Source organism: Schistocerca americana, chromosome X (genome assembly GCF_021461395.2).
Source record: "Schistocerca americana isolate TAMUIC-IGC-003095 chromosome X, iqSchAmer2.1, whole genome shotgun sequence".
NCBI lineage: Eukaryota > Metazoa > Arthropoda > Insecta > Orthoptera > Acrididae > Schistocerca > Schistocerca americana.
Genome location: NC_060130.1, coordinates 111,630,135 through 111,758,182, shown reverse-complemented (window position 1 = coordinate 111,758,182; position 128,048 = coordinate 111,630,135). Strand labels below are relative to the sequence as shown.

General features: G+C 40.0%; 1 protein-coding gene across 3 annotated transcripts; it reads right to left on the bottom strand.

The window, feature by feature from the left end:
- Positions 1–15,538: 15,538 nt before the first annotated feature.
- Positions 15,539–65,616, bottom strand: LOC124554938 (DNA-directed RNA polymerase III subunit RPC10). Of its 3 annotated transcripts, XM_047128635.1 has the most exons (3): positions 65,490–65,612; positions 57,756–57,798; positions 15,539–15,896 (listed from the first exon to the last, which is right to left on the bottom strand). In XM_047128635.1, the coding sequence occupies exons 1-3, from the start codon at positions 65,522–65,524 to the stop codon at positions 15,573–15,575; spliced, it is 402 nt and encodes a 133-aa protein (XP_046984591.1). In that variant the 5' UTR covers positions 65,525–65,612; the 3' UTR covers positions 15,539–15,572. The 3 variants fall into 3 exon arrangements, 2 of the variants coding, with proteins under 2 accessions (XP_046984591.1, XP_046984592.1); XM_047128636.1 differs by lacking the exons at positions 15,539–15,896; positions 57,756–57,798; positions 65,490–65,612 and adding exons at positions 63,486–63,720; positions 65,223–65,479; XR_006968495.1 differs by lacking the exons at positions 15,539–15,896; positions 57,756–57,798 and adding an exon at positions 63,583–63,720 and having other exon boundaries at positions 65,490–65,616.
- Positions 65,617–128,048: the final 62,432 nt, after the last annotated feature.

Below are 128,048 nucleotides of genomic sequence, written 5' to 3'. Positions count from 1 at the left end.
AAACCATCAGAAGTTACAGAAGAACTGGTATATGACATGATTGCTTTCAAACACTGTCCTGCTTCTGATGGGGTAGGATATACCTGTGATGAGTGGAGGAGGATGTGCTGGGTGGTGCCTGGGACAAGCCTTCCACCAGGGTCTTCCACACAGATATGGTTAATCTAGCAACAGGTTGGACATAGGTGTGGCACACAGATGGACCAGGATAGTTCATAGATTGGGTAAGCAGCAGAATATCAATTTGGGAGATGTAGAATGAATTGTAGATAGGATGTTCCTCATTTCCAAGCAAAGCAAAGCCATGGCACAGGATGTGTTCCAGTTTTGTTATTCCTGTGTGATGCTGGTTAATGGGAGAGATGGGGTAGAGTGCTCCTTTGCAACTAGTTCATGTGAGTGGTTAAGGGGTTGGAAGCAAATGTGGATATAGTGTGGACTTGGTTGACTTGATATAGACTGATAATTTTTATTGTGTCATTCAAGCATGTAGATGTCAACATCCAAGAAGGTGGCACACTGGACTGAGGAGGACTGATTGGGTGACGTTAATAGAAGAGAATGTGATAAGGCTGTAGAGCATAGAATATCTTGACTCTTGGTCCAGATCACAATGATGCTATCATCAATGAAACTGAACCTGACATGCAATGTAGTACCTCAGATGTCTGTTTATCTTTCCCCTGAAAAAGAAGCAGTTGAAGGTTGAAACTTCCTAGATATTGTTGATTAGTGACATTCAATGACTTAAGCATGATGACAGCAAACTCAAAAATTGTTTGGAGACAGTGTTGTTGAAGTACTGTACCAGTAGTCGTAGGGTAAGGGTTTCAATATTTTGGCGATGAGCTGCAGGCAACTGAAATTTCAAAACAACATTATCTTTGTACCAAACATTTTTAGTGATCTTATTGCATCAACCTATGATAAACATTAAAGTTTCCAACAACATCATCTGCAAGGAAAGCAACTGACTGTCACAGACGTGATAGTAATCCACACATGTGCGTACTGTTTTGGCATCACATTACCAGAGACTTCAGCAGTACTGATGGTGATGCATCACAAGCACTGCTGCACTTCTCATAACAAAGTAATCGAGATTACTTTTCTGTTTCAAATATCTTCTACCTACTGCTATGAGCACATTCTATATATCTCTCAAAGTTTTTATATGTATTATAATTTACAAGGCGTCCTTAATGGATCAGTCTTTATAATTTGAAGCATTGCTTTGAGTCTGTCACTGCTTAGAAAAGATACTTTGCGTTTTCTTAAGTGTTGTCACGACTTATTTCTCTGTGCATTTGAAGTCGATGTGCTGCTAGTGTCTGGTGCAGCATTGGGAAATGCTTTGAATAGACAGTTCCATGCAACAGTATTTTAATTCCTTATCTGTTTAATATTTATCCATTTTACTGGATTTTTCTATGCAAAACAAAAGTTTTCTGCAACCATTGTGTGACTGATTATGGGTTCTATGGTGTTTTCACTTTGTTGAGAGCACTCTTTTCTTAAGTTGCATCACTTTCAGATCTGTCTGAAAACATTCCAACTATTTATATAACCATTACAGCTCACAAAAATGCTCCAGCATGCTGTCTCAGCTTTACATACACCACTTTGAAAACTATACCAGTTTCTTCAAAGATCTGATTCATACAAAAAATATCTAAAACTGCACACCAATTTTGTCTTTAATGTTCATGGATTTTATGTCATACCCACTCTGCACACTGCAGAAGACTGTGCATGAGACCTTGTTCAGCTATCAACTGAAAGGTTAAGTCAATTCTATATTTGTAAATTGTAACAGACAATGGCATGTAACTCTTTCATGTCTGAAGTTGGTTATATGCAATAACTCTAAAGATGTGGCAACACTTCAAATGAACTTCTACAGTACACCACAACCCTCCAAATGAGATGTCAATCATACTGCATTGGCATTTCTCATCAAGGTCCTTTTCATATTTATGACTGATCCAGTTCTCTCCAGCCAGTTCCTTCCAACATGCATCACTGTTACAGGAAAATACCAAAGTTACAGTTTCATGATATGGCAAATTAACCTTCAAGATACTATAAATGTGTCCTATCTAGATTCTGTAATTTGGGCATATGGATATTTTTGCCATCACAAATGGTCTCTCGTATAATTTTACGCTTGGAAGTGATTATACACAGTGTTTAATGTCCTTCAGCATACATAACAGTATGTTTCAAATCATTAAAGAGTAAGTTACATGTATGGTAGAAAGCCATAAATCAAAAACATTGAAAGAAAGTTTCAAATGCAAAACTTCCTGGCAGATTAAAATTTTGTGCCAGGTTGGGACTCAAACCTTGGACCTTTGCCTTTCATGGGCAACTGCTCTAATGACTGAGCCATTCAATCATGACTGATGATCCACTCTCACAGCTTTATTTCCACCAGATCTTCATCTCTTACCTTCCAAACCTCAAAGAAATTCTCTGCAATAACACATAGTCTGCTGCAGAGTGAGAATTCATTCTGGAAGCTACTAACGGTTGGAAATGGACATTTAACTTTTTACTGACATACACAACTTGCACTTTATTAAAACAACTTAAGGTCATAGTAAAGTGGTGACTGTCAGTCTCAATGCATTAAGGATACACAAAATTTTGCCACTCTCTCCCAGATATTTCTGTTGTCTCTTCTACAATGTGACAGGAAGCTAAGACCACTACCAATAAGTTCCTCTTCAGTTTCCACTATAGTTTCATACACCAACAACACCACATAATTTCAGCAAGAAAAAAAGTCAATTTGAGTGACATGTGGTGATAATGCTGGCAAGGGCATGATAGTTTGTAAGGGAATAGGGCTAGATCTGTAGGTATGAAGTAATTCTAATATTTTGGAAAATGAATGGCTACTTGTAAGTAGCCATAAAAAAACTTCCAGCTATGTCACAGTTAAAAACCTACATAACACTGACTTTTAAAACATTTTCTTGAAAGAAAAATACCTGACTACATATATATTTTCCTTTTAATAGGAGGTGGGGGAGGGGGGGCAACTGCATTCCCCCTTGCTGCTTGGTGTAGGCACCCTTGAGTCCTGGCTGTAGGATGAGATCATCCTTTTAAATACAATGATGAGGGTGTCAGTTCTTCAGATGCTCATGAATACTAATATGAAAGGGGGATAGTTCACTGGCCTGTTGAACTGGAATCCTCTTGCAGAAAACAAGAAGTATGGTCTCCAACAACTGTGATGCCTTGAGTGATGAGGAAACTGAAAATACATCAAGTTGTATGGGTTCAAGCATACAGTCATCCTTATCATCCATGACTGAAAAGGTGATTGACAGACTGACAGATAGCAACATCACTGTGGGAAGTAGTTCTATGGATACCTCCAGCAAAGTATCAGGAGCAGCTAAGGTATGATAAATATACTGTGTGTCTCATGTGACATCAAAGCAAATGCTAGAAGAAAATCAACCTTGCTAAAGATCATCATATGCCCATGGAATCAATCACATGATGATGATAGACACCTGTAAAATATACATCTGCCCAGTACTTGAGTATGGTTGCATAACATGCACCAATCAAATGAGATGGCCCAGAAATAAGGTCCTATTAGTTGATCTTATACAATTCCAGTGGACAGGTTGGTAAGTGATCTGAGACAAGTGTGTCAAATGGCTATTTATCACTCTTACCTGGGAATAAGTTCAACCCTTCAGAACTGCAGTGGAGAATCTATTGATAGAACTGAATTCTGAGTTCAGAATCATTTGGCACCATTATCTGCAAACACTGATTGTGATAGGGGTATAACTGCTGCTCCATCTGTATGCTTCACAATATATTCTTCAAATTATGCATTTACAGGTAAGTTGATAAGTGCTTATTAATGAATTTTCTCCCACAAAATATGACATCATCTTCTCAAACACTACTTGACAATTAATTATTTGTTGAGAACCTTGACCAATTCTAGTGGTTTGACTGACCCAGATTCTCGTAAGTTTCTGTCTACAGCAATCAATACCTTTCAATAAGGAGAATGACTGATGTGAAACTTTTTCTCTGTGTTAATTAACAGAGTGAACTGCAGACCTGGCTGTGGCAGGAACTAACTTGTACCCATAACTTGGTACAGCCATTTTCCAATTCAAAATAGTGCACATTGTTATCTCTGAGTGCAAGCATAGAAAGGGGCAGTGCAAAATGTTTTCATGGGCAACATTAAATTTAATAATGATGATGAGATGGGCAAAGGAGTAACAGTACCAGTGAAGGAGGTGATAGAATGTCAAGCAAAATTATATACAATGAGTAGGTCTATGGTATGCAAATTACAAAATGAGGTGACACAAAACTGTGTTGAGTGGAATTTAAGTACCTATCCCAAAGAAGAAGAATCAAAGAGCAGGCAACCAATATTTCATTGATGATATGAATAAATGAGATATTAAATGGCAATTTCTGCAATATTATGAACAATACAAGGAAATGCCAGCTTTGTGCAAACTTAAAATATTTTGACTCATATGACTGGATTTTACAGCTAACACGGAAACTCTGAGAAAACAGTTCTGTCCATAGGATTTGGCTTTAAACAGTAACAGAATAAACAAGACTTTATGTCTGAATGCAAGGACATGGTTGCAAAATGGGTATACTAAGTTAGATTTTTACAAATAGAATGAACAGGATGAAGTACCAGAGTTAAAGTGGCCAGTTTATTTATTTATTTTACATGCTCTGGACTTAGACAGGCAAAATTTAAAATGCAACATGATAAATAAAAGTACAGTACAGTAATACAAGATACTGAAAGTAATAACATAATACAGCAAGACATGTATGGTTTTCTATTAAATGGAATGCAAGTTCCAGAATTCTGTGGTTTTGGTGGCCTTATCACTTTCTGTATAAAGATCTTCTGTGGTGCAAGGATCGGGCAGGTTTCTGCAGACCAGGAGATGTTTTGTGTCCTTTAGGTTGTCACACTCACATAATTCATCCTCAGTGGTGTAGCCCCACTTCCTGAGGTTTGCCTTGCATCTTGACACTCCTGTCTTCAGTTAGTTTAGAGTCTTCCATGTCACATGCAGATGAAAGCCCATGGCAGGTTCCTCTTTGATGTTTTTCTTATCCCTTTCACTTAATGAATCTTGCCATAGCTCTGTTTTATGAGTTCCAGGTGCTGACAGAATTGCCACTGTTGTGTAAATGAAGCTCCTTCTTGAACTCAGCCTAGGTCTTTGTGCTTCAGGTCTGAACAAGGGATGCCTGGGATCAGTTTCCTGCTACTTTTTCTCAATTTCTGTGGATGTCAGGTGACGCTATACCCATAATTTGATGGACTTTGGTGACAGGAATTGATCATAGGGAACCAGTCATGGTACATCCAGTCTCATTCAATGCTGTATCTACCTGTTTAGCCTGTGAGGAGTTGCACCAGACTGGTGCTGTATATATTGCTCCAGAGAAGCATACCATAGGGCCAGGGCAGATGCATGGAACATTTTAGGCTGTGATCCCCAAGTGGTGCCAGTGAGTTTATTTATACAAAACACAGGTTCATGCAGATTACTCTGTGAATACATATTAGTAAAATGATAGTGTGTGACAAGTATTTTCACACAAAAGTGGCCATCAATGTTTTAGTGTTGTGCAGGTGATGACAAGGGTTACATTCTGGGTTCACTTCTCATATTCACCATCTACCCCAATTTCCAGGCTGGTGTTATTCCTGCTGTGTAAGCAACATCAGTGCAGTAACTACGGTGCCAGCTTGAACTAACAACCATAAGCAACAGATGTGCATTCGACCAGTAAGTTGTGAGCAGGCATTGTTAAAGTAGCGGACATGTGGTCATTGTGTGTCTACATCAGACCATCCCACTTCAAGTTCATCTGACAGAAACACTGAGAAAATTCATAATCTCTTGATAATCAGCCATACAGAGCTATTGCTGAAGAACTGAACACCTCTAAATCAAGTGTTCAAGACAGTCTCCAGGATGTTTTGAAGAAGAGAAAAGTGTGTACAAAGATTATCCTTCATACCTCAACTCCCAAACAAAAACAACATCTTATGGATGTTTGTACTGTTCTCTGGTCTCCAGCCGGATGCAGTCGTTTTCAAATCACGATATTTCAACAGCGTTCCTTGCTGTCATCTTCAGGTGATACCTGCAGACTGACCATCTCCGCTGAATCTCCTCCCCTTTATACTCTGGTTGCTCCCCACCCCTTCCCCCGTGTTATGCCGCACGTGGCGCTGCGTGGAGTGGTGGTGGGGACGGGTGGGCTGTTGGCTGCAAACTGTGGACCATCAGATGTCCTGTGGCCTCAGTCGGGTGTGGAAATCACTTTTGGTCGGTGCTGTGCTTTTAGTTGGCTGAGTGCTGGGTCCCAGGCTTTGCTGAGGTTGAACTCAGCATCTCTGTTGAATAGCCCATCAGCTACACGTATTTCAATCGCCTCCTTCAGAACACAGTCCAAAAAAGATGAGGCCTGCCATAAAACTTCCATTTTTGCATACTCCATAGTATCTTCAGTATCCATGTAATGTTCCGCAACCGCAGATTTTGTAGGCTGCATCAGTTCAGTGTGCCTTCTGTGTTCCTGGCACCTTTCTTCGATTGTTCGTACAGTTTGCCCGATGTATGCCTTACAGCATTTACACGGAATATGGTAAACACCCGGTTTGCGGAGCCCCACGTCATCTTTTACTGTACCTAGCAGGGCCGCATTTTTGGAGGTGGGCGGAAGACACATTTGATGTTACACCGAGCCAGAATTCTGCCGATTTTATTGGATACTTTGCCAGCGTAAGGCAGGTATGCCATTGTCTTCCCGTCCTCTTCGTTCTCTCTCTGCTGGGCTTGTGCAGTCTGCCTGAAAGCATGTCAAATTTGACTCTCGTTATATCCATTGTTCTTGAAAATGTCCTTAAGGTGGTTAAATTTTCCTTGTAGGCTTTCCTCATCCGATATTGCGCATGCCCTGTGTACCTCCTCGTCTCTCGGGAGGAGATGAACCAGAGACTCAAGAAGCTGTACCCTGCTAGGTAGAGTAAAAGATGACCTGGGGCTCCGCAAACCGGGTGTTTACCGTATTCCGTGTAAATGCGGTAAGGCGTACATCAGGCAAACTGTACAGACAATCGAAGAAAGGTGCCAGGAACACAGAAGGCACACTGAACTGAAGAGGCCTACAAAATCTGTGGTTGCGGAACATTACGTGGATACTGGAGATACTATGGAGTAGGCGAAAACGGAAGTTTTACAGCAGGCCTCATCTTTTTTGGACTGTGTTCTGAAGGAGGCAATTGAAATATGTGTAGCTGATGGGCTGTTCAACAGAGACGCTGAGTTCAACCTCTGCAAAGCCTGGGACCCAGCACTCAGCCAACTAAAAGCACAGCACCGCCCAAAAGCAATTTCAACACTCGACGAAGGCCTCAGGACATCTGATGGTCCACAGTTCGCAGCCAACAGCCCGCCCCTCCCCACCACCACTCCATGCAGCGCTGCATGCGGCATGACATGGGGGAAGAGGTTCGGAGCGATCAGTGTATAAAGGGGAGGAGATTCAGCAGAGATGCTCAGTCTGCAGGTATTGCCTGAAGATGACGGCAAGGAACGCTGTCAAAATATTGTGGTTTGAAGATGACTGCACCCTGCTGGAGACCCGAGAACAGTACAAACTTATGGATGCCTTACACAACTTAAGTCAAATTAAAAATGTGGACACTTCCTTTCTGGAAAAAATCATCATGGGTGATGAGTCTTTATGTTATCAATATGAACCTACTACAAAATGACAAAGTGCAGTAAGGGTCTCTGCTAGTTAGTCAAGACTGAAGAATGTGTGAATGACAAGATCGAAAACGAAGATATGCTCATTGTCTTCTCTGATGCTCATGGCATTATTCACACGGAATCTGTTCTCACTGTCACCACTGTAAATTTCTAGTATTATTTGGGTGTCATAAATTGGTTGTGCAAGAGGATTCAGAGGACTAATCAGCAACAATGGAAGGGAAGGGATCTCTCCTTCCTGCAAAACAATGCACACACTCACGCAGCTGCAGCTTAGTGCAGTTTCTAGAAAATACAAGTGCCAGTTCTCATCCACCCTCCATATTCACCAGATTTGGCAAAGAGTGACCCCTTTTTCTTCTTTTTTGTTCCTCAAAGGTAAAAATTCATATTAAGAGTCAACACTTTGATGAAATACCTAACATTCACGCCAGTTTGATGGACAAGTTGAACAACACCCCAAAGAAGGACTTTTCTGACAGTTTGTCACTTTCAAATGGTTGTATCAATGTGCTGTGCATTGTGCATTGTATTCAAGTGTGGAGAGACTATGAAGAACACTTGAAGTGTTAATATCATTATTTTTTTTTTTTTTCCTCCAGCCTAGGTGACAAAAGTTCTGATTTCTTTAGACTTGGTTCATGATGTATGTGATAACTGAGGAGCCACTGCTGTATTTCACTTTTTAATGAACAAGTGGAAGGTGATATATTCTCCTCCTACTTCTGCCAAAAATGACTATACTACTAAAAGGTAATCCTGGAATAATATATGTCTCTTTGTATTTTTAAAAAAATTTAGTGACCATTTCTGAATGGTAATTTGAGGTTTTGATTTTTGAGTCATATCCATCATTCATAGCATGAATGATGTCCATGCCACAAGAAGAGAAACTTGCAGGCAACATCCAAAGGAACCTCGCAGTGGCAGTGAGATCACTCTCATGAATAGACAGGGATGACACAAAAAAAAAACCACTATCAAAACTGGAAGATGGAATCCCCATGTTATCAATTATACTGCTAGAAGTGTCAACTACCAGTAGACATTGCAGTATTCACAAAATAAAAGAACTCAAAAGAAGAGACAGGCATAGGGAAGGTTATATTTGACGACATCGTCACCTAAAGGAAAGCAACATGAAATGCAAGCAACAGTATCAACCTTTACACAGGAAAATGTTATGTTGCCACTTTTTCCTCAGTTGTGAAATGAATGCATCGACATTAACATAAATCAGGAAACTCAGTTCCCACCCAGCTCCTGAATCTGCCATCACTGATAGTTTAGAGGGCTCGTGGCACTGACTAGCCTCTAGGTTGGGTAACCCACATTCACTACATTGTAATCAGCCAACACTCCTTATGCTCTTTGAAGTGCTCACTACTGGAATAACCCAAGGGTTACATGTAGCTTATTGAAAGCTACAGATGCAGTGAGCATTATTCCCTTCATTTCACTGTACCCCTCCAAAACTGGACTTCCTTTCTGAGATGTAATACTGCCCCTATTGTCTAATATGTTTGGAGTCACAAATTATAATGTGAATATAGCTGAAAAATTATTAAATAATGGTATTTCATGGATTTGATACACAAATTTGCACTGTCTGCCTTAACACAATTATTATTAGTATAAATACTTGAGACCATAGGATGAGCGTAGTTGAGCAAATGATTGCATATTATAACCATTTACTTACGACTCCAGATACAAAAACATCGGTCCATTATGAAGGTGGCTACCCAAACTTGGAAAAAAGAAAAAGAAAATCCTTGAGAATTCCAGGTATGAGGAGCAAGATGGCATAAGAAGTTCCTCATAATAAACAATGAGAGGGAGGGGAAGGGGAGTATCTCACATTATTGACTTGTCTCTTTCCTATTGTCTGGAAACATTGCAGTTTTTAAACACTGATAATTTATTTGGAATAATATTCATGTAATTAACTTACTTTGAAATGTTAAGTATTTTAAAATTTGTGATTTATAAAACTCAATAAATTCAAATTCCAATGCTAGGTTAAAAACACAGAACTTCCTCATATTTTATGAAATGCCCTGAGATTTCCAGGTAAAATGTAATTCCCTGAGACTTCCAGGTTTTCCATAAGAGTCACCACCCTGCATCCAAAGTGATGCATTCAAATATTTATTTCATGTGCTTAAGAGACATCTCACAGGCAAATCATAGGATAGACATAAACTAATCAAACAACAAGGGTGGTGCACATCTGAATTAGAATCTAAAGTGTGTATGAAACTGAATTTCATGGCAGACCTTAGAGTAGAAATGTCATGTCGGTATATCTAGTGACACACAGAATTCCACTGGACTGCTAAAGAGCTATGCAGATGACCTAGTAGTAAAATTGGTGATTTCTTTAAAAAATATGGAAAAAATATTCACACTGCAAGCACACAATATAAGAGAACAAAACTGTGTTAGCTGATGATAACTCCTTCAAACACACTAAAGATTAGGAACAGTTAAATGATATTAACTGCAGCTATAATTTGTCAGGCAGAATTAATGGGCTACTTGTACGAACTAAAAGACTCTTATACACTCCTGGAAATGGAAAAAAGAACACATTGACACCGGTGTGTCAGACCCACCATACTTGCTCCGGACACTGTGAGAGGGCTGTACAAGCAATGATCACACGCACGGCACAGCGGACACACCAGGAACCGCGGTGTTGGCCGTCGAATGGCTCTAGCTGCGCAGCATTTGTGCACCGCCGCCGTCAGTGTCAGCCAGTTTGCCGTGGCATACGGAGCTCTGTTGCAGTCTTTAACACTGGTAGCATGCCGCGACAGCATGGACGTGAACCGTATGTGCAGTTGACGGACTTTGAGCGAGGGCGTATAGTGGGCATGCGGGAGGCCGGGTGGACGTACCGCCGAATTGCTCAACACGTGGGGCGTGAGGTCTCCACAGTACATCGATGTTGTCGCCAGTGGTCAGCGGAAGGTGCACGTGCCCGTCGACCTGGGACCGGACCGCAGCGACGCACGGATGCACGCCAAGACCGTAGGATCCTACGCAGTGCCGTAGGGGACCGCACCGCCACTTCCCAGCAAATTAGGGACACTGCTGCTCCTGGGGTATCGGTGAGGACCATTCGCAACCGCCTCCATGAAGCTGGGCTACGGTCCCGCACACCGTTAGGCCGTCTTCCGCTCACGCCCCAACATCGTGCAGCCCGCCTCCAGTGGTGTCGCGACAGGCGTGAATGGAGGGACGAATGGAGACGTGTCGTCTTCAGCGATGAGAGTCGCTTCTGCCTTGGTGCCAATGATGGTCGTATGCGTGTTTGGCGCCGTGCAGGTGAGCGCCACAATCAGGACTGCATACGACCGAGGCACACAGGGCCAACACCCGGCATCATGGTGTGGGGAGCGATCTCCTACACTGGCCGTACACCACTGGTGATCGTCGAGGGGACACTGAATAGTGCACGGTACATCCAAACCGTCATCGAACCCATCGTTCTACCATTCCTAGACCGGCAAGGGAACTTGCTGTTCCAACAGGACAATGCACGTCCGCATGTATCCCGTGCCACCCAACGTGCTCTAGAAGGTGTAAGTCAACTACCCTGATCTCCGGATCTGTCCCCCATTGAGCATGTTTGGGACTGGATGAAGCGTCGTCTCATGCGGTCTGCACGTCCAGCACGAACGCTGGTCCAACTGAGGCGCCAAGTGGAAATGGCATGGCAAGCCGCTCCACAGGACTACATCCAGCATCTCTACGATCGTCTCCATGGGCGAATAGCAGCCTGCATTGCTGCGAAAGGTGGATATACACTGTACTAGTGCCGACATTGTGCATGCTCTGTTGCCTGTGTCTATGTGCCTGTGGTTCTGTCAGTGTGATCATGTGATGTATCTGACCCCAGGAATGTGGCAATAAAGTTTCCCCTTCCTGGGACAATGAATTCACGGTGTTCTTATTTCAATTTCCAGGAGTGTAGTTGTATAGACCACTCTCACCTCTCTTGATACCTTTTGTCAAGCAAATGAAATACTAAGTATGAAAGACAAACAAAGTCTGCATGAGCTGAGGGAGGTTAGACATGTAAGTGAAAAATCTCTAGGGAAAGTGAAGTCCTTACTGCAGTTTGAGAATGGAACACTGAGTGTGGTACAGAAAATGGCATTACTTATAATCACTTTTTTGTACATACTTTGACAGAAACGTCCAACTACCACCCAAGGTAAAAAAGTGATCAAACATCTACATCTACACCTACATCTATACTCTGCAAATAACTGTGAAGTGCATGACAGAGGGTATGGTCCACTGCACCAGTTATTAGGATTTCTTCCTGTTCCATCCACATATGAAGTGCAGGAAGAATGACTGTTTAAATGCTCTGTGCGTACTGTATTAATCTAATCTTGTCCTCATGATCCCTATGTGAGCGAGAACAGAGGTTTGTTGTATAGTCCTAGAACCATAAATAAAGCTTGTTCTTGAAACTTTGTAAGCAGGCTCTCTCTGGATACTCTATCTTCAAGAGTCTGCCAGTTCAGTTTCTTCAGCATCTCTGTGACACTCTCCCATGGGTCAAACAAACCTGTGACCATTTGTGTTGCCCTTCTCCATATACATTCAATATCCCCTGTTAGTCCTGTTTAGTGAGGGTCAAACATACTTGAGTGATATTCTAGAATGGGTCACATGAGTGCTTTGTAAGCAGTCTCCATTGTAGACTGATTGCATTTCCCCAGAGTTCTACCAATAAACCAAAGTCTACCACCTGTCTGACCCATGGCTGAGTCTATGTCATCATTTCATTTCACATCCCTATGAAATGTTACACCCAGCTATTTGTATAAGTTGGCCAACTCCAACTGCAATTCACTGATATTACATTCATAGAATGCTATCTCTCTTTTCATTTTGTGAAGCACATAATTTTACATTTCTGAACATTTAAATCAAGTTACCAATCTTTGTACCATTTTGAATTCTTATCAAGATATGACTAATTATCCATGTACCTTGCATAGTACTTCATTATAGGTAACCACAACATCTGCAAAAAGCCTGAGGTATCTATTAACATTGTCTGCAATGTCATTAATGTACAACATGAGCAGCACGGGTTCTAACACATTCCCCTGGGGCACACTTGAAGTTACTTCTACACATGACTGTGATTGTCCATTCTAGATAACCTATTGTGTCCTCCCTACTATAAAATCCTCAATCCAGTCACAAATTTCATTTGATACACATTATGATTATACTTTCGACACTTGTAGATGTGATACTGAGTCAAATGCTCTTTGGAAATCAAGAAATGCTGCATCTACCTGATTAACTGGATCCAAAGCTTTCATTATGACATGTGAGAAAAATGTGAGTTGGGTTTCACGTGATCAATGCTTTTGGAATCCATGCTGGATGGCATGGAGGAGGTCATTCTGTCTGAGATAACTCATTACGTTTGAGCTCAGAATTCTAAGATTCTACAACAAATCGATGTCAAGCTGGTTTGATGCGGAATTGGAGTCAGTTGTGAGTATGTTATGTGTATTCACAATATCAAGGAAATTTTTTCAAAGCACTGGATTGTCTTCCTAGCTATACCAAATTAGCAGAATTGTTGGCCATCAATTACCTTCAGGAGAAATTGGATGACAACTCCACCTTATGCAAGTCACCCTTGAAGTTTTGTTTTACCCAGACATGTTTCAGCACTTTTTGTGTATCTTCAGTGGATTACTCTGGTCCCTTTCTGAAAAACTGTTATTACATATTAATGTTTAGAGAACATTTGGCGCAAAATATTTGTATTTGTGAATGAAGTGATTGTTGTCAAGTATTATACATGGCTTGTTTACAGTTCACAGTTGAGATATGTATTACTGGACTAATACATTGTATGTTGTTTATTACAATATGTCTAAAGTTCTGGTTTTATAACATATTTTGAAAAATGGAGGATGTATGCATTAGTTTACGTACCTTACATGAAGCTGTTCTATGTTTATGTTGGTACCTGTAAGTCTGCTACACAATCTACGACTTGTGAATTGCAAACAGCAAAACGTAATTTTTATTTTTGTTCATTATGCATTTCCAAATGAAAATGAGTATGTATCGTGTTATTTTGCATGTTACTTATGGCTTTGATTTTGTGCTGTTTGTCTCCTTAGTTTGTGGTGTGGTAATACACTGATTTCTACCACTTTTGTTGTTTCACAGGCATTTCTGAGATTTTTTGAACTTGCACAGTGTTTTCACCACCATTACATGTTATTGTGGCTGTGTAGTATTCATTTGTTTCATGGCATGATTGTCTGGGTGAGGTGTGCAGATCTGAAGTGTTGTTGGCATAGAGAGAGAGAGAGAGAGAGAGAGAGAGAGAGAGAGAGAGAGAGAGATTGGGGGGGGGGGAGGGAGGTTGTTGTGGAAAGGTACCTAGAGTGAGTATTGTGCGGTATGGGGGAGAGAGAAATTTAGTTCTGGGGGCTGATTGCATGAAGTTTTGGTGTGGGTGTTATTTGCATAGTTCTTCAATTGTGGCAAAGAGGGATTTATTAAACAGTGATGAATACTCATTTACTACTTTCTATCCATGAGATATTAATTTTTGGATGTGATAGTTTACTTCTATTGTTACTTTTTGATATGGGTTGTTACTAATTTTATGAATCTTTAGGTCAGATTCAGAGTTTGTTGGGTGGCGATTCTGTGCTACCAGGTGATCTGCAAATGCCACGTGTGAGGTATTGCTTTTCATTGCTTTGAGATGTTCTGTGTACTTGGTTCTGAAATCCCTGGATGTTTGACCCATATATACAGACTGACAGCAGTTGCAAGTTAGTTGGTACAGACCAGACTGGCTTTATTTGTCAGTGTTGGTAGTACTTCTTCCAAGTCTGTTTTGTATATATCATTTCAGAACCAGCTACACAGAACATCTCAGAGCACTGAAAAGCAATAGCTTACACTCAACACTTGCAGATCACCTCATAGCACAGAATCACCACCCAACAAACATTGAAACTGACTTAAAGGTACTTAAAACCAGTAACAGCATATACCAAAAATTAACAATAGAAGAAAACTATCACGTCCAAAAATCAAAATCTCAAGGAAAGAAAGTACTAAATGAAAATGCATCTCTGTGCAAAGAAACCCTCTTTACCACAATGGAAGAACTATATAAATAACAATCACACCAAAATCTCACATGATCAGCCCCCTGAACTAAATTTACCTCTCCCTACACTTCACAACATTCACAAACAAATGAATACTACACAGCCACAACAATACATAATGGCAGCAAAAACAATGCAAGTTCAAAAAATTGCAGAAAATGCCTGTAAAACGGCAACAGTGGTAGAAATAAATGTGTTACCTCACCACAGACAAACAAGACAAACACCACAACATCATAGCCGTAAGTAACACACAAAATAATGTGATACATATGCATTTTCATTCTCAAATGCATAATGAACAAAAACAAAAATTATGCTTTACTGTTTGCAGATGACAAGTTGTAGATTGCGTAGCAGACTAACAGCTACCAACATAAACATTCAACAGCTTCATCTACAGTATGTAAACTATTGCATATGTGGGGATCGAGATGTTACGTACAGTAATATCGAACCCAACATTAAGTATTCGCTCATTTGTACTGAATTAACTTTATTTTGATCATGTCGGTATAAACACATCCACTCGAATACAGAGTTCAGAACACACTGAGATCAACAGTTTTCAAAGAAGTTCGTTCTCAAAGATGAGGCGGTCGACTCTTGCAGTCAATAACCTCCACAGAGCCCCTGCTGGTAGTGCAGAGCACAGGTGCGACCAGCGGAGGGAAGGAGGCACGGAAGGCGTCCACAGGTTGACCATGCCATGCTGCTGATGGCACGGTGGAAGCAGAAGGTGGCGGCGTGTCGATGGGAAGAACATCGTCGTGCGAGGCCGTGCAGCGCAGCAGGGTTTTGATCCGATCAAAGGCGCGGAGTGCGTTGAAGATGTGATGCGATGTATTGCCAAAGTATTTGCCAGCGAGTGCCGCGGCAAGTGCAACGTGTCCTGTAACAGTTTGTTATTGGCCGTATGACATAAAGGAGCAAGCATGCTGTGGCTTAACAGGTTGCGTAAGAGATGCCGGATGAGCAACACTCACAGTAATGACGGAGTTATAGAGGCGCTTGATGTCGCAGCAGGGGAGAAAACAGCAAGCTGCACATGACTGACCTTGGCAGCAGATGACTTCGGTGTCGACGTAAGCGTCACCTCAGAGTCAGTGGATGGTGAGTGTGTTACAGCGGTAGATGGCAGGATGTCCCAAGCGAAGTTGACAGTGTCGGTGTGTTGATGTGCGAAACAGCCGTGATTGAAGGTTGGGGGGCGTGGCCGTGAGCCCTGTGCATGAGGCATGGCAGCGGCGAGAGGTGGTGGAAGGCGAACATGGTCGGTGAAACCATGGTCGGAGCAGGAAGGTGATGAGACGTAATATGAACGTGAAGAAGTCGAACCGGTGGATGAACTACTGGTCCGTGGCAGAGAGGCGACACAGTTCAAAGGAACTGGAGCTGCGGGTGTGCTGTCGCTGTTGGCACTGTGGTCGAATCGTAACGCTGCAAGCTGCTCGCACAAAACTGCTGCACGGTCATGTGTCGGAGTGGAAAGATGCTCACTTGTCAAAGCAGAAACGGCAGATGTGTTGGTTGTACATTGCGGAGGTAGTGAAGAGGGCGGCAAAGCAAGTGACACTGGAATGTGGCTGGTTATGCCGTGGTACAGAAACAAATTGTATTGAACTACCAAGGAAAGGTGGAAGCGGCGTAAATAAGTTGCTTGTATCACATCAGTAATGTAGAATTTCCTCTTGAGGCGGCGTGATGATGACAGTTGTGACATCTGGGACACAGATTCATGTAGCGTGATCATCAGGGTATTAGTTGTAGCTGGTAATAACGGTGAAGGATTGTCAGCAGTCGGAGGCGGAACACTGACAGGAGCATCTCGTTGCATGTCCTGCTCGGTCGGTGTCGGCTGCAGCACGTGTAACTGATCTTGTACCAACAAGTTGTATGTCGCAATTTGCTCACGTAGCTGTTGCAGTTGTTCAGGTGAAAATATATTTTGTGAAGCAGTCTGGTGTGTATCACTGAGTAAGATGGGGTCGAAATCAGAATCTGTCTCTATCAAAGGGTAACCTGGCGTACAAGACAAGGTCGGTGGCACAGTATTGATGTAACAGTTCGAGTAGAAGCGATCGTGTGTGCGATCGCGAATGTGAAACTCAGTACTTGGCAGAGGCGGAGTGAGAACACGTTCACTGCTGTATAAAGCATTGATACAGCTGATATCATCTTCTGGGGTGGGTGAACAAGTTGCGGGCGCGATCCAGTAGTGAACGGCTGGGCGGTAACGTGCGTAGTGTCGGCGAGTTGTTGACAAGATGCAGGTGCGGTAGCCGTGGCGGGCTCGTATGTCGCGCAGCTGTTTGTTTGGGCTGGGTCAAGGTAAGTGAACCAGCAGGCGGCGGCCGTGACGTCGCTGTCGGTAGCGGTCGAGCAGAGTCGGTGTTGCTCGGGTGCTTTTAGGAGAGAGGCGTGGCACGTCCAGTGTTGCACTGAGAAACAGCTGGCATTGTCGTCGATGTAATTTGTGCATTGTTGTTGATTGATAGCATGTCCTTGATGAAATTGTTCCTGTGAATTCGACCAGGCATGCGATTTAGCCATAGTTCGGAGTTCATGCGAACTGGGATTTGCAACACAGACCCCGTTTGTTGCAGTCCATTGTTTGGCATGATTGTCCGATACCGAAGCATTGCACAAAGTTAATTCATTACACAAAAGCAAGTCAAAATAGTCCAAATTAATTGGCAAAGGAGCACTGCACTGTCCGGAAGTCAAATTACCGATGCATTGAGCGGGTTTCGGCGGATGACGTGCACGCCTCGGTCGCATTGTCATTGTGTGAGGTGGTGACGAAAGTTACCAAACAGCACGATTCACACAAGAGTCGGTAATTTACACACTAATTACACTGTCACTAATTACACTGCATCCAAATGTGGCGCGATGCGAAGTCGATGGACGTAGAAATACGACAAAGGGTTGCTGCATTCTTTGTCCATGGCGATCTTCCAGTACACATTTCTGGCATCGTAAGCGGCGTTCGTGAGCGTCGGGGTCACCAGTGTGGGGATCGAGATGTTACGTATGGTAATATCGAACCCAACATTAAGTATTTGCTCATTTATACTGAATTAAGTTTATTTTGATCATGTCAGTACAAACACATCCACTCGAATACAAAGTTCAGAACACACTGAGATCGACAGTTTTCAAAGACGTTCGTTCTCAAAGATGAGGCGGCCAACTCTTGCAGTCGATAACTGCCACACATACATAAAACCTTTTTTCCAAATAAGCTATAAAACAAGAAGTTCAGACATACTGTAGTAAAAAACATACAATACATCAGTCCAGTAACACATATCTCAACTGCAAACTGTAAAAAAAACCACGTATAATACTTGACAACAATCACTTCATTCACAAATGTAAATATTTTGTACCAAATGTTCTCTAAACGTTAATATGTAATAACAATTTTACAGAAAGGGAATAAAGTAACCCACTGAAGATAGCACAGAATATGCTGAAACATGTCTGGCTAAAACAGAACTCCAAAGGGTCTTGCATAAGGCAGAATTCCTCATCCAATTTTCTTAGCAAGCACAGAAATAAGAAGCACTGCAACATCACAAGATGATTATTCAGGAAGAATGTCAGTTCTCCAGATAGACATATATAAAATAAATATATTATCTTAGCTTTTGGAAGTAACAGTTTGGACTTCATGATGAGATGTCGTCGTAACTGCCGTCCGCTTCACGTCTGCTGTACAGCGAGCTACCTTAATTTAAGTATTAACTGTATTTTTCTTACTTGTCACTTCTTCTTCCGGGTGTTTTTGCTTTTAGGAAGCTTTAATTGTCGAGTGCTAGTAATAGTGTTCCATAGATTTTGTGGTTGTTTTGAATACAGTCAGAGAGAGTCCCTTTAGTTAACCATAGTGCCAGTAGTGCTAGTGTTTGTTTTCAATACAGTCCAGAGACAGGTAGTGCTATTTTCATTGTTTTCTACAAGAAGTGGCTAGTAACCACAGTTTAGTCAGTTTAGTCAGCCGCCTTTAGTGAATTAGCAGTCTACTTAAAAGTTGATTAACTTTCTACAGTAAATTGATTTCTTAGGATGGATAGGATGTGTGACTGCTGTGTACGGACGCATGAGGAGCTGGCCACTGTTTGCGAACAGTTGAACGTGTTGATGGCCGCGGTCAGCCGTCTTCAGGCTGCTGCCTTGGAGTATAGCAGCAGTGGGGAGTCCGGTGCATCGCATGGTACACCCCAGGTGTTACATGCTTCACCCACTGTCCCTGCTGTCGAGACATCTTCGCGGGTGCCGGGCGTGGTTGGGCCACCCTCTCCCCAACGGGAGTGGCAGGTTCAGCGGCGTTCACGGCGCACGAGGCGGAGGGTCAATGTGGAGGCTCGCCGTGTGGCATCGCCCGCTCTGCCTGTGGATGGACATGTGGCCGCTCCTTCAGCAAGATCCGAGCAGGCACACGGGGAAAGGGGTTTATTAGTTATTGGGAGCTCCAACGTTAGGCGGGTGATGGAGCCCCTTAGAGAAATAGCGGAAAGGTCGGGGAAGAAGGCCAGTGTTCACTCTGTCTGCTTGCCGGGGCGTCTCATCCGAGATGTGGAGGAGGCCCTGCCGGCGGCGATAGAGAGCACTGGGTTCACCCGACTGCAAATTGTTGCTCATGTCGGCACCAATGACTCCTGCCGTCTGGGTTCAGAGGTCATCCTCAGTTCGTACAGGCGGTTAGCGGAATTGGTGAAGGCGGAAAGCCTCACTCGCGGAATGGAATCAGAGCTAACTATTTCTAGTATCGTTCCCAGAACCGATCGTGGTCCTCTGGTTTGGAGCCGAGTGGAAGGCTTAAACCAGAGGCTAAGACGATTCTGCCGAGATCTGCGGTGCAAATTTCTCGACCTCCGCTATCGGGTGGAGAAATGTAGGATCCCCCTGAATAGGTCAGGCATGCACTACATGCCTGAAGCGGCTACAAGGGTAGTGGAGTACGTGTGGAGTGCACATGTGGGGTTTTTAGGTTAGAGAATTCCCTCCCTAGGCCCGACAAGACACCTCCTGAGATGCGGCAAAGTAGGAGTAGGCAAAATGCAACAGGGAATAACAATATTAATGTGCTAATAGTAAACTACAGGAGCGTCTATAGAAAGGTCCCAGAACTGCTCTCACTAATAAACGGTCACAACACCCATATAGTACTAGGGACAGAAAGTTGGCTGAAACAAGACGTAAACAGTAATGAAATCCTAAACTCAGATTGGAGTGTATACCGCAGAGACAGGCTGGACAGTGAAGGGGGAGGCGTGTTTATAGCGATAAGAAGTGCAATAGTATCGAAGGAAATTGACGGAGATCCGAAATGTGAAATAATTTGAGTGAAGGTCACGGTTAAAGCAGGCTCAGACATGGTAATTGGATGTCTCTATAGGCCCCCTGGCTCAGCAGCTGTTGTGGCTGAGCACCTGAAGGATAATTTGGATAATATTTTGAGTAGATTTCCCCACCATGTTATAGTTCTGGGTGGAGATTTTAATTTGCCGGATATAGACTGGGAGACTCAAACGTTCATAACAGGTGGCAGGGACAAAGAACCCAGTTAAATTTTTTTAAGTGCTTTATCTGAAAACAGTGCTTTATCAGTTAAACAGAGAACTGACTCGTGGTGATAACATATTAGACCTTCTGGTGACAAACAGACCCGAACTATTTGGAACAGTTAATGCAGAACAGGGAATCAGCGATCATAAAGCGGTTACTGCATCGATGATTTCAACCGTAAATAGAAATATAAAAAAAGGTAGGAAGATTTTTCTGTTTAGCAAAAGTGACAAAAAGCAGATTACAGAGTAGCTGATGGCTCAACACAAAAGTTTTGTCTCAAGTACAGATAGTGTTGAGGATCAGTGGACAAAGTTCAAAACCATCATACAATATGCGTTAAATGAGTATGCACCAAGCAAGATCGTAAGAGATGGAAAAGAGCCACCGTGGTACAACAACCGAGTTAGGAAACTGCTGCGGAAGCAAAGGGAACTTCACAGCAAATATAGACATAGCCAAAGCCTTGCAGACAAACAAAAATTACGCGAAGCGAAATGTAGTGTGAAGAGGACTATGTGAGAGGCGTTCAATGAATTCGAAAGTAAAGTTCTATGTACTGACTTGGCAGAAAATCCTAAGAAATTTTGGTCTTATGTCAAAGCGGTAGGTGGCTCAAAACAAAATGTCCAGACACTCTGTGACCAAAATGGTACTGAAACAGAGGATGACAGACTAAAGGCCAAAATACTAAATGACTTTTTCCACAGCTGTTTCACAGAGGAAGACAGCACTGTAGTTCCTTCTCTAGATTGTCGCACAGATGACAAAATGGTAGATATCGAAATAGACGACAGAGGGATAGAGAAACAATTAAAATTGCTCAAAAGAGGGAAGGCTGCTGGACCTAATGGGATACCAGTTCGATTTTACACAGAGTACACGAAGGAACTTGCCCCTCTTCTTGCAGTGGTGTACCGTAGGTCTCTAGGAGAGTGTAGCGTTCCAAAGGATTGGAATAGGGCACAGGTCATCCCTGTTTTCAAGAAGGGACGTCGAGCAGATGTGCAGAACTATAGACCTATATCTCTAACGTCGATCAGTTGTAGAATTTTGGAACACGTATTGTGTTCGAGTATAATGACTTTTCTGGAGACCAGAAATCTACTCTGTAGGAATCAGCATGGGTTTCGAAAAAGACGGTCGTGTGAAACCCAGCTTGCACTATTCGTCCACGAGACTCAGAGAGCCATAGACACGGGTTCACAGGAAGATGCCGTGTTTCTTGACTTTCGCAAGGCGTTCATTACAGTTCCCCACAGTCGTTTAAAGAACAAAGTAAGAGCATATGGACTATCAGACCAATTGTGTGATTGGATTGAAGAGTTCCTAGATAACAGAACACAGCATGTCATTCTCAATGGAGAGAAGTCTTCCGAAGCAAGAGTGATTTCAGGTGTGCCGCAGGAGAGTGTCATAGGACCGTTGCTATTCATAATATACATAAATGACTTTGTGGATGAAATCGGAAGTTCACTGAGGCTTTTTGCAGATGATGCTGTGGTGTATCGAGAGGCTGTATCAATGGAAAATTGTACTGAAATGCAGGAGGATCTGCAGCGAATTGACGCATGGTGCAGGGAATGGCAATTAAATCTCAATGTAGACAAGTGTAATGTGCTGCGAATACATAGAAATATCCCTTATCATTTAGCTACAATATAGCAGGTCAGCAACCGAAAGCAGTTAATTCCATAAATTATCTGGGAGTACGCATTAGGAGTGATTTAAAATGGAATGATCATATAAAGTTGATCGTCGGTAAAGCAGATGCCAGACTGAGATTCATTGGAAGAATCCTAAGGAAATGCAATCCGAAAACAAAGAAAGTAGGTTACAGTATGCTTGTTCGCCCACTGCTTGAATACTGCTCAGCAGTGTGAGATCCGTACCAGATAGGGTTGATAGAAGAGATAGAGAAGATCCAACGGAGAGCAGCGCGCTTCGTTACAATATCATTTAGTAATCGCGAAAGCGTTACGGAGATGATAGATAAACTCCAGTGGAAGACTCTGCGGGAGAGACGCTCAGTAGCCCGGTATGGGCTTTTGTTAAAGTTTCGAGAACATACCTTCACCAAAGAGTCAAGCAGTATATTGCTCCCTCCTACGTATATCTCGTGAAGAGACCATGAGGCTAAAATCAGAGAGATTAGAGCCCACACAGAAGCATACCGACAGTCCTTCTTTCCACGAACAATAAGAGACTGGAATAGAAGGGAGAACCGATAGAGGTACTCAGGGTACCCTCCGCCACACACCGTCAGGTGGCTTGCGGAGTACGGGTGTAGGATGTAGATGTAGAGATGGAAGCACCTCCTCCAGCTCCACTAATTCATGATTGGAGTGACTTGCCCTTCCTTTGTAACGTTCCCCAATTTATCCCTCTGTCCTTCCCAAGGAAGGAACCATTAGTTCCAAAACCTAGGATAGTGCATGTACTTTATTACAAGTATCAACATTTCTTTTGATGACCGAGCGAGGTGGCGTAGTGGTTAGCTCACTGGACTTGCATTCGGGAGGACGACGGTTCAATCCTGCAGCCAGCCATCCTGATTTAGGTTTTCTGTGATTTCCCTAAATTGCTCCAGGCAAATGCCTGGATGGTTCCTTTGAAAGGGCATGGCTGACATCCTTCACCATCCTTACCTAATCCAATGAGACCATTGACCTCGCAGTTTGGTCTCTTCCCCCAAACAACCCAACCCACTTCTTTTGAATGTAAGTACTAGACAACAATTCTGTCTCATAATTTTATAGTGTTCTTGAGATAATGGAAGAGGTTGGAAGAAGAAAATGCTAACCCTCAATTTAGTAAGGATAAGTCTGCTCGAGTTACCTCTTGTGTTTTTCAACACAACACATGCTGATAACAAGTAATTACATACACTGATAAGCGAAAACACTATGATTACTGCCCGCCATGATGTTGGATGCTGACTGGTAGTGTTGCAAGCATGTGATGCAGTAACAAAAGTATGTAAGTGGAGCAGACACGGGTGGGGGATCAGCCCAACAAAGATATGGGCTGCAAATGGGGAAATCCATTGAGATAAGCGACTTTGACAGAGGACAGATGATTATTATGCAGAGCCCGTGAATAAGTATTTCGAAAATGGCAAAGCTGGCTGAAAGAGGTAAAAGGACAGAGAAACTACCACTAGGCGCTAAGTGGTTGGAAGTGCACAACTGCCCACAGAATGTGGGGTACGGAGGCTCTTCTGCTCTCTAAAGTGGGACAGATGGTGATCTGCGGCATCTCTGCCAAAAGAACACAATGCTGGTACACACACACGCGTTCTTAGAGCACATTGTTCATTTTACATTATTGAACATGGAGCTCCACAGCACATGTTAACCCAATGACATTTTCAATTATGACTACGGTGGGCATGGAACCATTGGGATTTGACCATTGATCAATGCAAACTTGTTGGTTTTTCTGGTGAATTAAATTTTTGCTACACTAGGTTGATGGTTGTCTCCACAAATGCAGTCATCTAGGTAAACGTTGGCTTCAGACATGCAGCATGCCATGGAAACAGGCTGGTGAGATTAGTATTATGCTGTGGGAAGCATTCTCCTGTGCATGTATGGAACCTGTGGTAGTAATTGAAGACATGCTGACTGCTGTGAACCACCTGCATCCCTTCATGCTTGATGTTTTCCCCAACAGCAATGTCATCTTTCAGCAGTATAATTGTCCATGTCTCAGAGCCAGAACCATGCTACAGTGGTTTGAGGAGCTTTATAGTGAACTCACATTGATTTACTTCACCTGAAGTAAATTCTATGGAACCCATCTGGGTCGCTATCAGGCGCCATCACCGCATATACAAATCAGCGGCCCCTTATTTATGTGAATTACATGACCTGTGCCTAAACATCTAATACCACATACCTCCACAAATCTTCCAACAAACTTTCAGATCCCTGATACACAGAATCAGTGATATATTTCATTCCAAAGATGGATAAACAAGCTATTAAGCAGGTGGCTATCAGTCTATGTACTGTTAGAAAAGCTATCTACTACATGAACTGCTTTGTCTTATTGTATTTATCTTCTTGTCTTTGCATTTAACCAAACATACAACCCACAATAAATCAAAATTTTCTCCTCTGTGTTAGTACTTCCTTCTGCTGACCCCTTCAAATTTCCTTTGATATACTTATACCATATTAGTTATTACATAAATTGCACTACCTACATCTACAGCTACACACTGCAAACCACCATAAAGTGTGTGGCAGAGGATATGCCCCACTACATGATTCACTGGGCCTTTTTTCCCCATTCCATTCATATATGGAGTGTGGGAAGAACAACTGCTTAAATGCCTCTATACATGCTGTAACTAGTCTACTCTTATCTTTGCAATCCCTATGGGAGTGATATGTAGTGGGTTGTAATACACTCTAAGACTTTTAAAAAAAATCAAACAAAAGACCATGAAGGAATTATTCAAAGGGCATAGGAGTCAGTAGATGTGAAGTACATATACAGACAAACAAATCATAACAATTCCAGAAAAAATTGGATAATTTATTCAAGAGAAAGAGCTTCACAAGCAGAGCAATTCAATAATGCATTGGTCCACCTCTGGCCCTTATGCAAGCAGTTATTCAGCTTTGCACTGATTGAGAGAGTTGTTTGATGTCCTCCTGAGGATTACCGTGCCAGATTCTGCTCAAATGGTGCTTTACATCATCAAAATCCTGAGCTGGTTGGAGGGCCCTGCCCATAATTCTCCAAATGTTCTGAACTGGAGAAAGACCTGGAGACCTTGCTGGTCAAGGCAGGGTTTGGCAAACATGAAGATAAGCAGTAGAAACTCTCACCGTGTGCAGGTGGGCATTATCTTGCTGAAATTTAAGCCTAGAATGGCTTGCCACAAAGGGCAGCAAAATGGGGCATAGACTATCATTGACGTACCACTCTGGTGTAAGGGTACCATGGATGACAACTGAAGGGGTCCTTCTATTAAAAGAAATGGCACCCCAGATCATCACTCCCAGTTAATGAGCCATGTGGTGGGCAACAGTTAGGTTGGTATCCAACCACTGTCTGGGGCATCTCCACACGTCTTTGGCCTGGAATCTCATTGACTGTGATTGTTTGATAGAATTGTCTTCAGTGATGAGTTCTGCTTCAGGCTAAAACCTGATGACCAGCAAAGACGTGTCTGGAGACATCCAGGACAGAGGTTGGAAACCAACCTGATTGGTGCCCACAATATGGCCTGATAACCAGGAGTAACAGTCTGGAATGCCATTTCTTTTCATAGCAGAACCCCTTTGGTTGTCAACCATGGCACCCTTACAGCACAGCAGTATGTTGTTAATATTCTATGTCCCATTTTGTTGATCTTTCAGACAGTATTTCATTATAATTAAATGTATCATCTGTGAAAAGTCTCCAGTTACCATTAATAGAGTCCACGAAGTCATTAATATACACTCATGTTCAGAAAAAAAACCAGAAAACCTTGAACTAGAGACAGGGCATTCATTTTCACAGGACATGTACATTAGTATGTTCTTCAGAAATGATTAGCATTTCAGTTACCTTGATTTAACATGTGTCCTGTTGCCTAATATGCACAGGGTCCACCATGGATAACTTTTTTCATTTGTGATAGAATCAACACGTATAATGCGTGAATGGTGTCCTGTGATACAGCCATCCATGCTGCATTCACCTGGTTCCAAAGTTCATCTGTGGTGGTTGGCATTGTTTCACCGCATCCCACCCATTTTTGACTGGCAACAAGTCAGGTGATATGGCAGGTCAGGGTAAAAGAGTGACACCCTGTGACACCAAGAGGGCATACGTTCATGCAGCAACATGTGATCATGCATTGTCTTGCTGAAAAATGGCACGTGGGGTGTTGTACAGAAACGGTATGGCTACGGGTCGCAAGATGTCATTCACATACACCACACAGGTCTTAAGAGCACTGAACACCGAGCGAGGTGGCGCAGTGGTTAGCACACTGGACTCGCATTCAGGAGGACGACGGTTCAATCCCGTCTCCAGCCATCCTGATTTAGGTTTTCCGTGATTTCCCTAAATCGTTTCAGGCAAATGCTGGGATGGTTCCTTTGAAAGGGCACGGCCGATTTCCTTCCCAATCCTTCCCTAACCCGAGCTTGCGCTCCGTCTCTAGTGACCTCGTTGTTGACGGGACGTTAAACACTAACCACCACCACCAGCACTGGACATGCACCAACTATGGTTTGTGGTTGTACCCAATAGCACCCCACACCATAAGGCCTTGAGTTGGTGCTGCACGTCTTCTGTGAATGTAGTCACTGTGCACTGTGATGCTGCTCCTCTCACCCCCCCCCCCTCACCCCACCTCCTGTCTGAACTATCGATACCATCCCTGACCCTGCAATGTCGTTCCATACACCATTGCCATCAAAAATGTTTGTTAAAGGTAGGCGGAGAAGTGGATGATATGCATGTAACACATGTCATATTAAATTGTGATGGATTGTACCCCCGACAGTGTACAATGTGTTACACTATTGGGCCAGAGCCAAGGAGGACGCAGATCTGTCCTGCAATGCCATCTGCATGAGGTGTCGATGTTCTTGGGGTGTGAACCATTCTGCATGCACCCACTGCGCTGCCAAAACACTTCGTCCCACTCGAGCAGCAGTTTCCCGGATTTATGCATTACATTCTCTCATGCCAATAATGTGCCCTCTTTTAAACTCACTGATCTGACGTATAGTTTGCACAAATCTCTGCAAGGCATCCTGCATGTCTGCTCAAGCCACACTGATCCATTACCTTTGGTTCATAGCGAAAATTAGAGCCTCAGGCACATTTTACCAGTAGGTGGTGTTGCAATGGGATATTGATGTTGACCTTGAACCCGTGGGCTGAGATGATTCAAACGCTAATCATTTCTGCAGAACATACTAATGTACATGTCCTGTGAATATGACCATCCTATCTCTAGTTGTTCAAGATTTTCTGTTTTTTCCCAAACATGAGTGTACAACATGAACAGGAAGGGTCCCTACACACTTCTCTGGGGCACACCCAAAGTTACTTCTATATCACTCCATCCAATATAGCTTGCTGTGTCCTTCCTACCAAAAAAACTTCAGTCCAGTCACAAATTTCACTTAATAAGCCATATGATCATATTTTTGATAATAAGTGAAGGTGTCTTACGGAGTCAAATACTTTTTAAAATTAGAGACACACCGCATCTACCGCTTTCAGAATGCCATGTGAGAAGAGAGCAAATTGAGTTTCACATGATCTGTGTCTTCTGTTATGTCCATAATCCATAATAACGTTTCTATTTGTCTCTGTAGAACCAATGAGAGACTAAATAAACAAAGTAAAAGCAATGCTCTTACACTAAATGACTCCGTCACAGCAGTATGAGCTCCTAGAGTGAGCGTATGGGCTGTTGCCATTATTTGCAGATAAAGTTAGTCTACAGGAAGGAGACAGAAGAGGCCATAAATTGTTACATTCAAAGAACACACTGAAAGGGAATACAGTCCACGCAAGGGGCTTGTGACCTTGTCTACTGATAAGGAACAAGGTCTACATCATCTGTGAATTCTGGTACTCACTATGAATTTAATAGGTATTATGTTAAGATAGTGGGAAAAACTGTAAACAAGATTTCATATTTCAGCACAGATCATGTTAGTACTGTCATACATAACATGTGCTGTCTCATGACTCTCTAGAAAAAAGTATCTGAATGGGACTATAATGAAATCTTGCACTTCTCAAAAGTTTCCAGGTGTCTATTCTACATCATGTTCTGTCCTGAATGAAACTTTTTTGCACTGCAGAACCACAAGCCACAGTAATAAAAATGTGCTTATTGCCTAGTCTTTTTCAATAATATTTTAAAAAAGATGATAAAACGAAGTGTCTAATAGGCCACTTTCAATATTCATTGTACTGGTTAAATTTGCTTCCCAAATTACTGTAAAGGTAATATCTTCTATAAGAAGCAATGTGTGCAATGTGAATTTCACAACTACAACCACATTTGATCTGGCAAGAAGGATGATGAAAGTGTATGGAGAGAGGAAGTCATTAGCATGAAAACTTAGTGATCTCAATGACTGCATACCATACAAGACCTTTCTCAGCAATCAAAAGTGCTGTAGTGTTGATGGGTCTCATTTGAAATTTAACAACAAAACTCTGAGGGGTTGTAAAGGGTGTATTGTTGAAAGTTCGAGTATAGAAACCCATTTCCTAAACATATTCATGGACACTACAGAATATGAATGTTACAGGAGCCAACAACTGCCGCCCTTTAGCACCACACAAAAATTTTTTACCCTGATAGAGTGACAGTAGAGCTTCTTGCGATGGATCTCATAGCATTCAAATCACTGGATGAATCTGAATGGTCCACATCTGTCACAATAACACTGTTTACAGTTTGTTAGCATGCTAACTCAAAATTTGCTGCCGAACTGATGGTCTAATCATATGTATTGTCCCATATAATTTCAACACTAAGCAGGACCAATAGATGATATTTCCAGATGTGGGCTCCATCTTTAGTTTGTTACTCAAGACACCTTCCACCCCCACCCCCCCCCCCCCAGAAGTTTGAAGTTTGTTGGTATGATTTTGTGTCACCTTGTATAGTCCAACACAGCCACATTAGTTACAGATTACATTGTGGGGCCACTCACTAGGCTAAAATCGTGTCCTGAAAACTCTAGAAAAATACTGTTAGAGAATTATACTATTAAGTAACAAACTGGACCGTTGTAGACCCACCTTCAGTCACTTAAGAATAAGGACAGTTTTCAGTCAATATGCCTTCAGCTGTCTCAACTAGTTCAAATGAAAAAAAGATAGGATACGTTTAGTATGTAACATGAAACCAGTCACTGGAATATTTCTATTAAAAAAAAAAGAACATCTTCAGTTTCCAATTTTCAAATATTTAACATCTTTCCAGTAGTGACACTGAAAATATTGAATGTTTTGGCTGCTGAAATACAGCTACTGCCTCTGAAAAATTTTAGAGTAGAGCTTCGGAGTAAGCTCCAGCGCAGGGAACTTTGTATTCAGTTAGCATTTTCTTACTGTACTTAATTTGCAGAATTGATTTTTCAGCAGCTACAACTTTTATCTAAAGCTGAAAAGTGCCATCAAGTTACGGCTATTGCAATAATATATTAATATAATGGGCTATTACTTTTAAATGAGTATACCAGCCATAGTTCTTAAGCTACCTATCGCCTATCTGCGACTCAGCATCTCCGCTATATGGTGAGTGGCAACTTTCCTTTCCATTCTGGATTTTCCATTGTTTGACATTAACTTGAAATCATTATTACTGAATTCCTATTTTATTGTATGCAAATTCCCAATTGTGTGTATTCCTGATACTATAATCGCGCACATTGATTAACATTTGGTAACTAATGGTAATTAAATTAAAATATATAAATGGGATGCGGATAATCATTTCACAGGCGCATATCAGGAGTACAGGCCAATGGCCTTGCCACAGTGGATGCACCGGTCCTTGCTCAGTTACCAAAGTTAAGCAAAGTCAGGCCTGATTAGTACTTGGATGGATGACCATCTAGGAATACCAGGTGGCATTGGCTCTGGAACGTGCAAGTCACTGGAGTGGCATCTGATTGGAAGACTTGCACCAGGCCATTGGGCCATACAAGATTATTATTTATCTGGAGTACAGGTCAGATTTTTTAAAACCTACAAATGCCATGTAATATGTTTGTGAGCATCTCAAATGGAACTATCTAGCAAAATGAATGGTAGTGTGTCATTAATAAATTCTGTATTTTCCATCAGTAATTGGTCACAAGTGGTTCCGTGTGAGACAGTTATAAGTACTGCATTAACAGTTTCAGTGTTAGATACTGCATGGCACCGGATGACACTCTTGAAGATTACACACCACTAAAAATATCAGCATATGACTGGATTATTTTCAGAACTTACATATCTCTGTCTTCTAGTACAAACAGAGCTACTGTATAATATTAATATCTTGCTGTTCCACATATCTGTATCCTAGAAATGATAGTTTTGCAAATAGGAAGTATGACTCATTGGTAAAAAATACAGAAGTAAATCACTATGATAGAGGAATCACAAATGACTTTCACATAATTGACCAATGTCTACATAAAGAGCACCCCATCATTAGGGATAGAAGAGGACTTGTGTAAAAACTGCTCAATAATCTTGAAGACTCAAGCCATTTCAATGCAAAGGACAACAATGTTGCAGCTGACACACTGCTTCTATTCAGAATCACTTGGCTTGACAGAGAGTCAGTCTGTTTAAATGAGGGGAGGGGAGAGGAGTGTCTCCACGTTGTGCCTTGTCCATGGGAAATTAATTGCAATTTCTGATCTCGATCTTGACCTTGTCAGGCAATCAAATTTGTCCCTACTTGCACGGGGTTTGAATCTGATTAACGGACTGAGGAAGTGGACCGGGGTTACAACACATTGCAAAACGTTATCATCACAATATTCATCTACTGAAATCAAGAACTTCCATATTTTCAAGAAAAGCCCTCACAAGAGTAAGATTGCAGCCAAGGATTCACTGTAGACAGACACAAACAAAAACCTGAACATTTAGAGTAAAACAGGCATTGTTGATAAATTACTAAACATGTATTGGTTACAGAGTTGCAGACAATGTGATGTTACTCTAGCAGCTAAATTTAATCTCTGCAAAACAGATACTGTAGGAGAAAAACTTTTCAAATAAAGCATGAAGATTGTTGCACTCATTACTCGGGTGAGTTCGGACAAAGCAATAATCAGAGGGGGTTGGGTGGGGAGGATAACTTTCAAGATCTTCTTACCACATGGTGATGTAGAAAGTGGTATTCAGCATCCAGCAACCTGCTGTAATGCCCCTGTTCATAATAGGTCCTACTGTCATTTTAAAATGGTGGCACTTAGTCGTAGGCTTCACTATGCACATATGTCCAAGATAATGAACAGTAAAACTGTAATGAGACTAGAGGTGGTCCTCGAGCTGGATACAATTACCACTGATGTCTTCCAAACATGCAACCACTATTGTCCAAATAAGGAGAATAGAGCTGATATGGCTGCATCCTGGAGTTTTACAGCCTGAGGGAATGATACTATGTAAGCTTCTGACTTAAAAAAAAATAGGTCTCCTACCAAATGCTGAAAAAGGCGGTGGTCGAGTTCTTACGTGCTGTTCTTGAAAGGTTTCTCATCCTGCTTAGGTGCAAACCAGTGCAAAGGAGGGCATTTCTGTATGAAGGTGCATCCTGTACACAGAAGCAGCAGTTCAAATTTTCAGTAGATTCTAACAGTTGTTGCCATTTTGGAGCAATTACTCAAGTTCTTTCATGATGGTCATATTGTAGAACATATCACATAATGCCATTCAGCAGTATGTAAGGAATTTGCTTATGGCAGTCTCTTTGCTTTCCAATTTTCTTTGAGAGGGAAATCTGCATGTAAAGTTATACAGATGTTAAAATAAAATTAATATTAACAAATTAAATGCACAAGTGTTGTGGTATCAATATTGTGTAGGAATATAGACCTGATTTTAATTAGTGGGGAACATTCTCTTACATTAACCTCACATGAGCACTTATTGACATGTTCTAGAATATTGCGAAGCTGACTTGTGTTGTAATGTCAAATATTCTGTAGAAGATTTTATGAGTGCCAGATTAAAATAAGGTAAACGTGTTGCCAATATAATAACCACTGTCACAATATGTGTAAATAATCTCTGTATTTTATTCCTTCATTAACATCCTGAGTGCCATGAGGCCACTGCCAGACACAGTACAGCTTCTTACCTGACACCATGTGCCCGCCAGTGGCCACATACTCCACTATCTGTATCACTATGTAGAATGCAGAATGGTGCATTACTTCATATTTCTTGACTGAGCTGACCCGGTGTACAGGAAATCAGGCATAATATCCTGACCAATGTGTGTTTTTTTTTTTTTTTTTTTTTTTTTTTTTTTTTTTTTTTTTTTTTTTTTTTGCAACTATACACACCTGTATACTGTGTAGCTACAGGCAGATATATGGCATTGTATGAACATCTGCCGTGTCTGCCGGCGGTCTTGTAGCAGTCAGTGAGTTAATTGGTAGAATCAGTGTATTTTATTATTCTTTCAACTAAGGAATCTATAGTAAACATGCTCCTGTGATTAACCCCACATCTTTGTTTAAACATAATGCAACATTTCCGAACATCAATAAATCAGTGTTTCGTTATGCTGACGCTTGTTAACACTACTCAATGGACACAGGACTTAATGAAGATTTGTATGCTCACGACTTTTAATAGCAACCATATTGTACAGGAAAACATCCACTTTCATGTATTATCTGCCCTGGTTAAGTAGTTACTGAACATCAGTGTCAATGCAGCACTTTAATGAAATAGAATGGAAACCACTGTAGTACTTTTTTATGCATATAGTTCATGTTTCAAACATAAAACAAAGTCTCTTTAGACCATCTCATCTCTCAGAATACATTTCAACAGCCCAGAATCAATCAGCTTCCAGAAGACGTATCACTAACATTATCATTGTTACGTATCATAAAACATACCTGAAAACGCTGTCAACTTCAACATGATCCGACCTCATAACCAATCACTCCAGTGACTGTTCTCAGCATCCGTATCTCCAATGTGGCGTGCACTAAGAACAGTAACACCACACTCACACATATACATGGGTATCAACACCCCTGTAAGTGTGGCTAATTCTTTCTTTTCTAAGTATCCACCATTTAAACAAGTCACTCAGTTCCATATGTATAGCAATTTTGATACATTCGAGTGTCATATGGAACAATTTTTCATATTCCCCGTAACAAAGGTTCTGATGTAAGATAAAAAGGATTCTGACAGCTTCCATTTGTGTCATTTTGTTGAGTAAATGAAAACTCTGCCCAAGACATAATCAGTCAATTACCTTGATATTTCTGCTGTTTCAGTAGAACAAGGTATATTGGCATTCCAAACAGATATTGTCACTCTCATGCTAAAACCATAAATGTGCAAGAAAAGGCAATTTTGACTTATGTGCATCACTACATTTCATTTTTCATGTTTTTTGATATGGGGAAAAACTCACATATATTGCTGAGATAGTGGAGGATAAAATGCAAGGTTGAATATTAAAGAAGCTTAAAGGAATTATACTTTGCTGTGCCACGACAATGAATGTGGGGCCCATTCGTGAAACGTATGTGTCACATTTGTGCTCTTGACAGTTTGTTGAGAGCCCTCTAAATATTATGCAAGCATGAATGTATGATGTCAATTGGTTAGATACGATAACAAATGATGTCACATGTGATAAATAATAAAACATTTTGTCAATATTTATAGCTCTTTGTGGGTAAAAATATGACTGAACATTTCAGCTGCACTCATTTAGGTTTTCAGTTCATTACAGACAAAGAGAACTGGTAAGAAATTTGAGGAAACAAAAGAAGCTAAAAGGAGGACCATACACTGAATCCAGTGGAACAGAGAAATCATAGAAAGCATTGCTTCCTGCTCTGAGCCAAAATAAATATCCACACTTCAAGATATATGGTGTGTCGAAGGAAAATTGGTCAATATTCAGGGGATATAACAGGAGCAACCACCTGAAGCAAAAAACTTCATCTGGACATATACCCTATTCCAAACATCCATACAAAGTTTTTTGCTTCAAATGAGTGTTCCTATCATATCCCTGAATATTGACCATTCCTCCTGGGATACCCTTAATACAGTGCTTTCAGAAACATGTAAAAATTCAGACAAACAAAGCCAATTTATTGCGAATCACAGCCAAAAGATGAGAAATGTTCAAATGATTATGAATAAACAAAAAGACCAGAAGGCGGTCAAGTGTGTTGGCTGTAAATTTAAATCTACAAGCTGCACTGGACACTTCAAAAGGACCTTGTGGTTTGACCAAGACAACTGGTAGTGTATACAGTGGGAATACACAACATGGTGGACCAAATACGCACTTGTTATTTGTGAAATTAACCAGGCTAGAAAATTAGGTAACACACGTCTACGATTACGTCATGGCACTACAGAACATCACAGAAGTGGTGGTGATTATGATGAATGCAAGTCATCAGAAGAACTCTACACTTGTAGAATGAAAATGAGAGGGGTAGTGGCAGAAGTGAAACTGTGAGGGTAGGTCATGAATCATGCCTGGATAGCTCAGTCAGTAAGATCATTTGCCACAAAAGGCAAGGTTCTGATTTTGAGTCCCAGTCTGGTATACAGTTTAATCTGCATCAAAGTTTCAACTCTACATTTGTTTCTACATACACTGACTGATACAAAAAGTGAAGCACCCAAAAGGGGAGGAAAACATGAAATGAAACTTCACAGGTAAAGAGGGTATGGGATGTCATTCTGATGGTTACAAAACAGAGTCAAATTTACAAAAAATTATGACTAATCTGTATATGCTGACAGTGTGTGAGAAACAGATGATTCCAATCAAATATGACAAATATTATTACAGTTTCTTGAGTGATGGAACTGCATGTTGTATATTGTCTGAACCAGACACTGAAGCGTATTCTGCTGCATATCAAAAGTGTTATGTCAATTAGTGTTTGTTTTTTTTTTTTTTTTTTTTTTTTTTTTTTTTTTTTTTTTTTTTTTTTTTTTTTTTTTTTTTTTAGAATTTGTTTATTAACTAGGATTATAGTCTCTCTCAGTTTATCACACTCTAAAAAGTATCATGAACCAGTGAAACTGGAATCAGCAATCAGTGCGTCTGATTAGCTTGTAGCACACATGTGATGCCAGAACAATGAATGTGCTAATCCCCCCCCCCCCCCCTCCTCTGAAAAAAAGAAGAGGGGATACATCACTGAATCTCATATCCTAAAATTTGTAATTGTCCTAATAATAAATCAGATGTCGACAATCTCCTAACATGTTGACTGCCACATGCTCAGTAATGGATGTTCCTCCACCACTGCCAAGCCAAGCATATGGTGTTAGGTGTGAGGCACTGCTGTGGCCTCTGTGGGTACATGGCAGTCTGTGTGTTGAACTCCCATTGTTGATTTTTAAAGCTCTGTAAAACATTAAATGACCTATACTTCAAACCTAGTAAAATGCACATTCACTGTTTTGGCTGAAGTTGACATCTTGATGGTACATCTGTCTCTACATATACTCTCATACTATGTTCTTGTTTCTGTGATTAAGCATTACAATCTGAGATTCTCTATCCATTCCACAAATTATGTTGTATCATCATTAGTTTTCTGCTGGATTTCAACTTGTTTCTTGTGCAGTGACATTACACAGGTAACAGTTTGCTATTTTTACAATCTGACATCACAACAATTTAAGTTGCTTATCAACCATCTTTATTCAAGTTCAGTATGTTCTGGCTAAATCTTTTATCAGCATAACCATACAATTGCACCTGTTACAGAGTACAGCTTTGCCTCCTGAATGAGCTTCAATTGGGTGGTGAGTCAACTAAAATGTTCACCTTAAACTATTTGTAAACTATTAAAACTATGGCAAATTTGTTTTCACTTTTTGGTAATGTTACCTAGGCAAACACGCAATACTGCCGTATATATTATCGTCAGCTTTAACAGCTGCACTAAGGATTTCTTTTTATGCTGCTACAATTATTTTACTCCTTCCACCAGTTACGGGCACTGCAAATTAAAAGGGTGAGATAATTTTCAATTAATTCCAATGAATACGCAATGTTTCCAAATGTTCTTCGTCAGCTGTATGCAACCTATTTAAAATAAATCAGTAAAAATGTGTACAAGAGGGACACTACAACAAGACTTTTTTTTTGCTTTCTGACAGCCAGGTATCTGATCCATTAAGCAACTTCCCCACCAGGTGCACTGCATAAAACCAAGGAAAGCAATTCAGCACAGTTTGATGCAGCCAATGTGGATATCAAACCATTCCACTCTGCGTGACAATGAACATGTTCTATGCGGTGCCGGTACATCAAATGAAATGGTTTGTTGTTACGTGACTCTGAAGGACATTTCTTGTTTCCCATTATTATTGATACGTGTACATGTGCCATTGGAATAATGCTCTGTTCTGTGCAGTTCTGTATCACTCTGCCCCATGTGTTTGTGCATGGCACTACGTGGCACATCCAGTGTGGACATGGCTTTACATCCATATGACAACACAAAATTATTTAACCCTGAAGGTATCATCAGCTTGATAGGACATAAGGGATAACAAGGAGGGCAGTGGTATTATGTGTAAAGGGACACTCCCAGTTTCCAATAAATTAAAAGTGAAACTGTGTTCCAAGAGTAAACAAGGTAACTGTGCAGTACAGCCACGTTATGGATGCACAATTCAAATAAAAAACTTCAATGAAATGGTACAAGATCAAAAACAAAGTTAAATGTTAATGGTGGGAGTGCATATGCACATTCTAACAAATCATAGGGAAGAAACTGAAAAAAAAATCTTTGGAACTTAAATTTCCTTTGATAGAAGGGCTGACAATAGCATAAGTTACAGGAAATAAACTGCAGCTGGGGAAAGTCAGAAAATTAGAAACTGAACTTAAAAAAAAACTAAATGAAAATCTGGTGTCTTGAAATCAGGTCAAACAGCAAAGGTGCTACTTCTGAAAGTATGTTCTAGAAACAAAACGTAAGTGATCTATAAGAGACATGACAAACAGCTGTAAAAAAAAAAGAGGAAATCTAATTTTAAAAATAGATGTATAGTGAACTTGAAAATAGAGATAAAAGGAAAATGTCGAAAACTACCAGTCATCAGATACACCAAAGTTCCAAGCCACCAGTGGCTAACAAAGTGATGCCCAAAATAATGGGTGTTGAGTGACAGTCATGGTCATGGAATTGCTACACAGCTGATGCACACATAATTCTTGTAGACATATGATTTTGTAAAATCAGGAGCTCCATTATGTGAAATAATGTAGCACAGTCCACAGAACAAACTAGTTTGAAAAAATGACAATTTAGTCATGCTGATTCAGATTAAAATGATAGTTATAGGAACAAGACTAACAAGGAACTTACACATATTGGGAGGAGGAGGGGGTGGGGGGGGGGGGGGGGGGGGACAACTTAAACCATCAATACATACAAATGTAATCATTGTGAACATTCAATTTCTTTTTCCATTTCCCTTCTTAGCTGTGTGTAAGGTGCAAAATCTGTACTGCAAACAAGGATATTACATAAATAACTGCATACTTTAAGTATACTGAACTTACCTACATAAGCTATAAACAATGAAGATACCACTCAGGTCATGGACTCCAATGCATGGACCTATTGGCCAAAAATATATTTCCACGTCTTGGGGATATGAGGACGCTGGAGTAATTATCCAGATATACTTGAAGTGAAACATCATACAGGGCGTTTCAAAAAGAAAGAGCAGATTTCAAACATTTATTTCTCAAAAACTACAAATGATAGAAACACAATTCAAACGTTTCTTGTCAGAGAAAGGTTCAAAGTTTTTCAATGGTCCGCGCAGAAGTTCCATGCAAATCCGCAGTGGCGCTGGCGTTTGTTTGTAGGAAAATGGCGACGACACCACAGGAACGATCATTTTGTGTGCTGCAATTTGCAAAGTTAGAGTCCATTGTTGGTGTGCAACGTGCATTCCGCCGTCAATTCAACAAACAGCCGCCTCGTCATAAGCAAATTTATGAGTGGCATCACAGATTCGTAGAAGATGGTTGCATCTGCAAGCGAAAAAGCACGGGTCGTCCACGCACATCGGATGAAAATGTCGAGCGTGTCCGTGCAGCTTACGAAAGGAGCCCTAGAAAATCCACGACACGGGCAAGTCACGAACTAAACATGTCTAAAACAACGGTATGGCGCGTTCTGAGTAAGCGTCTGCACATGAAGCCGTACAAACTGCAGTTATTGCAAGCATTGCGTCCTGACGACCACAACAAAAGGTTCGAATTTTCAACTGCAATTCTACAGGACATGGAAGAGGACAATTTTGCCGAACGATTAATTTTTTCAGATGAATCAACGTTTCACATTTCTGGTAAAGTTAATCGGCATAACGTACGAATTTGGGCGAGTGAAACTCCGAGGGACGTTATTCAACATGAAAGAGACTCACCAAAGGTTAACGTCTTTTGTGCAATTTCGGTAAACAAAGTTTATGGACCTTTCTTTTTCATGGAGAAAACTATCACAGGAACCATTTACCTGGACATGTTAGAAAACTGGCTATTTCCTCAACTTCAGGAAGATTCAAATCACTTCATCTTCATGCAAGATGGCGCCCCACCACACTTCTCTGAACCTGTACGACGGTACCTAAATAACACCATTCCAGGACGGTGGATTGGAAGAGCAGGAGCACAAGATCAATGTCATCGTCTGTGGCCTCCCAGGTCACCAGACCTTACTCCCTGCGATTTTTATTTGTGGGGGTACATAAAGGACTGTGTTTATGTCCCACCTATGCCCGCTACTCTTCAAGAGGTACGACATCGAATTGTTGCGGCCGTGAATTCGGTAACTAAAGACCAGTTGCGTCGTGTGTGGCAAGAAATGAGATACCGGTTTGATATTTGTCGTGTAACAAATGGTGCTCATATTGAGGTACAGTTTTGATATTTGTTGTGTAACATTTGGTACTCATATTGAGTGAAGGACCGTTGGAATTGTGTTTCTATCATTTGTAGTTTTTGAGAAATAAATGTTTGAAATCTGCTCTTTCTTTTTGAAACGCCCTGTATTGATCAGAGAGCTATAGTGGCTGAAAATAAAGCTGTAGTTGCTTTGGAATTGATAGAAAATAAATGAAAACAAATAACATGGCAGAGTGGAAACTTAATAGTATAAGGACAGGTCTTCATTCTCCACAATAGATATTTTACAGCTTACATCCCCAATATCAGCAACAAGAAACAGGCAAAAATTACACCATGTGATCAAAAGAATCCAGACACCTAACTGAAAATGACTTACAAGTTCATGGCGCCCTCCATCAGTACTGATGGAATTCGGTATTGTGTTGGCCCACCCTTAGCTTTGATGACAGCTTCCACTCTAGCACGCGTACGTTCAATCAGGTACTGGAAGGTTTCTTAGGAAATGGCAGCCCATTCTTCACAAACTGCTGCATTGAGGAGAGGTATTGATGTCTGTCAGTGAGCCTGGCATGAAGTCGGCATTCCAAAACATCCCAAAGGTATTCTATAGGATTCAGGTCAGGACTCTGTGCAGGCCAGTCCATTACAAGGATGTTATTGTCATGTAAACACTCCGCCACAGGCTGTGCATTATGAACAGGAGCTCGATCTTGTTGAAAGATGCAATCGCCAGCCCCGAATTGCACTTCAACAGTGGGAAACAAGAAGGTGCTTGAAACATCAATGTAGGCCTGTGCTGTGATAGTGCCATGCAAAACAACATGGGGTGCAAGCTCCCGCCATGAAAAACACAACCACACCTTAACACCACCGCCTTCGAATTTTACTGTTGGCACTACACATGCTGGCAGATGACGTTCACCAGGCATTCACCATACCCATACCGTGCCATCAGATCGCCACATTATGTACCGTGATTCGTCACTCCATACAACGTTTTTCCACTGTTCAATTGTCCAATGTTTATGCTCACCAGCGTGATTAGTGGCTTATGAGCAGCCACTCAACCATGAAACCCAAGTTTTCTAACCTCCCACCTAACTGTCATAGTACTTGCAGTGGATCCTGATGCAGTTTGGAATTCCTGTGTGATGGTCTGGATAGACGTCCACCTATTATACATTATAACCCTCTTCAACTGTCGGCAGTCTCTGTCAGCCAGCAGACAAGGATGGCCTGAACACTTTTGTGCTGTATGTGTCCCTTCACGTTTGCACTTCACTATCACATCGGAAACAACAGACCTAGGGATGTTTAGGAGTGTGGAAATCTTGCGTACAGATGTATGACAAGAGACACCCAATCACCTAACCACGTTCAAAGTCCGTGAGTTCTGTGGAGTGCCCCATTCTGCTCTCTCACAAAGTCTAATGACTACTGAGGTCGCTGATATGGAGTACCTAGCAGCAGGTGGCAGCACAATGCACCTAATATGAAAAAAGTATGTTTTTAGGGGTGTCTGGATATTTTTGATCACATCGGGTATGTACAATGACAATCTGATAAGGAGTTCACCAAACAAAATAAGAGCAATATGGAAGATTAAAAAGTGGAACTTTAAAGTCTTTATCATTTGATGGAGTCAAAGTAACAGACATAAAATTACCGCTGAAAAAATTCAATGCATACTTCACATCACTGGCTGAAGGTCTCATTCAAGTATACTGTTAAAGGTACAAACTCATATTTCTCCAGTACATCAGTGATCACATATCGTTCTAATTATCTGCATAAAATATATGATTTTCTGGATGCTATCAAAACAGCAAATGACTCGCCACTAATGAAAAAGGTTCTACTGATACAGTTTCCAACTACCAACCTGGACCTCAGTTAAGTTTTTTTCCTAAAGCACTAGAAATATTTCTCTTGTAACCGGATTTTAGTGGGACTAGAGTGCACTGGCGGACTGGAATTGCAGGTACAATGTGCACACACACACACACACACACACACACACACACACACACACACAACAGGGATGCATGACAACACAGACTACACAGCAAAATACGGAGAACCAGAGAGCAAAACCAAATTGGATACCAAGATGTAGCAACTATCAGTGACCAGAGCAATGGCAAATAGATAAATGATCACGAGTGCTATCGGGACATGACGGCGGACTGAGCCCCTATGCTGTCAGCTTTATACGACCACTGTGAGCCAACTGGCTGGCATGGTGCGCATGGCCCACGCGTAGTGCCATGGCGGTGACTGCAGCGCTCGCAGATTATGGGTCCTCTGCCTAGTGACTGTCGTCTACGTCCTTGCCTTCTGGTGGGCTGCCAAAATTGTCCGACCGGGATACTGGAATTTCTTCTTTTGTCAGCCTCAAATTTTACAAGGAGCAATCAAAAAGCTTTCATCTGAGGACATCGCTGCAGTGCATACGCAACATAGCACAACTTCGAATCATATACATAAGCACCAACATGTAGGCAAGTGGTTAGGGTGGCATTTCATGTTCTTTTAACGTGCCTGCAGTAAATGCAGAAATATGAACTGTGTGAAGTTATCGCCAAATGTGTCCAAATAGGAAGAACATGTTATTCTTTTCTTGGCTGCCAAAGAACAAACACTGGTAGATATCCATCAGAGAATGAAGAATGCATATGGAGCAGCATATCTTTTGAAAACCATCGCTGGGGAATGGTGCATCAAGTTCCATGCTGGTCACAATTCAACACAAGAAGATGGTCTATCTGGGAGGCTAGCCTCATCTATTACAGACCAAGTCAACTGGAAGACATTCTAGCACCGGTCCTATAGTCCTGATCTCTCCCCATGCTTTTATCATGCCTTCAGTCATTGAAACAGGTCTTAAGAGGTCAACAATTCCTGATGGACAAGGATGTGCAGCAGGCGATTACAGACTTCTTCATGCAGCAGGTCACAGTATTTTACCAAAAGGGGTACCTTCAACTTGGTGCATCGGTGGGATGATCATCTCAGTACTCGTGGTATTTTGCCTGATTGGCATTCCGATTCTGGACTGCATAGCCCTCAAATGTAAACTTTTTGATCATCTTTTATTGATCTACCATTCTCCAGTAGCATGGTACCAGAAAGTCTGTCTACCAAAACAGAAAGCTTTTGAGTTTTTAGATAGTGCTTTAATATCCCTCAACAAACAAGAACCTCCTGCAGGAATTTTCCCAGAACTTTCAAAAGACTTTTTCAGTATCTTTGATCATAAAACCCTATTCGAAAAATTACAAACACATGGCATGAGAAATGTAGCACAAAGCTATATATCTCGGGAAATGCAGACAGAACGGATCCGTTAGTATATGATGATGATCATCATCATCATCATCATCATCATCATCATCATCATCATCTTTTCATGACCTCAATGAACATATGAAGCCCTCAAAGCTCTGTTCTATTGCCCAATGATACTAGTGCATTACTCTCCACATCTAGCATAGAAGGTATGCAGTTAAACATAACAAACTACGTAAAGAATATCGAAGTGGTTCAATGCAAACAAGCAAACTGTAAATGATGAAGTAATTGTACCTGTCAACTTTAATTTATCTCCTCAATCTGATGATAAATATATCCAAGTAACTTTAAAAGAAAAATTTACAGAAATTGTTAAGAGTAATGGAAGTTTTTTGGTCCGTTGTTTAAGCAGGACTTTAAACAGAATACACATGTGGGTAATTTGTTGTTGAGATTTGGAACAGTGTGTTATGATATGAGTATATTAACAGTTACAAGCAAACAGAGTGATTCAGTCATACTATGTACTATTCAATACACTGCTTTGCTGCAGAAACTACTTCCACAAAACTGCTACTCAGGTAATAAACACATTTAGAAAGCAAAAGGAAAGAGCACTAAGGACAATTTGTGGCCTTAAAAAACGGAATCTCGTAAAAAAATTTTACTGAGCTTCGTGTTATAAATGTTTCTTCCATGTTTGTTTATCTATGAAACAATCTTATTCACTACAGATTATCTCATGAAAACTGGTAAACTAATGCAGAACAAGGATATACACACTTATGATACCAGAGGAAAATCAAACATCCAAAAATGTTTCTCAGATCCTCCTCCTACAGGAAAAGTATTATCCTCTGTGGCATCCCCTTATACAGTAAGACAACAGAATAAATAAAAATTGCTCCAGAGCCTGTATTTAGGACCATACTAAAGGCCTACTTAATAAAGCACTGTTTTTATTCTGTACAAGAATTTCTAAATATGCAAAAAGAGTAATTCTTCTTCAAATATAAATCAACCAAATTTAGAGCTTAAGAATGTTTATGTATTTTTCCTTTTTTTTAAACTGTGTATTATATCATTTTGGCCTGTCCAATAAATACTGCCTATTTTGAAACAAATCAAAGCTATTTATTTGAAAACAATATAATACACATTAAGATCAAAGATCTAAAGCTACAACATGAATGAAACAGTTGAGACAGCAAAACATGTTTGAAACAAAAACACTTTATTTGTCCAACAATCATATAACATGCATAAACAAAGTGGAAACCAATACATCGCACATCGAACAGTTGACATCGCATGCAGTGTTGGAAACAAAGCTAACACTGTACACAATCATTACACACACACCATGAATAAACAACCAAGAATGTTGTATAATAATAATTGATTGCACTCAGTTCTTGTAGCTAAATAAGATGCTTGAAATGCTGTCCACCCACAAAGTCACACATGTAGGCTCCACAGCAACAGTATAGACTGAAGATTCTTATTCACAACTGAAGAGCAAGCATTAACTGCTCACTACATGATGCTCCCACTCATCCAGTAGTCTTAGCAACCTTCCTTCCTTCCTTCCTTCCTTCCTTCCCTCCCCCAATCTATACCCTTCTCCTACCTAAGGTAGTAACTGTTACTTCAGAAAGCTAAATAGTGTGTTACTTTAACTTTCATATATCTATTGGCAGGACTATACATTTTGCCTCTTGAAAGTAAGAACAGGCTAGTAATTCTGTCTCATAATTTGCTAATTTTCGCAATTGAATTTTCATTTCATATAATCAATGATACAACACATTCTTTTGTGTGATGTACTCATTCATGACAAGAACAGATAACTATGGAAATGTGAAAACAGGAAATGTGGAGAAAATAGGAATTGAGAAAATAGGAAATGTGAAAACAGGAAATGCAAAACACAACATTAAAACAAAAGTAACACTCATTAATAACAATGTTACTAGCTGTAATTTAACCAGTTGCATTTACTAACATGGTAATTTATTGGAGAATCTTACAACACAGTCTATAGTAATGCCATTCACAGATTGTCAGACTTCTTAACATTCATTTCATTTACAATGGATAGCCTCACCAGAGTTTTCAAATAAAATATTTACATACTATTAATTTTAAGAGGGGCATTAAATAATTAGAGAGATAAATTGATGTAGAAGAACACTGTATTTTTACAAAATGAGACATTTAATATTGATCATAATCCCCACCAATATTAGTACACATGTACCAACAATGAACTAGTTTTTTATACCTAATCCAAAAAAAACTGTTTGTCTTTTTGTTTGAGCCACATTTCCGTAAATGCTTTGGCCTCTTTGTTGTTGCTCAACTTTTCTCTGCGTAAGGCCTCCTTTGGCGAACACAGCAGTATCACGGCTTTTCTTTGAAATCTGTGATGTTTTTCTCTCATTGCTGGCTTTGCTTTGTTCATCAGGAGGTCCAAGTAGTACGCATTATTGTTTTTTGGGCATCCCAAAAGATGGCCAACATGACCTTTCTCGCTGATGCTTGTATTCTGAATTTCTTTCAGACAAGTGAGCTTGTGTGCTTCAGTTCCATGATTCGTCTTTTGGACTGTTTCAAAATGGTGACCCCAAGTTCCATGAAATCTTGTTTAGAAAAGGATTACCTTCCCTTTTGTAGTTTTCTTTCTAGTCTGTACACACTATGAGTCTTGCTTCCTTGTCGTGTTACATTATTTCTTTTGGGATCGATCTGACACCTGTTTCGCTGCAGTTAAGTTACTGATAATGTTATGAACTGTGCCAACACTCACTTCAATTGTTTTTGCTATAACTTGTGTAAGTCCATCGTTCTCATAGACACGGAACAGCGGCTGATGATATAACTAAAGAAAATGATCCACCACGGCCATACTATCAAAGAAATTTAATTCAAACAACTAGTTTTTGCACAACACTTATGCTATCTTCAGGTCCACAGTAAACCAAAAGAGTACTTTCATTTCTTCATCTATGTATTGTAGAAACCATACAATACTAGTTGTCATTGAATTCTCACATCACAAGTGCATACTTCACATCGTGTTGGCACCACTGTGTAGAGCACACACTCCTGATGTATGCTATCCATGATGGCTAGGATTATGTGGGTACTATGATACACAGGGCAAAAATGAAAGTGCTATTTTGGTTTATAGTGGACCTGAAGATGGCAAAGTTTTGTTTTCTTTTGTTTAAGGACGCAAAAGACAACTGGGGTCATACGTGCCCAAGTCAAAACTATACAACACGAACACAGAGATGAGGGAAACGACTATACATCAGTCCCAATGGACAGAATAGGAGACAGCTAAAAACAGGCCTGTTGAATAAGGGCTAATGGAAAAAAAAAACACCATACAAAAATGGAGGTCCAAAACCAAGAATTAAATGGCCTTCACCATATTGATTCGGTAGGTAAAAAGTAAAATGCTGTCAACAGCCCAAGCGTCATTCGCTAAAACGGCTGATAAATCAGATGGCAACCCCAAGCTGAAACGTAAATTGTCTTTTTAAAAAAAAGGACGTTCCAGCAACAAGTGGCAGACAGTTAAAATTTGGGCCCAATGTGTACAAAGTGGCAGGGTAGTGCCACTGAGCAAATGACAATGGCTAAAAAGGCAATGTCCAATATGCAAGCGAGTTAAAATGATCTCCTCCCGGCGGGAAGGTTGAGAGGAGGTCGTCCAAGGCGCCGCAAGGGGCTTAATAAGCCAAAGTTTATTCCTGTGAAGGGAGGAACATTGGCAATACCAAAGGGACACCACCTCCTGACAGACGGCAATGCAGAGATCATCGCAGGGAATATACGTACCCATGGGCTGAGGTACGAGGACTGCAGCCTTGGCAGCAGTGCCAGCAGCCTCATTTCCTGACGGACTGACATGACCAGGGACCCACAGAAACACGAGATTGGCTCCACCAAGAACGAGCAAGTGACAGTTTTCCTGGACCCGCTGTACCAAGGGATGAGCAGTGTACAGCGCACAGAGACTTTGGAGGGTGCTGAGTGAATCTGAGCAGAGGATATAATTAGGAAGGCTGTGTCACCCGATGTATTCCATGGACTGATACAAGGCAAAAAGCTTGGCTGAAAATACTGAAGAATGTGCCGGAAGCCAATATTAAAAGACACCGGTGCCAACGACGAAGGCACACCCAACCCCACAGTCAGTCCGAGAGCCGTCAGTGCATACAGAGGTACTATCGCGAAGGTCGTGAAACTGAAAGCAATAGACCAAGGCTGGAGTAGTGTCCTGAGGAAGCAAATGAAGGCCAAGGTTAACATGGACCGCCAAGGTGGTGAAGGGTTCACACCCACTGGTAAGGTTGCAGGTAGCATGAAGTTAAGCCGCCGTAGCACATGGTGAAAGTGGACTCCAGGAGGTAACAGAGAAGAGGGACGAGCCCCATACCAATGATCAGAGGTATCATCAAAGAAGAAGGCATAGGAGGGGTGGCCACACAAGGCAGACAAATGGCACATATACCTGCTGAGGAGAAAGTCACGACAGTAGGGCAGTGGTAGTTCAGCAGCTTCAGCATACAAACTCTCAACCGGGCTGGTATAAAAGGCGCCTGTGGCCAAATGGATGCCATGATGATGGATAGTGCTGAGACGGCGTAACGGGGATGGGCGTGCAGATGCATAAACAAAGCACCCATAGTCGAGTTTCAAACAGTTAATGGGCCGGTACAAACGGAGGAGGGTGGTTCGATCGGCACCCCAGGAAGTACCATTGAGGACACGTGGGGCATTGAGGGACCGTGTACAGTGGACTGCCAGGTAAGATTCATGGGAGGACCAAGAGAGTTTCCTATCGAGCAGGAGCCCCATTAATTTCGTAGTGTCAACAAACAGAAATGTAGCAGGCCCCAGGCCCAAGATGGAGAGATGGTGGGAGAAACCATTTGCGCCGCCAGAAATTCATACAGACAGTTTTGTCAGGGGAAAAGCGAAAGCCATTGTCGATGCTCCAGGAGTGAAGATGATGAAGACAGCGCTGAAGAAGCCTCTCAGTGAGACAGCTCCTTGGAGAACTGCAATAGATGGCAAAATAATCGACAAAAAGGGAGCCGGAGATGCCCGGTGGCAGACAGGCCGTTATAGGGTTAATGGTGAAAGCAATGAGGACTACACTCACGACGGAACCCTGAAGCACACCATTTTCCTGGCTAAAGGTGTCTGACAAGGCAGAATCCACATGCACCTTGAAAACTCAAGTCTTCTAAAAACACCTGAAGAAAACAGAGCAGGCACCCACAGAAGGCCCACATGTGAAGGGTACGGAGGATGCCAGTTCTCCAGCAGGTTGGTTGGTTTGGGGAAGGAGACCAGACAGCGAGGTCATCGGTCTCATCGGATTAGGGAAGGACGGGGAAGGAAGTCGGCCGTGCCCTTTGAAAGGAACCATCCCGGCATTTGCCTGGACCGATTTTAGGGAAATCACAGAAAACCTAAATCAGGATGGCCGGACACGGGATTGAACCGTCATCCTCCCGAATGCGAGTCCAGTGTCTAACCACTGCACCACCTCGCTCGGTCTCCAGCAGGCGTCGTAGGCATCCTCCAAATCAAAAATCGAAAATCAGTAGCTGCCCAATAAGCTGAAGGAAGTCTGCCCTGGTGACAGCAAATGACAGAGGGACATAGTCAGGCAGGGAAGGAAAAGGTAAAACTTGCAACAGCTTGAAGACGGGTAGTCAGGGAGATGGGTTGACTATGAAGGTCATCCCGTATGAGCAGCATGACGACCCCATGAGATGGAATGACAACCTCAGGGGGAAGGTCAGAACGAATCGGTAAATATTGCGAAAGCTCAAAGTGGGCGTGAGGGTGAAATTTCGTTTCCTGAAGGCAGAGTAGTACAAGGGTATGCTGCGATGCTAAAAGCAGCCGTAGATCCTCTTTGAGACCGAAGGCCATGAATGTTTCACTGGAGGACAGTCTACATCTACATCTACATTCATACTCCGCAAGCCACCTGACGGTGTGTGGCGGAGGGTACCCTGACTCTCTCTATCGGTTCTCCCTTCTATTCCAGTCTCGTATTGATTGTGGAAAGAAGGATTGTCGGTATGCTTCTGTGTGGGCTCTAATCTCTCTGATTTTATTCTCATGGTCTATTCGTGAGATATACGTAGGAGGGAGCAATATACTGCTTGACTCTTCGGTGAAGGTATGTTTTCGAAACTTTCACAAAAGCCCGTACCGAGCTACTGAGCATCTCTCCTGCAGTCTTCCAATGGAGTTTATCTATCATCTCTGTAACACTTTCGCGATTACTAAATGATCCTGTAACGAAGCGCGCTGCTCTCCGTTGGATCTTCTCTCTCTCTTCTATCAACCCTATCTGGTACGGATCCCACACTGCTGAGCAGTATTCAAGCAGTGGGCGAACAAGCATACTGTAACCTACTTCCTTTGTTTTCGGATTGCATTTCCTTAGGATTCTTCCAATGAATCTCAGTCTGGCATCTGCTTTACCGACGATCAACTTTATATGATCATTCCATTTTAAATCACTCCTAATGCGTACTCCCAGATAATTTATGGAATTTACTGCTTCCAATTGTTGACCCACTATTTTGTAGCTAAATGGTAAGGGATCTACCTTTCTACGTATTCGCAGCACATTACACTTGTCTACATTGAGATTCAATTGCCATTCCCTGCACCATGCGTCAATTCGCTGCAGATCCTCCTCCATTTCAGTACAATTTTCCATTGTTACAACCTCTCGATACACCACAGCATCATCTGCAAAAAGCCTCAGTGAACTTCCGATTTCATCCACAAGGTCATTTATGTATATTGTGAATAGCAACGGTCCTATGACACTCCCCTGCAGCACACCTGAAATCACTCTTACTTCGGAAGACTCCTCTCCATTGAGAATGACCTGCTGCGTTCTGTTATCTAGGAACTTTTCAATCCAATCACACAATTGGTCTGATAGTCCATATGCTCTTACTTTGTTCATTGAATGACTGTGGTGAACTATATCGAACGCCTTGTGGAAGTCAAGAAACACGGCATCTACCTGTGAACCTGTGTCTATGGCCCTCTGAGTCTCGTGGACGAACAGCGCGAGCTGGGTTTCACACGATCATCTTTTTCGAAACCCATGCTGGTTCCTACAGAGTAGATTTCTAGTCTCAAGAAAAGTCATTATACTCTAACATAATAAATGTTCCAAAATTCTACAACTGATCGACGTTAGATATACATGTCTATAGTTCTGCACATCTGTTCGACGTCCCTTCTTGAAAACTGGAATGACCTGTGCCCTTTTCCAATCCTTTGGAACGTTACGCTCTTCTAGAGACCTATGTTACACTGCTGCAACAAGGGGGGCAAGTTCCTTTGCGTACTCTGTGTAAAATCAAACTGGTATCCCATCAGGTCCAGCGGCCTTTCCTCTTTGGAGCGACTTTAATTGTTTCTCTATCCCTCCGTCGTGTATTTCAATATCTACCATTTTGTCATCTGTACGACAATCTAGAGAAGGAACTACAGTGCAGTCTTCCTCTGTGAAACAGCTTTGGAAAAAGACATTTAGTATTTCGGCCTTTAGTCTGTCATCCTCTGTTTCAGTACCATTTTGGTCACAGAGTGTCTGGACATTTTGTTTTGATCCACCTACTGCTTTGACACAAGACCAAAATTTCTTAGGACAGTCACAAGGAGGAAGAGATGTAGGGGTGTCAACCTGGCAGCCATCAAGCGACAGCTGGTGTATAGTTGCTACTACAGGGTACAGAAGCAGGAGGATCCTGGTCCATGGGGTCCACAGAAACATCGGCGTGCTTGTGGGGTCGGTCTGTGGAGTCCAATGCTGAAAAGCTGCTGGTGGTGCACACTGGCAAGACAGAGGCCAGCCGGGCTGAGAGTCCACGTGGCGAGACCATCGAGCAGGAAGGAGAAGACCGTTTGTCTTTAGCAGACTTCTTCAAGCCCTTCTGGTTAGAGGAAGACTCGGGTGTTGTTTGGCTGGAGGGATGGAGGAAGTCTTCACAGGAGTACTATTTCTGTCCTTTCCTGCCTGCTGGTTGTGTAGTGGGTGGCTTCACCCATTGCGGCAGGAGTTTGACGGTTTGTTGCACAGTGGAACAGGGGGACGGCGATGCTACCTTGACACTGAGCAATTTCACAACCTCAGAGCTGAATTTGAGGTCGCATGTCTGTGTGGCCATGTCCTTCACAAGAACTATAGGTGCCAGAGGGGAAAACACAGGGTTTGCGACTAGCCAGTAACTTGCGAGCTACTGGGTAAGGCACTTTTTCCTTTACCCGAGTCTCTCGAACAGCCCGCTCAGCCAGATACACAGGACAATCTCTAGAGGCGGTGGCATGGCCGCCATTGCAGTTGATACAGCAGGAAGAAGGAGGTGGACATTTGCCCTCGTGTGCACCCCTGCCACAGGTTACACATTTGGCTGGATGTAGACAAGATGTTCGAGTGTGGTTGAAACGTTGTCACTGGTAGCAGCACATCGGATTCGGAATGTACGGCCAGACTGTGATTATTTCATAGTCTGCTTTGATCTTGGATGGCAGCACCACCCGATCAAAGGTGAGGAAAAGAGTGTGGGAAAACACCAAGGAGGACTTGACCTTTTTCATTACACGATGGACGGCAATGACACCCTGATCAGAGACGTAAGATTGTATTTCAGCCTCAGATAGACCGTCAAGCAGCCTGGTGTAAATTACACCACAGGAAGAATTCAAAGTTCTATGTGCCTTGACACGAACAGGGTAGCTGTGCAGAAGTGAGGCAGCAAGCAGTTGTGTTTAAGAATCAGAAGCTGTCTCCAAAATCAAAGTGCCATGCCATAAACAAGAGCAGGATTTCACAGGGCCAGCAATTGCATCAACACCTTCCTGGAGGACTGACAGTCTTCAGTATGTGACACCACAAGGAACCACAGTGCAGTGGGAAGAGTCTTCGAATCAGTAGCCTCATTACATTTATGTTTCGTTGACGGGCAGGATGATTGACTCATCGTGAGGAAATCCCCCATGATTGCCAACGTCTCCAATGGTGCGCTCCTTCCATCTGGAGGCCCCCTTCACAGGGGAGTGCACCCGCCTTAGGTGATTGTTCACACCTCAGGTCACACCTCCGAAACACCTGACGGAGGGACCAATTGGCAATTTGAGAAATCACCCCTCCCTGGGCCTGGCCTGTGCCAGGGGGTACGTGCGAACCCTTCCTGTTGACCCGGGGCTGGGAATTACGCGTTACCCAGTCACCTATTATGCGTCGGACACAGAAGTGCACAGGGAGGAAGAAGAAAAACAAGGATCCTCGAACACTGAAGAGGAGGAATGAGAGGAGAAGGGAAACAAAGAAAGGAAAGGAGAGCCAAAAACAAAGTTGTGACTGTTTGCATATCAGCGACAGAATGCAGAACATTCCCAATAATACCCCAGACATGTTCTCCAAGGGAGGAGAAAAAGAATAGCAAGAGGATAGACATGTTGCATGGAAGGAAAAAGTGCTGCAAAGGATGGAGCCCCGTTGTAGCCAAGCACGAACCCGCCGAAGAGTGGCGAGCCCCCATGGGGAGGAGGGGGATGATGTCAAAGTGTTGCACCAAAACTATTCATTTGAAATAAATTTCTTTCACGATACATCTGTGGTGGTTCATTTTCTTTGTTTTTGCTGTATGTTAACTGCAACCTGTTCATACTTCAACTGGTCAGCCAGGGTGTCACTCATCAGTCACTAAGGTTTGACCATTTTTGAACTGTTCTACTTATTTATAAAAATTTGTGGTTCATACAACTTCCACCACACTGTAAAACAAGTTGAGAAAAGATTTTAATTGGTTTTTATCTTCAGAAAGCAAAAAACCTATCACTGAACATTATTTGATTAACGTGGAAACTTCAGGCGTACATACCATTGTTAAGTGCAATACTGAGGTTATAAACATAACAGTCATTATTCAGCTATTATGAGCTGCTCCTAGTGATGTCAACCTAAAATCATGGAAGTACAAACTCCTACAAATTGTTTCAGTGTAGGATGGTAAACAAAAAACACATTTTGGCTTACTAAGACCAAAAGTGCTCCACTGCCTCTGATTTAATGCCTCACATTCCAGGTGCTAACCACACACCACCCTTAACCCAGTTACACAATGCCTGAAAGAAGACCACTGTTTTCTTCAAAAAGTACTTTCCCCCTTAATTCCATTCCTATTCTACACATGGATGGAGTATAGCCTACTTATATGTCTGGTGATTATAATATGCCTAATCTTAACTTTGCAATTTAAGTAAACAGTATGAAGGAAGAAGGTAATATTTACACATTTTTCACTTAACACTGGTTCTTGAAATTCTGCTCGTAAATTTTCCATGAACACATTTGCATACCGCTTCAATACATCCCCATTTCAGCAAATTCATTTTTGTCACACACACTATGAATTTAACACATTAATCCCATCCTTCTACTTACACCTTGAATATTCCCTGTAAGTCCAAAACAAAAACTACTCTCATGTGTCTGGTTGAGCCTTACAAGCATGTTGTAAACAGCCTCTTTTGTAGGTACACAATATAGTATTACAGTGTGTACACAGTACAACACTAAAGTACTACAGTGTGGCTAATTCTGTTAACAGGCAACCAGAAAAATGTGAAAAACCTTTTTCAACATACACGATCAGAATGGGATTGTGTAAGAATCAAAGTTTTCTTTCCTCTTGTGGGTATTGCAGGGTTGATTACTAGCATGACAAAACCGCATTCAACTATTTTGAATCAGCTTATGCACTCATCCATAAAAACAACAACACTGACAAGGGACCATCAGACCTATTAATCACACATTTTGATCAGTCTTAGGTATGTTGTACAGTGACCTACCCTGAATACATGCGATAGCCCCTAGTTTCCGAGGAAATTAATGTTGAATTTTTATGCATATCTCCTACAGCCACAATGTTAGTCATGTTTAGACCACGTGAGAGTGGTGCAGTGGCTAAGGTTCATTGCTGCCATGCTGGTGGTTCATTTTCTGCTCACAACTTTTTTTCCCTCTCCACACAACTGCAAACTGTTAAAGCTCAATTTTGGAGGAGCTGATGCGAAAGTGTCTGCTCTTTCTTTGTATGATAAAGGCATACAATCCACTGGTTCCAGTGCAAATTCTTTGGTTGTGACAAAGTTGTCATCCCTATCTAGTCCCATGCACTGCAGGGCAAATTGTTTCATTTTTTTTTTATTTGTCCGGGAAAAACGAAAAAAACCCACACAAAGGCAAAATTTTGCACCTCATTCTTGCAGTTCCAGAAGCAAGATTTGTCTTTTGGCAGACAGACTTTGTATTGCACTGGATATACACTAAAGTGCCAAAGAAACTGGTATAGGCATGCACATTCAAATACAGGGATACACTATGTGATCAAAAGTATCCAGACACCTCACTAAAATTACTTACAAGTTTGTGGCGCCCTACATTGGTAATACTGCAATTCAATATTGTGTTGGCCAACCCTTAGCTTTGATGACAGCTTCCACTCTTGCAGGTGCTGGAAGGTTTCTTGGGGAATGGCAGCCCATTCTTCATGGAATACTGCACTGAGGAGAGCTATCAATGTCAGTTGGTGAGACCTGGCACAACATCAGCGTTCCAAAATATCTCAAGGTGTTCTATAGGATTCAGGTCAGGACTCTGTGCAGGCCAGTCCATTACAAGGATGTTATTGTCACGTAAACACTCCGGCACAGGCTGTGCATTATGAACAGGAGCTCGATCGTGTTGAAAGATGCAATCGCCAGCCCCAAATTGCACTTCAACAGTGGGAAGAAAGAAGGTGCTTAAAACATCAATGTAGGCCTGTGCTGTGATAGTGCCATGCAAAACAACATGGGGTGCAAGCTCCCGCCATGAAAAACACAACCACACCTTAACACCACCACCTCCGAATTTTACTATTGGCACTACACTTGCTGGCAGATGACGTTCACTGGGCACTCGTCATACCCACATCCTGCCATCGGATCGCCACATTGTGTACTGTCATTCGTCACTCCACACAATGTTTTTCCACTGTTCCGTCATCCAATGTTTATGCTCCTTACACCAAGCGAGGCGTCATTTGGCATTTACCGGCACAATGTGTGGCTTACGAGCAGCTGCTCGACCACGAAATCCAAGTGCCTCACCTCCCACCAAACTGTCATAGTACTTGCAGTGGATCCTGACGCAGTTTCAAATTCCTGTGTGATTGTCTGGATAGATGCCTGCGTATTACACGTCATGACCCTCTTCAACTGTCGACGGTCTCTGTCAATCAACAGACGAGGTCAGCCTGTATGCTTCGAGCTGTATGTGTCCATTCCCATTTCCATTTCACTATCACATCAGAAACAGTGGACCTAGGGATGTTTAGGGGTGTGGAAATCTTGTGTACAGACATAAGACAAGTGACACCCAATCACCTGACCACGTTCGAAGTCCGTGAGTTCCATGGAGTGCCCCATTCTGCTCTCTCGATGTCTAGTGACTACTGAGATCGCTGATAATGAGTACCTGGCAGTAGGTGGCGGCACAATGCACCTAATAAGAAAAAACATATGTTTTTGGGGGTGTCCAGATACTTTTAATCACATAGTGTCTGTAAACAGGCAGAAGAAGGCTCTGCAGTCAGCAACACACATACAAGACAATGAGTGTCTGGCACAGTTGTTAGGCTGGTTACTACTGCTATAATGGCAGGTTATCAAGACTTAAGTGAGTTTGAAAGTGGGGTTACAGTTGGTGACCAAGTGATGGGACATAGCATGTCCAAGGTAGCGATGAAGTCGGGATTTTCCCATACAATCATTTCACGAGCATACCGTGAATATCAGCAAGCCAGTATAACATCAAATCTCCAACATCGCTGCGGGCAGAGAAAGACCCTGCAAGGACGGGACCAACGATAACTGAAGAGTTGTTCAACATGATGGAAGTGCAAGCCTTCCACACATTGCTGCTGATTTCAATGCTGGGCCATCAACAAGTGTCAGCATGTGAACAATTCAACGAAACATCATTGAACTGGGCTTTCAGAGCCGAAGGCTCACTCATATACCCTTGATGACTGCACAACAGAAAGCTTTGCACATCATCTGGGCCTGTCAACACCAACATTGTAGTGTTGATGACTGGAAACATGTTGCCTGGTCGAATGAGTCTCGTTTCAAATTGTATTGAGCGGATGGCCACGTACAGGTATGGAGACGACCTCATGAATCCATGGACCCTGCACGTCAGCAGGGGACTGTTCAAGCTGGTGGAGACCCTGTCACCCCAACAGTGTGGGGCGTGTGCAGTTTGAGTAATATGGGACCATTGATACATCTAGATACGACTCCGACAGGTGACACGTACGTAAGCATCCAGTCTGATCACCTGCATCCACTCATGTCCCTTGTGCATTCTGACAGACTTTGGCAATTCCAGCAGGATAATGTGACATCCCACACATCCAGAACTGCTACAGAGTGGCTCCAGGGACACTCTTCTGAGTTTAAACACTTCTGCTGGCCACCCAGCACCCCAGACACGAATATTATTGAGTATGTCTGGGGTGCCTTGCAACGTGCTGCTCAGAAGAGATCTTCACCCTCTTGTACTGTTAAGGATTTATGGAGAGCCGTGCAGGATTAATGGTGTTATTTCCCTCCACCATTACTTCAGACACTAGTAGAGTCCATTCCACGTCGTGTTGCAGCACTTGTGCATGCTCATGGGAGTCCTACACTGTATTAGGCAGATGTACATTTCTATAGCTCTTCAGTGTAGCATCCGCAGTTGCAATGGAAATCATTCTCCAAAGGTGCATTTGTAAGAAGGTTCATATGTGTAGGAATCTTTCAGTGTATCTAATGGCTTTAGTTAGTTCGTTAAACTCCTTTATCAGATCAATCTTCTTTAGGCTGTCCTCTCTATGAACACTTGCTTCATCCATTTTACTGTACTCTCTTCCCCAACTGATGTTTGCAACAAATGCCACCTGGCAGTTTAGAGGGTCTGGGAGTTCCGTAACGGTCCATGAGGGAGAGTGACAACAAGAAGCGAGTTCACGTCTAGGAAGCACAGAAAGTGAATGTTATCGAAATATTTGGAATTCTAATTCCAAACCACATATGGAATACAAATTGTCCAGATATTTATGATTGTAACTACTAACCACAAACACAATACACATTTCAAGAAAGCTTGCTGTAATTACTGATTTATTAATGGAACTGCTAGGCAAAAGTTAGTATTTTTGAATAATTTTGTACTACAGACAACTGAACCCACACCACCAGCATGGCAGCCATAAATCGTAACTGGTGCGCTACACTCGCTTTACCAAGACACGACTAACATAACGACTACCCCAGGTACACATTTTTCAATTTGTGGCTGTCGCACAAAAAGCCAATAGCCGGGAAATCATGACAGGTCCCTCTACAACATACCCAAGACTTGTCAGCACCAGTGATTAACAGGCCTGATGGTCCCCTTGCGAGCACTATAGGAAGACAAAGGTGGGCAGTCATCCTCAAGACGTGTTGCTGAAGGCATAATCCAAAATTGAGTCTCTACACAGTCTACAGCATACTTATTTTCACAGAATCAATGCACACTGTTTACGGAGTGAAACTTTTGTCTCAATCACTGCATTACTGGTGCTTCAGCTCTTCATGAAGACAGTAACGAGTCATAAGAGGCAGTGTGTGTAAAATTTGGAATTGAAAAGTATCATCATATCACACTGCATTCACACAAACCTAAAAAACATATCTCCCACGTATATAATGGATGGTTGTTGGGACTTATATCAAACTGACCTTTCTCCATTTATTCCAGTCTAAACTGGAAGAAGGAAGGAAGATTAGCATTTAACATCCTGTCGACAGCGTAGTCATTACCAGCCAAGCACAAGCTCAGCTTACAGAAGGTCAGGGAAGAAAAATCAGCCATGCTCTTTTCAAAGGAACCATCCCATCATTTGCCTGGAACGATTTTGGGAAGTCACAAAATATCTCAACCTGAATGGCCAGATGGGGATTCGAACTGATGTTCTCTCGAATGCGAGTCCAGTATGCACTGAAGAGACACCTATTTGTATGTGTGTCAAATACGGGTGAACAGATATTAGATGAAAAACCACAAAGGTGAATAATATAACATACCTTATTGGCATGCCACTGGATATGTTCATAATGAATGGACACTCTGCAACAACAAATTTAAATATTCTCAGTAAAATAACAAAACACACAAGTAAAAGTAACATATTCCTTCCTGTCAACTGACTTTTCAGCAGCCAAAGCCACAGACAACCAGTAAGTCTGGAACATATTATACAGCTATCAGCTAGTATGTTGTCTTTGCAGACATGGTTATTGCAGCATATGGCCTCTGGTAACAGCCACAGCTCATCTCTGTACAGCACCCCCTGCAATGAAAACATCAATATTAATAATGGAGCCACTTGGCATATACTTCCTCACTGGGTCTATACCTCAAATCAAACTATGCAAAGTACAATATGTCCAGGATATCTACATGTTTTACTCATTTGTGCTATTTCTCTGAAGAGGAAAAAAAGCAAAAAAAAAAGTTATACATTACTCGAGTTTTCATCTGCCTGTGTAATTTGTTTCCTTGTGAGGAATAAGGTACAACTTTGTACTTATCACAAGGCACATACTTCACTTTGCTGGACTGTACTTTTTCCAGGGTTTACTTCAATACTTCTGAACTGGCATTAAATATGCACATATGTGCAGAGAAAGAGATTGAACACATGGTACAGAATTAAAAAAAAAAAAAAGTGCAATGGTAAGAATGGCATTATGCCTTAATGTGTTTACAAAAACAATAAGATCAGTTGGTAGTGTACTGTGCATGAAAAGCAAACAACAACATCAAAGTTAAACTCACACTCAGGTCTAGTCTCTCAAAATTTCATTATAGTGTGCATTCCACTGCAGCACGAGTGTGTCATGATGGCTAATAAAACAACAAATTTCACATTAAATATTTTATGTAACGGACCTCCAAACTGTATTGAGTAAAAGAATACAACAAAAGGTTAAAAAAGTATAATAATCTTTCCTGAAATCAAGAAAACACTCGCATACTGTGCACTATTACAAGAGTGAACCATCTTACAGTGTGTGTTCAATTCTTGCAGATTTAGTGGAAGGGTGAGTGCCAAAGCCTACTATACACCACTTGACTTAGTGCCAAATGTAGTCATCATAAGTAGTGCACACTATAGACATTGTTAATCACTGATCTCCAAATATAGTTCCTTAAGCATATTTTTATTTTATTTGTTATGTCATTTTACTCATATCATTATGTAGGACCAAACTGAGAAGTAAATCTCCATGGTCAGGGAACGAGTCACTACACAAAATCAACATCATAAAAGCTAATAACAGACTAAATAAAATTTTCATGAATACTATGCAGATAAGCTGCTCAATATATACTGGCACCAACAATATAACACTGAAATTGCTTTACTTTTTTCAAGAAACTCCCCAGCAGAACAGGGGTAGTGATTCAGGAGGAAATTTTTCAGTTTCGACCCAAAAGTGCACAGATTATTGCTAAGATTTTTTAATTCTTGTGGTTGCTTACAGAAAATGGATGTAGCAGAATACAACACAACTTCCAGCACACGTCAAGGAGATATGATCCAAATGCAGATAGCATTTCCGCTTAGTATTAACTGAGTGAAAGCTGCTAATTCTTGTGAATAAGATCATATTGTTACCAAATGACATTAAAGAAAATATATACTGAGAGGTCAATGTTAGAATTCCCAGACTCCTGAATGGGGGTCAACAAGAGGTTCACAAACTATTACCACATTCTACTCAAACTGCCTGTCTCTGGGCCAAAAATATCCTTTGTAAAAGGAAAGATATACTGCCCCCCCTTCAAAAAAAAAAAAAAAAAAAAAAAAAAAAAAAAAAAAATTAATACCATATGTCATAAGCAACTGAAAATGAGCAAAGTAGACAAATTTTTGCACTGTACTATGACTTGCTGCAGACTTTGTTATAATGGTAAATACAATTCAGTTTCGAACAAGATCCTGAAAATAAGCATTATATGACAGCTTATCTATCTAAACATCTACACTCTGTGTGACCAAAATATCAATTTTAGTTGAATTGTGTAGACTGTAAAAACTGAGTTAATTTGTTTACTCTTAATTTACTTTCTAGAATCCATAAACTTACGTCTTGAACTGCACTATGTGGTACATTACCTAAGTTGCAACCGACATCCTTTACTACTAAGCTCATGTCAACAAATATTTTAGAATCATCCAATATACCAAAACACCTATCATTTGTATACAATAAACAGGAGTGGTCTTTGCACTGACCACTGGCGCATTGCTCAATACATGTGTCCTACATTGACAGGTATTATAATCCTGAGAACTGTTCTCCTATTCCATGTTTTTCTTTCTTTCCAAATCGTCTACCATAATACATAAAAGTCATCCCACTCTGAGTAGCCATCACCCAAGAAGAAACCGGCAGTCATCTTTGTAGAAAACAATTTTACTGCTGTGAGGGCCAAAGCTCTCACATCTCAACCACCAACAGAAATACCCTCTCCTTTACTTCTCAGCAAGTTTTACCTTCTTATTGACATTTAGGATAAAGGCTACATTCAGTGAGGTATTTGTCAACATGTTGACTGCAGCACACACAGTGATGGATGTTTCACTGCCAGGCCTGGCCAGCCCCACACAGCATTAGACGCGTGTCTGCTGTGACGACCAGCGGCCACAACGCAGTACATGTGTTAGCACATTTGGAAATATAAGTCAACCAAGAAGGTAACTAATGTCCATGTGCTTATAATCTGATAATGTATTTGTTAAGTATTAATGTAACTACATAGTTATTAGTAAATACACAAACTAGTTTTAATACTTTTTTCATCTTATAGCTCACTGGAGTCTCCCTGCAAGTAACTAGATCCATTCACCAATGATTCACATATTCACATTCTAACAAATCTATAGAACTGGATAAAGCAACTATAAGATCTCGGATCCTAAACAAAAAGTGTGAAAGTGTGGAGACAAGCCAGTATCAAATATTCTGTGATCAGATCACGCATCAGTTATGCCTCGATTATCTTAATTCAAATTTGAGATCTATTCTACTGCTGCACTTCAAATGCAGCAGCATCATCTGAACTGTTGTGGTACCTTTCAACAATGAAAAACTAATAATTTGTGTATTAGGATTCACTGCCACAATTTAAGCAGCCACCATCAGGTATGGGAGATTACAGCAGCTGAAGATCAAGAACTTATAGCACACCTCAGAGCACATCTCATTGCAGACTCTAGGAAATAAGCAAGCTCATTTACCACAATTACACAATACACCAAGAATGACATGGATGTTCGACTTGTCGCCCTGTAGGCCAATAGGCTGGTCATGAAACATATTTAGTAACATATGTTGATAAAGGCACGTTTTAATTTTAGTGTACCAGCCAACTACTAATTATTCTGCTGTTGCAGCATGCTCAGATCCATTCATCAAATTAAATAAAACAGAAGTAACAAAGTACATTTATGTGTTTGTTGTGCTGTTCATTTCTATATTAGTACTAGCAAGCATTGCAGGTATTAGCAGGAAGAGGATTTACAATGTAAATCTCAGGATAATTCAAGGATACTTTGAAAAAGGTAGATGTTTTCCATTCTCAATTTAAAGAGTAAATGAAAATTTAAGAAGAGTAAGATTTACATTGTTTTATGTTGTAAATTTTTCAAACCTGTTTGCACATCCACAATGTACCATAAGTTTTATACCAGCAGGCCAAAGTATATCATACCTACTGATAAAGGTAATACATGTGAGAGCAAGAGAAATGCAACTCTTGTACATGTCTTCTTTGATGGCACTTAACACACTGACTGCCACACTGATTGATGTTTCATCACCAGGTTAAGCCATCATGTGTGTGACTGCTGCAGCCGGCAGTGGCCTCATGGAGGTCAACTTTGTTAATATGCTTTCTTCACTGCAAGTGGATTCACTTAACCACACTAATATAGGGCACTAACTGCGCTTTCCTAGAGTATGCCTTCCTGAACTTACCAAAACACTTCAGACCAGCAAAGGAAGCTAAAAGTTACCCAGCATTGAATTTTGTCCAACACTGTCCCAGCTCACAAGGCACCCAAACTCATTTCTCAAGCATTCCTAAATATAAATACCTCTGCACTGACCTTACATCACAGATTCAGTTCAATGTAAGCTATACTCGCAAACAAAAAATGAGAAACAGCTGTCAACTTTCTCCAGGAGGCAAACCATACACTGACTCATTCAGCTAAGCTGAGATAATGCAAATTCCCACTTCCCTAAAATCATGACACTATTATTTCAACTTTCATTATGACTACTGTACACACCATCCATTGTTATCTTTATAGGCCACTTCTATGTAATTATTTTCTTGGATGTGAATTCATAATTTATTTTAACTATAGATCAATAGTTCTCCTTTTGCAGCAGTAGGGAGAAATGTTACAGTTAAAAAAAATTTCTAGTTCTATCTTTACTAGAAAAGATTGCTCCATTACAGTAGTTTACACTACACATATGGCAGACTTCTTTCACTGACTGCCTGCAAGACATCAAAATTTTACTGTCTACAACAAGAAATTTATTTCAGACCTCTCAGGACAACTGATAGCAAAATACCAAGACAACTACCATTTTTTACCATTACAGAAGTAGCTCAAATTTCTGCTACCCCTGTACACAAGATCCCAGGTGCTTTGAAGCATTTTAAACAACTTCAGCCAGCCTTGCCTTCAATGTTGTTCTTTAATAATACAAATACTGCAAATAAGACATGTGAAAGTACATAAACATCTGGTTTACACGCAGTGAATTTATGAAACTATCGTCTCAATATCAAAGTTTTGTTTAGTCCACCACCAACTCTGATGAACATCTTAAGAAAATGCTCTTAAATTCTTCACATTTCCAGAAGAAATCCTTACAAGGCAATGTCCTGAATATTTGTACAGTTACATATTTCACTCTTACAATCCAAGTTCAACTTTCCATATGAAAATGCATCCAACTGACGCACTGAACTTCCTATGTGGATTCATTTCCTTTAGCTTTGCTGCTAACAGTTACTATATAGAACCTATTTGGAAAGTGAAGGTTTCATCCTCCATAATTCCAAAAACAATGCTACACATAAATGTCAAACTAAGTCAATAAGAAAACATCCTCGAATCTGTGTAGACTACTAGAGAACTCTCAGTAGTTCAGTGGCAAATAGCCTATATAGACTTTGTTCAGGGTAGTGTCTATATAGTCTCAGCTTTAATGTGATGCACACCAGGTACTGACCTCATGAAGTGACTCAAGGATAACAGGATAATTTTGAATTTATTGCAGATAACTTCGACATAAGAACTGTATAACCATATGCCAAAAACTCATGGCCTATCTTCAGTGGCAACACTTTTTTTCACAAATGGCCACTGTGCTTTCCATAGACACTTTCAGCAATTTCCATTGCTAAGAGCTGATATTGACATCATTGCCAACAAACTGTCAATGCATCAAGAGTTACACAAACTACAAAATTCTGAAAAGTAAGGAAAGATTTCAAACCAGCATTGTGATCCACTCTACATCTTCAATGAAATGTGTTCCTTGTATTAATTTTTATACCTGCAACAATTAGGTCAACCAATTTTGTAGATAAATTATATACAAAATTTCCATTTTTTTTGTTAACACTGCAGCAGATTTAAATTTACCATTCCATATGGATTAACCACGACATTACACCACAAAAGACACCTTTATGCACTAGTAAAATAGTAAAAGACTGGCTTCCTTCCAAATTTTATTTTGCTGCATATTTATAACAATGTAAGTGTGGTTAATCTCGCCAGCGATGACCACACACAGGATTACAACATTTGTAGAAAGTAGTCATAGGCTCATCTGCTGATCTTGTTTGAATCTGCATGAAATAAGCTCTTGGATTAGAACATTTAGGACAACGTTCCTCAGTAGAATCTACGTTTTCCCAAGCTGCAGCTCCTCCAAGTACATCATCAACTTCCTACAAATAGAAAAGATTAATGCACAGCAAACTTTTGTTTTAAAATTCACAGGGATAATAAAACATGTTATGGAGTAACATGTACTAAATTTTAAGTTTCTCAAGAAATTATCACCTATGGCAAAACTTAATTGTCACTTGAGCTAAATTAAACTGCCATATAAGACTCTACTTTGTTAGAGTTTAATGAACAAATGTGTTCAGATTAATTTTTATTCAGAAGTTAGACATTACTTTCTAATTCAAAAATAATCATAAATAAATGTAATAATGAACTATCAGCATGGAAGAGTTAGCACTAAAATGTCCTTTAAGCATTGTCAGATTGAATGGCAACAAAAAGGTAGGAGTAGGTAACTCTGTAACAAGATAGAGAACCACACTAAAATTGTACTGTATGTAACAGAAGAATAGTACAGGAGAAAAAAATGAAATAGGTATCTGTATCCAGCTGTTAAAAAAAAAAGTGGAAGTGAGGTGGCACAATGGTAAAGACACTGCACACTCAAATCCCAGTGTACTTGTGCTGACTCTCTGTAAACCATTTAAAGTAAATTCTGACACGACTCCCTCGCAAAAGAAACAGCAAATTTTCTTACCCATGCTAACATTTGTTCAGAGTCTACAGACAAATGGGAATTGAGCGTTAAATCCTAATCTTTCAAAATTTGCGATACTCAAAGGAATTTGTACTCAACACTTGGCACAAATCTTACTAGCAGCGCACCACAGATCAATAATGCACACTATTGAGAGACCAGTAAGGTTTAGACGACTGTTTCAGCTGCAAATAATACCACTTGCGCTATCTTCAAATAACTGACGTGTTTATGTTTTCAATATTGGTACAGCCAACAACCATAATTACCAGACAGCATCTCACACACACACACACACACACACACACACACACACACACACAAAAAAGAGAGAGAGAGAGAGAGAGAGAGAGAGAGAGAGAGAGAGGTGTGTGTGTGTGTGTGTGTGTGTGTGTGTGTGTGTGTGTGTGTGTTCTAAATACCGCTCTACAAAATATATTCATGGTAGTGCTACTCTCAACCAAACTCTCCTTCCTCACCCCCTTTTCCGCGGCATGTCCGAGAATACCAATCCTCCCAATTTTCGCATTTTCCCTTCCGAAGTAGGAGAAAAGCTCTAGGGCAGGTAACTGAGTCGTGATAACGAAAGAGAATGTTCTTACTGCAGCTGGGTAACGCGTTTCCCATTCAAATGGACAAGTAATCCTAAAATCACTGCACATATGTAATACTGAACGGAGCAGAAATCTGTATATTTTCAGTACTGCTCAATATTTCCATCTATATAGGTCACACTTGATGTTTTTACCAACCACATACATACACGCGGTTTGTCGTTTCTATACATGAGACTGAAGATAAACGAGTACCACAAGAAATTCAGGAGGAAAGACTTGGCAGTGAAACACCAGAACTAAATAAGAACAGAGCAAGTAATTCTAAACAAAGTAAAAGTAACTGAACCTTTAGTTTTGGATGTACGCGATTAGATATACGATATATTATATCGTAGGAGTACGGACATGTTGCACAACAAAATCTATATGACTGTATACCGTCCTGCACCACAAGAGCATTAGCACAGTTTGGGCAGAACAGTAACATTCTACCGAATCCACTAACAAAAGGTGTGTCCAGTAGTTCTTCTAACAACAGAATGCGGAATCACCGCATATGTCACTGACGTTACAGCATAAAGGACACCAACAGAAATCGTTACTTCTCACTTACCCTGCAGCCGACGCATGCTCAACCTCCTGACACATACAACCAGAGTTGCTACACCAGTCAAAGTTGTCAGACACAGGACGCACCAATGTACTTATTTAAATACGCAGGAAAATGAAACACTATTCATCATTGCCAAACGAACCTTTCTCGCATTCATGATGTTTTACAATATTATCCCGTTTCATTACAGGAATTTCATTTGAGAGCGATAAAGTAATCATTAAATAAGCATTTACATAAAAACTATACACCGATCTACAGACTGCATATTTCTACCAGTTATCAACAGCTCAGACGGGCATTTTCATTCCATTTTACTGAGAACTTCGCATTTGATCATAGGCCATACAGTATTTGAATTGTTTTTGTTGGAATTGTAATACATTTATATCGGATATCGAGTATGTTCGAGAAATATCGATTGTGGTGACAGATGTTTGTGTATATATGTGTGTGTGTGTTGAGGCGCATTAGTCAGTCTTCGTGCGCCTATTTTAATAAAGTCAACATGTGTATATTTTAAATAAAGTGTTTTAAAAGTAAAAGTGAGAACTTGATTTGAAACATGGTAGCAGAGCGTGGTTCTTGAAAAGAAAAGTAGAAGTTAAATATTATATTGTGGCCGTCGCGTGTTATTCAGAAAGTTCGACATGGCTGATATAACTATTCCTGTATTTGATGGCGAAGACTATGGGAACTGGAAGCAGCGGATAATCATGTACCTAAAAATGAAGAAATGCTATACAGTGACTACGAGGGCAAAAGTGAGTTCAGACAACGAAACGTGGGATGAAGAGGACTTGAAGGCTATCAACTATATTTATGGTGCAATCACAAATAAGCAACTAGAATTCGTGAGTGACAGAGAAAGTGCTTTCGAGATCATGAAGAAATTTGATGAATTATATTCGAAAGAGTCTACAGCCCTTCAAATATTATGCAGAAACAAGTTGGACAAATTGAGGTTAAGTGATTACAGTGATACGGGGACATTTTTCAGTGCATTTGAAAAAACTGTAAATGAGCTGAAATCTGCAGGCGCCAAAGTAACGGAAAAGGAGAAGTTAAATTATATGCTGCGAACGTTACCAGAGTCAATGAGCTATATTGGGGACTTAGTGGACGTCTTGAAGGAAGAGGACCAGACAGTTGAATACGTTAAAAGTAAGATTCAATTATTGAATGCAAAAACTGGAAATGAAGAGGTAAAATCAAATGCATTTCACACAGAAAGAAAATTGAATTCAAGAAATCAGGAGCAAGTATGTTATCGATGCAGCAAAGCAGGTCACTTCAAACGTGATTGTACCCAGGGAAGAACAAGTAACAGAGGCACATGGCATCGTGGAGTACATTTTCAAAGCAGCGACAGAGGTAATGGAAATATGCAGCGTGGAGGCTATAGCAATGTACAGCGTGGATATTACGGCAACATGCAGCGTGGAGGTTATGGCAGCAGGCAACGTGGTCGAGGAGAGCAGCATGGTTTTAGCAGCGGTCGGCATCACAGCAAGCAAGGTTACCATCAGAGTGATCATGGTATGAGTAGTTTTATAACAGAGGTTAATTCTATGATAGGTCAAAATAGAACAGTAGAGTCAAGTAATAACAATCAAATTCAAATCAATTGGTTATTAGACAGTGGCTGTACTGATCATGTTATTAATAATGAGGAATATTTTTCTAAGAGTATAACTTTAAAACAACCTATAAATGTAAAAATTGCTGATGGAAAAATTTTGCAAGCTACTAAAGTTGGTAATGTAATTAGTAATTTTCCTGTCTATGATCAAATGGTTCCAATTAATATGCGAAATGTTTTCTTTGTAAAAGACATAGACAAAAACTTGATCAGTTATGCTAAAATTACAGATAATCACAAAATTGTATCGGTAGGGAATAATGCAAAAATTTTTGATAAAGCTAATGGATTGATTGCGATTGCATGGAAAGAGGGTCGGTTGTATAAAATGAGTAGTACTATTAATAAAGGAGAAGTTAATGTTAATGTTATGAGTAAAGACAATAATATGACAGCAAAGGAAAAATGGCACCGCATTTTGGGACATGTTAATTTCAATTATCTAAATACTTTATGTAAACATCAATTGTTAGATGGGGTTCCTTCAGAACTAGAATCAGAATTTATGAAATGTAAAATCTGTATCGAAAACAAAATGCATAATGTTCCTTTTAAAAATAATAGAACCAAAGCAAAAGAAATCTTAGAAATTGTTCACACAGATCTAAATGGGCCTCACTCAACTACTGGAATGCATGGGGAAAGATATTTTCTTTCTTTCATTGATGATTACAGTAAGGCAGCTCGTGTTTACACCATAAAATCTAAAGATCAAGTATACAAATGTTTTGTAGAGTATATTAATGAAGTTGAGAATCTCACTGGGAAAACTGTTAAAAAGATAAGATGTGACAATGGGAAGGAATATTTAAATGAAAATGTCTATGAATTTGTGAGACAAAAAGGAATTGTATTGAATGCTTGTCCACCTTATGTGCATGAGCTTAATGGTACTGCTGAAAGGTATAACAGATCCATCATGGACATGTCACGGTGTCTGCTAGCCGAAGCGCGAGTAGACAAGAGATTTTGGCCTGAAGTGGTTTGTGCAGCAGCATACCTCAAAAACAGAACTTTAGCTAACACCATTGAAAAGAAAACTCCTTATGAGATATTACTGGGAAAAAAACCTAATGTTAATCATTTGAAGTTGTATGGGAGTAGAGTTTTTGTAAGAGTACCTGAGCAACTGAGAAAGTCAAAATGGGATAGGAAAGCCGATTTGGGGGTTTTAATGGGTTATTGTGAAGTAGGCTACAGAGTGCTAATAAATAATAAGATAGTTGTTGCTAGACATGTGGACATTGTTGAAAGTGGTGTTAAATGTATTGGGTTTAAAGATTATGATTCAGTAAGTGAATATTCTAGTGATTCTGAACACGAAAGTATAGAAAATGAAACTGAACTAATAGAAAAACAGAAGGAAATTGAGAAAAATGAAAAGCTTTCTGATAATCATGAATCAGAGAAAGTACTTGAGTTGAGGAGATCATCTAGAGAAAGAAAACCAAAAATATTAAATGATTATGTTTACAGCAATTTTATTTATGTAAACTTTTGCAGTGCAAATAGTCCGGAAAGCTTTGAGGAGGCGATTAACAGTGCCGAATCAAATTATTGGGAAAAAGCGATGAATAAGGAAATTGATTGTTTGAACAAAAACAAAACATGGGAATTAGTAGATAAACCAGTTGATAAAGAAGCCATTGATGTAAAGTGGGTTTTCACAAAGAAATCAGAGGGTGTTTACAAAGCAAGATTAGTTGTCAGGGGGTTTCAACAAAAAGAAATCGTTGAGGATATTTATTCTCCAGTAACCAATATGCAAACATTAAAGATTTTGTTGTCATACTGTTGTCAAGAAGGTTTGGTTATAGAACAAATGGACGTAGAGACTGCGTTTCTAAATTGTAAAGTTTTATCTGAAGTTTATGTAAAGCAGCCAAGAGGATATGATGATGGTACGGGTAGAGTCTGTAAATTGTATAAAGCATTGTATGGTTTGCGAGAAAGCTCACGAGCTTGGTACAATTGTCTTGACGAGTTTTTAAGAAGTTTAGGTTTTAAAAGGAGTAAATATGATTATTGTCTTTATGTATTGAGAGATGGAGATGTCTTGATTTATTTGATTATTTTTGTCGACGATTTGCTCATTTGCTGTGTGAGAAAAGAAAAAATTGTTAAGATTAAGAACTTATTGTCAAAGCGATTTAATATGAAAGATTTAGGTGAGGTAAAAAGATGTCTTGGCATCGATATTAATTATGATTATGAAACAAGAGTTATGAGTTTGAGTCAAGAAAAATACATTGATTCGTTAGCTGCGAAATATAAAATTGAAGATTCGATCTTGTACAAAACTCCAATGGAAGTAAATTTAAAGTTAGAACCAGCGTATGAAGATTGTAATGACGTTAGATATAGAAACTTGATAGGTGCACTCTTGTACATAAGTTCGGGTACTAGACCAGATATTAGCTATAGTGTGAATTACTTGAGCAGATTCCAAAGTTGTTACAGTAGTACTCATTTTAAATATGCTTTGAGAATTTTGAAATATTTATATTTAACTAAAGATTTGAAATTAAACTATTGTAGGAATGAAGGTGCTGAGATATTAGATTGTTTTGTGGATTCAGATTGGGCAGGTGATAGTGTGGATAGAAAGTCAACTTCTGGTTATGTAATTAGATTATTTAGTAATGTTGTATTTTGGAAGTCAAGAAAACAAGCGAGTGTCACAAAGGCTTCAACTTTTGCAGAATATGTAGCATTGTCTGAAGCTGTTAGCGAGGTGAAACTTGTACATGATATTTTAGACATTTTTAATGTTAAATTTGAAAAACCTATTGTCATATATGAAGATAATTCAGGAGCATTAAATATAGCGAAGTTTGGTAATTTCACAAAGAATTCAAAATATATAGAAGTACATTACCATTTTGTGCATGAGTATTATTTACAGGGACTCATTGATATTGTTAAAGTAGATTCGAATGAAAATGTTGCAGATATATTCACAAAGTCGTTATGTAAAGAAAAATTCATTAAAATTAGGAATATGTTAAACATCGCGATATAAATGTAAGGAGGCGTGTTGGAATTGTAATACATTTATATCGGATATCGAGTATGTTCGAGAAATATCGATTGTGGTGACAGATGTTTGTGTATATATGTGTGTGTGTTGAGGCGCATTAGTCAGTCTTCGTGCGCCTATTTTAATAAAGTCAACATGTGTATATTTTAAATAAAGTGTTTTAAAAGTAAAAGTGAGAACTTGATTTGAAACAGTTTTCACATCCGAAATGAATCCATTGTACATAGTACGTTTAGCTACTCTGGCGAGTTTTGTTATTACTTATTTTATATACGTAATCCATTTGACCCGTCCGGATAGTCGCTCGCGATAGCACGCAACTTCCGAGATACGCGGACATGCGTCGGCCCCGAATCGAATCCGATCGGCAGATTAACGACGACTCGACCAGGAGGGTATCTACTAACATTGCTAAATCCTGAATAACATCCATATCCCTCAAAGACACAGTATAAGGCCAGAAAGAAGGAGAGCCTTGATTACTTAATTTTACTTCGACATGCAATATACCCTTCTTAATGCTATACAGTAAAACTCCTTTTTTCGTTTAAACATTTTCAATAAAACACCCGCCTTGAAATATATGGTCTCGTTGTGCTGTTCAAGATGTAAAGTATATGCAAAAATATCGGCATTGTGTGACTACATTACATAAATTATATTCCATGGATCCCACAGAGGAAATACGATAGGATACGGAAAGAAGTCAGAGATCTACATTTTATTTACGGTATGTGAAATAAAAGAGCATGTATTATAGAAGCTAAAAACATATGCAGAAACCATAGAGTAGATATATCTCTGGAATGAGCATTAGGATGCGCAGAACACAGGTCTTGTCACCAGTGATCTCCATACTACTTAGCATAGAGATCACTGGTTGTCACCACACATTGCCAGCCTGATCACGTGATCTTCGGACCGCCATAGGCAGTGATGGGTCAGTTCAAACCAGGTTGGAACGAAAAAAACAGCTGAGATAATATTCAATGACATCTCTGTTTCACTTCTGAGCAGATCACGATTCATCTCAGTTAACCCAACCAAGTTTGGAGGTTTTCCAGTCGATGATTGTATATAATGTTCGTGCAAACATCGTTGACACTTGGCGCGATGGCTGCTGGGAGTGACTGTAAATGGGGAATCCCACCAGTCAGCGTGCCGAGTGTCAACTTTCTCTGCGCGTGTAGTATGTTAGTCACAAGCGTGATGGATATTGTATAGGGCGCAATTTTTCGCCTTTCGGCTTGAAACATTGTAGATAGATATGTGATAACGTTTTGTTTGTGCACATTAATGAAGGTATAGACATATGACTGGGATAAACTAGGGGTCGGTCGGTTGGAAAGCGGTGGTGTGCTCCGAACTAGAGTTAGTAAAAATCCAACCCAAGTGAGCCCGTTTCATAAACCGAGTTGACCCTAAGCTCCTTCAAACCAATCTGGCAGGAAAAGCTAAATTACATTGGACGTCGTTTGCCACATTTATGTCGGCTCGGGTTGTAACTTCTCTTAACATGCTGAGTTGGCAGAAAAATACTTCTAGTGTTCATTTCTCTTGTTAGTGTCTGCGCGGTTCGCACGGCTTTTTAATTCCAATTTTGTTTCTTATATGAAATCTGCTATCAAACTGAAAACACTTTCATGTTCCCTGATATCAAATATCTTAGGCGAAAGCAATATGTTCCATATAATGTAATTTATTTCTTACAAGCTATACACCCAATATCATTATAATTTGTCTAACATATCAGTCAATTTATTCCTTGAGGCAGTTCATAATAAGCAATTTTGTTGCCAAATGCTCTACCACAAACACGAATGGCTACTGCACTTTAACACAAAAATTCAAGTCATAATAGTTATGTCCCTTTCCACAATGCATATAACCTCTGTGCATAAAAGGCAATGTCCCAACTGACTCTCTCTCTCTCTCTCTCTCTCACACACACACACACACACACACACACACACACACACACACACACACACACACACACACACACTCATCATGGCCAAGCCCAAACCAATAACGACAAAAACTTGAAATTTTGCAGAGGATGTTGATCTTATACTATAGATATGGTTTAATAGGGCAGTTTTCGAGATTCTACTCCTAAGGGGCTGAGACAGGGGATGAAAAACTTTTGGAAAACTTGTCGCTATTAAGGTTATTTTTAAGTTACGCCTACGAAAATCGGTATTTCGTTTAACGTTCAGAAATAAAGGTATCTGTGTTTCAGCATTTTTTTTTAATTCAGCCCCTATGGGGGTGAAACAATGGGTGAAAGTTTTTTTGAAAATAAATTGTTATTAAACAACTACTAAAGCATTTTAAGGCTAGATCTAAGAATATTAGTAATTGACTTCTCAGATAGAAACAAAAAATACTTGTTCCAATGTTTTTGGAAATTCAAACCCTAAGAGAGCGTTTCATGAAATATTTCATTATGAAAGCATTTTTAAAGCTAAATCTACTTCTTCATTAGAAATAAAAGATAGGTCTTTCACTGTTTTTGGAAACTGAACACCTGTGGGGGTGGAATAAGAGATGTAAGTTTTTATAAAAATACTTAATTATGCAAGTATTTCTGAAGACTTTTTTGAAGATAAATCTATGAAAAAATGTATTGGGTTTCTCTGTTAGATACAAAACAGTATAAATTTCATAGTTTTTGGATACTCAACACCTAAAGGGGTGAAATAGGAGGTTGCAATGTTTTATGAAAAATTTCATTGCGAAAGGAATTTTAAAGCTGTATCTATGACAACAGATATTTGGCTTCGCAGTAACAAATGAAAAAATTCGTTTTTCACTGTATCTGGAAATTCAGCCCCTAAGGGAGTGGAATAGGACCGACTCATCACCACCAAGCCCAAACCACTAAGGATAAGAACTTCAAATTTGGAGATGGTCTGTATCTTATAGTGTCGCCATCGTTTAAGAAGGAATTATTTTAAATTACACTCCTAAGAAGATGAAATAAAGGATGAAAGGCTTTTTGTAAATCTGTTGCTATTATGGGAATTTGAAGCTAGAACTCCGAAATTTGGTATAAAGTTTCTCAGTCAGAAGTAAAAAGTATGTGTATCAGCATTTTTGGAAATTCAACCAGTAAGGGGGAATGAAAATTTTTAAAAAATATAACATTATATTAAATATTTTTAAAGGTAAGTCTATGAAAACTGGTATTTCATTTCTCAGTCAGATGTAAAGAAACATGTATTAGGAGATGAAGTTTCTATGGAAATACCACCACGAGAACACAAAAGGCATGATTAACAAAAACCTTGGGCTCCAGCAACCAGAACCTTTTTTTTGCCAGAAGTACATTTGGCAAAGACCAAGGTTCTATGACCTTATTTGGCGTGAAAAGTTTACAAGGTGTAACAATTTGTGAACAACACAAAAATTAGATTAAAGAAAAAATAAAAAGCTATGCCGACCATATAGACTACACGAAAGACACAGCAGGCACTAACCTAGTATTCGATATTTTCAGGTTCAGGACCTTACTTATACATTACTACTCCTTTAAAAAGTATGTTGTTAATATAAATCAACAACAATTTAACGAAGTGAATTTATTTAACATTGTTAAAGTTTGACATAAAGTACAACATCCTCTGGGAATGCACATTATGAAAAATGCGTTGGTATTGCTAAGGTTAATAAATGTCACACTACAGGCTGAAATTTGAATACAGTTATGAGACACTTTGTATTAGTGTAAGATTTAGATGGCGTTCAGACGATCTTAACGTCTTGAAAATAACACTTACCAAATACTTCACGTATTTTGGCCAAACAGATTTTAATTGGATATTGCATTTTTAAAGATCACAGTGAGTGACATCCTATCCTGTACGCAGAGACTCAACTTGGGTTCGGTCATCGCGACAGCGGTGAACTACAACCTCACGCGAAACCATCATTGATAGCGGCGGCCGCCGGGCACCACATGAACACAGGTCCAATCAGCAACAGTTTAACGCTGGCTGACTTGAAATCCCTTCAACCTGAGTTAAACTGGTTTGGTAACTCGAGTTCACCAATCTCTAGCTGTAGGTTTGTCCATAAAGTGCTCTGTAGATTTCGAATGTCATTTTGTCACTAGTACAGACAGATTCTCTTCATAGGTGCAGCGGATTTGGCACAGACGTTTCGTAAATATCATTTCTCGTCAAACCAGTTTATTCCAGATGCCAAATATGAATTTGGCATCTGGAATAAACTGGTTTGACGAGAAATGAAGGAAAAAAAGAAGTTGAAACTTTAAAGAGCTTCTTTGCGACAATTGTCACAACTCAGAAGCACCCAGTTTTTGGTATCTTGGTCAGACCCGAAATTTTTCGGTGTTACTTGTCACTTAATCATATTACCAAGACTGACGTAGTAAACGTTTGCTGTGGTAGTATTGGAAAACGTTTTGATGACAAGCCATTGCCTTTGAAATTGCCTGAATAACTGCCTAATTTGCCACGTGATAGTGATTATAGCACCTGCTTCATTGATTTTTTCAAGTTTTTGTGGATTTATTTTCCTCTTTCTTGTAGGCTAACACACTGTTTTAATTACTGGTAACACTTTGAGATACATCAGGGGTGGGCAGAACTGCCCGCATGGTTGCCCGCGGGCACCGTGAGCCTCGAGGGCAACGCTGAGCAGCTGTGAGGGCACGTAGTGCTGGTAGCAGAAATGTGTGATGTGGCTGGCCACTTGGGTATGCACGGGGGGCAACCATACCGCTGTGAGAGCGCTTTGCACACACCACTGAGTACGGACAAGCCAACGTACGTAGTGCAGGTGGAACACACATACACCCGAGGTCGTTTCACTCGTATGTGGTGTCCATGAACTCGCCACCGGTACATGGTTATTGGGAGGCCAGTCACATATGGCACAACATACGTGTGTAGGAGGTAAGTGTAAAATGTACTTACCCAAAGTGTGTGTATCTTGTGCCATGCAACAGTTGGCCATGTATGTATGAAACACAGTTTCGAACCATTGTAACACGTTCTGCTTTCATGGCCACAAATAGGATACAGATGTAAAGGATTAAGAAACAAACACATTAGCACTGTAAATTTTACGTTATATTTACACAGACGTGTGTAATTCAGTGGAGGAATACTACGAATAGGACATAGGCATTAATTTACATCATCCTGGATGTTTGTGCAATGGTTTTGAACTAGCATCTCGATATCTGGCTTAAAAATTACTGGTCATTAGGCGCACTGCACCAGTTAGATGAACATCAGTAAGACTACTCCTAAGCTTGGATTTTGTCGGTTTCATTATGGAGAAAACACTTTCGCAGAAGTATGTTGTTCCAGAAAATTATACACATGAGCAGCTATTTTAAATAACAATGGAAACTGTTCACATGGGAAATACGAGATTATATGTAGAAGCTTTCCAAGGTTTCTACAGTGCGAAACTTCTCGCTCAGCACAGGATTGCGTTGAAATAAAATGTCGTGTGGCTAGGGCCTCCCGTCGGGTAGACCGTTCGCCTTGTGCAGCTCTTTCAAGTTGACGCCACTTCGGCGACCTGCGCGTCAATGGGGATGAAATGATGATGGTTAGGACAACACAACACCCAGTCCCTGAGTGGAGAAAACCTCCAACCCTGCCGGGAATCGAACCCGGGACCTTAGGATTGAGGAGGAGGAGGATATTAGTGTTTAACGTCCCGTCGACAACGAGGTCATTAGAGACGGAGCGCAAGCTCGGGTGAGGGAAGGATGGGGAAGGAAATCGGCCGTGCCCTTTCAAAGGAACCATCCCGGCATTTGCCTGAAGCGATTTAGGGAAATCACGGAAAACCTAAATCAGGATGGCCGGAGACGGGATTGAACCGTCGTCCTCCCGAATGCGAGTCCAGTGTGTTAACCACTGCGCCACCTCGCTCGGTATTAAGATTGACATTCCGTCACGCTGACCATTCAGCTACCGGGGTCGGACAGGATTGCGTTGAAAGTCAATGAGTTCCAATTGAATCTGAGAAGGCACATTTTCAACGTTAACTGCAAAAGGCTGAAATCGTATTCCAGTCGATTTAGGTCATCAAATCTACTATCAAAAATGTCTTCGAGAGACTGTAGTACCGTCACAAACCCATCAAAATGTTCTTTGAACCTCTCCCGTTACAATTGTTTTCACTAACAACTAGTGCAAGGCTCGGGAAGTGTACACACGACATTTCTGACTGTTGCTTTGCCCACAAAAGCAGTTTTCTCTTGAAACCCAAAATAGTGTCAAACACTTCGCTAATTACCTTATTTATACCTTGCAAAGCTACATTCAAGCTATTCAGATGCTTGGGTACGTCAGTTAAAAACGCAAGGTCTAAAATCCACTGTGGGTCGTCCAATTCTTTCACTAGTTTTCCTTTTGCATCCATGAAGAATGCTATATCTTTACGTAAATTTAAAAAAAAAATCCTTCTAAAACAACACCTTGACTCAACCAGCGTAATTCACAAAAATATGGAACATCGCCATATTCACACTCGAGATCTTCCAGGAACGATATGCATTGTCTGTGTCCCAAACCGTGCGATCTTAGAATGTTAACTGTATTTATAACCACGTCAATAAAGCCAACTACTTTGGCACATTTTGCTAGCAAATGAACATGGTGGAGAACGTAATGTATTGTTAACAGTTCCTGCTGGACACCGAGGGCTTTCAACTTTTTTCATATCAAAGCAACGATATCTGACTTATGACCAATCATTACAGGATCTGTTTCAATCGATGAAAGTTTTTCCCAACATAGCTCGTATTTCTCTATTATATGTTCTAAGCATGCCATTCTTGTGTAACGCATTGGCACTAAATTGAGGAGTTCTTCAATCACATTATACTGAGTATCAGCTTCTCACAAAAAGACTGCAAGTCGAGCATCAACATATACATTATTACTTTCATCCAACGCTAATGGAAAGAAATATTTTATTCTGTTTCGCAACTGAGCATCCACATCATGTGCCATTTATTCAATGCGCCTGCAAACCATTGTCCACGAAAGCGGAACGGTTTCAAAAACAGGACACTTGCTGGCCTCAAAATTGTTATAGCAGCGACAATACATTCTTTCACTAACTCTCCATTGCCGAAGAGACATGCTGTTTCTGCTATTTTAAGAGCTACATGATAGCTTACCGTCATCGCTGGATCGTTGTGGATGATGAGGTTTTCGTCCTGTAAATACATACAGGAGAAGGTAAAAGTGAAGAAAAACGCACGTAATACATTATTAATAACAGTAATAATGTTACTCAATGTCATAATCATCTGTATATATTATATGTACGTCTTTCTCGTTTTTCTGCTTCACTTCGATAAGTTCGGCTTTTCTTTCTTCATTATTCAAACCAGCTATATCCTTCTCATGAAGCAGTTGATAATGTCGCTTCACATTGTACTTCTTCCGTGAACACAATGTTGCATTGCAATTTAAACACTGAGTTCCGCTTTGTGTTCTAACAAAAAAGTACTCTTCTTCCCACTGTGGATTAACAAGTATAGGTTCAAAGAACTTTCATTTCAACGATTTTAACTCCTCCTCAGCCATTTTCCACCCACTAGTTCTGTTTTATCACAAACACCGAATGCGATGCCTACACAGTCCACAGAAATGACGGGAAGTAAACGGATCGAGTAGCTCTGCGCGGTGCAGTGACGTGCGTGGCTAGGCACGTAGATGGCGGGGGTACTGCTGGCTGGCGGAGTGGGGGAGAGATGTGGGCAGACCTTGCAGGCATCGAAACGGCATTTGCCCAGCCCTGACGTATACAGGGTGGTCCATTGATAGTGACCGGGCCAAATATCTCGCGAAATAAGGATCAAACGAAAATAAAATTACAAAGAACGAAACTCGTCTAGCTTGAAGGGGGAATATGGCTCACAATTTTAGACGAACAGTTGGTAACAGGTAGGTTTTTTAAATTAAAATACAGAGCATAGGTATGTTTGAACATTTCATTTCGGTTGTTCCAGTGTGATACATGGGCCTTTGTGAACTTATCATTTCTGAGAACGCATGCTGTTACAGCGTGATTACCTGTAAATACCAGTTTGATGCAATAAATGCTCAAAATGATGTCCGTCAACCTCAATGCATTTGGCAATACGTCTAACGACGTTCCTCTCAACTGTGAGTAGATCGCCTTCCGAAATGTTCGCACATGCATTGACAATGCGCTGATGCATGTTTTCAGGCGTTGTCAGTGAATCACGATAGAAAATATCCTTCGACTTTCCCCACAGAAAAAAATTCGGAGACGTCAGATCCGGTGAACGTGCTTCGACGACCAAACCACCTGTCATGAAATACGCTATTCAATACCGCTTCAATCACACGCGAGCTATGTGCCGGACATGCATCGTGTTGGAAGTACATCGCCATTCTGTCATGCAGTGAAACATCTTGTAGTAACGTCGGTAGAACATTACGTAGGAAATCAGCATACATTGCACCATTTAGATTGGCATCGATAAAATAGGAGCCAATTATCCTTCCTACCATAATGCCTCACCATACATTAACCCGCCAAGGTCACTGATATTCCACTTGTCACAGCCATCGTGGACTTTCTATTGCCCAATAGTGCATATTATGCCGGTTTACGTTACCGCTGCTGGTGAATGACGCTTCGTCGCTAAATAGAACGTGTGCAAAATATCTGTGACTGTCCCGTAACTTCTCTTGTGCCCAGTAGCAGAACTGTCGCCATGCAATTCCTGGTGCATAGAAATATGGTACGGGTGCAATCGATGTTGATGTACCAATCTCAACAACGACGTTTTTGAGATTCCCGATTGTCTCACAATTTGTTTGCGACTGATGTGCGGATTAGTCGCGACAGCAGTTAAAACACCTACTTGGGCATCATCATTTGTTGCAGGTCGTGGTTGACGTTTCACATATGGCTGAACACTTCCTGTTTCCTTAAATAACGTAACTATTCGGCGAACGGTCCGGACTCTTGGATGATGTCGTCCAGAATACCAAGCAGCATACATAGCACACGCCCGTTGGGCATTTTGATCACAATAGCCACACATCAACACGATATCGACCTTTTCCGCGATTGGTAAACGCTCCACTTTAACACGGGTTATGTATCACGAAGCAAATACCGTCCGCACTGCCGGAATGTTACGTGATACCACAAACTTATACGTTTGTGACTATTACAGCGCCATCCATTACAAAGCGAAAAAAGGGGTCCAACTAAAACATTCATACTTCTTTACGTACTACACGAATATGTAATAAAAATGGTGGTTCCTATTTTTAAAAAACGCAGTTGATAACCGTTTGACCTATGGCAGCACCATCTAGCGGGCCAATCATAGCGCCATCTGGTTTCCCCCACAGTCTAACATAACAGTCGTGACACTTCGCCTCGATCTTGTTGCCTACAGCGCCAGCAGCGCCGCAAGCGGCCAGTAACTTAAATTGAGTTCCGCGCGATCGTGAAAGCGAATAGTGGTTGTTTATTTTGATTTCTGCAATGGTTTTTACAAGCGGGAGCTTTTATAGCGTAATAAATTGCAGCAACAACAGGAAGAAGACACCACAGCTGTCTTTTTTTTAGGGTTCCTAAGGATCCTGAGAGGTATATACCATCATGTTACTAAACTGTATCGTCAGGATTCACTTGCAAACCACATGTGTATTAATGATTAATGTTTCGTTTTAGGAGCAGAAAATGGCTAGTTAATAGCAGACGAGAAGACCTTATGAAAAATTACCCAGTTTACCTGTATAATAATACTAGGTTTTGTTTGCTACATTTCGAACAAAACCAGTTCATGAACGTAGACAATAATAAACTCGTGTGGAATGCAGTACCCACACATATTCCACATAAGCCACATCAACTGACGATGAAGAAGATACTGCCACAAAGATTCGACAATCCATCTAAAGCTGTAAAACAGTCCTATGACTCAGAAGCAGCCAGTTCAACTCTCCATGTGTCAGTGCTAGATTCGTGTGAATCGTCAACACAGACCTGCTTTGACGATGAAATGGTTAGATTATGTGCAGTTATTCGTGTCTTACAAAAGTGTAATGTTTCATTCACTTCAGTTGTTAGTCAATTTTTCTTGCTTCCTTCGCGTGATGACATTTTGTTAGCACCTTGTTCACTGACAACTTGTTTGAAAATTATTCAAATATTTGGTTTTGCGTGAAATTTAATCAGCTCATTATAATGTTTTCATCACATTTCTCCCACTATTTGGCAGTTGCTTGTCCCACATAGAACAATATAAAGATGAAAGTCGTACTTGTGGCAACAGGCGACTACAATGACAAACACAGTAGGCCTACAGAACGATAAATGAGCTGTCGTTCGCTTTTGCATGTAGGAGTACGTGTCTGTGCTTCTTAGTGTGGATCTGTGTGTTTATATTCTTTTGATATCAACGTGGTAAGCTGCAGTTCTATCTAACGTCATAAGTGTTTCTTCACGAATGTGTTGTAGCTTTCCCCTCGATTAACGGTTTTTGTCCTTACCTGCGCTTATTTTAGAATCATTTTTAGAAACATATATGCCTTCTCATACTACACAAACCCTTGGAGGCAAGAAAATAACTCAAATATTTCGTAAATTACGTAGGAAATGGATGAAAAACAAACATTATGCTTCCGACGCGTCTGACGTTCAGCTTACTCGCCGCTTGGAGCGCTAGTGTCGCTCCATCTGTCAAACGGTAACACTTTTTACAGCAGTGAGTGTCGCGACTGTTATGTTAGTCTGTGGTTTCCCCCTTCAAGCTAGACGAGTTTCGTTCTTTGTAATTTTTTCGTTTGATGCTTATTTCGTGAGATATTTGGCCCGGTCACTATCAATGGACCACCCTGTATATTTAAAACATTTGCCTCACACTACTTTACAGACTAAGTAAGAAGTGAATAAAAAATCCGATCACTGGTTAAATGCACTACAATGGCACATGTGGCCTACATATTACAAAGGTATATGACACGTTGCACTCTCCTCTCACCGCTACACGAGGCCCCCCCCCCCCCCCACACAGTGTACTGCATGAACTAATATCGTTACTCCTGTAACATTCATTTTAACTATTCAGTGTCAGACCATTTAACAGCATCAAGGGAAGTGAGTGACAGAAATAGATGGCATCTTATGTAACAATATTTTGTATTTGTTAATCAAATGGTAAAGACAACAAACTGAAAGTAAAATTCAACAAAGCATCTGGTTTTGTGCTTTGGTTACACAATGCGTGTGTGTGTACGTGTGTGCGTGTGTGTGTGAGCGCGCGCACACACATGTGTGTGGTTCGTTTTTTGTGTGAGTTTGGTTCCTGTATTATGATTCACATTCAATCTGTTTATTTCTTACAAACTAACTTCCCAAGCAGAATATGCAATTCAGGTGTAAAGATAACAAGTGTTGTGATAAAAGTAACATCCTATCCGACCAAGAGTGGAATATTTCAAGAACATCTTGCTTTCAAATAAAATGAGAAACTGTTTCTTCATTTTACACAATACAACATGGGAAGTATATTTCAGTTTAAAACAAAGTGGTTACAAATTACACAGATATGAGCTATCATAAATGTATGAAAGGAAAGGTGCCTAACTTCTACATCTTTTCTGGGTTCACAGCTGTTAAAAGAATGCCCATTTTGCAAGCTGTGGATTTAAGTAGCTCTTTATGTGTATCACTAACAAGAAGTGACACACATCTTGCACAGAAAATAACAGATTTAAAATATTTCTTCGTAATGCAACCAGACTAGTACAGCACGTCAGAGTATTCATATAACACAAACTTTTTCAACAACAATAGGTCACACTGCTATCACCAATAAACAAATGGTGAAAACACAACAAATATGTGTAATATTAGAAGTTTCGAACTCCGCAGAAATCGTAAACACACGGCTGTATCCTATGATCACATGACACTCCCAGGTTGATGTTGACAACATGCACAGAATGCTATGCCCACTCCAGAGATATTTTTACTCTATGGCAGAAACATAGTAGTTGTCATACTGTCTCATAGGCATGATGCATTCTTCTGTAAACACAGAAGTTCAGAAAACAAGCTTTAAAATGAGAATCTGCACCGAAACCTCTCCACTAACCATGGAATGCATTTAAACTATGAGGGGAAAGGTTTGTTTGTGATTGTGCCAATTTAATAATTAATTAAAGATTTAAGGAATAGAACAATCTCTCAGCTTCCTCTATGTCCTGCTGACAACAGTGATTAAAGTAAAATGAACAATAAAGAAGAACGAATAGACTAATTTAAACTAAAGGTATTTGGTGCTGTAAATGTGACTCTCAACTATCGAGTCATGAAAACACCATATCCAAAAATTTATCACCATAATGTACAATCCCTGTGTACTGTTAACTGATGAACTAAAAGATATCTCATCATTTCGCATTACTGAACACTGTCTTAAACCAAAATACGAAAATAAATAAATTCATTTTGTCTCTGTACTACAGCAGGAAAAACTGCAAGCAGGATGTGTTGGCAATTTACACAAGGAAATACAGATTTTACTACCGTGACTGACTAAGTAGAAGAAATGTCTAAAAGGATTATGAAATTTCAGTTATAAAAACTATTCAGTTCAACCTGAATATTGCTACAGTTTAACAATGAACATAGGGAAATTTTGAACTTTCCTTAAACGAAATGGAGTCATTGCCTAATAAAGTAAATAAAGTGGATTGTGAGTCAGTAATCTGTAGTGGGTTCAGTAATGATTTCCACACAAATAATAGAAGCAGATAGGCCCTTTTCGACCTTTTGCAACGTCCAATAATTTAATGGGGTTGGGTTGTTTGGGGAAGGAGACCAGACAGCGAGGTCATCGGTGTCATCGGATTAGGGAAGGATGGGGAAGGAAGTCGGCCGTGCCCTTTCAGAGGAACCATCCTGGCATTTGCCTGGAGTGATTTAGGGAAATCACGGAAAACCTAAATCAGGATGGCCAGATGCGGGATTGAACTGTCGTCCTCCCGAATGCGAGTCCAGTGTCTAACCACTGCGCCACCTCGCTTGGTCTCCTATAATTTAATGGTTGAAGTAAAAGCTGCTGTCCAATTAACAAAAACTTCTGAAACAGTTTTAGATCAGTTTCTAGTCAAGAAAATTTTACACAACACTTCACTAAAAATTTTCAATCCAGGTTTTATTGTATGCCTTGATCAAATACTAAGCTTAAAAATGAAAGGGAGTATTATTAACAACATGTTTTTAAGCACCACATGTAGAAGGTATGATCAGGATATTGTAAACTACTTGAACAACTTGTTACAGACAGAAAAATGGCCACAAGTTTACAAAATTAATGATATATGAAAAATTCAACACCTTCATTAATATGTTAACCTATTTCTTTCAAATTGCATTCCCACTGAAAACTGTAACCATAAGGAGGGAATTCCAGAACAAGCAGCTGGATCACAGGGAAAATAAGGGTTACATGCCAGAAGAAAAGACTACTTTATGGAATATGTAATTCAAAAAATTCTTTGCTTGAAATACACATATATTATAAAAAAATACCAAGAAAAGTAATAAGAGAAACAAACATAATGCATGATGATAAATACATTTATAATTCATCTAACAAAGCGAGTCCTATGTGGAGTGTTGTAAAAAAAGAATCTGGTGCACACAGACCATCCTGCAAAAATATGACTCTGTCACAAAAAAAAAAATAAAAAAGTAATAAATCCCTTAAAAGTAACCAACAGATTTAACAATTTTTTCATAGGTGTTGCTGATAATATAATACAATCAAGCCAATGAATATAAAATAAGTGCCTGTAGAGGTTCAGAGTACATTTGCTCTGCCTCACAAGATGAACAAGCTAATGAAATAAAAGGACTAAGAAATTTCTACTCTGCAGGCAATGGTGGTGCCCCTGATACAATCTTAAAGTAGAGTTCATCAAACCTAATTGAGATACTTACGCACTTACGTGACTGCTCATTTCAGCACACAAATATCCACCTAAAAATTGTATCTGAACACTTACCAGACCATAAAAAAATTAAATATGGTATACTGTAACGATCAGTAATGTGAGACCTTCTGTTCCTTCTGTATATAAATGATCTCAACTTAAATGTGGATGCACGTAAAACAATCACATTTGCAGAGTATACCACAATTCTGCTAAAAGAAGACAGTGATGGACAATTACAGCAATCAGTAAACACTGTCACAAAAGAACTTGGCAACTGAGCACAGAATAATCAGCTTGTAACAAATATTAAAAACCATGAACGAAGACTCCACAATGCTCCAAACAAAGGCATGTTTATCCCATTAGTCTCTACCAATGATGAAGAAGTTGGTATGAGTACTGAAACCAAATTATTATGGCTTTGGCTGCAGAGCAATGTAAAACGGAACAAGCATACTGAATACCTTAATGCAGAACTGAGAAAGACGTCTTATTATCATTCCCCACTAAAATCACACTGTAGTGAGAAAACATATGCATATCATGCCTACTTCCATTCTGGGGAAACTCTAAAACACCTAATAGTACTTTCAAACTACAAAAATGGCTAGTAGAATCTTGTTTGGGTGCAAACCTAGAGAGTCTTGCAACCTGTTTAACGTATCTGTTATTCTTCCATTACCATGAGTGCACATTATGGAAGCCCTTATATTCTTTAAAACAAATATGTAAGGACGAGACTGCAAAAAAAAACTATGATATACATGATCATTTTACCAGAAAAAGAAAAATTTACATAGAGCCCAAATCAACACATTTCTGTGCCAAAAAGATACTTTCCACATGGGTGTTAATCTTTACAACAAACGTCCTCAAAACATAAAACCTATTATTGAGGTCAAAACCTTTGGAAGAGCTCTAAAGTCGTGTTTACAGCTTCACTGCATTTAGCCCTTTGAAGAATATTTAAATTTATAATATGTGTATAAAGTATATTATTATAACCGTAATTAAGTATACCTAGAAATCACTTTCAGAAGTGAACTTATGATATGACTTGTCCACCGTCTTATGCAAAAGATGCTTTTGCAGACAACAAGAGCAATAAATACAATACAACAGCAACATGTTTAGAATATTTTGCTTACATCGCTCTGTATTTAGTAGCTCTGTGAAATACGTTCCCAACTTCTAATGTCAACTGCTGAGCACATTAGAGATGTATTGTGGTGTTTCACACGCTTGAGCGGACACTGATAATAATGGACAGTATGGCCAAAGCAGCCATCCAAAACTATGGCTGAACAAGGACGAACTGGCAACACAGGAGCAATGGTATGCAGATGCAAGTGACGCTGTGCCTCTAGTTAACCATCATGAAGACAACTAGGCCTTCAACATGGATGACGACGCCACAAATTGTGAGATGAGAAGGAAACATTTACTTGATGAGACAGTTGGAAATAAAGACAGTTAACACGCAAAAACAACGAAATTGCTGAGTAAAACAGACGAAGTGTCTCCATAAGTGCTGCATCACGATAACTTGGGAATTCTGTATGGAACCAGAGTTATATTGCTTTGTATAATAAAAAATCTGCCAAAACCGATGGAAAAACATTCTCAGTACATCCTGTGGCCAATAGTGCTGACTGAGTTAGAATGATAGACATAGAATCTGTGTATATGATATCCAACATTAATGGATCAATTCAACAGATCCTTTTTATATATACATAGAGGGAAAGGCCCGAAATGTTGGCAACATGCACCCAACAGCATTGGAAAAAATAGTTTTTCAAGAATAACCAGACTACCAAAGGAACATAAGAACATCAGACCTGTAGGGATAAACAGAATTAGAATAGGCATAAATTTCACAGAAGCTGCAAACAATTTAGTAGAATCGTCTCTGTTTCATAGCAAACGGTTATTAGCCTACATTCTACCTCACAGATTGACCTGGCCTGGTGTGATTCATAGTGTTGATTTGAACATTATGGGTGAAAAATTATTTCAAGCCATAGAAGCACCAACAAAAGTTCTCAGCATCAGAAGGATGACTAAGCGTGTTTTAAATGGAAATTCTTTGTCATCTTTCTCACACAAAACCTTTGTTTGACTTCTGATTCCCAAAACTTACCAGAATAAGTAAGTGTGTATGGCATGAGGTGTCAAGTCTGACCATTTGTAGCAACGCTGAGACAATGTTTCAATTGCCTAAGATTTAACCATATTAGTAGTCAGTGACTTTCTCAGAAATGCTGTAAAAATTTTGGTGATAATCATTCAGTAGATGAGTGCTCAAACCCAAATCCCATATTGTAAAATGGAGTTACTTTGAACAATGGTGTAACATTGAACAGTTTTCCAGAAAGTTATATACAATATTATAAATACTATTGAAATAATGTTGGAAGGTAAATTTCTGTTTGCATTATTTAGAATATTTATGTTGGTACCAGTATCTGTGTCTGTTAGCATTTGTATATGCTTTGGTTGAAATTTGAAATAGCGCCAACTCTTGGCTAATTTTTTTCACACGTGACCACTTTTATATGCACACATTGGTATCATATTGGTATCATAGCCTTTAATAAGTTCTTTAGATGTAGAATGTATGAGTTTTGCATTGAATTTGTGTATCTTAAGGTTATGTCAGGAAATATTTACTAGGGAAATTTCTAACCTCAAATGAGGTAACACTGAACACTGTTCAAAGTTATCCCACAATTTAAATCATCTACCACTCATAATTCTTTCCATTTTGTATGAAGTTAATTGTTACTTTATACTAAAATTAGTGTGTGTAGGTGTAACATGGAGGGGGTTTTTATATTTCAGTTTTAAAATTCCTGGTACATACATCTGTAAAGCTTATTCCCCTCCATACAAGAGGTACTCTATGCAGATCTTGGAGTAAGCTGTGAATGCAGTAAAATGACTATGCGAGCAGCTAGCAGATATTTTTTCATTCCCATAGGAGTTCCCAGGAATAAATTGAGAAACAAACACACCAACAATATTGGGTAGCAATTGCCATTTTCTGATGGGAAGAATAGTAGCTTTGTTGATCATCTTTTAACTGTATCTGACTGAGGATTTCCATTCGACCTGTTAGACTTCCAAATGAGGGCAAAGGCCAATTTGACAGCCAGGGACGTAAGTTAACTACATTTAAAAATAATGTGCCAGGTACAGATCAAGGGTGTGTATTCAATGTGTTCTAGGCATGTGCCACACATCCTGCAAAAATTAGTTCATTTAATAAATACAGTACTTCAATTTTGAAATCTTCGGAAAATAGTTATTGGAGAGACACAGAACAGCAATGTATTCTCCTCTTTTGCAGGACGAGAGAACAACTAACTGCGACCTGTGGCACTCTGTGCGCTGTGGGGCGACAGCACTCTTGTGAGTAGACTGGGCATTAAACCGGAACAGCGGAAATGTCGTGAACAGTGGAAACATTGCCCGCCAGCGGGTAAGCTGAGACTTATGGAGGGGGAAGCGTTCTGTGGCGAGGCCACATACGTCATTCAGAAAATGTGGGTAGGAGGGGAGAGATGGAGCGATGCGTGAGCATGCAGTTTTCGGCAGAGGGTGCAACTTGATGTCACTGAAAGTGTGAGATGAAAAGACTGCACCGCTCGCTTCATCCGGCAAGGACGCCTTCGAAGTCCACATGTGGGTCTTGGTGTTGTCTAGATATGTTCCTGGAGGCATTTCCGGTTTTTATTTTTAACTCTACATCTTTGTAATCGTCTAAAATTCAGCGAAGTGTTATATTTCAAAAACTACAATAGTTATTCGTGTTTTTATTCCATGTCAGATGTGGCAATGGAAATAACTACAACTGTGAAACACCTGCTTGAAAAACCGTTTTACACAAGAACACTTGAAGAGAATCTGGGAGTATTTAGGAAAGGTAGGCCAAAGCCACCATTACCTAACCTACTTTCAGAGCATAACAGCAAAAAGAACTCTGCACTAGACATTTTTCTGTTTCACAGTATGAAAGTATTGACTGATTGGCGGGCTCTCCCAATTCAAATAATCTTTTTTGTTGGCAATGTTTGCTGTTTTCTAGAGAAAAATCGGTGTGGAATTTTCAGATTTAAATCACCTGTCTCACAGCCAACAAAGATATTTGAAATCACAAAATCGTATTCAGCCTTTTTGCAGTTAAAAATGTGTGTGAAGGGCAGACTTGACATCTTATTAAACGAGCAGCACCGAAGTAATATTCGCCAGCACAATGAACAAGTTAAAAGGAACAGGGAAATTTTGAAAAGACTCGTCGATGCAGTGTGTTACTTAGCTAAAGAAGAACTCCCATTTTGAGGGCATAATGAGTCAAATGTTTCGGTTAACAAAGGAAATTACCTGGATTTACTGAATGTTTTGAAAAACTACTAATCCTTGTTAGAAACACATTTGAGTACTTCTACAGGATTTTGAGGAACTTCAGCAGGTATACAATATGCGTTATCAAAGCCATTTCTGAGGCAGTCAAGGGATCACTGCAACAGGAAATAGAATCAGCAGACATCTTAGCCATTATACTTGACGAAACTTCAAACATACGGTGTAAATCGCAACTGTACACAGTTCTGCGTTATATTCATGAAGGTGATCTGAAAAGATTCATTGGTTTTACTGACATCAGTGCAGAAGGAACCGCTAATGGTTTGTTCGCTCACATTGAGGGCACAGTCGACGAATTTTCCATTTCAGGGAAGTTGATCAGTCAGACGTATGTTGGAACATCAGTAATGAGTAGTTGAGTAGTTGTATTAATGGCCCGGGAATGGTTTTGTCAAAGCATCCGACGGCTTTCTATCTGACTGATATGCCAATGTATTAATTTTGGGTTTGCAACAGAGCATCTCTAATATAAAAGAATGTAAAACATTCTTCCGAACTCTGAGAAGTCTTTCTTCATTTTTTCCCAAACTTTCTAAAAGAACTTACGTGTTACAGGAATTTGTTCAAAGGAAGTTGCCATCAACTGCCCCTACTAGGTGGAACTTCTCATCCAGATTAGTCCACGTAGTTACAGAACATTCAGAAGAACTGTTACAGGTCTTTGACAGTGTTCTGAACAATAGTGATAATTGGGTCAACGATGCAGTGGTGAAGTCTCAAGGTTTTCTGGCTTTTCTGAACAGCTTTCAGGCAATTTTCTTGTTGGAAATTATTTCTAAGCTATTCAGTTACATGGATGTCATGTATAACGTACTACAAACGAAAACTATTATGTCGTGTATTGCAGTGTGAACATTAAGGAGATTTCAGAACAGTCGCAGATTGACAGGGATCAACCTTTGGAATGTGTTTGGAAATAGTTTGTGGCTGAAAATTGTGAGACAAATTCTAAACAGAGAGTAAAGAGACTGTGTTCGATGAAACAGAATCAGGCTTTTATCGTCAGCTGTACTTTGAAATAGTAAATCACATTATGTGTGAGGTAAAACAGAGGTTCTCTTCTTTCGATAAGCTGAAATTTTACACCTGCTTTGCCCTCAGAACTACGAAAATTACAAACTACACTCCTGGAAATGGAAAAAAGAACACATTGACACCGGTGTGTCAGACCCACCATACTTGCTCCGGACACTGCGAGAGGGCTGTACAAGCAATGATCACACGCACGGCACAGCGGATACACCAGGAACCGCGGCGTTGGCCGTCGAATGGCGCTAGCGGCGCAGCATTTGTGCACCGCCGCCGTCAGTGTCAGCCAGTTTGCCGTGGCATACGGAGCTCCATCGCAGTCTTTAACACTGGTAGCATGGCGCGACAGCGTGGACGTGAACCGTATGTGCAGTTGACGGACTTTGAGCGAGGGCGTATAGTGGGCATGCGGGAGGCCGGGTGGACGTACCGCCAAATTGCTCAACACGTGGGGCGTGAGGTCTCCACAGTACATCGATGTTGTCGCCAGTGGTCGGCTGAAGGTGCACGTGCCCGTCGACCTGGGACCGGACCGCAGCGACGCACGGATGCACGCCAAGACCGTAGGATCCTACGCAGTGCCGTAGGGGACCGCACCGCCACTTCCCAGCAAATTAGGGACACTGTTGCTCCTGGGGTATCGGCGAGGACCATTCGCAACCGTCTCCATGAAGCTGGGCTACGGTCCCGCACACCGTTAGGCCGTCTTCCGCTCACGCCCCAACATCGTGCAGCCCGCCTTCAGTGGTGTCGCGACAGGCGTGAATGGAGGGACGAATGGAGACGTGTCGTCTTCAGCGATGAGAGTCGCTTCTGCCTTGGTGCCAATGATGGTCGTATGCGTGTTTGGCGCCGTGCAGGTGAGCGCCACAATCAGGACTGCATACGACCAAGGCACACAGGGCCAACACCCGGCATCATGGTGTGGGGAGCGATCTCCTACACTGGCCTTACACCACTGGTGATCGTCGAGGGGACACTGAATAGTGCACGGTACATCCAAACCGTCATCAAACCCATCGTTCTACCATTCCTAGACCGGCAAGGGAACTTGCTGTTCCAACAGGACAATGCACGTCCGCATGTATCCCGTGCCACCCAACGTGCTCTAGAAGGTGTAAGTCAACTACCCTGGCCAGCAAGATCTCCGGATCTGTCCCCCATTGAGCATGTTTGGGACTGGATGAAGCGTCGTCTCACGCGGTCTGCACGTCCAGCACGAACGCTGGTCCAACTGAGGCGCCAGGTGGAAATGGCATGGCAAGCCGTTCCACAGGACTACATCCAGCATCTCTACGATCGTCTCCATGGGAGAATAGCAGCCTGCATTGCTGCGAAAGGTGGATATACACTGTACTAGTGCCGACATTGTGCATGCTCTGTTGCCTGTGTCTATGTGCCTGTGGTTCTGTCAGTGTGATCATGTGATGTATCTGACCCCAGGAATGTGTCAATAAAGTTTCCCCTTCCTGGGACAATGAATTCACGGTGTTCTTATTTCAATTTCCAGGAGTGTAAAATTTACTTGACCATCTTTTACATAAATTGTCGTCAGTTTATGGACCGCTTGTAAATTATGTTGCTTTGTAAAATGAACTTGTTGTACTACACAATTCATCTGAATTCTCTTCAAAGAATGTGTATGAGGCAGTTTCACTAATGAATGAGCATAGCCTAATTTCAGAGTTCAGTGAAATGAATGAACTATCAATTTTGATACTAACAATTCCATGGACTACATCTTCAGTGGAACCATCCTTCTCAGCTCTGTAAAGAATCATGCCATATCTAAGAAGCACACAGTTGCAGGAAAGATTGAGTGACTTAAGGTTACTTCCAATAGACAAGCAGACTGTTATTACTCAAGGAGCAAGCCCCAGTTTTATGACAATGTAATAGAGAAATTCTTGTGCCTGTCACAGGAAAAAAAAAGAAGAATTGAACTGCGCCGTAGTATGGGGACGCTACACCTAAACAAACATCGAAACACACGACATCAGTCGACTACAGCGCACGGAAGAGAGAGTATTCCTGCTAACGAGGCTCCCTGTCTGGCAGGTGACTGTTCGCTACTTTGGACGAGAGTGCATTAAATACGTGAGATGTATTCACTCTAGAGACTTTAATGCTCATAATTCTTCACGGGGCTGTGAAATTGACACCTGCAGGGACGCCATTTTGGAAGAAATGGATGAATTTAATTTATTTATATTAAATAATGGGTCTCCAACACTGCGTAATATACCACCATAGAGAAAATCAGTTGTTGATTTAGCTATTTGCTTAACACTGCTATCAGGAACATATGAGTAGTAATCTCATATCCAATAGGTTTCGATCACTTTCCAAATGAAATATCAGAATATAATTTCCCAATTAATGTTACCTGCAAAACAAAATCGAGATGGAATTTAAGGAAAGCAAACTGGGCTAAATACCAAACATACTGTTACAGATCTTTAATGCAGTATTGGCAAAAAGTGAAGTTCCTCAAGAATGGACCTCAGAAATTATGTACCTGTACTAAAGTCCAGTAAAGATCCTTCAGTCCGGCCGGGATGGCCGAGTGGTTCTAGGCGCTACAGTCTGGAACCACGCGACCGCTACGGTCGCAGGTTCGAATCCTGCCTCGGGCATGGGTGTGGGTGATGCCCTTAGGTTAGTTAGGTTTAAGTAGTTCTAAGTTCTAGGGGACTGATGACCTCAGAAGTTAAGTCCCATAGTGCTCAGAGCCACTTGAACCATTTTTTTTTTTTTTTTTTTTTTTTTTTTGCTCAGAGCCATTATAACCAAAGATCCTTTAACAGAAGATTCATATTGTCCTGTTGCACTGTCATCATGCTTAGATATTCAAGCACTTTCTCAGATTATATTTTGAGTGATAGTTACAACATAATAAAATTTTGCCTCTGGCACAGTATGGTTTTCAGAAAGGGAAGAGAACTATTGACCATTTAAGTGTCCTCATGATGGACTTTTAAAAAGCATTCAATGAGAAAGGTTATCTTACAGCTTCACTTTTGGATATATCAGGAGCATATGACTCTGTTGACGTTATCTTACTCTTGCAGAAGTTAGACCACTTAGGCATCCAACACATTTGTTTTCACTTTCTTAAAAATTATTTACACAGTAAAACTGTTTACATTAGAAAGCAAGACAGCTGTCTAAATGGACCCTTCTCAACATGGACAGGCTTACCTCAAGGTGCTGTTCTAAGTCCACTTTTATATGCCTTTTTTGTAGCAGATTTAGAAAACACATATGGCCACACTATTCATGTGCTACAATATGCAGAAAGTGTCTGCATATACACACCATCCATGAAGTTGGAACTGTGTTGGTCATGGGTGAATAATGCCACTGATCTACTGTGTGAATCGTTGCTGAGGACTGGTCCCAATTTGTCACAATCAAAATCTTCTGTACTTTTCTTTACACAAAATCACTGAACAAATCCATTATATGGCAAGTCTGGGACCTTTTGGGTTTAAAAAATGGTTCAAATGGCTCTAAGCACTATGGAACTTAACATCTGAGGTCCTGAGGTCATCAGTTCCCTAGACGTAGAACCACGTAAACCTAACTAACCTATGGACATCACACAAATCCATGCCGAAGGCAGGATTCGAACCTGCGACCGTAGCAGCAGCACGGTTCCTGACTGAAGCGCCTAGAACTGCTCGCCCACAGTGGGTGGCCCTCTTGGATTTAATGTACAAACATCAGCTAACGCACTGGGGCTTTTTTCAGGACAGCAGACTAACATGGACAGAACATGTTAATCATATTGTTATGAAAACAGGAAAAGCTCTGAATGTCTTATTTGCTGTAAGCCATGTGTGGTGGGGAGCCCAATCAGACATACTCTCTATAATGGACTATGGTAGTTTTCTGTTTAGAAATTGGGGAGCCCAGACATACTCTCTGTAATGGACTATGGTAGTTTTCTGTTTAGAAATACATCACAAAATGTACTACAATAACTAAATGTACTTCAATACTGAGCTATCAGGCAATGCCTAGGAGCAATGAAGTTGTCACCAACTAATTCCTTTCTAATAGAAGCCAAATAAATACCTCTTAACGTCTGTAGAGAACTGCTCGCTAAAAATATTTTGCTTCAAAGATCTGTAGTAATTAATCATCCCTTCATAGTTAAAGGTAAGCAATTGGCAGAAAGAAGATACTCAGATGAACACACACAAACACCACTGTTAATGACAGGCTTCCATTGTCTCAGACTTACTTTCCCTTTGACATGGAACGACCGAATGCTACCAGAGTTCGGTAAAGAATATGAAAGAAGTCTGCAAACCTGAAATTTTCTATCTACCACACAGAATGAGTCGATAGTTTAGAGCAATGAATTACCTGGAAAGTGAATGGCCAGAGTTTTTGTATATATAAGGGGCGTTCAAAAAGAAACGAGCCAGAGGCATAATTACAGAAACCAGTACCTGTATGTTAGAAGTATTGACCCTGGCTGTTGAGACACTTGTCCCACTGTTTCACAAGGTGGTGAATGGCTGTCTCACAAAATTCCCGGGGCTGCGCTGTTAACCAGTTCTGTACGTACAGCTGGACGTCGTCGTCCGCGGTGAATCATTTGCCCCTCACAGCCTTTTTAACGGGACCAAAAATGGCGTAATCACAGGGAGAGAGGTCTGGACTGTATGGAGGGTGGCCGAGAACCTCACATTTGAATTTCTGCATGAGTGCTGTGACCATGGAGGTATTATTCTTACCTCCATGGCTGTGACTGTGTTGTCCATATAAGCCTTTGCATTGTCGTGAAGCAGAATGACCCCACAGGTGAGATTGCCTGCTTGTTTTGATGGACAGCTTGTTTTATGAGACAGTCATTCACTGCCTTGCGTCACAGTGGGACAAGTGTCTCAACAACCAGGGTTAATACTTCTTACATGCAGGTACTGGTTTCTGTAATTTTGCCTCCGGCTCATTTCTTTTTGAACGCCCTCTATATATACTGACGGATTCAAATCTCATGAGAGAGTTGGCTGTACATATTATTGCTCTAGGTTGCATGTAACTAAGAGTTGTTATGACCTTCATTAAGTAGTATTTACACTACAGAAGTGACAACCGTTAAAGAAGCAGTTAAGTCTGGGAATGAAGATGGGGACAAAATACCAATTCTGACTGACTCTAGAAATGCTTTCGACCAATTAGAGCATGAAAAGTAGCAAGCTGATAGCAGCTGTAACTACGATGTGGTCGAACCAATAATGAAAGCCAACAATGAAAACAAATCAGTATATGTAATGTGAGTAAGGGGCATACAGGTTTTGGGCACAATGAAGCAGCAGATAGTCTTGCCAAAGAAAGCATCAAAGGAGGGGACCTGATTTTTACACAGGTTCTGCATACTGACTTCTCTCACGTTTCAAATAAGCAGGCATACAGTCAATGACAACAGCAGTGGCAAACATCATAGCAGGAAAAGGGCTTTTCGTTTACTTCAGTCCAGTACAAAAAAAAAAAAAAAAAAAAAAAAAAACATGTACAGTAAGAAAAATCTCCCAAAGACTTATGTAACATCAATTATTAGAATAAAATTGGGACTTGCATGTTCCTCCACACATCTTTATAGGATGATAGTGATAGACTCTTCCACGTGCAGAGAAAATCCAGAAGATGATGGAGATCTTGATAATATCATTTTGGGATCTTCCAAATATGCTTCACATCGAAATAAACTGTAAAAAAATACTGCAAAAATGAAGATTCCCTTACCAAAAAATATTAAAAGATTAATGAGTGGCAACAATTTGAAAACTGATAGTGTAATAATGTGTTACCTACAAGAGGTGGATATAAATGTTTGACATACAAAATACTGAATTTGTAGTGGTACTTTTGTAATTTTTTATATGTATAAAGTAGGTGTTTACTGAAAATTTAACTTAAGTCGACTTAAGCTACTAAATTTAGAAAAAGAGAGATAATAAAGAAAATTTTCAGTTTACAAATTACAATTGTAAATTTTAAGTAGTCTACCAAACAATAAATTAAATGGTATAAACTGTTAATAATTACAGATTCATTTCACGAAAGCTGTGTTTAATAATTCAAGAGTTCTTTTACTGAGTAAAACAACTTGTAGATAATCGATAGCATAACTTGTACAGACAGGACACATTAACTGGGTATACATACTGAATATTGCTTTATTGCTATTAAATGAAACAACACACACATGAGCAAGTAAACATATGGCAGTGCAAAACCAGATTGCTTAAACACTAAAGATATGACAAACATCACCTTTCTCTGTTGTGAGATTTTATATAACCTATATCAATACTTCCAGAATGAAATTTTCATTCTGCAGCGGATTGTGCGCTGATATGAAACTTCCTGCCAGATTAAAACTGTGTGCCAGGAAGTTTTATATCAATACTGTTTCATCACTGAATTGCATCCTGCTAGACTGAAGTCTAAACTCACTACAGAGCCCCCCCTTTCCCCTCACCTGATGTTGCAGAGCACTGGGAATGCATAACAGCTGCTCCTAGTCTGTGGGGGAATCCTCTAGGTGGGGAGATGGGCAGAGAGAGCAGCGGAAGTGTGAATGCAAAGGTGTAAATGGTGAGTCCAGTGGAGGTGAGGTGGGAGACACCACCTGGGACATCACCAGATGTCATGTCTGGCTGAAGGGCAGTGTCTGCAGTGAAATGACAGTGGTGTGTCATAGTGTGTTGTAGTCTTGGCAGTAGGCCTCCGAGCTCAAGACCCAAGTGGGTTTGATTCTATGCATTGAAATCATTGTGCATTTGTAATGGAGAAGGATGTCAAATGTATGGTCACCCCTCTGCAGGACATTGTAAGGACTGGATTGAAGTGGCTGAAGTGGTGCCTGTACAGTGTCATCATGTAGCATAAAATATTCACACTTCGCCAAGTCTTTGTGCACAAAAACCTTGGGAAAGCCGTGAAACTGTAGAGGTGGTGTCCTTATGTTGGAGACATGTTGTCTGACTCATTGAACCATTGCTAACATTTCATTTGTGTCAGTTAATGCCCACAGGATTGACCACCTCTGCTGGGAGATTCAATGGCTCACCATATAGGTTCTCTGCCAGCAAAACATGAATGTCCTCTTTGAAAGCACTGTGAGCATGAGGAAGTACCCACAGAAGGCCCTCCAATCATTGTCTACCATGGCACATCAGTGATTCCTTAAGCATGCAATGCCACCGCTACACCAACTCATTGCTCTACGGGCTACACCATTGCTCTGTGGGTGGTATGCAGTGGTGTGAAAGCATACTCCACAGAGGCTGTGTAATTCTTTGAACAGTGCCAACTTGAACTGCCTAGCCTGGTACATTGCTATTGTTGTGCCCTGCCTACTCATCGAATATTGGGTGCCTAGGAAACCTGCTTCCTCGTATCACTAGACAACAATTCAAGCAAATAGTGTTAATGATTTTTTCTTACAGTAAGATAAATGACAATACTTATCTTTGAGAATTTACAATGGTGTGTCGCAAGCAATGGGCGACAGACAAAATAAGAAAATCTGTTCAGTATACACAACTCCTAATACAGACGAAAAAATTCAGTTTCTAATCCACTGCCGTAGAGCTCTTAGAACGGATAGTCTTCAACTCGGCCACACCCAGGCGCCGTGGCACTTTTGTTCTCTTCACCTAGAGGCCCCTGCAGTCTCAGTGTCGTCCTAGAGAGGGGTCAGTCAGCGTACTATTGGCTGTCTTCTTTACATCCCTCTCTGGTCAACCGTTCCTGACCATGTGCCGCTGCTTGATTTTTATGCTGGAACATTCCTTCCCCACAAAGTGACGGACCGTAGTCCTTTAAGCTAAACAACAGCGGGGGAGGCAGAAGTGTGGATGCTGTGTTGAACCGGAAGCTGTGGCTGCAGGGGACGTCAAGCTTCCGGTCGTACCTTGCCATCTGGCCTTCGCTCTGGCAGAAAAGCCCCATAAAACGACCAGAAGGGTACGCATCCACCTTATGAGGCCCATAACCAGATGTAGAAGGCGTCAGATACTGCGGCGTAGGCGGGTCTAGTGCCATCGGTAGGACGAGAGGAGGCGAAGGCTACGTCTCCATGGTGTCATCCAGTGGTGTCGTGATGATACCCTCCAGTGGCTGCTGTGGCCACGCTGTCCTCAGGATCTGTGAATGTGGGGGGAAAGACATAGAAGGATCACCGCACACATGACAGTGGCGAATTTGATTGTGATGTCAGTACTGCAATCCATCTGTGCCTGAAATGAGATACATGCATGAGCCAAGTCAATGAAGGGTCTCGCCTTGCACCCACCGTCTGCTGCCACTAAAATCCCCGTAAACCGCAATATCATGAGGCGTGAAGCGATACTTGCGGCCTTCCGTCGGCACCGGATGCTGAGGAGAGTGGAGCAGGTGGAGCAATGTCCGATGGCGGCGGCTGTGAAGCAGTTCTGCCGGTGATGATCCATCTCGTGGATGTGAATGATAGGAGACGAGAAACAGTTGCAGTGCTTGATCCCTGGTGTGTGCAGTGCGAAGTTTGGCCATCTGCTGCTTGAAGGTTCTGACAAAATGTTCCGCTTCACCGTTTGACTGTGGATGGGATGGTGCACAAGTTAGATGCTGTATGCCATTGGGTTCACAGAACATATAAATTCATTTGACGTGAGCTGAGGGCCATTATCCGACATTATGACTTCAAGTAAACCCTCGAGGCAAATAAGTAGAGGACAATACCTGAGTTGTGCTACATGACTTCGAGTTCATTGGCACAGCAAAAGCAAACTTGCTATATGAGTGTTCCAAAAAGGCCCCACAAAATCTGTGTGCACATATTGCCATGGTGATTGCGACTTAGGCCGAGCAGAGAATTTTTGTGGCGAAGCAGACTGATATTCCGCACATCCGTGACTCTGTGACGTTATCTGTTCTATTTGGGTGTCCATTCCATGAAAAGTTCAGAGTCGACGCGCTGTTTCATACCAACAATTCCCCACTGTCCTTGGTGAAGTACCTGCAACACTGCTTTTTGCATAGCCTTAGGGATCAACACATGTGAGTGTGTACTGCATTTTGAACAAGAATCAGACCTTGCTGTATAGCAAGGCTATGCTGACGTGCAAAGTATCGGCGCACTACAGAGTTCTTGATGCTATGCAATGAGCGAAGCCAAGATGTGCGAATGTATTGTAGCAAAATGTTGAAACCTGAGTCAGCTTCCGTGGCCTGTGCAATTTTCCTGTAGTTGAGAGGAAAGGATTGATAGAATCCTGAGCATCGATGTGACAACAAGATGCAGCAGAAGCGTCAAAATTCTGTATCAGCGTCAATGGGAAGAATTTTATGCGATACAAATTGTGGTGGAATTTGGTGACACCACACACAATAGCCAATGCCTCTTTCTCTATTTGTAAATAGTTACACTAACCTTTGGACAACGCTTCTGATGTGAAAGCAATAGTCCTATCTTTATCACCAATTCTGTGCGAAAGCGCTGCACTGATTCCGTAAGAGGAAGCATCAACTTGCAACACAACTGGTTTTTCACGATCATAGTGAACCAAGCATCGATCACTGAGCAATACATCTTTAACTTTTTGAAAAGCTTTTTTGCACTCAACCGTCCAAACAAAGGGGACATTCTTGCGACGCAAGCAATGAAATGGAGCTGCAATTTGTGCAGCATTCGATAGGAACCGAATATGATAGTTCATTTTCCCTAAAACTGACTGCAATTCTGTGACATTGCGAGGAACTGGCAAATCTCGTATGAAACTTCCTGGTAGATTAAAACTGTGTGCCGGACCGAGACTCGAACTCGGGACCTTTGTCTTTCGTAGGCAAGTGCTCTACCATCTGGGCTACCCAAGCACGACTCACGGTCCGTCCTCACAGCTTAATTTCTACCAGTACCTCGTCTCGTACCTTCCAAACTTTACATAAGCTCTCCTGCGAACCTTGCAGAACTAGCATTCGTGAAAGAAAGGATATTGCGGAAACATGGCTTAGCCACAGCCTGGAGAATGTTTCCAGAATGAGATTTTCACTCTGCAGCGGAGTGTGCGCTAATATGAAACTTCCTGTCAGTTTAAAACTGTGTGCCAGACCGAGACTCGAACTCGGGACCTTTGCCTTTCTGGGGCAAGTGTTCTACTATGGTAGATGCTGCATGGAACTGTTGCAGTAGCTCAGCAATAGGCTTTGAGCTGTTGTGATTTGAGACGAAAAGCGGAATGCAAAATTGTTGGAGAGAAAACAGGAAACGTAAAATACATTCGCATTCTGGGAGGCAAATTAGCTGATCAGTTAAAATGATTGTTGTTAGAATATCGTATTTTCCCATAGCACATAAATGCATGGGATTTATTTAATACTGAGACGTATGTACTCAAGCTGCACGTGTAGTTGTTGTATTCATGACGTTATAAACTGCAGATTTAGTTTCATTGCTGTGTTTTATGGAACTTACTACGGTTGTAGTAGCTGTTGGAAGGCTTCTTCAAAGGTAAGTCTTGTTGAAACATGTTGAGATGTTCAGTAATGGGAGTTGTTGAACTTTAAGTTTAGTCACTGAAGTGTATAGCGATGAAACTCGCCAAAAACAGGAAGAGAAAGGCAGCAAAACTGGAGATACTGTGGGAAATTTGCATTTGCAAAACAAGATGGTGAAATAACATATGAATGTCTCGCCTGTCATTCAGAAAATTCGTAAATCAAATCAGTGTGTAGTAAATTCACTCTTTATTGTTAATCATAAATACCATTAGGGAGTAAATGGTTTATGATTTAATATTAGAATTTCAATGTTAGAAAGGACAGTTTTTATATCTTAGCTCCACTGCTTAGAAAGAAAATGCTCTAGGACAGATTGAATAAAAGTATGCTGTCAGTCCTGTTTGTGGGCCAGTACAGTGAGTTGTATTACCTTACAAATAAATAAATAAAAAACTTTTTTATTTTAAGTTCAGTGCATTAGTATTTGTAAAATGACTCTTAGTGTTCATTAAAAAATGACGATCATTCCACTTGGGGCCTGTGGAATGGTACATTAGCTTATTTGCTTTAGTTGTAAGTATTTGTCATGTATTGTTGTTTTTCTGACATGTTCCACATCCTGGAGGACCTCCTCACTACGAATCAGTTGGAAAAAAAAAAAAAAGAAAAGAAAGATCTCCTAAGTGCAAAACAGGAAATACTGGCCTTTTTGGGTTTTACCTAAAAGATGCAAACTCTTAACAAATGTTCCAACAGTAATTAAGTTTGGTTCTTGATAATTTAGTCCTGTTTTCTTGCCAATTGGCAGTGATTGCCTCATCACTATTTCCTACCTGAGGCTAATGTGAGGTTATTAGCACAAGGTCAGTTGCTGATGCTACCCCCATCTGCTTTTACCTATGATGTCATGGTGAGTCTTGATATTTTTTGAGTCTTCGTGTTTTTAGATTGTGTGTTGTAGTATTTGGTGGCGCTCTCTTGAGCTGGATGTTTGCCAGTGAGTTGTGAGATATGAATTGAATGTTTCAGGTTGCTATTGAAAGAATTTGTGCTGGCTTTCTGGTGAGTTACTTTGAATTTGCATGTTTTGGCTGATGGGTTCAATTTTATGTTTGGAAACATTAGTGGCATGTGTTTCTTGTGGCCAGAGATTTAATATTTTTCTCTTTTCTTCAGTTGTGAAGAAGATACAGATATTTACAAGTAGCTCATTACTTGTTGCAATGGGCAAAGTTGTTTGTGTATATTGAAATTGGTGGTGATGAAAGTTTTCATGAATTTTTGGGATTTCCTAGTTAGTGTTTGGTAATTGTAGGATTGTTATTAGTAAGTATCATGGGTATTGATGCACCATCGTTGGTTAGAATACAAGTCTGATATTAGTCATGTGAGCATGGTTTGGTTTGTTGTACTGAGAACTTTGGTTTAGGTAGAGTAGTGGAAGTGTGGTATCTAGGGCTTTGCTTGAGCTACGTGGGTGAATTGAAATTTGCAGCACCATGTTTTAGAGTGGTTGGTTCCTGGTATCGAGGGCTTTGTTGGAACTATGTAGGTCAAGTGAAAATTGTGTTGAGTTTTTGGGCTCTGTATGGGTTACTGATATTGAGGTCTTCATTAGAGATATATAGGTCATATGAAATTTACAACACCAATAGTTTTCATATTTGTAATTTTTTTGTTAAATTCTTAGCATTTCGTGTGCTTGATTTTTGGATGAATATTTGTTTTGCAGTGATGTCATTATTGCCAGTGATTGGAGTAAATCACTATTATTTTGAAATTGTGATTGTTTATTAATGTCACACCACATTAGTAAATGTATATATTGTGAAGTTGCTGTGAGAATGCTTAATGGCTGAAGATGGACCTACAAAACGACTGTTGTTAAACACTAGCGTCACTATCCCCAGCTTCCTACTTACAGTGTGATGCAATATGTGATCAGATTAGCTGGATATGTGCTTCAGCATTTGACAACTTAATATTTGTTCAAATTCACTAGTTTTTACTCAGAGGTACTTCGTTTGAGGTTGATTTGTATCTCATTGGCAACGGAGTGGTGTAGTCTGCATACAAAACTCATGTTACTAATCATTACATACTTATTCTTTTGTAATTTAACATGTAGTGATGTTATTCTAATTTGACGTCTAGTAATGATATTCTACTTATCGTCGCTAGGCAATGAAAACCTCGTAACTCAAATTGGTCAAATTTTACAGGAGAAACAAAAAACTAATTATAGAAATCACATGGGGACCTTAATTTTCAAATGTAGTGGTTTCTGCTACACAATATGGATCCGGTCATTGGTACATAAGACCTTATTATGCACAACAAATTGTCTGCTAGTTTTTGGAGTTATGAGGTTTTCATAGTTATTTTTTTGGTAGTGATGGAGATAAGAGGCATGTAACAAGTGCATGGTTAAGAATTGAAATGAATGAATGTTAAATTTGTTTTAAAAAATACCTACCTAAACTTTGCATTTTTTGTGTGTTATGAAACATCTGTAAGGATACATTGTTACAGATATAAAGTGAAATGAATAATTTCACATTGATCAAAATATTGGAATCTGGATATTAATAAGTTACAGTGTTTAAAAACATTGAAACAATGTTGTTAGCTTTAATTAAACTATTATTACTGTAAACATTTGTGCAGTTTAATGACATTTATTATTGTTACTATTACTGCTAGTATCACAATCACAGTTATAAGTGGCTGTAAACAAGTTTATTTTCGGCTGTATTTTTTTAGGCATGGACATGTTCTCTCATTACAAATGTGAGGCAGTGTGTCATAAAATGAATGCACATCCTTAGGAAGGACCAGCTTTAGTTGTTGCAAACGCATAAACTTTTCTGCACTGATCTCTAGTGGTGAACTGTAGAGAGGGGGCACTGTAAATGAGCTGTGTATGTTTGACATCCTTCTTGGAAGAGGTTGCCATGTATCACTGAATTTCAATTTATATTCCATTTTTCCAGAGGGATCATACTTGAGACACTGGATATCAGTCACTGTTGGATCCTCACTATAGAAAATAGCTTCTGAATCATTTTGGATGTACGTTTCTATAAAATGCACGAATATACTGGCAAATTCCGAAGCTGTTAGTCCACCTTCACTCTCGTGCCAAAGGTAACAATAACCATCGTTACTTTTTAAATCATAGATGGTACAGCTGTGGACCTTTAGTTTGCTTTTATAGTACAGTGCAGATGCTTTTAGTCTGGGAGAAAGCAGAAGTGCTTGAAGTTCCATAGTAAACAGTCTAGCTGGTCCTAATTTATCACTATTTTTCGCTTCCCTTGCCTCAGTTTCTTGGGCCATATGCAAAGAGTATTCATTGGTTGAGAGATTGCCTGTCTGGTGAGAACAACAAAGATTATTTTCATTGAATACCTCACAGAACTGTTTGTATGCAGGTGGGATTTGCCCTCTTTTTTTGCAAAATTCTGTATATTCCCTATGTAGTTCTGATTTACTCTGCCAGTTAGGTTCCAAGTAGAGTTTTGTGGAAGAACGACGGTAGTAATGCGATTCCAGTTTTGGCAACTCTGCAAAAAAATCTGATGCTGATTGTCATCCACCTGAAACTTTCATTGGTCTCTCCTGCATTTGAGGCCCTTCTGCAAGCATTCTTCCTGATGCCCATGTTCTGACACTCCATTCACGTAAGCACAAAATATTTAGAAACATAGTCTTGCAGACAGTTTTTCTCTGTCCTTCTATTGCAAAATTGTAATATAGTGTGTTAGAACAATGAGATTTACTAGATTCTGAATTATTTCTGTGTCCTTTAATTGGAACGTGGTAGACATAACTTCTACCAAAAAATTTTCTTTCACCCCAATACATATCCTGCCAGAAATGATTAAACATTAGCTGTCTCTGCTCTTCTGTAAGATCCTTGCAATTCCTGTTTCAATTTAAGGAATAATGTTTACAAGTACATCGTGGTTTCATTTCCCTCCTGCTTCTGCTCGTTGTTGGTCTCTTTTTGCCAAACTTATCTTTTTGCATTCCTAAATAGTTCTGTCCCCTCATATTTTCTTCTTTCTGCAAACTTTGAAGTGATTGATTGCTTTTCCTTTTACGGCGCTGCTTAGTACTTTTTACTCCCACATCAACTTCATCATCATTGTCTTCCATGCTGTTGTTACTGCTATGGTCATTTTTGTTTTTATCTGGATCATACACATCACTACTGCCACTGGAGATATCATCTTTGCTGCTGTGTTCAAAAAGACTTTTCTACTCAGAAGTGGAATTCACCTCTGTATTGGCTTCTTTTTGTGCATCATCTGTAGTGTAGACAGTAATGTCATCAATAATATTTAAATAATTTAATCACCTCAACTTTCAAACAAGGATCTTACTTGAAATTAGAACAATATAATCTATGGTTCACCTTCATTTTGTAGGTTTACTTTTTCTTTTGATGCAGGACAAGGAGGAACCTGACTAGAATCTTCTTCTGGTAATTTTATATGATATGACCCATTGTCGGCTTGTTTCACAAGGTGAAGAGTGAATTCACTCTTTTTACCCATAGCTGAAAACAAAGTAGTTACTATAGAATGTATAGGATTCTGTAAAGTTCTAAAATTAAAACTTCATTTGTACCAAGCGCAGTCTCCTTTACACGTGATGAAAAACTCGTAAATCAACATTGTATTTAACGTGGTTATTATTAATTCTATATATTAAAATACAATACATAAATACCTAGAAATAATAACATGTACCTGTAGCAATAAAGCAGTGTTGGGTCTGTCAGTCGAAAAGGTTACTATCAGATCAAAAAATGTTTTAATCTCGGAGCATGTGTTCGCCCTGCACACTAACAATGGTGATTACCGGAGATGCAAGGTTTACAGCACAAACTACATATCGCTGGAGATGTGAGTTTTTCATTATTGCCGCTAGATGGCAACACCGTCCAACTCGAAGAAGGAAGGTTTCAACAGGCTATGTGGCATAATTGTCTACATTTAGTAATGGAATTATGTGGATTTCATTGTCAGATGGAGTTACAAGGTTTTCATTGCCTAGCGACATTATGTTTGTTCTTTTCATTACTGCCAGGTTCTATCAAAAAGTATTCAATAGTTCATTCAGTATCCTTTGATTTTTTTTTTTCAGAAACATATCACAAATCCAGTACCACACCAGAACTTCAGGATTGTACAACCAAACATTCTCTGCCACCACCCTATATTTTTTGGGATGGGTACTAAGGACAGGCCATGGGAAATACCCAAGATCATTATTTTGTATTTTACCATCTTTGCCAAATTAATGTGTCTGGTAATATATTAATGTTATGTCACTGTTAACAGTAGTATCATAGATACACTTTAAGAAAATGAAATGGTTTACATTCCACTGTGAAAACCAAGTGACATAAAAGGTTTATTGAAGTGGATGACACATGTATCTCTTGTGTTGGTGTTACTGTTGCTATGAATGTCATTTTTTAGTGTGACATGTTGAAACCAACTGGAGTAAAATAAATTTGTTTATTGCAAAAGGAGTTGTCTCTTACATATGTTATATCGTCTCATTTTATGTGTGTGTTGTTCACAATCCCTGCTCCCATCCCCACCCAGAGAAAGTAATTACAGAATCATTGCATAATGTTACCTTACATTGTGTGTGTGTCTTGGAAAGGGGGGGGGGTGGAGTGCATCCATTCGGGAGAAGAGTTTATTGGTCCATTCACTAATGATTACAGGTCAAAGGATATTTTTTGACTGAGTTGCTTAGATTTATTCAAAAGTAAAGCTGTGAATGTTTTGTGATTGGCTCTGCATGGAATATTGAATGTTTTGTTATAATATATACAATTACTCAAAATGTATTCACTGGCTGTGAACTGTTAGACATCAGCAGCATTAGGTCTAAATGTAATACCTATTAGTGACATGTGAAAATTTCTGCTGAACTGCAACTTGAATCTACATTTCTCTCTCGTTGCAAGAAAATATTCCATGAAGTTCTGGTTTTGCAGTCAGATGTTACTGAACCAGCTTTTTGACTGTGTAACTTCCAGCAATCTGAATGTGAATGGGATGAAGAAATACTGAATATTCATCTGTCCTAGAAACCTCATCAAAGATTCACTGTGTACATGTTTAGAATAAGGTATAATTAGCCAATTGTAACACATTCAGCCAATGATACACAGCTTCTTATTTGTCATGTGTTCAGTTCTTTTTCTTTGATTCCTTCCACACATCGCCTCTCCTCTGCTTGTAACTTTGGATTGATCAATCTGTGAGAGTACATAATGGGCTATGAAAATGAACACTAATTTACAAGTTTCTTCTAGATATGTTCAGTTTGGTTTGACGTTTTGGATGCGACATGATCTTGAAGAAGTAGAAGTAGCAACAGTTATGCCCAGTGCTTGGTTTGTAAAAAAGTGTTAGTACCAGTACTGTGACCTACCAGGGACTATTTTATTTAATTGATGTCTTAAAACTTTTTAAAACATTATTTAATGGTTTTTTATCAGAGGTATTGGTACGGAGTACCATCACAAATCAAGCACTGGTTATAACAACAAAAGCAGTTGTCTGGTTTAAAATAGTGACACCAATAACTGTACCTGGATTGCTTTGTCATCTCACAGCAATAAAAAAGGAAGATTAGTGTTTGACAATATTATAAGGATAGTTGCTACTCACCATATAGTGGAGATGTTGATTCACAGTTAGGCACAACAAAAAGATTGTCAAACAAAGCTTTCAGCCAAACAGGCATTCATTACAATTAGAGAACATATATACAGTATCTCCGCTATATGGTAAGTAGCAAGTACCCCTTTCATAACATTGTCATTATTACATAATGAATTTTACATTGTATGAAGATCGGTGTTTAATGTCTCATTGACCACAGTAGTAAGGACAGACTACCAGGTTCATGCATTGGATATCTTGCCAAGAGTGGAGCTTATCTGTATGTGGTCCCCATTAAGATGGACACAATCTTCCTCAAGGCTTTTCGCATCAGATCTGTGGCTGAGTAGCAGCCAACTGAATATTGCTTGAAACCGAATTAGTGATAAATAAAGAAAATAAATAGAGAGGAAGTTTGTTCAGGGCATAAACTTGAAACTGATGTTAAATTGACAGATTCTTTGACCAAAAGTTGGCTCACACTACACAAAGTGTTTTTGCAGTAAAAGTTTTCTTCTTAATTGAAATTCATGACAGTTTCTGTTCATCAGTATGTTTGAGAATTATTCCCAAACTAATATATATAAGTTTTAGTGGCAACTGAAGTATAGTAAGTTTGATTTCATGGCTATTATTTATTTCCATTTGTCTGCTTTCCTTTCCTGATTTTCTTCAACTGGCATCCGTGGCACAGCTGTTTCTGCCAGAATGATGGATTTCATTTCCTTACAATGCAAATGAAGGTGGAAAAATATACTGCTTAAGTCAAACAAGGTAAAAAAAATATGGAAATTCCCTGTAACTGCAAAAGAATGAAATACTGCGTAACTGGAGCTTCAGTAGTTACGTGAGGCTATTTATCTGTATGGGGGTTGAGAAGCTGGAAGACTGCAGCGAAGTGCAGGAATGCTTGCGGAGAATCAACAACTGGAGGAGCTGCTAGCACTGTGAATAACTATCAAGACAGATCTCTATGTTGAAGCACCACTTTCTAGTGAGCAACAGTTTGTCACTGAAGAGACCATTTCAATTTCCGTCAGCTGAAGTTTTAGTACAAGAATTGCTCTCCACACAACAATGACCTGTGCCTGTGCACACTGTTGCATTTATGCAAAAGCGAAGTCAGTTACATTGTATTAGATTTTTCAGTGACAGTACGTCTATAGGTAATAAGTTTCCAGTGACATTACAGTGAGAGAGATACAGGAGATGAATTGGGTTGTGGCTAAGACTGTGAATTCGTTTGTTTATCAGGTGCATAGTATGATGATGTAAATTCTTTATCAGAGGCCATCAACTGATTTGGACATAAACCTACAAGAATGAAGTCACTTCTTTCGTCTTGGGTGAATACAGTTTAAAATAATATATCATACGGCTGTGATAATATATCATACTTCTTAATAGAGACTCTGCTTCTGTGTATTTAACAAGATAATATTAATGACAAAATTTCTGTGATTGAAATGGAAATGTCTAGTTGGGGGCACTGACTTGATTGTGCAACTTAAGCCATAGCTATTGTAAATGATGCGGTTGAGAGATGGTTATGACAGTTCACTTTTATGAGGGGATTTGTGTGTGTGGGGGGGGGGGGGGGGGGTTTCTCGTGTGAAAGTTTATGCTGCCATCTCATATCTGTAACTGAGTAGGCTGATGACCAAACAAAAAGACAGCATCACTGTAGTTTATTTATTGCAGTAAACATGATGCTGCCACAGGGTTTCAATGTCTCCCTGATGTCTCTCCTGCTGTGCAGTGCTGTGACGGGAGACCTCAGCAACATCTTTTGAACACATGTGGCTGGTGTTAGGCACTTTCCTGGATCACTGAACCTCACTCACAAGAGTTTCATTAAGATATAGATGGCAATGATACAATTAACTCTGAAACACACACTGCTTGAGAAAGCAGAGAAATGTGATTATGATTTTTGCAGAAAAGTTGCTGAACATATCAACAATGTTTTGTGTTCAGTAGCTGCAGAAGACTGTAATCAAGACTGCTATGCTAAATTAGTGTCAAATCCCTCCTCTGTTTAAAATGGGGGTCACACTCTTGGTGCCAAGTTTGATGCCGCTTTGCAAGAAGTATGCAATTTTCTAAATGCTTCAGAGAAATCTCAAATTTCACTGTAGGATTTATTGCAGAAAGTCAATGAATGATTCCCAGACTGAGATATAATTACTATAAAAATGCTTAGAATACAAACTGACTGAACATTACAGTTATGGAGTCATTCCACAAATATTCAATGATCCATCTCCCAACCCACAGTCTGGTTACGGTCCTCCCACCATCCCCAAGAATCAGCTAAAAGGAGCGCCACCTCATCACCCAATATCACTCTGGACTGGAACAAGTGAACCAGGCTTTATCTCTCATCCTGCCCTGAAAGAGGGACACCCTACCCAAGATCCTTTCCACCCCTCCTAAAGTGGTGTTTCTTGCCCACCCAACCTACGCATCATCCTAGTGTATCTCTGTGCCACTCCCACTCTCATCCGCTTATCACAGAGATCATATACATGTGGCAGACCAAAGTATAAGATCTGCCTAATTCACCCACTAGCACCTACTACTCTAGTCATTTCACTGACTTATCCTACCCCACAAGAGGCTGGGCCACCTGTGAAAGCAGCCATCATATACCAGCTCTGGTGCAATCACTGCACAGCTTTCTGTATTGTATGACTATCAACCAGCTGTCCACCAGGATGAGTGGACACCTCCAAACTGTGGCCAAAAGCAAAGTAGACTGTACTTGTGGCACAACATGCAGCTGAACATAAAATGATTGATTTTAATGGCTGGTTCACAAACCAGATTATGTAGATCCTCCCCTCCGCCACTAGCTTTTCTGAACCACACATTTCAGAGTTATTTTTACAACATTTTCTGTTTCTGAAATTATCCCAGCCTCAACCTACAGTAACCTGCTGTCCCCAAATCCTCAACCCAACAATTTCTGTCCTCTCCATCCTGTCACCCCTCCCAAGTTAAGTTGCTTCTAGCATGTGCCCCTTCCCACTGGCTGGGACAGTTGTGCAGGCCATATACCTGCCACCCCTCCCTCCCACATTTCTAGCCAGCAAACTGGCCATCTCCATCTGAGCTGCTAGCTACCCATTATGAGATCATCTTCCTGCCTCCCACCTCCACCTCCTTTCCCTCTGCACTGACACTGTCACCCTAGCTGGCAGCAGAGAGTGTGCGTGTGTGATGTCCAAAACATCACATATATATAAACAAATATCTTTTCCCATTCCACTGTGAGTGAATAGAATTACGTGAAATGCCTTCAGCTCTTTTGTTTATTTGTAATCATTTGAACATTTCTCATCTTTTGGCTGTGATTTGCAATAAATTGGCGTTGTTTGTCTGAACTTTTACATGTTCCTGAAAGCACTGTATTAAGGGTATCCCAGGAGGAATGGTCAATATTCAGGGATATTATAGGAATACTCATTTGAAGCAAAAAACTTCGTATGGATGTTCGGAATAGGGTATATGTCCAGATGAAGTTTTTTGCTTCAGGTGGTTGCTCCTATTATATCCCTTGAATATTGATCAATTTTCTTTTGACACACTGTGTATTTTGATTCAGTGGCATGTATCAACAAAGTGTGGATATTTATTTTAGTTCAGAGCAGGAAGCAATGGCTGCTATGATTTCTCTGTTCCACTGGATTCAGTGTATGGTCCTCCTTTTAGCTTCTTTTGTTTCCTCAAATTTTTTACCAGTTCTCTTTGTCTGTAATGAACTGAAAACCTAAATGAGTGCAGCTGAAACGTTCAGTCATATTTTTACCCACAAAGAGCTATAAATATTGACAAAATGTTTTATTATTTACACATGCGACAAAATTTGTTATGGTATCTAACCAATCTACATCACACATTCATGCTTGCATAATATTAAGAGGGCTCTCAACAAACTGTCAAGAGCACAAATGTGACACACATGTGTCATGAATGTGCCCCACATTCGTTGTCATGGAATAACAAAGAATAATTCCTTTAAACGTCTTTAATATTCGACCTTGCATTTTATCCTTCACTATCCCAACAATATATATGAGTTTTTACCATATCAAAAAACATGAAAAATGAAATGTAGTGATACACATAAGTCAAAATTGCTGTTTCTTGCACATTTATGGTTTTAGCATGGGAGTGACAATATCTGTTTGCAATGCCAGTATACCTTGTTCTACTGAAACAGCATCCAGCAGAAATATCAAGGTAACTGACTGATTATGTCTTGGGCAGAGAGAGAGAGAGAGAGAATTTGTTTTTGTTAGTCTAGCTTGTCATAGGATAAATCTTAATGCTAGCAAGTTTTCTTTCTTTTGTTTGTGCCTATTGACAACTCAATACTTTTGTTTTTTGGCGAGTGGTCTCCTGTAATACTAATGTGTTTATCTTGGTTAAAACATGCATATGAACTTCTTTGAGCAGAATTTCACTAGAAATATGTTTTGTCATAATAGATGTCTTCAAAAGATGAACTGTTTTTCATAAAAAACAGAAAAATAAAGTTCAAAAAATTGAACTAAGGGGCAGTGGAGACAGACACTCACCCACTAGGGGAGGGAGAATTCTGTTTCTCATTACTACATCCAGTATGAATATTTTCCTAAAGTTTCAAAAGCTTATAAATTATTTCCCCTCTTTTTCTTAATTTGGCTGGGATATAAGAAAGGCAGCAAGCTACAGATTGTCCATTGATTATTCTTAACTGTTTAAAAAAACAATGTTATATCAAAGAAATAACACAGATAAATAACTATAAACTATATTCCCTGAGTAATACATATTTAGCACTGTGGGTATGGCATGTCATTAACAACATGGCTTAACACTGTATCTTATTTTTATTAATATTAGCATACACAAATCACTTCATTGCTACCCAAGCTTCCCCCCTCCCTCCCCCCTCCCTCCCCCTCCCCCCCCTCCCCCCCTCCCACCCCAGTCTCCTCCATCAGCGGGGAGCAAGCTGTTTGAGGATATGCTAACTACCCTTTCCTGCCATAACTTTTATTTTTATTGCATTTATATCCCTTCTTTTGCAAAAAGCAGGCAATTTCTTTTGTTCAATCTTACCATTTTAAGTTATTTCTTCAGATCGCTGTTAAAAACTTTACACATAAATACTACATATAGCTAAAGAAAGGACAAGAACAATGAATTTATGTGTGATACATGTATAGCTAAAGAAATATTATAAGAAAATGGCAAGTAAATAATGTTATGCCTTGGGATTTTTTCTCAGGTTCCATCTTTAGCTGGGACTAATCTTTTCCTTCCACTATGGTATCCAAAATGGTCTGCCATGGTGTTTCAGATGACTCAGTCTTCAGTGTCTTTTATCATCTTTTAAGTTGCTAATATTATGATTCAGTTCTTCCTGCTGTGCCAGCCACCCTTTGTAGTGAATTACTTCATCTGTTATCACTGTTTGGTGAATCTTCACTGTTCGAGTTGATCCGACTATCCCTCAGGTAGCCTCCGTCATTCGTGTTGTTCAGTTGGCCAACATTACCTTTTTGCCTTTCATCTCAGGGTGATCATTATGGATGTCCACCTGGGCTGTCAGTGTCTCTTGTGTTGTTGAGAGTGATCTTTAATTTGGTAGGCTGTTGCGACACCCATTTGCACACTGACCTGCGTCAGTCACGACTCTGCTTGTGCTCACTGGTGGTGGGCTGCTCAGTAGGTGACAGGCCTCCTTCAGTAGGGGTCAGGCTGTTTCTAACTCAGCAGATCGTATACTCCTCGCAACAAAATTATATAGGATTCCCAAAGAAGTACATCAACGAGTGTGACAATACTCATTGAAAATAGGTTGAATCCATGTTCGCCTATAGTAACTTCATTAACGAACTAGAAATACGCAATTTAAAGAGGTGTCTTATTTTAACTATGATTCGACAGAACTTTTTAAAATGAACACAAGACTGTTACCACACCAAAACATGGGAAGTAACATCATTCACAGAAGTTACCCCATCCACTTCAACTACTGTGTATTGTCTCAACGCTGTCAGACTATGCCCAAATACTGATGCTGCATGCTTGAGGAATGTGCATAAAATACAGCAGAATACATCGGTAAGTGCTTCAAGATTGACTAAAGATTTTTAGTTTATTTAAGATACATGTGCAGGAAGAGTATGTTATGGTAGTGCTCAAAAAATAACTGTATTCCAATCAACGGATGGTAAGTAATGTTGTAAAGTAAATAGCTTACGATGTGTGCATTTAAGGTAGTTTTATTTTTCCTATCAAAAGGTGAAGAACAAATGTAAACATAGGCTTCCATGGCCGTTGTCACAGTCAATAAAATTCTTCTGGGTTTCAGGCCGCACTGTAAACTATAAAATTCCAATGTTTTGGCAACTGTTGCAAGGTGCCTTCCTCTGGGTGTATTGCTAACTGCTGAATGAGCACTAGTTTGGTTACTTGTATATAATGGAGGAGTGCTGTCATTGGATATGAGTATGAGGAGGAAGGGTATTAGTAGTTCATTTTATTGGTCTGTGCATTGCATGTTGTCATTGGCAGAAATCGGCATTTTCCATTGGAGTTTCCTTTGTTACTTGCCATCGGTGGAAATCGGTGAATAGGAAACTGAGCAGCGACTGCAGCATAGCATTGTTAACTAACTGCCTAGTATTGACTAGGGCACGTCAGCACTCTGTGTACCCTCCGCTGCTGTGGCCTATCACACACCTGTTGCTTTGCGAAAGCTCTCGTTCCGCAAAGCTGTCACTGCTGGCAGCCAAGATGCTGGAAGTCGGTACCCGTCTTCTCTATTCATATTGTCAGGTCACATGGCTATTTCCATAGCCTCTCTAATCTTTCTCCTCAAACTAAATGGTTGTTTCGCCAGTATGCCAGCCTCTCGAAATTCGATCTTCATCCTGCACTATTCCTGATGTTCTGCCACCGCTGATTTGATGTATTGTTTGAGGTGGATATATCTCTTGTGTTCAGTTAATCTTGTGCTTACTGGATGCCCAGTCTCACCCACATACCCCAGTCCACATTTGCACCCTATTTCATAAACTCCAATCCATGCCATTATGCCCAGAATGCTGGCTATGATACGTTGATGACACCTGATGTTATCTGGCCACACAAAGACGAAGAGCTTCAGAACTTCAACCCAAAATCTCAACCAGCAGCACAGCAAAATTCACTTTACCATGGAGATAGAAAAGAATGAGGTATTGCCTTTTCTCTATGTGGAAGTTTACTGTAAGCCTGATTGGAAGCTTGGACACAGAGTTAATAGGAAGCCCACCAACAAGGACAGGTACCTGCATGCACCCTCCGACGACCAACCTATGCAAAAGAAATTGGCCCTGCAAACTTTAACTAAGAGTGCCTACAGGATCAAATAAACACAATATGAAATTTGAAATTTGAACTACAGAGCATCAGGTCCATTTTTGAAGCTAATGGCTGCGATATGAGGATGATACACAAAACCATGGTGCCAAAGGAGGAGGGCAACAGGGAAATTCAGAATGAAGCACAGAACACCGTCCTGCTACCATATATACAAGGGGTTACTGAATGTCTGGGCAAAATTCTCCATCAGGCAGATATTAAGTCAATTTTTCATAGCAACAACAAAATAAAAGATGTGCTGTGCTCAACAAAAGACACAATTGACAAGCTGAATTTATGAAATCAGGTGAGAATGTGGACTGGTGTATGTAGGTGAGACTGGGTGTCCAATAAGCACAAGGTTAACTGAAAATGAAAGATATGTCTGCCTCAAACAATACAACTAACCATCGGTGGCAGAACATCAGAAACAGTGCAGGGTGAAGATCAAATTTTGAGATGACTGTGTACTGCCAAAACAGCCATTTAGTTTGAGAAGGAAGATTAGAGAGGCTATGGAAATAGCCAAGCGACCCGATAATATGAATAGAAAAGACGGGTACCGACTTCCAGCATCTTGGCTGCCAGCAGTGACAGCTTTGCGGAAGGACAGCTCTCGCAAAGCAACAGGTGCGCAGTAGGCCACAACGGCGGAGGGGACACAGAGTGCTGACATGCCCTGGTCAATACTAGGCAGTTAGTGAACTACACTATGCTGCAGTCGCGGCTCAGTTTCCTATTCGTTGATTTCCACTAATGGTAAGCAATAAAGGAAACTCCAATGGAAAATGCTGATTTCCGCCATGACAACACACAATGCAAAGACCAGTAAAATGAACTCCTAATATCCATCCACCTCACCCTCATATCCCATGACATCACTCCTCCATAGTATATAAGTACCCAAACTAGTGCTCATTCAGCAGTTAGCAATACACCCTGAGGAACGTGCTTTGCAACAGTTGCCAAAATGTTGGAATTTTATAGTTGACAATGTGGCCTCAAACCCAGAATAATTTTATTGAAAGTGAACAGTTCTTGGTGTATTTCTTGAGTTTCATCCTTTGTGACCATTATTCTGATGCAGTTTTTAAACTCTTATTTTGGCATGTATACAGGGTGTTACAAAAAGGTACGACCAAACTACCAGGAAACATTCCTCACACGCAAATAAAGAAAAGATGTTATGTGGACATGTGTCCGGAAACGCTTAATTTCCATGTTAGAGCTCATTTTAGTTTCATCAGTATGTACTGTACTTCCTCGATTCACTGCCAGTTGGCCCAATTGAAGGAAGGTAATGTTGACTTCGGTGCTTGTGTTGACATGCAACTCATTGCTCTACAGTATTAGCATCAAGCACATCAGTATGTAGCATCAACAGGTTAGTGTTCATCACGAATGTGGTTTTGCAGTCAGTGCAATGTTTACAAATGTGGAGTTGGCAGATGCCCATTTGATGTATGGATTAGCACGGGGCAATAGCCGTGGCGCGGTACGTTTGTATCGAGACAGATTTCCAGAACGAAGGTGTCCCGACAGGAAGACGTTCGAAGCAATTGATCGGCATCTTAGGGAGCACGGAACATTCCAGCCTATGACTCGTGACTGGGGAAGACCTAGAATGAAGAGGACACCTGCAATGGATGAGGCAATTCTTCGTGCAGTTGGCAAAAACCCTAATGTCAGCATCAGAGAAGTTGCTGCTGTACAAGGTAACGTTGACCACGTCACTGTATGGAGAGTGCTATGGGAGAACCAGTTGTTTCCGTACCATGTACAGTGTGTGCAGGCACTATCAGCAACTGATTGGCCTCCACGGGTACACTTCTGTGAATGGTTCATCCAACAATGTGTCAATCCACATTTCAGTGCAAATGTTCTCTTTACAGATGAGGCTTCATTCCAACGTGATCAAATTGTGAATTTTCACAATCAACATGTGTGGGCTGATGAGAATCCACATGCAGTTGTGCAATCACGTCATCAACACAGATTTTCTGTGAACGTTTGGGCAGGCATTGTTGGTGATGTCTTGATTGGGCCCCATGTTCTTCCACCTACACTCAATGGAGCACGTTATCATGATTTCATACGGGATACTCTACCTGTGCTGCTAGAACATGTGCCTTTACAAGTATGACACAACATGTGGTTCATGCACGATGGAGCTCCTGCTCATTTCAGTCAAAGTGTTTGTACGCTTCTCAACAACAGATTTGGTGACTGATGGATTGGTAGAGGCGGACCAATTCCATGGCCTCCACACTCTCCTGACCTCAACCCTCTCGACTTTCATTTATGGGGGCATTTGAAAGCTCTTGTCTATGCAACCACAGTACCAAATGTAGAAACTCTTTGTGCTCGTACTGTGGACGGCTGTGATACAATACGCCATTCTCCAGCGCTGCATCAGCGCATCAGGGATTCCATGAGACGGAGGGTGGATGCATGTATCCTCGCTAACAGAGGACATTTTGAACATTTCCTGTAACAAAGTGTTTGAAGTCACGCTGGTACGTTCTGTTGCTGTGTGTTTCCATTCCATGATTAATGTGATTTGAAGAGAAGTAATAAAATGAGCTCTAACATGGAAAGTAATCATTTCCAGACACATGTCCACATAACATATTTTCTTTCTTCGAGTGGGAGGAATGTTTCCTGAAAGTTTGGCCGTACCTATTTGTAACACCCTGTATAAAGATTTTTTGTTGTATTAATGCCCTATTCTCTTAAGAATTTGCTTCTATTCTACATTAAACTCATAAACATGCTAATCAACAATGGTTAACATAGTATCTATTCTTGTTAGCTAATAACAGTACTCACTATAATTTGTACAGTATTGATGGTATATCTACACACAGTACTATGATCTTTACAATTACATTTTTACAGATTTATTATTCAGTTGTGGCATAGGAAATGTACCATGAGTAAAGATGAGCAAAATGTGGAATTGTAATTGTATTAAACATTATAGTATTGACTGAGATTTTATTACACTGGCATTCATTGTCTAATATTCCAGGTTCAACTAGGTTTGCAGGGACAAAGGGCATAAGGTATATTGCATTAGTAACACCACTGGCAAAGTACTGTCAAAGGATGTGAATTTTTGCTTGAGGGAGTATCCTGTACAGATTGCTTCCTGTGTTCAAATACGTGTTTTAATTAGTGATTTTGTAACACTGAAATAAAAAATATCAAAAACATACAAATCTGCTAGGAGTGATAATATTACACAGAAAACCTAAATATTTGGAGCCCATAATGATTAAAAGAAATTTGTATTCAATGATTTTGTGTAACACGCTGATGTCTGTAAGTAATGTAATGCATCAAGGAACATGTGCAAGACAATTGCACTCTAGTTTCCTTTGGTCAGAACACAATAAAAAATGAAACCAATATTTTTCCTGGCCAATGGCCTTTCCACAGTGGTAACACCAGTTCCTGTCAGATCACTGATGTTAAGAGCTGTTGTGCTCGGCTAGAACTCGAATGGGTCACCATCTGGGTCTGCCGAGTGCTGTTGGCAAGCAAGGTGCACTCAGCCCTTGTGACACCTATTGAGAAGCTGCTTGACTGAGAACTAGCAACACTGGTCAAAAAAGCTGCAACAGTTGGAAGAGTGGTGGGCTGACCACATGCCCCTCTGTATCCACACCTGGTGATGCTTAAGGGCTGAGGATGACTCGGCAGCCAGTTAGTACCACTGTGCCTTCAAGGGCTGTTCAGATGGTGTTTTTTTTATGCTTTCTTGAACATGCTGGAACCATGTCATAAATGGGTCTACATCCACTGACTATTGTATCAAATGTTTGTTGATAGTAAATTTTGGAAATGAGAATAGTTAATTTAAAATAATAATGATACAGACATTTATTTCATACCCTTTAGAAGCAATTCTGACAATTTGTACTGATGCAAAAATCCATTAGGATACCACACTTAAAAGCATTGGCTGTAACTGTAATTAATTTACTCAGGAAACTTGGATATATTTTGTTATAAGGCACAGCTTCCATTACATGTTGATGAGGCACAACTTCCATCCATTTGAACCTGCTTACAATAGTCAAACCTAGGTGAGACTCTGTAATTTTTACCTCACCCACTTCCCACCAATACCAAACTGACTTGACAATTCCTTGATGCCTCGAGATGTGTCCTAACAGTCAGTCCCATTTTTTAGTTGTGCCATTAATTTCTCTTGTTACCAAATTTATTCAGTACCACCTATTTAGTTATCCAGTGTACACATATAATCTTCACCATTCTTCTGTAACACTACATTTCAGACCTATATTCTTACGCAAATTAATTTTCAGGTTGTGTAAACACCTGCTTTATCTCCCTAAATGAACAAGATTGAATAGGGGTTTTGTTGTGATGACTGATCTGTACTGTAACCAGAGGATTAGGTTAGGGTGGCTGGGTGACAGTTCGGTTGCATGTGGCCAAGCTGAATGTGGAAGCAGAGTGTTAAGAGTAAAGTATTATTCCATACCTGTGCAGATAGTATTGTATGGGTGGGTACAGTGGAAGTGTTTCCGGTTTTGTTGTGTGCGAGCACTATCTGGTAGGGGGGATTCAGTTCAATGGATGAGGCCTACTCAAAAGCAGAACTCCTGAGCTACAGTTAGCGAGTCTGCAAAAGATCATATGGAGAGCTGGTCCCAGTATGACTAATAATGTAACTGCCTGGAGTGCCTAATAAGAAAATCATCCCTTTAACAATTAATGCAACTGCTGATAGTGGACCAAGCACACTGCTCAGCAGATTACTGCAGACTAAGATGGTCACACCTTCGTAACAAAAAAGGTAGACACACGTGGGGCTGTGGGGGTGGCAAGCTATTTGGAGCTAGATGTAACATATTGATTTATAGAGTAGCATGATGGCTATGTTCATGCCATATTTAGTGCACTTTTTGTTATAAAAACGAACTGCAGGGTAAACTCAGAAAGCACATACGGGATAATAAACAAGTATCTCTTGGGTGCATTGTACATATCTCTTGAGTGCATTGTACGTAATCTACAAAAAATGCAGTGGGGGAATGTCATACTGTCTTTTAACCATATACAATAAATAGTTCTAGTTTATTTCATGATAAATAATTGAGAAGATCTAACTGGTATTATTACATGAATTCAGTATATCAATGTTTGTTTACATTCCATGCAATGACTGTAATTTAAGTATTACATTATTTGGTCATCTTTCCACATTTACTGTTACTGCTTCAAATGCATAGACAAATCCATGAAAAAAGAAACAATTACATTTCTTTCATAGGACAATATTACAAATGTTCAATTAAATTAGTAGGACATTGCAAAAAACAAATATGCAGAATTTGGATGAAAACAAATATGTCATTGTATGAAAGTCTGCCAGAACAAGAAAGGAATAGTGATTTTTTATGGGTGGTCCTGAGCAAATTACTTTGCTGGGAGCATCTGGATTCAATGCAATCAAGGAGCTAGCTGCTGTCGTATGTACACAATCTCCTTATAACAGAAGACTATGTATAAAGTGAAGACAATGATGTGCTGCTGTCTAAGAATCAACCTTCACCCCTTTGTGGTGATGACTCATGATTATTCTTGTATATAAATGTCAGGTCATTAAAAAATAAAATTGTTAATCTTAGTATTCTGTTGGGTGTAAACAAGAAGACTACATTATGTGTTAATAAACACTGACTCAGTGAAGATAAACTACAACTGTACATATCATGGAGAATGGTCCTGGCATACAGTGGCAGATCAAGCTGGCATCCACCACCTGCTCTAATTACACCTCAACTACTACCAATAATTTTTCTCTCTCTTTTCTGTCTCTGGGCATCTTTTGGTTCTGATTTTCCATAATATTTGTATGTGATGTAGGCATAAATCTGCCCATTTGTTATTTAGGTCAGATTTCATGGGTACAGTTGTAGTCTCAGTACCTGACAGCAAAAATACAGTTAGTTTTGTTTAAAACTATGTTAATTAAAAGTTATGTGTGATTAAATATTTTACTATGGTAATTAGCAGTGAAAATATTTTGAGCTAATAAATAGATTTGGTAAGGATGATAGCACTCATTTTAAAGACTAGCATTCCAACTTTTCATTAACATAGTTAAAATTTTATGGAAAAAATTAACTTACAAGATAATTCATTAAAGTTCAGAAGCATACACATTTTACATTGCATATTTTGACTCTGTGCTTGTTAGATTTCCTCTTTGACTGCTATACTTCTGTTACTCCAATTTTTATGCACAAAGTAGCTTACTTCATTAAATGATTGAGCCATTAGTTATGAATATTGTGTGATCTCCCATGATGTTCAGTACTGCACTTGTACCCATAAACAGATTAGTGCCAATGCAGATGCATAAAATGTCATAGATCACTACACTTTTTACTAGCCAAATTATTATTAATTATTATAGTCTATCTTGAATAGTAATTTTTTTCCCATGAAGTTACGAAATTGGTCATCATCTAACAATATGACCTTGAAGACAATATATGAAAAATTGAAACCAAAATTGTGATGGTGTGTACATTTTTGAGCAAATTCCATCCTGAACTCATTAAGATTTTCAGCTTTATGACTTCAAACTGATGTGCTACCAAAGAGGCATCATAGAAGAGACTACATATATCATGTTGGTGGGCTTACAGTACTTGTGCAATACGTGTCCTTAGTGTGGGTGATACAAGCCTAGAAAAAGCAATGGAAGCAGCTGCACTGTTACAGCCCACAGTAAAAATCATAACTATATTTTTGTACTTATGCCAGATACTAACATTGAAGCATTTGGACAATACTTGGAGAAAATTGACTTATTTTTTACAAAATGGTCTAAGGGAAGGATATATGTTATTGGAGACATAAATATTGGTTTAAGACTAAGGCAACCACACAATTTAGTTTTCTTAAAATGCTAAGATTGGATGACTTGTATTGTGTTAATGATAGTTCATAACAATTGTTCTGCCATCATCAGAGTTCATTAATGATACTTCAGAGAACGGCAGGATTTCAACTACCTCTCATCATGTCCTGAAATGAAAAATATATCCCCCCCCACATACACAGAGGTATTCCACTGCCTACCCAACTCACCCAATATCCTTGTTTGCCCCTATTCCACCCCTACTCCAAACCAATTGCCCCATGGGGTTTGTTCTCTAGTAGATGCAAAACCTGACCCATGCTACAACATGCTCCAATCCTGTCCCAGGCATCTCCCATCCCATCAGAGGCAGGGACAAATGTGAAATCAGTCATGTGATCTACCAAGTTATCTGCAACTACTTTCTGTCATTCTATATGGCTATGACCACTGCTAGGTTGTGTGTCCACATGAATGGCCAGTGCCAAACTGACCAAGAGACAGCTGGATCACCCATTTCCTGAGCATGCCACTCAACATTATATGCTCAAATTCAATGACTGCTTCACTGACTGGATTCTTTCCACCCACACCACCGCTCTGATCTCAACCTTCCCTGCTCCCAATCCAGCCCTACACAACCTTCTATCCCACTGGCAGAATCCTTTTCCCTTCTCCCTTCTTTTCTTTACTCCAGTTCCCCCACAGCCCCAGCATAGCCTGCAGGTGCTGCAACTAGCAGCTCACTATCCTGTCTCTACTATGTCCCAGCATGTCTCTAAAATATTATTGTCCACATTTCACAAGTGGGATTTCAAAATGTTTACACAAACAATTTTTGTCATTTCTACGTGAGTACATAAAATGTACATAATTTGTTTTTCATTGTAAGTGTCAATCACTCATAGTGATATCTGAAACTGAAATCATGAATTATTGTATAGTTTACTGCAATACGTGTGTAGTTGTTGCCACTTGCAGAATTGTAAGATTCAGTTTTTGGACTCCGCTATCTCTCAGTTGTAAAATCACAGCTCTTTTATTTTGGACTATGCCATACAGTACTGAGAAGTTCACAATCCATGTTGCTTATTCACTATACCTGTATAAATTTAAGTTACTGCTCTTAAAATATCTTGGCAGGCTGTTGTACCACTTGTGTCTATTCATAAATTTTTGTTTGTCTGAAGTAATGGTATTGTGATCAGGTATCTTATTGCACACATTTGATTAATCTTAATGGTATATGAAAAATAAAAAGTAACTGTGAAAGTAAATATCTTTTTTATGTTTTCTTGGATCATGTCCTGACATGAGGTCCTTCCTACACAAGATTATACCTACCTAACCCAGAGTCCTTTTTTGTAACTCTTTGTCTTAGGTAGATATCACAAAATATTTATGCTGGATAGCATCTTCGTGGATGTAGATCTGGATCAAGTGTTGCTGCTCTCTCTTACAACAACAGTGTTCTGTTACTGTGTGTACTAACCCAAAGAAATACTATTATCAGAACATGCTACCATTTTGTCAAAAGGAGGGAATTATGTTTGATCCAAGAGCTATAATGCTTATCCCTGATTAATAAAAAAATTGGTGATTAACACAAACTGAATTCAATATTTTTCATCTGTCAAAGATAATTTTAATCCAGAAACTTATGCAAATGCAGTGAAAGGTTTCATGTACTTTTTTATTTATTCTATTTGGCCTTCAGCAGTATAACACTATTTAGCCAAGGTTTCCTATAGTTGGAATGTGTTTATTGTTTATGAATTCATCGCCTCAACAAACTCATTGCATTATTATGTAGACTACTCCAGAATTTCGTTGTAAGATGTGCATATTAACACTTTGTATAGGTATCTAGCCCCCATTTGTAATTTTAGTTTTCCTAAATTTGCCTGATGAACTTATAATTGACTTAACAGTAACTCTCACAGGCATATCTTGTATATGAAGAACAGAAATCTTTACAAAATTGACTCATTCCTCATATGATTCATTTACTGCACAAAATAGAAACAAACTCTTCAAGTGTCAATGAGTGCACTGTACAGTATAGCATTTAGTATTGCAGTTTTGGGCAACCTGTTTTTCCGGTTGGAAAGAAAGTTGCTTACAAAATGCTTTATTTAATGTGTACTCCTCTCACACTTAGTCATATGGATAGCCACATTTTATGTTTAGTGCATCATTAGAAAGCTTTTCATCATCATTAGGGATTCTATAGTTGCCCAGTGAAAAGCTAAACATAATATGCAACATTACTATGCATTATATTGCTGGAAATCTTTTGTAATGCTAAACTTTTGAAGTCTCATTCTCTGAAATTGGTTGAAGATTTAATCTAATATTTCAGTGAAGGACATGACATCATTGAGTTCAACTTGAGATCACTTCATATTTCTTAGTGCCAAAACACACAATGATAAAGATTAACTTCTGCTATTACAATTTTTATAGTTCAAATAAACCAAGACAGATACTACACTTGATGAACTCTAAACAGTGACAGGTTCTTTCCATGGTGAAGTTGTCATCCAAGTCTATAAAAAAATAAATCTTCAGAAAATAGCATTTGAAAGAACTCAGTCACTGAAGCTTTACTAACACTTTAACACAGAGAAGTTATGTGGACAACTAAAGACAGATTTTCTGAACAAGTCCATTAAATAACCACACTGATTGACTGTAACAGTAAGATCTGCCCATATTAGTGACTTTGACATTGAAATGTGGAATGGATGAGTGCACTCTATGAATTTTTACATTGAGATATTAAGATGAAAATAGATAAATATGACTCTACCATGGAGAAGTTACTGTAACGATTACTAGGATCTAAATTCCTATTGCTATGTAGAGAAAAATTTTGAAATTAGTGGCACTGACATTATGGGGAAGCAAGTAATAATTTGGTTTATCTATGTGATAGATAATATGCCATAGGTATTTACCAAGCATCTTGTAAATATGATATGCCATAGATATTTACCAAGCATCTTGTAAATTTAACAGGATAGTAGTTTTCTTAATTTCTTAATTGTCAAACTACTCTGATAACCAAAGCTATTTTCTAGTTCAGAAAAATTGCAGTAAGAAAGTTATAACTACAGATATGATTTTATAAACATACTTAAAGGTCAAAACAGTAATGTTATTTTTTGGTTGTGGACACTTTAATTATGAATAACATTTTAGTTAATGACTTTTCACAAATAACAAAATGTTTACTGATAGAGTGAAATGAGGGCTTTTAAATAATTTATCCCATTCTGGAAATAAACAATTGTTAGCTCACAATATTTTCCTGAGCATATGGCTTCTGAATAAAGAAAATTACAGATTTCTCTTAAAATAACATGTACAGTGAAAAATTAACTATACCATTGGCATTAGCAAAACTCAGATAAACTGATGAAACATCACCTAAATACGAATTCTGGTGCTTTATGTAAATGTGGTACATCTACTACCACCATAATATAAAAAAGAAATAAGAAAGTTATCTATGAAGTAGATTTATAGCAAATGGAATTACTCGAACTTGCTAAGTTTTAAGTTCATCATCTGTACAATAGAAGCATGTATTCTGCTGCCCCCACCTCAAAAAAGTGAGTCTGCAGTTATCAAATCCAAAATGGTGCATATCAATCAGTGTTTATGCAGCTACTGTTGATTGCTTTAGCACTGCAGATAATCTAGCTGGATTATGAAAACCTATCAAATTTGGGATATTTTTAACCCAGCACACAGCTGCAAGTTTCTGAGGGGAACACAGTATTAGAAAAATAAAATGCTGTAAAATAATAATAGAGCATTGTGTACATAGTACACAGATCCACAAAAGCAAACTCAAGAGAGAGTGGCATACAAGGGCAGCCAAATTAAAACAAAAAAGATGAAAAAAAGTAAATAAATTATTCATTAATACAGAAGTACTTGCCATAGTTGTTAACACATTTATTCCACTGTAATTGCCTTACAACAGTCAACACCTTTGCAGAAAAATGTTTGCAGTTGCCAGGCATGCACCTCTTTATCTGAAGCAAAGGGACAGCCGTGAATGTCTTTCTTCAGGGCTCTAAAAATTTGGAAATCACATGGGGAGTGATTGCGACTATACGGAGAACATGTGTTTCCCAGGGAAACTTCTACAGCGTACTCTATACAACCTTGGCAGGCACTTTATTGGCAGGATGCTTAAACTATGCTGCAGAGTTTTGTCTGGGAAGCCTTCACACAACCTCTATACAGCCCCCAATCTCTCGTCATGTGATTTCCATATTTTTGGAGCCCTAAAGAAACATTCTTGGCGATTTGTTTGGTTCACACCAAGAGGTGCACACATGGGTACAATCATGGTTTCATAGACAACCACAAATAGTTTCCCATGAAGCAATTGACCTTCTTGTCTAACTGTGGCATAAATGTGTTCACAGCTATGGTGATTACTTTTGAAATACTAAACAGTTTAGTTACTTTTTTCCATCAGTCTTGTTTTCATTTGACTGTCCCTTATACATGGAGTTTTCATCTCGTGTACTCTTTCTGAAGTTTTGCGTTAGTGGAACCAAATATATTACAACAAAAAAAGATCAATGTGACGGGGTTCAGATCCCATGCAGAGCCAATCACAAAATATTTTGATTTCATTCATCACTTTCAAATTTTTTTTAATTCTGCTATGTTGACTCAATGATAAATCTATAATCGCAAATCCATGATTAGGTTGGGATTTCTTAATACTAAGATAGATTTTTCCAATCTGAGCAGTGCAATCCTTCCCCTCTGCCTCTACCCCCCCCCCCCTCGCCCCCCACACACACACAATTCATAAGACCAATTTCATTTATCAGTTTCTTTGGGTGGCAGTGGGGAACGAGGACATAAATGACAAAAGACACAGAAAACTGGACATTATAACAAATCCATAATGGATATGCTGAGTCACAGATGGATACAACAAAAAGACTGTCAAACAAAGCTTTCAGCCAAACAGCCCTTCATCAGAATCACACACACACACACACACACACACACACACACACACACACACACACACACAAAATGTAACATTATGCAATGATTCTATTGATTCTGTAATTACTTCCTCAGGGCAGGAATGGGAGCAGGGACTGTGAACAACACACATATAAAATGGGACAATATAACATATGTAAGAGACGTAACTCCTTTTGCAATAAACAGGACTGACAGCATTTTCTTTCTAAGCAGCGGAGCTAAGATATAAAAATTGTCCATTCTAACATTGAAATTCTAATATTTACATCCTAAACAACTTACTCTCTAATGGTACTAATGATTAGTAATAAAGAGTAAATTTACTAGACACTATTTGATTTACGAATTTTCTGAATGTCAGGTGAGACATTCATATGCTATTTCAGCATCTTGTTTTGGAAATGCAAATTTCCCACAGTATCTCCAGTATTGCTGCCTTTCTCTTCCTGTTTTTGGCGAGTTTCATCGCTATATACTTCAATGACCAAACTTAAAGTTCAACAACTCCCATTACTGAACATCTCAACATATTTCAACAAGAGTTACCTTTGAAGAAGCCTTCAAACAGCTACTTCAACAGTAGTTAGTTGCATACGACAGGGTTATGAAACTAAATCTGCCATTTATAACATTCATGTGGTTGACGGAAGTGTCAGATCCCACCCGTCTGCTTTGACCCGTGATGTAAGGTTGTTGTGGTGTGTCACATCATGACACGTGACACCTAGGAACACGCCACTCTCACAAACTAAACTCTGCGCCGTCATGATGTCACACACCACGACAGCCTTTTAGTTTGTCCCCACCCAAAAACCCCCAATTTCCCACGCTTGTCCCATTAGTTTTATTAGGTTTTTTGTGGATGCTGTGTGTGTTGGTTTTTCGATATATTTTCATGTTTGTTGTCATGTTTACGTAATGATGTCATAGGTGCCATATTGGAGTCGTAGTGGATGGTTGTCTCCGCCATATTTGTGACGTCATGGGTCAAAGAAGACGGGTGGAATCGGTTGCTTCCGACGACATATGTCATAGTATTACATAAATCCTATACATTTATATGCTATGGGAATATACAATATCCTAACTACAATCATTTAAACTGATCAGCTTATATGCCTACTAGAATACGAATGTGTATTACGTTTCCTGTTTTCTCTCCAAAAATTTTGCGTTCCGCTTTTCGTCTCTTAGCAATCACAACAGCTCAAAGCCTATTGCTGAGTTACTATGACAACTCCATGTACCATCTACCACCTCGATGAAAACAATAACAAACACAGATCTTTCTGGCCAACAATAATTTCATCTTCAAAGATAACACTCGCAATGCCTTCGACTCTATGTGGTAACTTCTGTGAACTACGTCACTTCCTGTGTTTCGCTGTTGCAAGACTCTTATGTGTTTATACGATGTTGCATGTACAAGCTGCTACTGCTTAATGGGCCGGTCATGAGCAAGGGGTGACTTGACCCAACAAATTTGCTGGTTGCAAAAACTTATCAGCCAACATGGAACCTGAGTCGTACTGATCGAGTATTTGCACTATGTGCTGAAATGATGAATCGGACTGTATCAAAATCTGTTCTCGAAGTTTGACATTAGTTACATTGTACATGATTGCATCATGCAATGTAACATTTGAATATAAAGCACCACAAGCACATCTGAATTTGCATTTCCTCATCAGACCCTGCAAATCTGTTACCCACTCATGATAAGTTTGTTCTGACAATTTCTTGGAAACTAAAGAATTGTTACCTAACTGCTACCACATTCCCTTTTTCGTCATAATATTTAGTTATTGAATCTACAACCTGTTCATATGAAAGTTCACTTGGAGTGGCATTAGCAAATAACTTCTGAATGAGTCTGAACACTGCACTTCCTATCGTGG

Excerpts from the sequence above, each read along its gene's own strand:
- LOC124554938 (XM_047128635.1), bottom strand. The coding sequence starts at position 65,524 with ATGTGTCAGGAGGTTGAGCATGCGTCGGCTGCAGG. Across the intron at positions 57,799-65,489 it reads GAGCATGCGTCGGCTGCAGG|AGTGTCCATTCATTATGAAC; the intron begins GTAAGTGAGAAG and ends TTGTTGTTGCAG. Across the intron at positions 15,897-57,755 it reads TCCAGTGGCATGCCAATAAG|GACACGTTGCACTTGCCGCG; the intron begins GTATGTTATATT and ends AAACTGTTACAG.